The sequence below is a fragment of the Ambystoma mexicanum genome, chromosome 9 (genome assembly GCF_040938575.1).
Source record: "Ambystoma mexicanum isolate Mex_15411 chromosome 9, UKY_AmexF1_1, whole genome shotgun sequence".
Lineage (NCBI taxonomy): Eukaryota > Metazoa > Chordata > Amphibia > Caudata > Ambystomatidae > Ambystoma > Ambystoma mexicanum.
Window position 1 is genome coordinate 298,721,331 of NC_090931.1, and position 144,179 is coordinate 298,865,509.

Here is a 144,179-nt window from a genome sequence, read left to right on the forward strand (position 1 = left end):
GCATGGCGGCCTCAGACAGGGCATGCCAGGCTGAAATGTCGTCACTGCATCAAGCAATTGCTGCTCACGCAGAGGCGCACATGGATGCCCTGAGGGAGGAGTATGCTTCCCTCAAATCCACTCTGGGTGTCCTTATGATGTCCCAGAGGCAGCGGGCAGAGGAGAGGTTTGCACAGCTTGAGCGTACCATCTCGGCTGAGCTACAGGCTTGCCGGGAGGTGCAGCGGTTGTCCAGCCAGGCCTTGCAGGAGGAACTCTGTGTTATACATGCTACCTTGCAAGAGGAAGCACGTGTATCACGTGAGGTTCTGCATGCAGACCTACGTCACATCGCCACACAGAACCAGGCTCACCCGTCCGGCAGACTTGCTGCCGGCGAGGGGCAAGCTGCGGCTAGGCGTGGCCAGGCTACTGTGCCACGTCTTCCTTTCCAGGATGAGCCAGACTCGGACGACCATCTATCTCCCACATAGGTCGGGCTGTGCAGGCGTTGAGCCCATGGAGGTTTTTTTTTTGGCTCAGCATCATCGCATGTGGGTGTTGAGCAGCACCCTGTACCTCCCCCCTCCTGGGTGCCTCCCCTCCCCCCCCGGGTTGTATGTGGCCATTTTTGATTTTTCTTTTAGTTTAGTTAGTTAAGTTTCTGTTTGATGGTTAGTTTAATTAGGTAATGTAGGTTTTCCATAGTTAGTGTAATTAGTTAATATAGTTTAAAATTGCTTGTCTATTGTGCTTTCATGTGATGGTGCGGTGGTTTGTGGCTTTTGAAGGCATCCACTGTCTGTTCCAGCTGGGCCCTTCAGGCTTGTCTTGTGTATGTGTTTGCTGCTTGGGGTCCTTGACTCACATATGCCACTCCTGCCTCCCTTATCCATGGGCTCGCAAGGATGGTTCGGTGTGACAACCTATTACACAAGGGCTTTGGACTGTCATATCTGTGGCATGTCTGGTGCTGTGTGACTTGTGTTGACACCCCTAGTGGGGATGATTTTGGTGTTATTGTCCACTGTTCAGCTTTTGCTAGATGGGGTGTTTCATGATTAATGTGTACATTCATTGCTATGCATTGTGTAGTATGTTTCTTATCTTTACTGTACACGTGCTTGTTGCAATTCATGCCGTAGATAGTGTGTTCCACACTTTGGATGTGAAAGACGAACTGATGGTGTGATTTCTGATGTAAGTCTCTGACATGGTCAAGTAATGAGATGCCTGAAGAGACACACACAGATGACTTTAAAGCATTAATCATGTGTTTCATGCCCTTTCTGCAGGGGGATGAGCCTCCAGAGCACCTTTGCCAGCAGACATGGCCCATTGGACGTCTGAATTCTGGACACGTTTGTTGGTGCCCACATGCACATGTGTGCACAAGCAGAGGCACAGGGATTGCAGATTGACAAGGGGGGTCCTGGGAGTCTCTCTGCCAGATATTAGTCCTGGTTACGAGAGACTTACCCAGAGTCTTTAGCTCACTATCTTTCGCAGAGAAGAAATATCCCAAACATATCAGTCTTTGTCCTGCCCTGGGGCAGTCCAGCACCGAAATGCTAGGCAATTCACCTCTGAACAAGAGTACCAACAGCATCCCCAGACACGTGTTTTGGTCTGGTTGGACCTCATCAGTAGGGAGGAGCTGTGCCTCTCTAAGAATAGTGAGCAAGGGGTCCACGTCTGGATTCCCCTAGTAACTTAGGGTGAGACCCACAGTTACTTGAATATGCAAATTGACAAGGGGGGTCCTGGGAGTCTCTCTGCCAGACATTAGTCCTGGTTATGAGAGACTTACCCAGAGTCTTTAGCTCGCTATCTTTCGCAGAGAAGAAATATCCCAAACATATCAGTCTTTGTCCTGCCCTGAGGCAGTCCAGCACCGAAATGCTAGGCAATTCTCCTCTGAACAAGAGTACCAACAGCATCCCCAGACACGTGTTTCGGTCTGGTTGGACCTCAGGGATTGCAGACCTACATCCTAGAACTGCTGACGTGTTCCAAGGAACTCCAGGCAAAGTGAGCAGCACAGGGGGGCCACAACACAGCAAAGCTTGCACCAGGCGAGTTGCACATGCAGGCTTAGTCACAGCACTGAGGGTGAGCTTGGACGAATATTGGTGTTGAAGCACACAATGCAGCTCAGATGTGTTGGTGGACTGATGGCTGTTGATTGTAAGGTTGTCTGGGACACCTGCAGGGGCAGTGGCACATACCCTCCGGTACACCAAGGTCCATTGAGGCACTTGTATCAACCATGTAGCCTTCCGAGACATGGAAAGGGGCAGCTCACAGGGACATACAGCAAGGGACATACTCGGGTGCAGTGCATTTCATTTCCATGTACATTTTGATACATGCACTGCCAACTTTGTTTCGGTCATGGTGGAACACAACTTGTTCTGAAGTCATGCCTTGCTATATGAGTCTGTCTGCTTACCCAGGGAACATTGCATGTTGTGTGAATTGTGACACATTGGTGTTCCATTTGCCACGCACCCACCGGCGGCTGACTTACTGCATTGACTGTGTATGACCCATCACTGGGGTAATGTTATATATGGGTACGAAGCATCTACACCAGATTGTCTGTTTGTAGAGTAGTTTGTTGCTATGGGGCATGTTTGGTGGTGTGTTTTTGTGTAATGGGCATATACAGGTTATTGACTGAGGCTCTCTTTGCAGCATTGCAGTGCTCCTGTAACCGGACCTGAGAGTGCGCAGGCAGGAGGCCAGCACTCAAAACCAGAGCTAAGTGTCTTCTTGTTTTTCTTTCAAACTGCTCTGCATAGGCTTGCTGGGGGGTGCACTAATGCATGGATGAATGTGTAATTCAATTTGGTATGTTTTTTTTCCCCTAATCACCCGGAGTCCTATCCAATTTTAAACCCTGTCCCCTCTACCCGGTGTTCCTGCTTCCCGTACCTATCCAAGAAACGTTCCCTAACCCTCTTTCCCTGCTGGGGTTGCGGATGCCTGTGTAAGCCCCAAACTTGCAGGCGCCAAAACCCTAGAGGGGGTGGTTGGTTCGTGCCACTCCTAAGCCTGGACTATAGAAGGCCATGACAATGATGTCCAAGTTTGTTTGGATTGTGTATGTGTTCATGCAGGTAGTACATTTTCGTGCATTCCCTACTTTCATGTGTCATTCCTCCTCCCCTCTCTTGCCACTCATTCCAGTTATCCAGTGTGCCAACACCTGTCCAGACTGCATATCCCTGACCCTCCTTCCCCACCAGGGTCTCAGAGGCCTGAGTGAGTTTGACCTTGCAGGCACCCGGGACACGGTGGGGGTGGTTGTTTCGTGACACTCCCGCGCCTGTACACGGGACCTGTGACAGTACACATCCGTTCATGGTGTATCATTCTATGTTATGTACCACACATGATTCACATCCTGTTGTGACATTGTTTTACTGTGCTACCTTGGTTGTTACATCATTGTGGTAGTACTTGGCCTTTGTGAGGTACTGCTACGTCAAGTCATTTACTGGAGGGTGTTCTGGTTCGTTTTTCTGGCTTGGATTTTGTGATTTTGCAAATGAGGGTGGACTCTGAGGGTGCAGGCACCTTTTTACACACAAGGTGGGAGATGGTGACGAAGGGGAAAGGTGATCCTGTGGCCAGGTGGAATTGAGGGTTGAAGGCTCCATGACCCAGGTGCAGTTGTTCAGTGGGTCATGGTCATTTGTGAGGGAGGGGGGGTTGTTGTTGATAGTTGCCTTGCCCTGCAGTGTGATGGGAATCCTGACATTGTAATGGTGGTATCCTATGTACATGTTGTATTCTGCTGATCAATGCCTGTTCATGTGTTGTGTTTACCTTTCAGGTGGGAGGGGATAGTTGTGGTTTGACATGCTGGGGTGTACACATGGTGAATGTTCACATGTGATGTGTAGAGGACACTGATGGTCACTTGATTGCACATGTATATGTTGAGTGCATGTCCTTACTGACCAACACACTTGCACTCTGATGCACTACATGTACAACCACCCTTGCATATCCACGTGTACACTGTTTGCCTTCTGGTGCCCACTGTGTCCCTGCAGCACATGTTCTGTGACCAATTCTGGATCCTGTACATGCCTAATTTGCTTTTTGATGTGGTCTGTCGCTTAGATGTGATGCTCAGGGTGTGCATCACACACAATGGCTGTTCACTGTGCTGTGCGCTGAGCAGTGTGTTGCAGGAGTTGGACACAGCACACAGAAGCTGCAGTGTTGATTTTGCAATGCACAATGTGCATGTAGACAGGCATTCATTGTTATGTTACGTCTACAACTCTTGAAATGCATTTGGAAATGACTTATTTTGGGTGGGAGGTTGTTGGTCAGTCATTTCATCTGATTCCATGTCAGGCATCATTGTCTGATGCCACTGTACATTTTTGACATGGCAATGTGTGCCTTATTGTTACTGTGTTGGTGTATGGGTATTGCTTGCCATGTCATGTTGTGGTTTGGGAGGGTTTGAGTGAAATAACAGTGATGGCCATGGCCTGTTTTGCAGGTGTGTGTGATTCACACCTTGCATGTCAGGGTCATCCGCTTCTCAAAGCAACTAGCTGGGGGTAGATCTCTCTCCACGGCAGGGGCCTCCCTCTGGAACAGCCTTCCTGCCTCACTGGAACTTGAGGAGAACCATCTCCGGTTCCGGAAGCACCTCAAGACCTTCCTCTTTGCTTCTGCTTTCTCTCTGCCTCTCCCTTGCATAATTCTTCACTGGATCTGCACTGGATCTGCAACTGGGCCACTCTCACCGACCTCGGTCCCTGGCCCAGCCACTCTCCACTTGCACTGCCTCCCTGGCAACCCCTGCACTGCGGGACTGTCTCTCTATCCCTACAGCCCCCGCTTCCCAGCACTTGTCTGCACTTACCTTTGCAGTTGCCACCAGCTGGCCTATTTATTTGTTTTTTAGTCTACTTACCCTGTACTGCACCCCCCTCCCCTTCCCCTTGCACTTTTCCCTTCCCCCTACCCCTGCACTTGCACAATCTAAATGACACCTGGCCTAGTAGTATCATTGTCTGTCTTCCCTTGTTCCCCCCTCCCTGCCTCATAGCACCTTGAAATACTTGTGTATAGGCCATATCATGTCATGTCATATGTGTGCCTTTTGGTCACACAGGATAGCTTGTGTTTAAGTAGCTAGGGATGCAGACAATGTGGCACTTCCATGGCAACTATCTCAGGGTGGTAGGGTTGTGACAGTTGACTGTCTCTTTGTCATCATCGATTGTCACCTGGTATGTGCCAGGCCTGTGTGCACTCCGCAGGGGTGGGAGTTTAGGTGAAAAATGTGGCCACAAGCTGGGTCTGGGCTTCCTCGCCACGTGCCCTGTCCCCTCCCATGGGCAGCGCCTGTGCCTGGGGATGTGGGGGCAGGCACCACCATGTCCACTGGTACGCCCTGCCGTGTTGCAACATTGTGCAGGACACATGCTGCCACAATGATCCTGCACACTACTGGGGGTGCATAGAGTAGCTGCCCGCCAGAGCGGTCAAGGGAGCGGAAACATGACTTGAGCACTCCGAATGTGCGCTCCACTATGGCCCTGGTTGCAATATGGGTGGCGTTGTATCTTACCTGGGGTGGTGTGGTGGGGTTCCGGATTGGCGTCATCCTGTGGTTGCTCAGAGGGTAGGCACTGTCCCCTGGGGAGGTGTAAATGGTTGTGATTATTGGGGTTTGTGTATTTGTGTGTGTGTGTGTGACATGCATGCATGTGCAAGGGCATTTGTACTCACCTAGGAGCCAGGTGTCGCCATGCTGCCCAGCTTCCAGGGCCCGGCTCAGGGCGGACATTCTGTATATGAAACTGTCATGGGTGGAGCCAGGGTAGTTTGCATAGACAGAGGTGATGATTCCCTTTGCATCGCATACCACCTGTACATTGATGGAATGCCAGTGCTTGCGGTTTCGGTAGATGTGCTCAGTGGCCCTAGGTTGACGTAGGGCCACATGGGTGCAATCTATGGCACCGAGCACTTTGGGGAAGTGTGCCATCCTGAAAAAATCCAGGACAACGGCCTGCCTTTCTGCGGGTGTTCTGGGCATGTATATGTGCCTGCAGACTGAGGGGCGCGCTGTCATGATTGCCAGTACCTGGTGTAGGCAGCGTGACTGTGTGGCCTGTGAGACCCCCCCCCACTATGGCAGTAGTCCGCTGAAATGACCCAGTGGCCAAAAAATGCAGGACATTGAGCACCTTCTCCAAGGGGCTCAATGCTTGGGAGCAAAGGGTGGGGGATGTAAGGTCATCTTCCCACTCCCTGACCAGGTCTAGGATGATATGGGGTGGAAACCTATACCTGCCGTAGACCTGGTCGTCAGGCATCCCAAAAAGGCTTGTCCGTGGTGCGAAAATGCGTGCCCTGGCTATTCTCCTCCTCCTGCGGTGTCCCACGATCAGTGCTGCGACAAATGGGGCATTCATCGTAGCTGTATATACGTGTTTGTTGTTTGCGCGCACTTTTATCCTGTGCGCAGGGACGCTTCCGCCTGCCTTCGTGTGGCAGACGCGTTGACGCCTGTGTGCGTCTTTTGCCGTGCGTGGGTTTCCCGTATTCGAATCCATGAATACGGGTTGTTGGCGTGCGTGTGGGCGTTCCGTGTAGTTCCCTGCAGTACTTCCCCAGTTACGCCTTCTTTTTCACTCGTTATTCCCCATTCCGCGTGTTACGCCCACTGTTCCGCACACTTTAGTTGTGTGCGCCGTGCTATGTGCCTATGTGCGCTTTTGCTGTGCGTGTAGCGCACGCCGTGTGTGCCCGCGTGCGCCATGGCAGGATTGGGTGCACGGACAAGGGGAAACACGCGCAGCGTCTTCCTTGAATCGCACGCGTGCGCGTGCGCTGCGTTTCTCACGCTTGCACCACCTTGCGCCTGCTTGCGCTGGGATTTTCGGTGCACGTTTGCTCCATGAATCGACCCCTAAAAGTAGGTAAATCTTGGGAAATGTTGGTGCACACACAATTTTTTAATATGGTTGTATGTTTTTATAGATGGCATTAAGGATCAAGTTCAGATCCATGCCCACCAGGACTGGAGGGGACGATCACTGTAGAATTTTAAGAAGAGCTACCCCTGATGAATGTCAGACATCTAAGAGTTAACAGACAGAAACATGTTGGGTTATATATAGATTGCAACAAATACATTTTTCACTGATATTTGTATGGTAAATGTTGTTTTTTTAGTGAATGTGGTATGGTTGTTTTTTTATTTTTACATTGATGTTGTGTATGTAATCGTCCTGTTTTTTGCTAACCTGGTTTTAGGGTTGTTCCTTAATCTGTGTATTATTTAACACAGTTTTAATGAGAATTATGTCTTTTTTCTATAATAAAATATTTTTCTTAATAATATAGCTTTTGTGTGTTACACCTTTCCTTCCCATTAAAATGTGAATTTGAACTGTTTTCTTCTATACTATAAAATATTGCCTTGGAGTCCCCAGACAGTGAAAACAGTAGGTCTATGTAACAGACCTTGCTGTGGGGATTGTTTTTGTTTTGATTTGACCTTATTTGTACTGCTGCATTTTTGACCCAACCAGTCCAGAGAGTAGTTCAGCAAATGAGTCAGACCCCAAAATGGAAATTAAGCTGAAGACAGTGGTTGCTAATCAGTTAGAAGACGGCGAGCTGGGCCCCACCCGCAGAATCCTGCAGGTGGGGTTGTGGATTTAACCACGCTGGAGGTTTACACCCAGCAGGAGGTTGGGGAAATTATTACCCGTTTGAGGCAAAAATCAGGGGAACCTTTATTGACATGGATGGTGAGGTTGCTAGATGGGGGCGCTGCAGGGTTGTTGGTAGATTCCACGGACTCACCGCATTTTCTACCCTTGTCAACTGACACCAATGTACAAGAGGTCTTAAGGGCAGGTCCACCCCCTGATGAGAATGGTCATGATTCACAGGTGTCTCTGTTGCACCTAGCAGCCCAAGCATGTAACCGTATATACCCCATTACCACAGATTGGCCTAGCGAGGGAACAAAGTGGTATACTTTGAAAGAGGCTATTCAAAAGGTCAGAGAGCATGCTATGAAAGAGGCAATTCGCGTAGATGCTCCAGGACACATGGGGGCCATGCCGCTCTCAGTTTCAACTAGAAACATGGTGATCAGAACTGCACCACCCGCATATAAAAGTGTCATTATGACTTTGCTCGTAGGTATGACGGGCAAACCCACTGATGAGGTAGTGGATGCCATTCAGCAACTGGCAGATTTAGGGGAGGGGGACAAGAGTGATGACAAGCCACGGGAGAGAGAGGGGCGTAGTGAGAGAAGAATTGAAGGCAGGAGGCAAGATAGTAGAGACTCCCGAGTGTCCAGAAAGGGCATGTGTTTGACTTTGTTAAAAGATGGTGTGCCATGAGAAGAAATTGATGGCATTGAAACTAGGGTAATCTATGAATTATACCAAAAAAGAGGGCTTGCAGCCAAAGAGCGCTGTAAACAGGTTAAGAAACAGGTAGTGACCAAGCCACAGGGGGACACCTCACCTTCCGCTCCTCCTGAGGAAGAACAAGAAGAAGGGTCTATGGGGACACCTTCCCTGTACCAGCCAACATACGCTGATTTGAGGATGGTGGTGAGTGCAATGCTAGAGGCAGAGTCAAGTCACACTCATTCAAAATTTGACTAGGGTTACGGCCAAGCTCCGGCAGCGTCTGCTCGCATAAAAGTTGATAGGCGGCCCCATTTTAATGTTAAGATTTTTTGGGGGCCAGGAAATACGCAAGGGGTGCGAGCATTGATAGACACTGGGGCGGAGGCCTCTCTGATTCATGGCAATCCCGCATGATTCAAAGGCAGACAATTTACTATTCCAGGTCTCGGGGAAAGGAGACCCCTGCAGTACAAACAGAAGTGGAGATGAAAATAGGCAATTTGAATAGGCAGAAATACCAAGTGTTGATTGTCCCGATACCTGAGTACATAATTGGCTTTGACATTCTGGAAGGGTTGACTTTGGGACTTGGAGGTAAAACATACCAGTTTGGGGTGAGTGCATTGAACTGCACACCTATTACCGTAGGCAAATTGAAGATGCCCCCAGTGCAAGTGCCTGTGGCAACCAAGTGGGTAGCAATGAAGCAATACCGCATTCCTGGGGGGCACAAGGACATTTCAGACACCATCAAAGGGTATGTGGAGGCGGGTGTATTACACCCTATCACTACCGCATGGAACAATCCTCTCTGGCCTATTAAAAAGGGGGATGGGTCTTGGAGGATGACGGTGGATTACCGTGAGTTGAATTAACACACTCCTCCCTTAGTGCCCGCGGTCCCAGATGCCATTACTTTGATTGAGAATGTCCAAAAGTTTGAGGGGACTTGGTATGCAGTGGTAGATTTAGCCAATGCATTTTTCTCTGTGCCAATTGCTGAAGAGTGCCAAGAGCAGTTTGCATTGGAGCGGGCATCAGTACACCTTTACAAGGTTACCTATGGGGTACATACATAGCCCGACTATCTGTCACCGGCTGGTGGCAGAGCACTTAAACAAGATACCGTGTAAACCTGACATACAAATCTCTCACTACATTGATGATATTTTGATTCAGGGCAAGGATGAGCACAGTGTACAAAGCCAGTTAGAAGTCAGTATGGAAGGATTGAAGAAGGAAGGGTGGGAGATTAACCCGAATAAAATTCAAGGCCCAGCTGAAACAGTGATATTCCTAGGGATTCAGTGGCATAATGGGCATCGAGAAATGGTGCTGAAGGCTCGACAGAAAATACTTGAGGCAAAGTGGAATTGAATGTGTCTGTACAAGACAATTATGCTAACTGGAGTGTGTGGCAGAAACAGGACAGGAAACGTGTGCCATTGGGGTTCTGGAATCGTAAGTTACCCGATGCTGGTAACTCATACACTCCGTTTGAGAAGCAGTTGCTGGCATGTTATTGGGCCCTTGTTGATACCGAGCAAATGACGGTGTGCCATGATGTATTGATGAGGCAAGAAATACCGATTATGCAATGGGTACTGAGCTCTCCTAAAACACATAGAATAGGACATGCTCAAGAAGACAGCATAATTAAATGGAAATGGTACATTCAAGACAGAGCCAAATCAGGGAAGGGTGGAATTGCGAAATTACATGAGCAAGTAGCCAACATACCGCCCTCAGATTACATACCACCGGAAGTGCCTGAAAAACGCGAGTCTCCTGTGAAATAGGGAGTAGCTTATGGCGATTTGACCGTGGAGCAGACAGAGCATGCCTGGTTCACGGATGGCTCAGTCTGATATGTGGGAACTGCGCGATACTGGAAAGCAGTGTCGTACAATCCCAAAACAAAAAAGATTTTGACAACATCAGGGAAAGGGAAGAGCAGTCAGTTTGCAGAGCTTTACACAGTTTACCAGGCATTGAAACAAGAGACCCCTGGTCAATGTCATTTGTACACGGATTCATGGTCAGTGGCGAATGGGTTGGCGGTGTTGTTGCCAACCTGGCAATAAAATGGGTGGAAGATTCATTCAAAAGAGTTGTGGGGAAAAGAACTATGGCAAGATATTGCAGAAATGTTATCACAAAGTGAAGTCACTGTGTATCATGTGGACGCGCATTGTTCTACAGACTCATTAGAGCGTTGGTTTAATTCTGTTGCAGATGAACACACCAAGATTTCATCTGTGGATGCGGAGGCTCAGGAAGACGATTTGGAGGGTTTGGCCAAGTGGGCTCACCAGAAATGTGGGCACCTTGGAGAAAAGGCTACTATCAGGTGGGCACAAGCTCGAGGAATCAGTATTCCTTTAGAGGTAGTGAAAACGATCATTTTGCAAAGTCCAGTATGCCAACACCAACAGCATAGGCCTATCCCTCAGATTGTTCAGGGTACATTGCGAAGAGGAAAATGACCAGGTCAAATTTGGCAGATTGATTATATCGGTCCCCTGTCAATCAGTAAAGGTCGTCAGTATGCATGCACTATTGTGGATACATACTCAGGATACATGATGGTTTTGCCGTGCAAGCGTGCCACACAACTGAACACCATTAGGTTGTTAGATTAGATCATATTGCATTACGGAGTGCGTTTGCAGATTCAAAGTGACAATGGGTCACACTTCAAAGGCAAATTGATACAGGAATATTGTCAGGAAAAGAGCATTGAGTGGCTCTACTATGTGCCTTATTACCCTGCCGCTTCAGGGCTGATTAAACAAACGAATGAATGGGTTGTTGAAAGAACAGCTGCGCAAATCTGGAGATGGCAATTTGGCAGGGTGGCATGATCGTGTGTTTGATGCGGTGCAAGTGCTAAACAATACGCCTGTAAATGAGCATGAAACTCCTTTGATGCGGCTAATGACTCCTGCTTTACAGAGGCAACCCAATTCAGTCAGAGAAACCCTATTGTACTGGGAAATTACCCCGGGTTCTTTAGCTCCCTATCGGGCGACTCCAGAGTCAGCAGGGGTAGACTTGCATTCCCATGAGGAAATCAGATTAGACCCAAGAGGGATGGTTGTAATTGAAACAGGGATTGGAGTACAAATTCCCCCAGAGCATATGGGATGGATTGCCCCTAGATCTGGCCTAGCATTGAAGGGAGTTCAAGTGTTAGGAGGGGTAATTGATGCCGATTACCAAGGCAAGATCAAAGTCATCCTGATGAATAGTGGGGACCAATTGTTACCGATCCACAAGGGCGATCGGGTGGCCCAACTGATTATTATCCCTGTTAAGTTGTCCATGATTAAGAAGGGGGAGCCTCCTACAGTGTTAACTACCCGTGGAGATTGTGGTTTTGGCTCTTCAGACAGCATGGTACTGGGTGCGAAGGTGTGGATGGAAAGGCCAAGTGGCCCACCAGTGCCCGCAGATGTCATTGCATCAGGCAAAGACCAAGTAGTTTTACTAATGGAGCCCGGTAGAAAGAAACGGCAATATATGCCCGCAGACAAATGTTACCTAAGAGAGTGATTTACAACACTGATATCTCTTTTCTGGGTTTGCCTTGTAGATCCTGTGTCTGGCTGGTGTAATTGTGGGACTAAAGGGACTCCGTTCGGGAGAGTTAAACGGCATGCTGCTACCAATGAAAAATGTCACATCTGTGCCAGCGATCAAGGAGAAGCTGATAATGATGAGTAATGATGTCCAAAAGCAGCCCTATGCCGATGCCGAAATGCCAGCCAGACCGAAGACATGGATTCATGAAATCCGGCAAACACGTCAGGCGCAAGTGAAAACAACATTGATACCAGTTATGCGAGAGGCATCTTCAGGACGGCGAAAACATGCTCCCATGATCACCCAAACGGAGAATATGTGGACATACCTGCCACAACAGGTGCTCAACATTACGCACTTTTGCCGTACTGACGTGCCCAATGCTGAAGCCTTACTGACTACGTGCTTAGTAGCAGTGCCGATGCCAGTTCCGGTTCTAAAGCATATTTTCGGCATCACGCAGAATGATTCTTTGGTTCAAGATTCCGATATCAGGTAATCCTTTTCCGTCTATGAGTAGTTCAGGTTTTGCCAGGAAACAGATCGCAAATGGAGAAATCTGACACGTATTATAACCTATAATATAACTCAAGGTGATGTGTGTTACCTTATGACATGCAATGCAAAAGAAATTGGCAAATGCCAACAGCTCAATTTAACCAAACAGCAACATTAAACTGTGTTCGAGAAACAATTGTGTTCGCGTGTTCCACGCACATGTACCAGTGTGAATAACACTATGGGCCTCATCACGACTTGGGCGGTAACGCCGGCGCTATTAGCGCAGGCGCTATCTGCCCTACCGCCGAACTCCCCGGCGCTAATAGCGCCGGATCACGAGTTCGGCGGTAATGTTAATCCCCATTCTCCATTGAGCCCATTCGGGAATGCCCCATTCCCCATTGGGCTCAATGGGGAAATTTTGTGCTAATACCGCCGGTGGATTTCCCGCCGGCGGTATGAGCGCGAATTTTCGGTGGATTTCCCCCCAGCTCAGAGCAGGGGCGAAATCCGCCGAAGTCCTGATTTGGCGGACCCTTAAATCCGGCGGTAATAGTGCTACAGCCGGATTTAATGGTTACCACCAAAGTCGTGATGAGGCCCTATGTCTTGTAATCAATCATACAGTGATAGCTGCCAGTCATTTGAATCATGTGAAACTTCCAACAGGATGGCTCTTTTCATGTAGCAACATCACATACACTTGTATTCCATCTAACATTTCTGGAGGTCCATGTGCCTTAACTTGATTAGGACTAATGATGTTCCCTTTACACCCAGCGATATCTCGAGGCAAAAGGTCAACTTTTGAGTCTGTGGGTCTATCCCCCGATTGTGATTCACATGTGCATTTGCTATCAGAAGCTGAGGTTCTAGCATTAACCCTTTCATTAGTGGGAGTGTGGGGTTTAGCTGCTTGGGGTTACAAATCTTTAATCAAATTAGCATGTTTAGTAGTCAAAGGACTTAATCATACTTCTCAGGCATTAGAAGAGTTACTTCTTGATAGCAAGGTTATTAGAAAAGCAACTTTGCAAAACAGGGCTGCTGTTGATTATCTATTGCTAAAGCATAATTTAGGTTGTAACGCAGTTGAAGGTATGTGTTGTTTCAATCTAAGTGACCATTCACGATCCATTGAAAGTTATATTCGAGGTTTGAGGGATCTCATTTCTCAAGTGTCCCAAGATCATACTGGGAATTGGTGGGTTTGGTTATTTTCATGGATTCCTGATATTGGGGGTACACTGCGTTACGCTTTTGCTTGTATTTGCATTATATTAGCTATCATAATAGCTTGTTGTTGTTGTATTCAATGCATTCCCAACTTAGTTTTAATATTTCGTCGGTTTCAGAGACCGGCTTCTCTGCCACTGGGCTATGGAAGATAAATATCCAAGGGTGGAATTGTTATGCTTGAGCTAAAACATGGCGCTGGTGCGCAGTGTATTCTGGGAGCACTCAGAGCCATAATGGATATTTACTTCATGCCGCAGTGAAAAGCTGTACTCATTTTGCTGAGAGCTGGATTTACTCTGCTGAAGAAAACATGCTTTCCAAACCTGGTATGCAGTCAAGGACATTCTGCTGGGAAAGCTGGCCTTGTTATGTCTTGTTATGAGTTATGGGACTGTTTTCCGTGGCGTTTGTTTTTAGAGAAGGGAAGCGCTTTGCTCCTTGAGGTTACTGTCGGTTGACCCAGCTGGCAACCAACTGTTGCCCATCAATGCGCAAGTGCATTTGCCAGAAGGTTCGAGAAATGACCACCCCTTTTTGAGGAGTGCATATATGCAGAACCCCTCAACGGTCAGACGGGACAAGTACAAAGACCTCAGTCGGAGGGGCGACGCTTCCGTCCGGCATACCTGTGGGCTTTTGTGATCTCGGCCTGGCTGTTATCGGGGTCTTCCAGCCACTTCTGGCGAGATGAGGGATTCAGTTACACCCACGGTGATGTATTTTCTTTTGAATTCTCAGTCTTTTCTGTGATTTATTTCTGTGTTAACACTTGTTGGCTTTTGAACCTGCCCTGCACCACAAGCAGAGCAGGTGCTGCGGATCAAGCTACTAATGCAGCAGGGCACAAGAACACTCTGGTTTTGGCATGGAGTTGTGACAAAGGGGGGTCTGTTAGCAGATTACCCCTCTGCAGAAGGAATCACCCACATCATTGTGTGTACTAAAAATAGCCAGGGCTTTGCACCCTTGCCAGATGGCAATTCCCCACAATGTAATACCAAACTCTTTGAACGAATCCTAAAGGCAAGTAGGCATGAGCAAATGATAGGAAACAACGGTACCCTCAGTGGCCTTGAAGGGTCCCTGAGTATGTCTCAGGGGACAGATCAGCCAGACAACTATGTCTTGAATGAGGTAATGAACACTTTCTTTAAAATGTTTTGTGGAAAAGCCCTTATTAGGCTACCCAGGGCATACAGGTGCATGTTCAGAGTGGGGGGAGGCAGGAGGGTTGGGGGGCTACTCGCTACTGAAGTTGTGCATGCCCACCTAAGTACTGGGGCTCTGAAATGGATGTTGTTACTTTGCAGGCCGTCATCATCCCTCCCACCCCCCTAAACTCCCCCACCTCAGAATTGCATTTTTTTTAAAGCATAAAAGTTTGGTATGAAGATTTTTCTAAAATAATACATGTTTTATAGCCTGTAAAGCATTAGAGGTGATTTCTGCAAATCTGAGGGCAAATCAGCAAAACTCACAATGAGACAATTATAAGGACAATACATTAACAGGGGAGGAAGAGTCAGGTCAGGGAAAGGGAAACACGCTTTCCCAAAAATAAACCACAGTCTAGCTGAGTGTGACAATGGAACGATTCACCTAGCTGAGGGGAAAAGGCTCCTCTTTCTACATTCTGATCAGCATTTTCTGCTAGGATAGCTTAGCAAGTTGGGCACCTGATGGTCCGCTGTGATATGCGTGTGATCTGTAGATAGACGGGTTAATTTAGCGCTATGAATTGTGCCAGCACAATTGCATATTAATATATTCTATGTAAAGGGCTTTGGATAAAATTGCTATATAAATGACAGATTATGAAAAATCGTTTTTCAAAACAAAAACACTGCCTGTTCATTTTATGTCATGCTGATTTCTCAAGCGTTTGCTTGCTACAGGGAACATTCTGGTAATACTGTGTGATCTGGGATGTCTACTGGAGAAGAGTCAGCTCTTGGCTGGTTTGAAAAACACCCTGCTCTAAAGTTTTTTTTTAATGCAATGAGCTACAGATATTGCTGCATAGCTTGTGCTGTTAGAGGACTAATATTGACGAAGGCTCTATGTTTCTGGGTCAAGGTGAAATAAAGGCTGACACCTGTACTTTACTGGCCCAACTACCTTCTCCCACAGGTCAAGAGCAACATTTTCTGAAACGTATTAGAACATCCAATCAGAATGCTTGGAATGAGGGCTCTAACTAAAGACAGAAGCATGCTGTCCCAAATGCAGAGTAGCGATTATTGGATTTTTTGTTTATATTCCGCAAAACATGCCACAAAGGGCAACTACAGAGTACTGGACGAGATGAGACTGAAAAGAGGCAGATTAATAGGAATGATGCATTCTGTTTATATGATGTATCCAACGTGATGCAACAATGCTACACCAGCCAATCAGAACACCACTCTGGCAGTGTCTGCTATAGGCGTTCAGCACACCTCATGATACTCAATATAATACCAGTAAATTAACACTGTCTACCTGGTCCAAAACAGGCAGTTCATTTGACCTTATTGTAAAGTGAAGGCACCAGCGGGAGTTTTCGTCTGCAGATGAACATGTTGTAATAGCATGACCTTCGGCGCAGTTACTTTCCGTTCCCTTTGGCTCAGGCCCACTAACTTATGCAGCAGTTAATTATCTCATGATAGTGCCCGGTGGAATGTGCATTAAGGATGCAATTAACCTGCTCTGCTCTTCCAGGACCTATTCTCTATACAACCTGTGGTCAGGTTACCTAAAACTTACACCAGTTCCAAACATTGAGCAATCGCAGTTGGCAACATTTGTGTTGCTTGTATGATTCGGACGGCACTACACACATTTTCCTCCAATCAAAGTTACGCACAGAGGTTTTGCAACAGAGTGAATTGGTTGGGCCCACTTTGTGTGACAAGGTAATAAGGAATACAGCAAAAATGTCTTGCTCCAAATTTATCCAGAACACTATTTCGTAATATTTTGAAACAAGGCAAGAGGACAGAGTAGACAAACTGATTCTCTTCTAGTGCAACTGTGAACACAAAGAAAATGTTCTTCGCTTTTCCAATGTCAAAGAAGGAACTATGTTTAATGCAAAGTCTGTTTCTTTTTAGGTCACTGTGAGGAATTCGACCATCTGCCCGGTGGGTGTACACTCACCTGGGCTTTTAAAATATTTTGAAAGAAATTCAATAATGGGCGATCAACCTCGGAAAATGTGTGTGGCTAATCTGCACACTTTTTTCTATGCTCCCCGCATGACAAACCCATAGACCTTTGTACTCTGGGGGGACACAGCCTACAGGGGCAGTCCTCTCTGTCACATTTAGTTGGAATGTGACACCCAAGAGCACATGAAGGCATCTCAAAAGGGGGAGGGCAAAACCTATTTGACTAGGCTGCCATGGCCAGCCTAGTCAAATATCAAAGGCTCCAAGGATCTGCCCTGCCCATTGTCAGTTTTGCTGGTGGGAGCGCATGGTGATGAGAGTTGATTGAAGCAGGCCTGATAGAAAAAAAAGACCCGTCTTTGATGCAGGGACCAAAACTCAATTTATTTATTTTGTCATCTGCCTTTTACTGGATTGCCACTCAGAGAAATGACATGGACTTATGTGAATAATAAATCGCTATTCTACAATGATCCAAAACCATTTTTTAATCTACTATTCTTACAGAATTATCTATATAAACTGCAAATTAGTTTTGAATCCTGCTAAATATAGCTCAGCCCTTTTTCCTCCTAACCCGATAAAAGGAGTACCACTGGAATGATAATTCAGGTGCTTTGACACAATGAGCTGGTTTGTTCTCTATATTATGGGAGACTATTGTTATTTGCAATCTGCCTGGTCACAGAGCTGACAAAGGGGACAGAAAACCCAACACATTTTTGATATGCATCAGTGTCAACCTGAAGCCAGCTCCTGCCCCTTAGTATCAAGGGCAGTGAAATATCATGTCGGATACATGTGTTTACAGTAGGCAACCCCCACAAGGGGACCCCCTTTCAGAGGGTAGAAGTATGTGATTTGATGGAGAAAGTCTGTTTTTGCCACAACTTCAAGGGAGATCTGGGCTTTGATTAGGAACCACAGAGAGCTCAATTAACCAGAGAGACCCTTTGATCCACAACAGGAAGATGGATGGAACGTATTAGTAGATGTTTTCACCCCTTTACCTTTCCTGTTGCAAAGCACTCTGGTTATGATCTCATGCATAACAGAAGATTGTTGGTGGGGACCCAGGATTGGTTCATGAAGGTTGACTGATCCTGCACCAATCACTGTGGCCCATTTGGCTTTAAAAGAGCGTTGAGCCCCTCTTTTGACAGATCATCTGAAGGCTTTGCAAGGAGTAGCAAGAAGAACTCATTTGAACACTGGCTGAAGGTGCAGTCTGCCTTACAGCTTCCACCAGTGAAGGAAGGCCAGGAGTTTCAAGAGGGAAGCAAGATCCCTCCCCTAAACATCTCCCGGAGAATAGAGGGGCATACTGAATCCAGGGGACCCTCCAGCAGCTCCAGAACCGGTGCCCAGCCAGCACAAAGCATGCCCTGCTAGGCTCTGCAAGCAAGCTTCCTAGGTGGGAAGTGCTAGAGAGTATCTGAACTGAAAGAAAGACAAGCCTGTTGCCTGCAACACTCTCCTTAGATTTGGTTCATCTGCCTTAACGGATGACACAAGCTCAGTGAAGAAGCTAGAGGGAGTGCACCAACAAGCATCCACCAGCATCCTCCTTAAGGACATTTTTTCGAGGCAGTCAAGCCTGTGGATCTGCAACTGACTGCATCCCTGAACCTTGCATGCCACAGTTTCTCAAGCATCCAAGACCTCTCGACCCGTGCTTCAGACCCACCAACCAGCACTGCGACAGCGATTCCTGACCTGAGCCGCCGTGTAGGCCAGCTTGAAGCCTTCCGTCCAGCCTTGCTCACCAAACTGCCTGCCGCCTAATACCCGCAGCGGTTTCCCATCTTGAACCCTGTCGCAGAAACTGCAAAGCGCCCTGAAACCGACTTGATGCTATCGAGCACCAAGAACTTCTACAAGCACACGGTATATTGTGGTTCTGTCCCCCTGGTCCTTCTCCGAAGGTCCTTAGTGACATTCTATGACCCATTGCTCCCCTCATATTGAAACCAAGTATCCTTCAACTTTTGAGATTAATTACTTTACCAACTACCCTCCTGTCAGTATCCAGAGTGCATCCCTTCTTCTTCTAGAGACCTGTCTGTCCTCTCCATTCTTTTACAGGGTAGTTTGCATTTTGTAGTGTGCTAGAACTGTCTGTTGAATAATAATAAAGTAGATATTTCTAAACAACCTTGACCAGACAGTCCCTTTCATCATTGGGTAATAATTGTATTTCCACTGTGTTGCAACTAACCAATGATCCACAACCTTGCAGAGATAAGCCTGCCGTTCCGTCCACGTTACCAACATTGGACAAGGAGGTTTATAATTGACTTGTGTTTCTAATCTGTTTGGATCCCTTCTGGTGGACTAGAGGTGTGGGGCTGATTGATGGTTTAGAAACCGATATTCATCCCTGGACCATTGGTGCCCTGGAAGTTGCCCACAGTCACATTGCAATGAGAATGAACACAAAATCATATTGCTTGATTTTGGCCACAATGCTCAATTATTTGGACCTGATTTACAAAAAATGTGTTACATGGGACTTTACCATGTGACATTTTTAAAAAAAATCAGGGCCTTTATCTAGTGTGGATTGGGACAAAACCTGTTCGCTCAATTTCCTATTACACAACAAGCAAAGCTGGTGTAAATATTTTTTTCTCCATTTCTCCAGCAATGCAAAGTGCTGCTGGATGCATATTCTCAGTCTCGCTTCAAATCCCAAGACCCCCCCCACCCAGAGTTCAGGAGTATTCCCGACCATCTGATGTTCCAACGTGTGCTAAAGACATGGCTCTTCCTAGCACTGGCGATTGGGCTGGCTTTCGCCAGATCCGAGATCCGGCACCAGCGCTGGGGAGCTGGGGGGGGAGAAAAAAGAAATCGTCCGCAAGCAAACTATAACTTCGTCTGGTGACCCTGTACAAGGGGTCACAAGAGAAAGTTCTCAGCCATGACCCAGTTTGTTCATTTATTTATTCAATGTTTCTCAGATACATTGACCCGGATTATTTATTTATGCAATGTTTGTCGGATACCTGTATCCGACAAACATTGCATAAATAAAGAAATATACAGGTATCCGACAAACATTGCATGAATAAATAAGTACCCCTATTGACATTGAAACTATCACATACAATGCTGCCACCCAACTGCTTTCAGTGGGGAGCTGCAGGAGCTGTGGCGGGTGTGGTTCAAGTAAAGGAAAACGTTGCTTATCACGAACAGAAATCACCCTGTTTGAATAGTACCCATGGGGGAGTTTTTTTTAATGAAATGGGCTGCACAGTGTGCATTTTCAAGAATATTTACTCAGTAACACTGATCAAAACTATTACCTGCATAGTGAAGTAACTCATCACCAGTGCCATGGAAGTGGTTTAACGTGGAATTGATATATAGTTTGGAAAAGAAGCAGCATGAAAGAACTAGCGCCGCTTTAAACGATTATTTTGGAAGTTTTCTTTGATAGGAGGTCAACTGCCAGCACCGCCCCTCTTAACCCCGCCTCCTCAGGCACCGCCCGTCCCGCCACCCCCCCCCCCCCCCCGCACCCACAACTCTGCCCCACCCCGCCCCTTGTGGGATCCCCACCAATTTTCTTCCATTTCCACCACTGTCTTTTCCAACGCATCAGGCATCTTCATTTCATCCTTCCAATGCTGGATGCAGCGCCAAGACAACACTTCAGTGAGGTATGCCTCGCTCTGCGAATACTCCTTCTAATAAGTATAATGATAATGCTAATAATAATGGTGACCCTTAATATAGAAAACCCACCAGCTCATTCTGTCAAAGCACCTGAATTATCATTCCAGTGGTACTCCTTTTATCAGGCTAGGAGGAAAAAATGCCGAGTTATCTTTAGCAGGATTCGAAAATGTTTTGGGTCATTGTCGAATAGTGATTTTTTATTCACATAAATCCACGTCATTTCTTTGAGTGGCAATCCAGTAAAAGGCAGATGACAAAATAAATAAGTTGGGAATTGCTCCCTGCACCAAAGACGGGACTTTTTTTTTTATCGGGCTCGCGCTGTAATGGCACGTCGTCTATGTAGAGCAAAATAGAGTTAGAATGAATGCTCCAGGAAGCCTGACAGGCCGTTTAACAAGGTGTCCAACATCCCATTTCCTGTACACTTCCTCTCTCCTTAATCCCTTTATTCGAAGCTCACTCAGGAGTAAGCGCGTGTGAAATTGAGGGCTCTGCAACACACAGCGCAGTGCACCCGCTCCCAGGAACCGAGTGCCTCGGCGGCGTGCTCCCTGCGAGCCACGCCGGAGCAAAACCTGCTTTAATCAAACTGCCTGTTCTCTTTGATCAAGGGCATCAGGGCCCTCACTGTCAATGGGAGGAAAAGCTCCCCATTTCTCCACTTTCATCCAAGCAGTGCACCACAAGCAGTGATTCTTTATTGTTTTATATATTGTGTTACAGTTCATTACGAACTTTTCTCAACATTACCATAAAACAACAGAAAGTAAAATATACACATAATTATAAACAGTCATTTTAAACATTCATTTTAAAAGTTTTTCTTAAAAAGATTAGCATAAGGCCAGGATAAAGGGAAAATTCAGAGTTGTATATGCATCTTCTGTACGTACACACGCGCAGACACACACACATACACGCATACACACACGCATACAAACACACGTAAGCACACACACAAACGCATGCACACAAAAACACGCAAGCAAACACACAAACGCATGCACACACAGATCAGCACATACACCCATGCAAGCACACACACACACAAGCACACACACACAAATGCATGGACGCACCCACCCACACACACCTGAATACACACATGTACACAAACACATGCAAGCATACTGCACACACACACACACACACACACATGCACACACGAGCAAATACACCCATGGATGCACACACCTGATTACACACACACACACACCCACCCACGCACAACTGCCCGCACACATACAGAAATGAGGACATGCAAATGTAGAGTACTCTACTTAGCAGGTCAGAAGATCCACACCTTATTATGGGTAAAGCCCACTATTATGCATGAGAGTCGACGTAGCGGGTGACAGCAATGAAACAAATATTGTTCCTAAACAACCAAAGTGCTAGTTGGCTAGAACACTAAATTTATCCCAGACATTATTTTAGTGGGATAATCTAATGGTCCTGACAAATAAATGCAGTGAAATAAATTCAACTATCGCGCAATAACTCTGAAATGTGCGTAACAAAAGAACAGGAGCCCTCCCTCCTATATTATCTGACTGAAAATCCATTATATTTTTCAAAAAGGTTCTGAAGGACAGAGTCCAACGGGGCCCTTGTAAATCTGTGTCTTTATCAAACAATTCATCTGTTCGACTATGTTGACAAAAAACTATGATGAATGCAATGATCCAACCTATTGTTTCAGCTGGCATTCATGGCCTGCAAGTAACATATTCAGATTGTGAAATCCCCAAATTCCCCAAACTTGGAGAATGGAACACCCTGAAGACTTTCACCCGGATCAGGGAATGGAAAGCAAATTTGTTGGAATATAGACTGACTACATGGATTTAAATTCAGACCAAGAGTGCCATGTCTGTGGTTGATGCCACCTTTGCTCCTTCTGCAGACATCTTCAGGTGGGCTGACAGGTCCTAGTGCACGTTGATATGAAACAAATCAATGCCTCTGAAGCATGTTGCCAATCCCAAAATCCTAATCCCTAAAGATCTACCTTCCCTGGCTGCCCTCTTTATCCGGAACTATAACACATCTGATTCAACGCTACATTGCTTCCCTTTTTACTTTCACAACTGAACTCACATGAAAATAAATTGATCTTCAGGAGTCGATAATACAGGGGATTGTGGAACGACATTGACGATGAGACTACGGTCCAAGCTAAGGTGCAGCGCAATGCGAACGTTGCTTAATGCAGGGGGCGGTGCTGTTACCGTCAGTATCGGCTCACCGGACTGTATATCATCATCATTAGCACCCACGAACACCAGCGTTCTGATGCCTGAATTTAAATTAAAAAATAAAACGTACCCGATATATCTCCGACGTCGTTGTCCTCTATGAGGTGCATTTGCTAGGTTGATGATGGTGACATAATAACGCCGGAAAAGGCGCTTAACTAGAGCAGATCAGCATTGGAGACATGTCAGGTACGTATTTTTTTCTCCATTTTTTAAATTGGAAGAAAGATATTGAAGTCCTGTATTCACGGGTGCTGATGTGGCTGTTGGCGGGGCAGCACACCTGGCAAAAGTGGGTTGGAGCATCAGGGACGCAGCACAATGGCTGCTCGGGAACCCAGGCTTGTACTAGGGAATACAGCCCGCATTCCGAAGAGCCTGATTGGCTGCACGAACCAAACAGGGTGCTAATGCTATATAATGTTTAAAGAATTTAGCAATGGCTATACTGCAGGATTATACGTTTGCAATGTTGCCATTACGTAGATTAGACATTTGTTTTAACAAAACCAAACAAATACATTGGGCCTCATTACAACTCAGGCGTTAAGGGTTAACGCCGTCGTTAACCCTTTACGCCTGATTCCGATTTTAACGGCTGCTTTTAGCAGCCGTTAAAATCCATGGCGCTAAACCGCCTTGGTGCTAATTACGCCACCGTAATTTACGGTGGCGTAATTAGCGCCTTCCCCACTCCCATTATGCTCTATGGGGCAAAAATGGGAATGGGGAAGGGTAAAATGGGAAATGGGGATTTACCGCCCCACTCACCTTGGAATGGGGCGGTAAATCCGCCATCCACCATGGTGTAAACATAGTTTACACCATAGTGGTAAAGTTGGCGTACTTACCGCCTGGGTCGTAATGACCCCCATTGACATGGGGGCCTTCAACAAGTGTCCCCGGAGCACTACCACCAGGTGCAGAATGGGGGCTGGTGGATTATTGCTATTAGCATCCCAGTTTACAAACCAGGTTGCTCAGAGCCCTGATTTCGTCTTAAACGTTGAGCTGCAAATTGCGCTCCACCTGTTGAAGCAGCAAGGAGGCGAGGTGGCGGCATCTGTCCAGGCGAGTAGGGCTGGGGGGTTGTCGATGCTGGGGGAGTAGTGGGCCCAGTGAGATTGCACAGGGCTGTGGGAAAGCAGGCGTGCAGGTGCGCAAAGCTAGCAGCTTGCTCCGAACCCGGGTAGAATTGTTACATTCAGTCAGGGTTTGGAGCAACCTGATTGGCTTCAGCACCTGCAAAGAGAGCTAATTGTTGATTGGTACTTGCAAGATCTGCAGTTTTGCTTTTTACTGTAATGTTATGAATGTGATGAAGTTTTGATAAATAATGACCAGAAGGAGCATGAGTAGTGTACAGTTTATAGTGATAAATAACATTAGAACACTGGAATGTTGGCAGTTCCATTGCAGAAAATGGATTGACAAATGGTAATGTATTGTTTAATAAGCACCCGGGTGGGAGCAATCAGCTCCCTTCAACTGTTGGCCCAATCTCATGATCTCAGTCCAAGTTCGAAGCAAGGTGAAACCTGCACACATCAGCAATGCCATTTCCTCTCAATCCCTGCTAACATGACCCTATGCCCCCATCTCCTGCCCACCTACTGCTGATTAGAGTCCCTTTACCACTCTCCCCACACTTCTCCACCCCCCACCCTCCTTTCTTTTGCTGGTTTGCCATTGTCTGCTACTGCTCTGCCACTGCTATCATGGCAGTAATGAAAATAGAAAAGGGTCAACTGGCAGTCCCCATGACCCTTTTCCCTCTGGCGGCCATTTTATTTTGAAGTCCCTTATATTTTTCAACTCACAAAACGACTACCGTGCCATTTCACAAGGTAAAAAAGAAAGTCATTAGCATACCACGAGATGGTCGAGGGGTGCTAATAGCAATCATACTCCTCCTGCGGGTCTCATCTGTGTAATGGTGCCGGGGCCTGCCGTTAGGGGGCTTTGGGAACCCTCATTTCTGTCTGGACTATAACTTGGGCTATGGGCCGTATCTGGGGGTGAGGCCTATGGGGCAGGGTATTATTAATTAAATAGAGTCTTAAGCTGTATTATTATGTCATCGTTGCTGATAAATATTGACTAGGTAGAGAGTCTTGACAGGAACTGTAATTTAATCAATTGTTAATACATAATGGTTTTGAGAGCATGGTCTTCATTGCTTCCAACATCTAGCACCCAAAAATTGGAATGCCCTGCCCACAGCACTCAGAAACGAAGAATCCTACACAGTCTTTTCCGTAAAGCGCTTAAAACTAAACTCTTCAACTAATTATGTGCGTTAGACCTCGCGGCACTCCTCTGTTATGTTAAACAGCTCATTTCTAACAACTGCCTCTGCAGCTTACTCGGCTCCACTGTAACCACGGACCCATCATGTTATCTTGTTCCACAGTAACCAAGGAACTTGTTAATTTTTCCTGTTTCCTGTTGTTATTATTGTCTGCATTGTCATTACTCTGTACCCATCTCGGAACTAAGTAAGCCTACTGTAACAGCGCCACGATACCCAGGGCCGTTTGTGCGCTTTATACATTCAAATAAATAAATAAATAAATGGCACTGTAAAGTAACTATTTTTTAATAGTTAATTAAGCATTAAAACATCACCTGTGGGCTGTGCCAGATGATAATAAGACACCCCCTGATCAAGTGGGATGACCAGCCACCCTCTGTGTTAAAACAATTTTCATTTGGAAAAACACATTCATAGCACAAACAGGTTTGCTAGAATAACAAAGAAAGCAAATATGGCCACCATGGATACTAGAAAAGGGAGATTTTTCTAAAAATAAAAAAAACACGCTTTCTATTTCATGGGGGAAAGCAAGAGGGAGAAAGACGGAGCTGGAATCACGCAAACAACTTGCGGTATGTTCACAGCGAGAAGGGGCTGGTAAACGGGAGCTGCTGGCAAAAGCGACTGCTGGGATGCTGAGAACGTGGGTTTATTTCAGCAGCTATAGCCTGTCTTTAAAGATTGATTGTCCAAAACGCACATCCAGTGTTCTAATTACCAGCACATCATCATCAAGCTAAATTGTGATGGCATACATTGTTGTTTAAATGTGTAGACTGGGTGCAGATTGTTGAGTTTTATTATGATGCAATCAATTTTTTTGTGCATGATGACTAAACGTAGAACTTGAGCTGCATTGTGATGTCATCAAATAATGACGATACATGAGCAGAAGTCAGGCCTTATGTTGTGATTTCATCACTTCCTTGCAAATAATCAGCTAGAAAATAATCCTCAATTGCATTTTGATTTTATTAAAACGTGATTACATCTTAAAATTATGACTTTTCATTACAGGGAACCACAAAGCCAAGGAAGGGTACGGTTTTAACATTCAAACCAGATGTTTTACAGATATCTTTATGACATCAGTTTGACTATCTATAAAAACAAGCTAATTCTATTTTAAGAAACGATGCTGGCAAAAGGAACCCTTGGCTTAAGAAGTTAAGTTACTAGAGTACCAACCCTGGTGCCATCACAATGCCCCTTACATTTTCAGCTGCACTCTGGCTTCATGGCTGCCATTTTGAATTGGCAGCCATTTTGTGCATGGATGCATTACACCCCTCTAATGTCACTTCAGGCAGCCACACTTTATGCAATTAAATATATGTTTTCAACTCATGCACAAAAACTATCTCACCATATTTTTAGTGCAATAAAAATTGATATAGTACACGACCACAGATATACCCTGCGCACGCAGATGTTATAAATAACATTACATGTTTAAAATAACGTTTTATGGAATTGATTGTACCTCAAAGCTGTACCCTGCAAGGACCTCGCTCAATTTTAATTCACATTATTCTACTGTTGTCAACAAGCACATTTTCCTATAAGAAAAACACCCCAATGCTACCGGCTTAAATATGATGCCACCTCGCCAATAGGCAGAGGCAGCCGATCGGAATCGTTGATGTGAAGGAGAGGCTTGTGAGAAGCGTTCGCTCAGCACAAAAAGACAAATATTTCTCCTCAGAAAATATCAATAATATTGAAGGAGATGGTTTCAGGTGATGAGTACAAATTGTGCAGAACACCCCGAGCGAGGCAGCCAACCGGCGCGCGCCTGCATCTCCTCCTTGCGCATTTGTCTACTAAATAGTTGAACAAACACACTTATTTCCGGGGAAGGTTCCCATTCTGCAGTGTGCGCACCAGCACATCTCCAAGCGGGGGGCGGAGAGTTTATAATAAATACATGCAGCTAAAAGGCCTGTGTTCATTTTCCTTGCTGAAGGTCCTTCAGTGTAAGCATCTTGGTAGGGAATGAAGAGGGTTCAGGGTGGGGCGAAGGCTCACAAATGGGCTCTCCTTTGCTGGGGGCCAGGGGCGTTGCTAGGGGGGGGCTAAGAGGGCTATAGCCCCTGATCTTTTGGTTGTAGCCCCGGATAGAATCTCAGGAGCTACAGCCAAAAGGCTAGCTAGCCCCCAGTCCCGACAGTTCCGACATCAGCGTAGCCCTGGGTCTTTTCCAGACCTAGCAACTCCCCTGCTGGGGGCAGTTGGTGAAATCCATAGTCAAGTATAGAACTTCACTAAGCCGTGTGGCATAGCACAACATTTGGGGTATCCCTGCTGGCCATGCTGAGGGGGGCCCCCAACCTCAGCGCTGCATCAAATTGCGGGTCACGCCTCACTCTGGGCCACCTAGATTACCACGCTTGTGCAATACACATGAACATGCTGCTGCAGGTGTACACTGCGTACTGCACTAGGAGAAAGATATATATGTGTGTTTTAATGCATTATACAGCAAATCTTCTGAGAAAATTGGCTAAAAAGCGAGAGAATTTGCAATTGTTTTGTAGGGTAACACCAATCCAAATATCCAAAATATGCAAGTCACCACCAGGAACATTAATGCTTTAATTAATGTAATGCTTTGCTTTTAAAAATGCCATGCCAGGGATTGTCCACCAGGGGGCACAGAGATGTGCTGATCGCTCTGTGCTGCTCCATCACCGTCGGGTCTAAAATGGTCCTGAGCCCCCCCTATAAACCTCTGTACGGACGAACAGAAGACCCCATTCGCTGACTCAACCCCTTGTGCACAATCAGGGGAAGTCTTGCACCGGGACTTCAAGGAACGCCAAAGCGATTCCCCACAGAACGTCGACCTGGAGACGCCAACTTTGCGGAGCTGTCCCTCAGCTCCAGTGCCAAACAGAGTAAGACTGCAGCGGGGCGGGCCGTGAAGGACGGTGAGTGACCAACCCTCATCCCATCCTAACGAGGCCCTTTGGAAGGCTCTGGTCCAGGCCCCTGGGAGCCCACAGGCTAGAGGACACCAGAGCTGCCTGGGATCCTGAGGCAGTGCACCATGTCGGCGAGGCCCCCAGGGGTGCGGCCCATGTGACATGCTCCTCACAACTTCAGGGGACTGCAGCGGGGTCGAAACCCACAATCCCCCCATCCCAACCCGAGCTAGAGTGAAGAAAGCTCTTGGACCCCCGCTACCCAGGGCACAGGGAGGACATCTTGAAATAAACCAGCAATGAGGGTTGCCTGTGGAGACGTCCCGGGAGAAACCACATTGCCGCAGACTTGCTCACTAACCCCAGCAAATCACCAGAATGGGGCCTAGGACTGGTCCCAGAGATCTCCACGGTGTTGGAACCACATGGTGCGGCCCCCAATAGGTGGAAGGGAGGACATGGTCCCTCGTGGGGAGAAGGAGGAAGCTATCCTGTGGACCACAGAAAGAATTGGGCCTGGGGATCAAGAAGGAAACACAAGCAGAGCCTGACCACCGAGACTGCTAGGAAGTAAGAAGGGGCTGCCCAACTCTGTTCCTGCCCATGCACTAGATTCTGAGTGAGGACCCCGGCACCCCAGACGGATACCTCCAACATTGGCGCCCCACCAGCGACCGCGTGAGCACACCACAAGGCCACAACAAGTGGGGTAAACACTCCAAGGGTACCGCTATGCTAGCCAGAAGCACAAACCCACCAGCGCACAAACCTACGCTGCTACATCAGGCCACAACAAATCTCTGGCAATCCCAGTGCCCATGACAAACCGCACACAGTCCAACCCTGCCTGGGAATTGCCCCCCCCTACATATCTATCTAGTCTGGATGAGCTGGCGGGTGGCCCTACAGGAATTTCACTATCAGGAAGGCCCGGCGCAACCAGTAGACACGACTGTCAGGGAGATGGCGGACCTGGCAGACAACATCATTTTTACGAAAAAAGACAATGTAGCATTGATGCAAGACATCAGGTGAATGCTGGACGACATAGGGCATAGACTGAAAAAGATGGACCAACGAGTGGACAAGATAGACAAAAGAGTGGACAAGATGTAAGACAGAATCCAGGATTTGGGGTCTAGTCAATCCTCAGTGGATATTCTGGAAGCTCAAATAGACACCTGACTGTCAGCCCTAGAGAAGAGGGACGAGGAGAAAGCCCTCAAAATGGATGACTTTGAGAACAGGGAGCGGAGGAACAACCACAGGTTTTTCGGTCTTCCAGAGGTGGAGGGAGAGACATAGAGAGACAGCTGCCATGCCCTCAAAGAGTTAGTCCGCTTACTGTTTGGTGATCGAGCAATGAACAAACCCACCATAAACAGAGCACACAGTGTTGGTGGTAGAGCTGGAGGTTCCCGATCTGTCCTTGTTCACTTCCATTACTATGCAGAAAAAGTGAAGATCGTAGAGGAAGCCAGGAAGTCCTCCTCCACCACATACAACAATGCAGTAATCTCAATCTTCCAGGACCTCTCCTCATTCGCCCTGGCCAGAAGGCAGATTTGTGCCCCGTTGACACAATGGCTAAGAGAAAAGGTGATACGCTATCGGTGGGGCTACCCTTTCTCATTGACTTTTGAATACATGGGTCAGCAAGCCAAGCTGATCTCCAAAGAATATATTAAACAAGCATTCCAGGAACATACGGAAAGATCGAGTGGACAAAGACAACCCTCTGGGGAGGCCACCGAAGGGGAAGCAGAGAGAGGGTCCCCGAGTACAGGAGAACGGTCCATGGCACGAAGAAATTCACGAAACTGAACACCCCACTGCCCCATGATGGCATCTGATTTAGACACAGGAAAAACCAATCTTATGACTGTACCGGAGTGTCCAACCTCAGGGGGAGTCAAAGAAAGGGCGAAGGAGGAGCATATCTCCCTTCTTTGTGGTGACCCAGGGGTGCCACGGAGGGGGCAAGGGTGTAGATGGGGAGGTGGGATCCTTCTGCCATGGGGGGACATGACTTGAATGAGGGGTATGGGAAGGTGGATAATCTCCCCAGAGCAACCGGGGGGCCTCAACATATAGAGCACGTATGAGGATTGGCCCGGGATGACCGGTGGTGGTTCAGTCAGGTACCAGAAATGGATGAGGGACCTGAATGGATGCCGGGGGAGGGAGGTATGGGGAAACCATTAGGGGAGTTGGGGAAGGTGGGTGCGAGGGGGGTGGGTGGACCTGGGCTCTAACAAGACATGGGAGGTGGGGGAAAGGGCAGAGGTTCTAGCGGGTCTAGGTGTTACGGGGGTTTACAGTTCTGGTGGTTTTATGCTTTTAGCAAAGTTTATATTCAGGCCTGCAAGCAGTAGTGGACATACCAAGGGTCGAGAGAGGAATTCTCAATGTGCATACAAAAGGATCTTGTTTTCTAAGCCCTAATTGCTAACGTATTGCCAGCCCTGGTGGTGGGCTCTCTAAACGCGAAAGGAGTCAACTCTCCAACGAAAAGATTGCTTCTGGCCCGTGAATTCTCCCGAGCTAAGCTTGACCTGCTCTTTCTCCAGGAAATGCACTGGGTGAGGGGGAAGGAACCAGCACTCCAAGGGGGAAGGATAGGGCACGTCCACCGGGCCTCATTCATGTAAAAAAAGAGAGGGTTAGCCATTCTCATGTCAAACAGTTTGGGTTCGAGGTGGAAGCTACACTGCGGGACTCGGAGGGCCACTACCGGATCCTTATAGGAGGTATTAGGGTGAACCCTCTGACACTGGGAGTGATCTACTGCCCGAATGAAGGCCTCATAGCCTTTTGGGAAAAGGTTAGGGACAAGCTGCAACTTTTCGTGAGGGGCCCCCTGGTGTTAGGGGGAGACTTAAATATGGTACTGGAACCCCGCTAAAGACAGGAAGAAAATGGGCACACAGAGACCACCCAAGCTTGGTGTGGACAGAGAGCCGGTATTGCCTTTGGAGCAGGCGGCAGGCCAGTTTGTCAGAGGATGTACGGAAAGCATGCCATTTCCTCTCAGCCACCCTGCACTTGAGTTTCAGGGTGACGAGGACTGAGTCATACCAGGAGTTGCACTTGGCTTTGGGCTTCAAGCGGATCCTCATGACAGGGGCAAGAACATCAAGAGTATCAGATATAGGTGAGTGGAGCAAAGAGAGGGCTGTGTCAGGGTGTGAGTCAGCCAAAGGGTGGCAGGGGGAGAGAAAGTGACGGCGAACAACTCAAATGACACAGGCTTCATGGGTCGGATAACCGAGTATGTATGTGGCAGTGCTGGAGTAGGCTTGGCCTGAAGGGTGGAGAGAGTGAGCTGGGAGGAAAGGAGAAAGTGATCACTCCAGGAGAGAAGAGTGGTGAGAGGGATAGAAAGGGAAAAGTCAGAAGAGATCAGAACATCCAGCGTGTGCCCTGCAAACTGAGTCAGGCCAGAGGGGAGAATAGAAAGGGAGAGAGAGTCACAGAGGTTGCAAAAGAGTCCAGAGGAAGAAAGAGAAGCATCCAGGTGGATGTGAAAGTCTCCAAGAAGGAGTTGAGCGGTCGAGACCAGGAGGGAAGAGGAGAGGTCCGTCCACTCAGAGAGGAAGGAGGAGATCTGACCAGGTGGCCGATAGATGGTAACCACAGTAAGAGAGTGGCTAGGGGAGAGAGAGAGCCTGCAGATGAGGAATTCAAAAGAGGAGTAGGCCTGCGTGGGAATGAAAGAGGCAGGAATCCACTAATGGAAGATCAGGGCTACACCCCCTCCAGAACGATTGGACTTGGGTGCGGAGAGGATCTTGTAGCCATCAGGAAGGAGCGTGTCAAAGCTTGTGACAGAGCTAGCCGTGAACGATGTCTCAGTGAGACCGAGGACATCAAGGTCAAGTTCCTCAAGGAGGCGGCAGATGTCAGCGGAGTGTTTGACGGCAGAGCGAGAGTTGAGAGTGGTAATGTGGAGAAGGTTGCCGTCCTTGAAATACTTCCCGGGAGGGGTACAGATCAGAAGTACACCCTGCGGAGGTGTAGAAGAAGCCAGGGTGGGGCAGAAGAGGAAGGAAGAGAGGGCAAAGTAGCCAAGGAGGTGACTGCAGGGGGAGGAAAGGGGGCCGTGGAGGGAAGGGAGGGGACAGCAAGAGAAGAAAGGAAATTAATGAGGCACAGGAAGCATCTTTATAATCTCCATGAGTGACTCCATAGATGCAAGGGGCAACAGGTATCGCTTCACGAATACCGGAGCCATCCCAGGGTCCATTAGTATGGAGGTGGAATGTATCCCGGTGCAACCGCAGTCGTGCGATTCCACGGCAAAAATCTCTTGAAACTCCAAAAACACCAGTTTCAGCTTCTGCTTTTGCTTCTCGGTCTCACGGGCATCAGCGAGGTTGATTTGTTCCTCAATCATCTGCCTGAAGCCTGGCAAGACCTCGGGTTTTGCAATTTCTGCGGTATCCTCGAGTTGCGTGGAGAGATCTCTTGTTCTGATGTTGGCCTGGAAATGAGGTTTCAAGGAGGGGAGGCAGTCACTGTTGACTAGAAATACCAACTTATCCTTCCCGATGTCACAGGTTACCTCTTCCCCACATAAGGGCAGAAGAGTACACCAAGAACATCCCTCCTTGCAGGATGAAAATCTTTTCCTGAGGTATGTCATCATCACAAAGGTAACAGCAATTTGGAATTTGTCCCACGATCTCATTCCCTAAGTCAAAAGAAAAATGTTGCTTTTACAAGGGGGGTTGTCCTACCCTCTATGGATCTTAGGGGTGCGCAGGGTGGATTCAGTGCACATTGGTTTTAGACCCTTATGGGTGCCCGTGCAGTTTGGGCAACCGTTGGAGGAAAAAGCATGCTTGCTGCTGTCAAACAGATAACTCTAATACAGTAATAATGTACAAAATTCCAATTCTTTTATACAAAATGTGCAGCTTTTTATTAATTTAGCTGATGCTTATTTTCTTTGTGCAAAGCATTTTAGTAGATTTTTTTATATATGACAATCTATAATATCCATTGTGGAACACAGAAGCATAGTTAAACATTCACTATGACATCAATGTAAAAGTCAAAGGCATGGTAAATACAGCATTCATTTGTACATTTTAACTGGCAGTTTGTTAGTGAGAAAAAATGTTTCATGCCAATGAGTGTAGAAAACCCAGGATAAAAGTTCAGATGGAGGAGACGTTTGAAATCAGTCTCCTATGCCCGGCTAAAGTCTGACCTCATATATGGTCAAAGGAAAAATGTTGGGCATCAACCGCCGTTCCAATAAAGGTGTCTGAGGAAAACCTCTGTAAATGGGTTGGAGCACTATACAGGGCACCGAGCGCCCGGGTCCAGGTGAATGGGGACTTATCAGCACCCTTCCAGTTAACCAGAGGCACGAGACAGGCCCCTTATCCCCCTTGCTATACATGCTCACAATGGAGCCCCTGGCGATGGCAATAAGACAACACCAGGGAATACAGGGTATTTGAAGAGTAGAGGTTGAGTTCAAGCTCTCCTTATGCACCAATGACATATTGGGGTATCTGGTGGACACTCCCTCCTCGCTCGCAGTGCTGTTCGCACTCATTGAAACATTTGGGGCCTTTTCAGGTCAGCAAATTTACAAATCCAAGATGTTAATAATGCCGAATAGTGCCACAGACCTGGGCCTAGATCATTGGAACTCTCTGCTGGGGGTAAGAGTAGAGCAATCAGGGATTTCATACCTGGGGGTTCGGCTCACCAGAAACTTGGCGACACTCATGTCATTTAACTTTGAACCCCTTCTGGTGGCCATAAAAACTGACCTGAACCATTGGGGCTCCGAAATACTCTCTTGGCATGGGCGAATGACAGCGTTAAATATGAATATTCTCCTGAACCTTCTATACCTATTCACAGCCTTACCCACGAAGATTATGGACGCCTACATTAGGGACCTCCAACACAGCGTGAGAAGGTTCGTTTGGCAGAATAAGATGCAGAGGATTAAAAGATCCACCCTCTCCCTGCCAAGGGAAGAGGGGGGCTTTGTCTTCCCGGACTATGCCCTTCCCTACAAAGCTGCCCAGCTATGAGTGATCCTTAAACATATGAGGGATGACCTGGGGACATATTGGACAAACTTAGACTACATGGACAGCAACCCGGCCGAAGTGAGTGACCTACTCTGGGTACCTTACAGGGAGATACCGAACAGGCTGAGGAACCACCCGTGTCTGAGGGTATTATGGTCTCTGTGGACGGAGGGGAGAAGCACTGAGAGTTTGTCCTCCTGGCCCTCTCCTATGACCTCGGTGTGGGGACCGGTCATCGGGTTTGGAAGCAAGGGATTCTGCAACACCCAAGCATGGCCTAAGAGGGATCTGGAGAGGGTAGGACAGCTTTTTAAGTAAGAGGCATTCCTGGACTATGGAACGATAGCATAAGTTCTGGACAATCAACAGTCATCAATATTCAAATACTTAAGACTGAAGGGGATCCTCACTAACCACAGCTGGGGGGACAATCTGAAATGCCCGCTCACAACATTTAAAAAAGCACTGGACACCTAGGAGTCGAGGATGTTAATAGTGTCTAAACTTTATAAGGTGCTGAACACAGTTGAAAAGGAAGGTAGGCAAACTTTAAAAAACACTGGCACGAGAGATTCCTTTGGTAGAGGTTTGGAGAAAGATAAATAAAATGATGTTTGATGGGAACCTCTTCATGGCAGCCATGGAACACAACATCAAGGCCCTGCAAGGGTGGCCCAGAGACCCCCTAAGAATATCCCAAATGTTTGCCGGCTCTTCCCCATTATGTCCTAGGGGATGTGGCTTAATAGGCTCTCGAGCACACATGTGGTGGCATTGCTTGCAAGTTAAATCATACTGGTGGGACCTATTGGGCTGGATGTCAAAGGTTATAGACAAGGTCCTTCCACTAGACCCTCTCCAGATGCTACTGGGGCTCCCTCAGAGAGATACTGATATCTATAGATACCCAAGAATGTGGGAAGCAATGTTCAGAGTTGCCAGGATCACATTGGCACAGAAATGGAAGAGCAGACCACTCCCTGATAGAAACGAGTGGCTACAGAAGGTAAGAGACATGTCTGATGGACGAACTGACGGCAATGGTGAATGATCAAATAGGTGCATTCATGGCAGATTGGGGCCCTGTAATAAGCAAGTGGGGATGGGACGTCCACTAGTGGGTTCTGTGGAGCTCTTTGCCACCTACGGTTGGTGGGAAGGGAGGGACGGGGGAGATAGTTGGTGAAAACCAGAGAAACCAACGGGGGGAAAGAGCTTGAAATCAGTGGGCTTCCAACACACGTGAAGACGGGGAAATGCAGACGATTCACCACCAGAAGGGCATATTGACACAAGCCTAGTTCCACAGCGGACCCTGTTCAAGAACTAAGTCTCCTTAGTTGGATTGGAAACACAGGGCTGAGAAGAGGCAATGCACAGAACCACGTGTTATTTCTGTTGTTGGGGAGGGCAGTGGCAGGGGAAGAATGAGGGGGCTAAATTGGAAGACCCAATAATGCTTTGTTGTGACATGTACGATTGGTACCTTCAATAAAATTGCAAGTTCAAAAAGAATGATGACATGCACCAATGAAAACATGTCCAACTGGCTGCCCAATATAGACCAGTCTAGACACGTAATAACATATTAAAGTAAAGCATGCCACGCCACATTTAGACATACCTAGACTGGTTGCACCAAAAACCCAGTTCAAGCAATAACACTTATCATGGTTGTTTTATCACAGATGCCCATAAAAATATACAATTCCGCAGTAAGAAACGGCTGGACTGGCAACACCGAAATGCCAGTCCAGCCATTTAATTACACTTAACAGGACTGCCTTATCAGTGATGACCAGTTAAAAAAAAGTCAAGCCAAGCTAAAAAATGACTAGACTTGCTGCACCAAAATGCCTCTCTAGCCATTAATAACACATATTATGCCTGTTGAGCCAGGACATGGATGACCATTACCATTTATCGCAAAATCCCCACCCCACATATCCCCTCCCCGTTCCCCAACCCCCAAAACCAGCTCTTCAGCCCAGAATTACCTCAGCGTCTCTCTTCCTTGTCCCAGTGCTTACGTATGCCTCATAGGTAAGTACTGGGATGAGGAAGAGTGGGTCTTGGATGAAATAAGTTTATAGGTAACTAAGCCAGATTACCAATAAGTAATCATGTAATTGAACACAAGCAGTGGTGCAACACCATTGATCTGACTGGGCTTCAGCCCTCTCCCACCCCCTCCTGGAAAATGTTGGGCAATGTTGACTCGACCTGGCTAACCTACAGGGCCGTTGCTGGACAGAACAGGACACATATGTTAAATGGTGCCTGGGTTTCACCGTTAACAAAGGCCCAGCAATTACTAACGTAAAGCATTTCACTGTTAGTACCTGCATTCAAATGCATGATTTTGTAGGCAATTTAAATCGTGATGTGGGTTTAGTACTTGCATGCCAGGGGAGTGAATGGAATGTAAGAGAGCGGACAGGAGACCGCTCATTCTCACACCAGCCCATAAGTGGGTGTTTTCAGACTTAACAAAGAGAGTTAACTGCTTGTAACATTGAAGCTGCACTAGAATAGTCTAATTAGAATGCGTAAAGAAGTTAGATGCTCCCACACAAATATGTTTGCCCCCACCACTGTGAAGTTAGCGCCTCTCCCAACATTTGAAGGGTTAGCCTGCCCCATGAAATCTAAGTTTCGCTGCACCCCTGAACACAAGCACACACACCATTCACCATACAAACACACACACCCAGCCATCCATGCTTTTAAGTGTGTACCCTTCCACCATACACAGGCACACCCAGGCAGCCACCCATACATTTACGTGTGCACCCTTTCATCATACACTCACACAGGCACACCCAGGCAGCCACCCATACATCATGCACTCACTCATTAATACACATTACATCATATACATATATATATATATATATATATATATATATATATATATATATATATATATATATATATATATATATATATATATATTTATATATACACACACATTTACATGCACGCACACAAATTTAAAGAAAATACATTTTCTTACCTTCCATCCGTTGGTCCATGGAACGAGGCCTTCAGCTGTCTGCAGCAGCCAGGAATGCTTGTTCCCGTCATCTGCAGAGGATCTGGAGGCCTCCATCTCATGGGGTGGAGGGGAGCACTATTGCTTCAAAAAGAAATGGTTTCATTTTTAAGTCACTCTGACTTCATAAAGAAATTATTTCCCTTAAAGCACCGTACCGTAACGGAAATAATTTCTTTATGAAGGCAGAGTGACTTAAAAAAAGAAACTATTTCATTTTGAAGTCCTAGGGCTCCCCCTGTCCCATGATATGGCTTCCATGTCATGGGATGGTAGGAGCTCTCAGACTTCATAAAGAAATCGTTTATTGTTGTAGTCACTCTGCCTTCATATAGAAGACCATTTAATTTTTTTTTGTTAAAAAAAATGTTTTTTAGAGCTACTGGGCGGGGGGCCCTCCTACACCAGTGACTAAGCCTAAAAGTGTTCAGGGCACAGAGTGTAAAGCTGAAGACCACCTAGAACTCAAGATACTACCAAAGGGAGGGAAAGAAGATGTTCAGATGAGCCAAGGGGTCTTTTCTGTTGTCGCTATCTATGAGTCCTATTATCAGGAAACACAAATGAAACCCTCTTAAAGTACACACTTACATCCCCACACATGTTGTACCGGTATCCTACACACTTCTGTTTATGTGGGCACCTGAAGGTCCAGTCATACCCACCCTTAACCCACTGCCTTCTGGTATCTGCATCCTAGCACAGCCTGATGCACACTCTTGGCTCACCGCCTACTCATGCCTGCATTGATCAGATTGTGATGCATGCCTTTGGTTCACCACTTTCACAAACCTGATTCTGAGCACAGTCAGAGGACCTCGATGTGTGATGCTCCCCTATCTACTGTCATCCACAAGTCATGTCCTTTCTATATTCGCAGCACCAAATAGCCTGCGTCAGGATCATACTAATACTCGCCCACAGGCATCCAGAACTGCAACTTAATCAACACACACATGATCTTGAAACCATGCCTGTTACCGCCTGAAGCACTTCTGTGCCCATGCACCATGATTAAGGGACAGTCCTGCACGAGGCAGCCTTGTTATGAAATTGAGCATGCAATTTTATTTTATTTTATTATTTTATTTTAACATTTGTGTAACGCCCAGACCCACAGGTATCACAACGTTTGTACAGTGTAGTAGTATAACAAAGCTTAACAGGTCACAGTGTCAAGAAATCAGGGCAGATTAGACAGTTTATAATTAAGGTGTTAGTCATACTTACTGAATAACCAATGTTTCAACGATTTCATGAATGCTGAGTAGGAAGGCTCATTTCTTAAATGAGGAGGCAGAAACTCACCCCCCCTGCTCTGGAAAGTTTATAGTGAGGGACAGCTAAGGTAAGCTGGTTGGAGGAACGGAGTAGGCGACCCTACTGTTTTTTTTTTGGGATGCAGGGGTTAAGGTAGGTGGGGGCTTCATTATAGATGCAGCAGTGTGCTATCGCCTGAATGTTTAAGTCAATCCAAGCTTTTATTGATAGCCAATGGACTTCTTGGCGGGTGGTAGAGATATGGTCTGATTTTCAGATCCCCAGCGCCGCCCGCAGGGCTTTCTTTTGGAGAAGCTGTAACTTGGCTAGGTTGGACGTGGAAGTGCCCTTGAGGAGGGTATTGCAATAGTCTAGTTTGCTCAGGATGATGGCTCCAGATAGCTTAAGGCAATTGTTTGGGCTTGAGAATTTTCTGCTTAATGAAATGAGTTTGGCGGTGTGGGAGTAAGCGGATGCCAGAGCATTGATATGCCTTGTAATGGTTAGTTCCGCATCCAGGTAGACCCTAGGGTTTTGAAATGTTTGAGGACGGGAATGGTAGAGCTATCAATGATGAAGGCAGTATAGGACGGGTCAAGAGATTTTAGGCGAGCGGGTGAGCCTACAATGAGTAGCTCCGTCTTCTCATCATTAAGGCAGAGGTTGTGGGTCACCATCCAGGACTGGATGGTGCAGCAGACTTTGTTGATGGTATTGGAGTCATTGGCATAGTTGCCGGAAAGGGGGTTGAACATTTGTGTGCCGTTTGCAAAGTTAGTGTAGGTGATGCCTAGAGTATCGAGAATATCGAAGAGAGGGGTTTGGTGTCGGTGTTATAAAGGGTTGGGGACAACAGGAGCCATGCAGGATGCCCAGAGGAGCAGGGATAGGGTGAGCAGAGGGTTATCAATGAAGACTCTGAAGGTGCAGTCACAATACCTTGTTGATGCCTCTGCAACCCAAGCTTGCTATTGATGAAACGCATATAATGAAATGTAACATGAAATATCAATAGTTATGCAATGCAGACTACTGTCCTCCAGAAATCCCAGCTCAATCGGCACTCTGATACACTGCAAATGTTTGGGTGCTAAACGACCATTCCAATGGTACACAATATCACTACAAATGGCTTATGATGCTAACTGTGCTGTCATTCAGAAATGAAAACAAATAATTATTTCTGTTATCACAAAGCAACATAGGTTTGTCGTTCAACTGTTCACACATGTCATTGAGCATGTGCAAGATATATTTTGGTTAATGTACGGATATTTCACTAAGCAGGCATCTTCAATATAATACCGTCTGACATACAATCCCACCCCATAATTCTGGGGACAAAAGCTGTTTAACAGTGGAGTCAATGTTTTGTTTTAATATTTAAGGTGAAATCAAGGCAAAGGTGGTCACCAACTTTATGCATGGGAAGTCACCATAATTCTGCACAGTCACATGCAGCTTGTCAACAAAAACGAAATGATCTGCTTTCATTTGTCTCACTACTTCTCACACACAAGCATTCATTTCCGTAGTCAATTCTGTATACATAGTGAGGTCTAAATAATAAAGCCATTCTAACTGTAACTATGCCACTTACCAGCCATTGAGTTTAAATGTGAAACATAGCAATCAAGATGGCAGATGGGTTCTAACAGTAACAGGATTCTTCAAAATATACTAGTTTCTTTAATATGCTAACATCTATAAACTGTACATAAAGTTACACTTGCATATACATAGTACATTTGCTTTACACAATGTTACCAACAAGTGCTGTTATCAGGGAACTGTTGCATGCCCCGTGTGACAAATCAACTTCCGGGGCACCAGTGGTCCAGGGATGAATATCGGTTTCTAAACCATCAATCAGTCCCACACTTCTGGTACACCAGAAGGCATCCAAACAGATTGGAACACAAGTCAATCATAAACCTCCTTGTCCAATTTTGTTAACATGGACGGAACGGCAGGCTTATCTCCGCAAAGTCGTAGATCATTGGTTAGTTGCAACACACCAAAAATACAATTATTACCCAATGATAAAAGGGACTGTCCAGTCAAGGTTGTGTAAAAATATCTACTTTATTATTGTTACAACAGACAGTTCTAGCACACTACAAATGGTAAAGCAATTAGTCTTATTGTTCAAGGTCATTAGGTTGTAGCACCAAGGGAGCAAGGGGTCGTAAATGTCACTACAGGTCTTTGAGAAGGACCACGGGGACAGAAGCACAATGTACCTGGTGCTTAGGATGATCTTGATGCTTGACAGCGTCAAATCGGATCCAGGACGCTTTGCAGCGCCTGTGACAGAGTTTAAGACGGGAGACAGTGGCGGGAATCAGGAGGCAGGCAGTTTGGCAAGCGAGGCTGGACGGAGGGCTGCAGGCTGGCCTACACGGTGGCTCAGGGTCAAGAATCATTATCTCTGCACTGGTTGGTGGTTCTGGATTGCTGGTCGACGTGTCTCAGATGGCTTGAGTGACTGCAGCATGACAACAGTCATTGTGCAGCCAGTCGCGGTTCGAGGGCTCGTCTGGCTCGGAAATGTCCTTAAAAGATGGACAGTGGTTGATGCTTGTGTGGCACTCCTCCTAGCTTCTTCACAGGGCTTGTGGCTTCCTTTCAAGGTGGACGAGCCAAAGCTGAGGAGAGTGTTTGCAGGCAAAAGCCTTGTCCTTTGTTCAGAGACTCTTTGGCACTTCCCACCTAGGAAGCTTGCTGGCAGAACCTAGCAGGGTACGCTGTGTGCTGGCTGGGTACCAGTTCTGGAGCTGCTGGACAGGTCCTCTGAGTCTGGTATCTCCCTCTGTTCCCTGTGAGATGTTTAGTGGAGGGATCCTGCTTCCCTCTTGGAAATCCTGGTCTTCCTTCACTAGCAGAAGATGTAAAGTAGACTGTATCTTCAGCCAAGGTCCAATACTGAGTTTTTCTTCCTGCTTCTGGTGGAGCCTTCAGGGGATCTGCTAAGTGAGGGGCTCGCCCTCTTTTAAAGCCAAATGGGCCCCAGTGATTGGTGCAGGCTAAGCCTACCTTAAGGAACCAATCCAGGGTCCCCACCAACATTCTTCTGTTATGCGTGAGGTCAGGACCAGAGTGCTTTGCAACAGGGAAGGTAAGAGACGACAACATATACTCCTAAATCCCACCCATCTTCCTGTCTGTTGTAGATCAAAGTGTCTCTCTGGTTAACTGGCCTCCCTTGAAGAACATACTTCTGTCTCCCTCAAATCACATCCTTCGTCCCTCTGAAAGGGGTCCACCCTGCAGGGGTTGCCTACGGTAAATAGTGGACCCCGACATGCAATTCGCTGTCCTTCATACAGAGTGGTGGGAAGTAGCTTCAAGGTAACACATTGCATATCAGAGAGGTGTTCGTTTTCCTGCCCATTGTTAAGTTCTGTGACCAGGCCTACTCACAGGCCTCCTTCATCAGTATGCGCTGCCACCACACAGAACATGTGTTTGCTGTGTGGTGAGCATTACAAAATGTGTGCAGATTAGCCTCACACATTTTCAGAGGTTGATCCCCCATTATTCATTTTCATTTTCAAAAAAGTCAAGAAATCCCAGGCGAGCGCACACTCCCTGTGCGTATGGTCGAATTCCTCACACACCCCTTTCCCATGTAAATAAATATAGGCTGACACTAGTGTCTGTGTGTCATTTAAAGGAAGTTCCTAATTAATTGTATCAGAACCCTGCAGGTTTCAGGTTAGAGAAGCAGTGTTACCAATTTAGAATGCACAAACAATTTCAGCTGACCCATACAACCTCTGAGAATGATTTTCAGATGTTTTTGAAAAGGTATAAGTGCCCTTGCCCCGTTGCTTCATATATCAACTTCTGATTAAGGGGTTGCATGGGATTTATATTCTCACCATTTTTGTAACAATAGAAATGACTCCTCTAAGCTCTCTTCCATCTTGACTATCTCTTTATAAATCTCTGGCATCCAGAGGTTGCAAAATATTAATACATTCTCTGTCAGCCTGCGAAGCATGGGTCCTCGGTTCACAGTTTGAACTGCCAGCTATACCTGTGGAAACACAGAGGGTTCAGTTTGATTGGACTTTATTCACAGAAAAAAGAAATTGCACTTAGATTGCACAGAAGTGCTATCAATTTAACATTGCACACACAATTTCAGAAATCCAATCTGTTTAGAAATCCCACTTGACATTTGAATATTGCGAGAAGCAAAATTCACTCCACATTACAATGCTCTGGTATTATATTGGGAACCAGCACCTCGTAGCACTTAAAAACCACCTACTCCTTGAACTTAGTATAGAAACGGCTGAATGGCAAATTGGATTTACTTTAGTGGAAATCACATACTCACTTTTGAGAAGATTATTTCAGTTTGAGGAACAGCCTGGTCCCTTTAGATTGAAACATATCCCAGTCAGCAGGACCCCTGTAGATCTGCTTCTATGAAGTTAAGACTGCTTCAGATTCCCTTCTGTGCAGGTTCCCATGTAGACTGGACTCATCCCCTGGAACTGGAATCTTCCTTACTGTGGCCCTTAAATTGACCTCTCTCTGATTAATCCATCCATAATAATAATCACAGGCGGTGTTATTGCCTGCAGCTTTTTCCAATGCCAGAATCCTATCCCCTGTGGGCTCCCACTTTTTAAAGTTTAAAATATTCCCATGCTTATGTCTTGATTATGTCACATTATTTAACTGGTGAATTCCTTCCATTGGTTTGTCGAATGGTCTGACACTTCCAGAGAATACACAACTCCAATATTCACTGGATGAGTATAATTTCTATACTTGTGACCAGAAAAAGGTGGGGGCTTAATCTGCTCTTAATACTCTTGACTGCAGAATGTGTTTTGTTTTAGAATTTCTGGTAGCAACCTGCTACATTATTTATATATGGATTGCTGTACTCCCCTTGCTGAAATGCATGTCTGCATATGCAGCATGAATTTGTGCTGTACATTTTCATAAAGTTATGAATATTTTTAATTTTAATTATTGTTAACAATCATATGGAATGTGAATTTGGTGTCAAATTAACAAGGGTTTTCTAAGATGCAAAAGACGCCCAGTCCTATATTTGTACCACACATGGTTCCAAAGTTATGAGCTAAATTGTTGTTAAATTGCTTCAGATAATGGAACGCATTCAATCTTTGCCCTCCATCTGAACTGGGGCCCCATGCTCAGCAAATGTGTTAATATAAATAGCTCTTTGTGGTGGTTTAGTTAATGAATGATTTTGAGTAACATGACAGGTCTCTTTTGTTCTCATTGCATTAGCTTGCAGTGGCTGGCTTTATTATCAGGAAGAGTTCAAGGGGTCATTTTCAAAGGAAGAATTTGCTTTTGAAACATAATAATAAAACATACAGGTTTAGGCCAACAATGCTAATCTCTAATCACACTGCAAACTTTTGGAATTTTAAGTAATTTTTTAATAGTTCCCGTGAAAATGATCCCTACGATGGGGGATCTGGTTTTGCTACAAGTTGAAACCATGGTAAACCTGAAGTCGGCACAATATTGGACTGCAGTCAACACAGCAAAACATGCATTTTACTATGTTAAAAATGTATTGTAATGTATTCCCCATTTAAAATATTTCACATGCAGATACTTGCATAATCATCATAGTTCCCCACAATAATTTATAAAAAATCACTATTATACATTTGTTAATACATACTCTTGAAGAAATACATCACATTTCAGCTTCATTTTTCAGGTGCAGCAGGCAAACTTCAAAAATGAACATTTCTGTAACACGTGCCTTTTTCATTTTTGAAATGTAGCTCCATGACCGGAAAGGAATAAATCAATTTCTGTTGACATGTTGCTCTGTTTCTCACCAATTCTCCAGGATTATATATTATTATATATATTGCAGGTAATCATATCATTCAGTCCAGCAGGCATAGTTCACCATGAATATGGATAGTGCTTATTATCTTGGAATCTTTCAGCATTTCCTGCAGTAAATTTAAAGTTATTCAAACTCAGTCATTGGGACAATCGTACCCAAGGGCCCACCTTGTTCCTGAGATGGTTTAGTTTATAGCCAATTTGCATCATGTGCAGGTGTCTACCTCCGTCCCACAGGTACACCCTATTCATAGCAATAGAAAAACATATTATATAAGTCATGCAGGAAAAGGACACTATTCCAGCACCTCTCTCTTTAAATGTATATAGTCTTAATTTGATTAATTTGATTCTTCCTACACTTGCAAACAAGTCTAAATATGGTATCTTGACATAACCCTCCATATCCATCTAAAGTGAAGTAAATTGATACAGCATCAGGAATCGAGTCCCACCACATACACACAGAACTCTCATCATTGAAAGCTCTTGAAAGCTCTATGAGCATCACGAGAAGAGCATCATAGAGTTGTAGAAGCTTCCAGCGACCTCTTGTTAGTGTATCTGAGGGTTTATGATTCAAGCGGTAACCAATGTTGGATTCCAAGATGGAGTTGGCTTGATAAGTCTCTGCACAGAGTAGGACCATGTTTCCAGAAAATGCAACTGATTCATCAAAGTAGTGGAAGGGAATGTCTGAGATCATCAACCTTTGTCTGCTCTCTTCAATTAAAGGTTTTAGAGGCTCCCTTGATAGCTTCTGCAACGTACACTCTATGGTAATCGTGACGAGCCAGCACCTACTAAACTCTGGCCAAACTCTGTGAGGTACAATAGCAAGGGATCTAGGCATCGGGATCGACTGCAGCCTTCCCATCATGCCCACCATGCAATTTCCCAAAAAATAGAACGATATAGAAACAAAACAATTTGAAATATTTTGGGAGGTGAAGGGAATTCTCTTGTGCCGCTCATAGCATGGTTTATGTTCCCCTGTCTGAATTCAAGTCCTTTCTGAGTCTCAAAATGCTTCTTGTTACTGGCAAAACCTATTATTTAGATTATGGCTTGTTGGGTGTCCTGACCCACGTTTGAGCTATCATGCTGCAACATTTGGTGCTGTGGGCTTAGAAAATCCAAGATGGCCAAAAAGCCCACAAGTGCGCCAGAATCCAGGAGAACCACGCAGTTTGTGCGCACACCAAAATGGTTACCTCACTTGCCACCCACCAGTGTAAAGAAAGATCTTTGTTAACAAAATCCACTGTTACTGATGTCAAAAAGTTGCTGAAATCGTGGCTCACCGGACCACTTTAAAGATTCAACCCTTTTGTGGGGTCCCACATAACCATTTTACTGTAAGGAGCCCCATCAAAACAATGTTAAGCAAGGATTTACTACCATGTAAGAACCATTCCTGTTGGAATGCATTAATCCAAGAAAAATCCCCAAAATGGTTGCATTACCAGTACTCACCACTATCAGAAAGCCGGCGTTTTAAAACAACACCAGACTTTTTTTTTTTTGTGTGTAAAACTGAATAAATGAACCCAAAGCAGGCCAAAGAAAGACTTACTGAGGGGTGGATACAATGTAAAGTTATATTCTGAAGTGACTCGAAGGTTTATAACAAGACTGGCTGAGCTGTGGATTTCAGCAGTTTAAGTAAATTTGGACTGAAAGACACTAAAAATCTAAATGTTTAAAAGAAATGAGTGACCTACTTTTGAGTGTCACATAGGTTGCAATTGTTTAAATGTCATAGTTTTAAACTTAGAATCAGCATTCTAGCTGCATATGTAAAAATGGTTAGTTTTATTTGAATGCAGAAAACTGGGTAACTAAAAGTGACATTAGCTGGGGCCTGGCTTAAGGAACTGAATTCTGCCCACCAGCTACCCCCGACAGGAGATGAGACTTGCACAACAGCTGTGTTCCCAGGCCTAGCTGCCTTTTGCTGCTCCCACCAAAAGGGATATGACACTTCTCTGATTGAATTACCTGGGCTCTGCAGGAAATTGAACAAAGCCCTGTCCTGACTCAGGCAAATGTTTTATTATGGGGGCCGTAAAAGTGGCTTCCTCCTGGAAGGAAAGGGGAGGAGCACTGCCTGTGAGAGCAAGCTGGCTCGGCAGATCTGGAAAAACCAGAAATTCAACCTTGTGCTGGGGGGAAACCACACCCCTTTGGGGCCAGAACATAACTCTAAAAAGATGGATCATTCATAGAGCGGACTTGTGAAAATTATTTAAATGATACCATAATTCTTGTGATTTTTCTGCCCACATTTTAAGAGGTTTTTAGAACCGGTGGCATGATCTGGGGGCAAACTAGCAGTTAAGAGGGTATTACTTAAAATGTATGCATGTTAAAAATCTGACACTTCATCAAGTAATGTCCATACTCCTTGCGCACATGTGTATAAATTTGGGATAATGTCCGATATTACGAAACCAGTTAAAAAGTGCAAATGTTGCCATTTCTGAATGCAAGCTCCCAGGAAGAGCAGATTTGGACAGGGTATACCTCCTGTGATATATGATGGGTGCATGTAATTTCAAGCCACTGTGTAGCTATGAAATATGTCTCTTTGATCAAATATAGATTGTGTGTAAAGTTGACAGGGGTGGGTTCTCTGTATCATAAACACACCTCATCATGATGACACTTCATTTCATTCCCCCAATCAGGGGGAAGAGGATGAAGTGGCCAATGACAAGTGGAGAGGGGTAGGGCCTAGGAAGCTAGCCTCTCCACCCATTTTCAAAACACATAAAAGCAGACAGTCAGGACAGATAGAGACATTCTATTCCATCTGCTGCGGAACGCTCTGCCGGGAAAATCCATACTTTACCTCCATCAACCTCCAGAGAGCCAACATAGAGACTTCAATCTATCCACCTTCATAGACCAAGACTTTACTTCAGAATTTGTAGCAGAGAGGTCAACTACAAGCTAAATCCCTCTTTGGCAGGCCTCAAATCATTGCCACTATTCACAGCCAGGCGAGTTGTTTGAATTCTTTGCAAGAACTCTTGCCATTTGCCAGAGAGCAGTGTTGTATCCAGAGAGAGACCAGCTGAACTGGAGACTGCTGTATCCGGACCCACAGACCTGATCAGAACCAGAGACCCAGACCAGACCAGCAGAGCAGAGCTGACCCAGACGCTGTGCGCAGAGACCGTCCGTGGCGAGTGAAGAAAACCTGACCAGATCCGTGGCGAGGCCCATTCTATTTCTAAATATATTGTGAGTACCTAGCAGAACTGTGCAGAACCAATCTCTTAGTTAAAATAATATAATTCAATCTATTTTAATCTAACCAGAACTGTCTCTTAACTGTCGCCTGTCATTTGCAAAGCTGTCACCTGTCATTTCTAGTTGCTAGCTGTCAATTGTCACTTTGAACTTTTAAAATTTCAAATCTGAAAAACGACCTTTACCATATCGCTCATATCTCTGTGACCGTTTGTCTTAGAGACTTGCAGTAACTTTCCTCTGAAATCTGGGAATCTTGGCTTTTCAAGGAACCTAGAACCGCATTCCTATCCCCTATACTTTTGCCGCAATCACGAAAAACGCACTCGCGAATTTTACCGCAATTTGCAAATTTCTCCACGTGTGAAAACAGCTGCTTCCTTGCTTTCCTTGCTAAAAATTCGTTTGCCTCTTAAGAACCATCCCTGAATCATTGCTAGAGTGAGCCTGGACTAATATTAACTAGATACCACTCACCCTGAACCTCTAGAGGGAATTAAAAGCATTTTAGCATATTTTTCACTTCATTGCCAGCACATGTAAAAGCATTTTGGGCCTGTGTTTCAAACTTCTGTAGTCTAAGCTTGCTGGGGTGAACTGAATTACATTTGATTGCATTTCTGAGAACTGTGTGCTTTCCTTCCATTTCCTTGCATTGCATAAAAGGGGGATTGAATTGGCAGAGAAAAGTGATTACATTGTTTTGTTGAAATCATATTGAGTATTTTTTGTATTGCATTTTTCATTCAACATTACATCCATCTGAACTTATATAAAGTATTCTCTACCACCTTATTCTTCTGTTCCTATTCACAAGTGTGCTAGTGCCAGACTATCCATTATTGATTACTGCTCAGATTAAGTGTGATATTCAATTATTAATTATTATAAAGTGTGATATATATATCTATTGTTTAAATTATCAAATAAACCTTTTAAACTTGCAAAACAGAACTACTCCTTGGCTCAGTGGGGTCAGGGGGATTCCAAGAGAGGGGTGTTATATAGGGGTAGTCATCCAGAACGCATGAACTGGACATAAAGATATATCAATAAGGGTTTCCATTCAGTATCCCAGACTAGGCATTGACTTAGCTGTAGTATTGAATTGAATCCTCTTACAAATTGAGGGCTCGAGCGGGATGTTTGGGTTAGATCTACCATTTGTGCAGATTAATACAGCGTGCCAGCTGACCAGATACACATATCCGGTCGGATCACCACGCTGTGTTACGCTGTAAAGCACTCCTCAAAGGAACGCTCTAAGGAAAAGGTCTGTTTTGCAAAAATAAAATACAAACTTCTGTAAGTCAGGAAGGAACTCAAATCTCTAGAATGACGACCTTAGTAGACATGAAAATAGCCAGAGAGCACTTCTTACATAAGTTATTTGTGAGAGGTGAGTGGACTCATCAGGACCAGACGGTCTGGTTGCAAGCAATCGCACCCCAGATCACGGAAACAGGGTCAGATATATGGAGAGACCAGGGTCCCTTACATGTGGCCCTGAGTGAACTATATATGTCCTCTAAGGCCAAGGATGAGCACAACAAGATTGCCAGGGTAGCGGCATATTTATATTTACATATGGGAGCCATGCAGGACAAATGTGCTGAAGGCCAAGATCTGGCGAGCAGGCAACTGCTGGCATTACAGAAGGCCCAATCTGATCTGGACTCTTCTGAGCAGAGGCTGCAGAGGAGCCAGGAGTCAGAAAATGATAGTAGGCAGTATATCATTAAAATAAAAGAGGACATGGATATACTGCAACAGGAAAAGGCTGACCAAGATACTAGATTTCTGGCCCTGCAGAAGGAGCACCAAGACAGTTTGGACTCCTTACTGCAGAGCCAAAAAAAGCTGGAGCAACAATTAGACTTTAACAGGGCATGCACGGAGCAGGTAGCCACCCTGCAAAGTCACCTAGATAGAGTGAAGGCAGAGAGCAACAAGCTGATTTTGAAAGACCTGGATACCCAGGCAGAGTTTGATGAAGAACGCCAGAAAGCTGGTGCCTTTCAAAGGCAGAGGGATGACCTGGCGGCACAAATGCAGGCTTTTAGTCAGGAAAGAGACACCTTAGGCCAGGAAGTCTGCCATTTAAAAAGAAAAACAGAAGAAAATCACTTGGCCCTCCAGGGGCTGGGTGACCTCCAAAAAGAACACCAGAACTTGTTAGAACACACCAGGAGGGTGGAGGATGCTCTGGCAAGAAAGGAGCAGGCCAATAGGGACACAGCTCAGGAGGTAACCCTCCTGCAGCAAAGACTGGCCCAGTGCTCCAGGACCAATCAGGAGGCACAGAGAGAGAATGAGGCTCTCTGCCAGCACAATGATAGACTCCAACAACAGGTAGCGATGCAGGAGAGACTGATAGAGTCTAGTAAGTCCTTAATTGAGGAACTGAAGGCGCAGGCTCTTGCATTGCAACAGGGAGCAGGGGCGGATAGAGATGAGGTTCGCTGGCAGAGGGAGACTCATGAGCATAACCTCAGGAGCCCTAGTACCAGAGGCCTTTATCTCTCTCAGTCCCAGGACTCTGCCACCCCCATGTCCCCTGGCGCACATGAGCACCGGGCCACAGGGATGGCAGATTACTATCCAGCCAGAAGCATGGGGCTCATAGGCCAGTACCTCCCAGGAATGGATGGGCGGGCATCCGGGTATGGGCACCCAAGCACAGTGCAATTTGATGGGGAACCCCAGGAGAGTAGGCCCATTAAGGGCATCCTGAAAACCTCTGCCCAGTTAGGTCAGTGGGGGGGGGTACCCATCAAATCCTGGCAGCAAGGAGGGATCTGAAGACTCCTCTGAGCGGTACAGGACACAGGAGACCAGGTCCCCACATTCTGCCAGCCATTCCCAGGCTCGCAGAATCCGGGAAAACCTGGAAGAACAGACGGGAACCTCTGGGAGCAGTGCCTCTGAGTCAGAAGATGAATGGACCAGGGTTACCCGGACCAAAAGGGCCAATAAGACAAAAAGGGCCTTGCTTAAGGACCCCTTAAAGCAGGTTAAGGCAATCAGGAGCGTCATCACGCCTTATCATAAGAACGCCAAGTATTCTGTTTGGGAGCACTTAGAGTTGTTTGAGCAAATGATGGAGACTTTCCATTTGAAGGACAACCAAAGCTGTATTCAATATGTAAAGTGGACCTTCTCCCCCGAATACTCCAGTTTCTTTGCGGGGCTGGAGAACCAAAATCATTTAAGATGGTCCACCTATAAGGCGGCCATCTTGAAACATTTTTCTACTCACAGAAATCCTCAAGAGGCTCGCAAGGCAGCCTACAATTTACAATGTGGGGAGGATCAGGCCCCACAAGAATTTGTGCAGGAGTTAAAGCGTGCTTTTGCACAGACCACAAGAAGGGTGCGCACGGATAGCAGAGAATTTATTAATACGTTTTTCCATGCCTTGCCCAAAGACATAATGACCCAGCTCGTGAGGGATTTTCACGAGAAAAGATCTTTAGACTGGGTCATTGAACAGGCGACCCGGATATATGAGATGCAGAAGCCAATAGAAAATAAAAATAATGCGCCCAAAAACCCCAAAGTCAACAACACCCCTGCTGCTGCCAAGGTGGCAGAGGTAAAGGTCACCCCCGTTTTAGAGTTGGAGATGGGGGGGCCTAAAAACCTACCTGCACCTAATAATGCTAGGCCCAGAAGGTCCTCGGGCCAGTCACAGACAGGGAGCCAGGGAGGCAGCCCCACAAATGGGGTCCCTCACTCTCCTGATTATGTAAGCCCCCGTTACAAGGGAAACAGACCCATCCTGGGTTATGTGTGGACTCCTCCAGCCCAAGTGGGGGGATCCAGCCAAGCACCTAACCCAGAGAACTTCCCTCCCAACTTCTCACAGGAGGGCAGAAACTCACCAAACCCTGGGCAGAACTTCTTCCCCAGGTATCCACCCAACTTCCAGCCCCAAAATCCTCCACCCTTCTTTCCCCAATTCCCTGAGCCCAGACAACCGAATCCGGGAGAGGGGAGGCCAAGGGTGGAGGGGTATCCAAATCTTCCCAACCAGGGGTACTACCAAAGAAGGGATAGCTACCCTTCCCGGGATCAGCCCAGGGGAGAAAACAGGGCCCCGTATCAGCCTGAGCGGGTTTCCCAGTTAGAGCGCCAGGTTCAAAACATGGCGCGGGATCTGGGTCACATACTGAGGGCTCAGCAGAACCCTCAGATCGGCATGCCAGTGCAGAACGCACCCAACTCTGGACCTGGTGCTCCAGAACAATGACGGGGGCAGCACCCCGATAACTCACCGGTTCCCAGGGAGGAGGCACAAAGGGAAGGGGGGTGTAAAGCCTTGGAGGAAGCTTCCTTCCTCACTTGTAAACAGCCCCTGGAAACCCAGGATTCGGAAACAAAATCTCTTGCACCTGAAAGTCTGCCTCCTAAGGAGCAGAGGGGGGGTAGGAGAAACAAAAGACCCAAACAGACTCAGTTTGAGGAGGAGGTACAGATCTTCCAATTTGAGGGAGAGGGATCCTCAGAGGATCCTGGGAAAAGGATCTTCTCCTTCAGAGAGGGGGGAACTCCTCCCAAAGAAAAATGGGTCCCTAGGAATGCAAATCCAGACTGGGGAGATGTGGAGACTGAGCTATCGCCGCCCACCATCTCATCCCAGAACCAACAGCAAGAAAATCCCCTGGTTCAAACCCATCCTGATGACTGCCTCCCAAAAGGGGGGGGCGGCCCAGAACCGGAGCCAGGGGAACCCACAATGGCTCTGATCTCCAGTTGCCAACTTTTTCTTTCAGATTCCCAAGGCTCTCCACAAAATTCTGCCCAAATCTCTTCGCTAGCGATGTCCAAAACCAGAAAGTTAGCCCACCAGTTGTCCAAAAATGTGCATTATCTGTGCCCCCTTGAGGAGAAGGAGGGAAGATACTATGCCCCGGTACAAGTACAGGGGCAGGGTACAATTTTGGCACTGGTGGACACTGGATCTCAAGCTACCCTTCTGTCCAGAAGGGCCTTTGACAAACTGAATGCAGGAAGGGGAGAGAATTACCAAATTCCTCTCACCTCTCTTCCTGGACAACTGCAGAACTTTGACGGGAAGGAAATTCCCATTGAGGGGACTGCAGACTAGGACATTAAGATCGGGCGACACAAGGTGAAACACCCGGTCATAGTAGTGACTCCAGAGGGCACCCCTTGTTTACTGGGGAATGACCTCCTGAGGAGGTTGTCACCCTTAATAGATTGCGTAAACAAGGTCCTCTGGACCCAGACTAGCCGACCAATAAAATTAAAACAGAGTGTCAACCATGTTAGTTTAAACGGCACCTGCCACATGGTTGAACAAAAATCTGACCAAGTAGAATTTCACTTCCAGAATAGCCAAATTCCAGACGTGACAGTAATAGCAGTAGGACAACAGACTGGTGATGGAGGGTCCTCTCTATTTCTGAAAATCAACCTTCCTTCCAGTCTAAAGTGGTACTCCACGCTGGAAGGAAACACTCTGAGATTCTATACTAATCCACAATCAGAAACTCCCACTCCTATAGTCCAGAAAGATGTGAAATCAGCTCAGAGCCTGGCTGATATTCAGCAAATTGGAGAGCAGTTGTTCATCCCTGTCCAATTAAATGATGGGAAGGACTCTGTTCTCGCTCGCGTGTGTGTGAACAACGGTAAGAGCTTCATCAGCGAAGCCATGTTCCGCCAACTCCCAAAAGATCCAGCCATTCCCACATTCAAACTGATAGACAAATGGGAAATGGACCTGGAAGCACCTAATTCCAAACAGCTCCTGCCAAGCAGGTGTATGCTCAAAATCTCCATTGGCAACAAGAGCATAGTCCAGAATTGTTGGGTCGTGCGAGACGTCTCTGCCGCCTTTTACTTAGGCAGTGACATTCTCAATCGCTTTGCCATTAGTTTGGACCTAATAAACTTCAAAGCTTGGTCCCGATTAGCGGATAATCCCTTGGGCTTTGATGATCCAGAAAAAGCATTTAGGTCAGCTCAATTGCTACCTTATGCAGTTGAAATTCAGATCAAAGAGGAAGTCACCATCCCAGAAAGGACCCGACAATTCTCCCTGGAAGTGAAAGTTAAAAGAGGACAATATTTGCAAAACCCTGATGCTTACATACATCTAAACGCTTCTCTCCAACAGCAAGGGTTGGGGGTAAACCCAACTCCATTAGTCAACATAGAACATGACACCATTCTAATAGAGGTGGATAACAGCGACTTGAAGAGTATTACTCTACCCGCAGGCACCATTATTGGAATGGCGGTTGATGACCGACATTTTTCCATTGATTTAGGTAATGAACTGTTAGGGCCAATCCCCAAGGACTGCTTTGACAGTGACAGTGATGACAATACAACACCAGACAGGATTTTTACCCGGCATGGGGGGAACTTCCTGGTTTACACTTCTTGCCCTTATGGTAAGGAAGATGTGACTTGTGACTTCAGGAGGGATGAGGTGATTTTCCAGGTCCATGAGGGCTGCCTTTCCCACCTGAAGCCTCCAGTCCAAATCAGCACTCTGACCAGGGACTTCTCCACCCAGCTGGAGGAGGCCGCTGAAATAGCCAAACCAGAAGTCTTTCCAGGCCTCAGGCAGATGGTGGAAGAGAGAGTCAACCTAGCTGATGCCTGTGTGACTCTGGAACAAAAGCAAAAGTTGAAACAAGTTTTCTTGGATTTCCAAGATCTCTATGCGGTGGACTCATATGACTGTGGTCGCACTGACATCCACACAACAACAATCCCCACGGACCCTGGCATGACTCCTGTGTTTGTGAAGCTATATCGCTTGCCTCTCGCAACAATGGAATCCCTTACTGAAATAATTAAGAACCTTGAGTCCCGGGGAATAATCCGTCCAGTCCACAGCACCTTCAATAATCCGGTGCTGGGAATATTGAAGCCAAACGGCCAGTGGAGACTCTGCGCCGACCTCAGGGAGCTCAACAAACGGGTCCATACTTCCCGATGGCCTCTTCCCTACATTGACCAAGGGCTGGCCCAGATTCAGGGGTCACAGGTATTCACTGCAGTAGACCTGACCAATGGATACTGGACCGTGCCGGTCAGTAGGGAGGACCAATACAAGCTGGCTTTTACCTTTGTGGGCCAGCAGTATACATGGACCCGGACTCCCTTCGGATACCTCAACTCCGGCAATGAATTCAACATTTTCCTACACAAGGCCATGCCCGACCTGGGTGCGAGGGGTAACCTGGCTTATGTAGATGATGTCCTCATGAAAAGTTCATCTGTGGAGGAACACATAGCGGAGATCCGTTATGTTCTGACCCAGTTGAGGGCCGCCGGAGCAAAACTTTCCTTTCAGAAAGCACAGTGGTGTCGAACCCGTGTTAATTTCTTGGGGCATGAGATTACTCCTCAGGGTCTCAGTCCCCAGGAAAAGAAAGTGGAAGCCCTCCAAAAATTGACAGACCCCACAACTCTGCGGGAACTAAGGAGCCTCCTTGGACTGACTAATTACAGCAGAAAGTTCATTGAGGGCTACGCAGAGATCACCAGACCCCTGATTCATCTCCTGAAGGGGGGGTCAAGTGGGAATGGGGTCCAGAACAAGCCGAGGCAGTAAGACAACTCAAAAGAAGCCTCTCACAAGCGCCCTGCCTAGCTTACCCCGTCAGAAACAAGGAGTTCTTCCTGGAGACGGGGTTCTCTAATACCTGCTTGACGGCAGTATTATACCAAAAGCATGACAAGGTCAATAAAGTAATCTCCTATGCGAGCAAAACTTTATCCTCTGTGGAGGAAAAATTCAACGATTGTGAGAAGGCACTCCTGGCAACGGTGTGGGCATTGAAGAATTACCGCCCGTTTATCCAGGGGGAACACATCATAGTGGAGACTCCACACCAGCCTCTGCAATATCTCCAAAGTGACAGAATCCGGGCCGGAAATGTGAGTAATTCCCGAATTACTTCCTGGATTCTGTCAATGCAAGGCTTTCCTGTGGAGGTCAGATATGGCCAAAACAAGAAGAGTCCCCTCGCACAAGGTCTGGCTGACTTGCATGATTGTGCCAGAGAAAACTGTCTCGAGGACGAAAGTCTACAAATCAAGGACAACATGGAGGCATACCTTAATTCCCCACACAAAGTCTTTGAAGAGGACAAGTGTGAGGGAATGCCCACTGTCTATGTGGATGGATGCTCTTCCCATGTTGACAACAACGGGGAGAAAGAACTGGTGGCCGGCGTAGGGAATGCATGGGTGAATGAGTTCCCAGAACCCTCCGCTGGATACAAAATTGGTCCCCGAAGTAGTCAGGTGGCAGAATTGATGGCTGTGCATCAGGCCATCCTCACTGCTGTCCAGCATCAACTCCACGAACTGGTCATAATCACAGATTCGGATTATGTACGGAACGGGTTCGTGGCGCACCTGGTTAATTGGAAAACCAGAGGCATGTTATGTGCTAACAACAAACCCTTGAAACATGGGAAGTTGATCCAAAACATTGATGATCTGGTCACCTCGAATGAGATGACCATCTATTGGAAAAAGATCAAGGGTCATTCCAAAGTAGAGGGACCAGACAAAACTGGAAACGACTTAGCTGATCAGCTGGCCAAAACCGGGGCCATCCAAGGGGATCTAATTGAGATTGAGTCCCTGTTGGGGGAAATCCAGGTCACTGCTATCACTAGGTCCCAGACAAATGCTCACAATGACCTTTCAATTGCACAATGGAGTAAGGAGACCCCTGATGCTGATTTGATTACCGCTCAGAAGGGGGATCCAATAATTGGTAAATTTTACCAACACATTGAGGACCCTGAGAACTTTCCCCTGACGGATACCGATTACACTGGGAAAGAGGACCTAAGGGTGTTGATGAAATGTCCAAAAATGTTCCGGATCCAAGACGGTTTGTTGGTAAGGAAATCCAAAGCTGGCCACGATCAGTGGGTGGTTCCTACCTCATTCCGAAGCCTGATGTTAAGTCAAGCCCATGATGCCGCCACCGCCGGTCATAGGGGGTTCCACACAACATTGGAAATCTTAAGAAAGGTTGCATACTGGCCACACATGGGGCAGGACCTCGACCAATACTTGAAGGGGTGTCTTGTGTGTGCACAATTTCAGCCATCATCCCTCACGCACCGTGCGCCTTTCCAAAAGAGGGGGATGACACTGCCATGGTCAGATTTACAAATCGACTTTGTAGGCCCCGTGATTCGCTCTGCTAGGGGGAATAAGTACATGTTGACTGTGACATGCTTGTTTACCAAGTGGGTGGAATGTCTCCCAGCCCCAAATTGCAAGGCAGAAACCGCAGCTGCCTTGATGATTAACCACATCTTTTCCCGTTTTGGTCTACCTCAAAGGATTGAGTCAGACAGGGTAGCCACTTCACCAGTGAAGTAATGACAAAGATGTGGGAGCTACTGGGGGTCAAAAGGAAGTTGCATATTGCTTACCGGCCAGCTTCTTCTGGGGCAGTAGAGAGATATAACCGAACCATTGTGAGCATATTAAAGAAGTTTGTGGCAGATTCTGGGCCAAGTTGGGATATCCGATTACCTCTGGTCCTAATGGCCATCAGATCTACCCCTTCATCTGCAACCAAAATGTCACCATTCGAGTTGATGACTGGACGCAAGATGGTGCTTCCTCAGCATTTGCTCTACAGGACCCAAGAGCAGACACTGATAAATGCCTCCAAAACTCATGAGTATGTGGAGAATTTAAGGAAACACCTTCAACATGCTTTTGCTTATGCTCAGCGGAATCTAGAAAGATCAGCTGATAGCATGAAGACCCACTATGACCTGAAGACTTCCAGGAAGGAATATCAGGTGGGGGACCGGGTCTATCTATACAATTTCCAAAGGAACCAGGCCAAACAGCGAACATTTTTGCCTACATGGAAGGGACCCTTTGAGATTATAGACAAAATCTCCCCTGTGGCCTACAAGATCCGCATCCCCAAAGGCGGTTCGGCAGAGGGAGAAGACAAGTGGGTCCACATTAACCAGTTGAAGTGTTGCCATCCCAGGCACACTCTGCAACAACTGGAGGAATCCTCTGGAATCCTAGAGGGTACTGTCTCAGATTAATTCAGTTCTAAATTAAAAGATCCTACATATCGCCTATCAAATTCTGAGTTTCTCAATGTGGGTGTTTTCGTTTTTGAATGCAAAAAGAAATGTGCATGTTCATATGTTTTGACTATAAATTTATATGCCACCCCACTATATCAATGGTGGGGGAAAAATGTCTAGGAATAGGTATTGCCGCTCTTCCTTTGCCGTCCTAGGAGAAAGAAAACCTGGAGACGGGCCAAGGAGGACGATCCGGAGACCGGGAGCAGAGACGCAAGGGGCCCAGTGTACCGCCCAATATTCCCATCAGGACCGGCGAGGAGAACCGATCGATCAGTACCGGATGGAGAAAAAGATGCTGAACTCTGCCATCTATTGGAAGAAGATTATGCGGACAGACCAGTGCGTGGGTCAAAACCCTTGTGCATGTAATTTCAAACGACTGTGTAGCTATGAAATATGTCTTTTTGATCAAATATAGATTGTGTGTAAAGTTGACAGGGGTGGGTTCTCTGTATCATAAACAGACCTCATCATGATGACACTTCATTTCATTCCCCCAATCAGGGGGAAGAGGATGAAGTGGCCAATGACAAGTGGAGAGGGGTAGGGCCTAGGAAGCTAGCCTCTCCACCCATTTTCAAAACACATAAAAGCAGACAGTCAGGACAGATAGCGACATTCTATTCCATCTGCTGCAGGACGCTCTGCCGGGAAAATCCATACTTTACCTCCATCAACCTCCAGAGAGCCAACATAGAGACTTCAATCTATCCACCTTCAGAGACCAAGACTTTACTTCAGAATTTGTAGCAGAGAGGTCAACTACAAGCTAAATCCCTCTTTAGCAGGCCTCAAATCATTGCCACTATTCACAGCCAGGCGAGTTGTTTGAATTCTTTGCAAGAACTCTTGCCATTTGCCAGAGAGCAGTGTTGTATCCAGAGAGAGACCAGCTGAACCGGAGACCGCTGTATCCGGACCCACAGACCTGATCAGAACCAGAGACCCAGACCAGACCAGCAGAGCAGAGCTGACCCAGACGCTGTGCGCAGAGACCGTCCGTGGCGAGTGAAGAAAACCTGACCAGATCCGTGGCGAGGCCCATTCTATTTCTAAATATATTGTGAGTACCTAGCAGAAATGTGCAGAACCAATCTCTTAGTTAAAATAATATAATTCAATCTATTTTAATCTAACCAGAACTGTCTCTTAACTGTCGCCTGTCATTTGCAAAGCTGTCACCTGTCATTTCTAGTTGCTAGCTGTCAATTGTCACTTTGAACTTTTAAAATTTCAAATCTGAAAAACGACCTTTACCATATCGCTCATATCTCCGTGACCGTTTGTCTTAAGACTTGCAGTAACTTTCCTCTGAAAGCTGGGAATCTTGGCTTTTCAACGAACCTAGAACCGCATTCCTATCCCCTATACTTTTGCCGCAATCGCGAAAAACGCACTCGCGAATTTTACCGCGATTTGCACATTTCTCCACGTGTGAAAACAGCAGCTTCCTTGCTAAAAATTCGTTTGCCTCTTAAGAACCATTCCTGAATCATTGCTAGAGTGAGCCTGGACTAATATTAACTAGATACCACTCACCCTGAACCTCTAGAGGGAATTAAAAGCATTTTAGCATATTTTTCACTTCATTGCCAGAACATGTAAAAGCATTTTGGGCCTGTGTTTCAAACTTCTGTAGTCTAAGCTTGCTGGGGTGAACTGAATTACATTTGATTGCATTTCTGAGAACTGTGTGCTTTCCTTCCATTTCCTTGCATTGCATAAAAGGGGGGGGTGAATTGCCAGAGAAAAGTGATTACATTGTTTTGTTGAAATCATATTGAGTATTTTCTGTATTGCATTTTTCATTCAACATTACATCCATCTGAACTTATATAAAGTATTCTCTACCACCTTATTCTTCTGTTCCTATTCACAAGTGTGCTAGTGCCAGACTATCCATTATTGATTACTGCTCAGATTAAGTGTGATATTCAATTATTAATTATTATAAAGTGTGATATATATATATATCTATTGTTTAAATTATCAAATAAACCTTTTAAACTTGCAAAACAGAACTACTCCTTGGCTCAGTGGGGTCAGGGGGATTCCAAGAGAGGGGTGTTATATAGGGGAAGTCATCCAGAACGCATGAACTGGACATAAAGATATATCAATAAGGGTTTCCATTCAGTATCCCAGACTAGGCATTGACTTAGCTGTAGTATTGAATTGAATCCTCTTACAGGCTTAAACTGTTGGTTCTGCAATACTTAGTGGAGCAAGACCCATTGGTGTGGATAGTGGTAGATGGCAAATGTTTATGAATACACATCCACCTATGTAGCAGTACTATTGCTTCTTTCTGCATGCCTTTGGCATTGCAATTTGCCGAAAGGTGAACATTGTGTATGTACTCTGTTGGTTGTTTCTGCTGTTAAATTCATTATAAAAATACCAGCTGTCCAAGGCTTGACAGAACAGTGTTTGTTTTTTTAACTGCTTTTTTTATTTCGTTTTGCAGTGAATGCTTTAAAGGTTGTTATCACTTTTAAGAGTGCAAGTGAGCTTTTAGTTTTGGCATGAAGTGTATTGTGCCACTCAAGGTTGTACTTGATATATGACAGCCAAATCCTAGTTGCTTGTTTCTATTGTCTTCCCTAATACTGCCTGTTTTGATATCCCTTTGACTGATTTTTATTAATATGTTTGAGGTCTTAAAAAAGTGTGCTATTAGCCCACTAAGTGAGGATATGATTTCACTGTGAATAGATAGAAACGAATCAGAGCACAAGGGCTATCATAGGAGTACATTCAGCAGTGACTTAGAAACCTCGAACCCCATGTGGCAGAACGCCCCTTGACACTGCTTGCTATTCGATGTTACCTGGCCTCTGATTTGAGCTTGGGCTGGTTTAGGGCGGCTGTCTACTCTACCACGCTGTGTTCTGCCTGCATAACCAGCATTGAGTATTAGCATAGTTATTGTAAGAATTGATAACCCTTAACTTGATGACACCTTATGGCCGGTTGGATGCACGACTAGCTCTGCCTTAAGTGTTCCCCTTAATGAGATAGGGCCATGCACATCACCTTCACTTAAGGGAAATAATTGCAAGGAGTGTTCCCAATGAAGAATCTGAATGTACGCGTCATAGATGCGCACATCGAGATAACAGTTTTCACACCGTGGGTCTGATTTACGAGGCGTTTTTCAATGGGATTGTGCCATTGTAAAACGCATTTGTAAGTCAGGCCCTGTGTGCGATCTCCCCAGTGGTGGGGGGAGGTGGTCAAATGCTTGTACTTTTGTGTGCATCCCACACTCGCAAATGGCATGCTCACAAACATGCACAGAGATGCCCTTGCATTCCCCTGTAACTGTTCAGAACAGGCGCAAGGGAATGTGCAATGCACAGAAGGTCAATATCTGACAATTTTCTTCATTTCTTAGTAATGAACTTTATAATGTCAAACACCCTGCGGCCCGCTTATAAGAGGCATACATGTATTCGTATCACAATTTCCAATGATAGGTGATGAGCTTCTGCGGCCCATCAAGAAGGAGTGTGCCGTCTGGTTGAGCGGGCTGGTGACTTCTGACATCAGCAGATCCCAGCAATTCTCCCACGTGGATGCTTGGAGGCTATTACTACGTTAATATCTGGTACATTCACTTCCTAAATGTACAAGTCGCCTTGGTGAATTAAGTGAACATTGCATTTAAAAGGGGTGGCCATCTCGGAAAAGTGCAAATGATACAAAGAATTGGCCAACTCAGAAAAGTGCAAAAGAAGCAAAGAACTGGGCATCCCATAAAAGTGCAAAAGAAGCAAATAATTGGGCAACTCAGAAAAGCACAGATGATGCATATAACTGGGCATATCACAAAATCACAAATGATGCAAAGAATTGTGCATCTCAGAAATGTGCAAATTATACAAACATTTGGGCATCTCAGAAAAGCAGACATGATGCAAATAACTGGGCATCTCAGAAAAAGGCAAAAGAAACAGAGAATTGTGCATCCCATCAAAGCGCAAAAGAAGCAAAGAATTGGGAAACTCACAAAAGCACAAATGATGCAAAGAATTGTGCATCTCAGAAATGTGCAAATGATACAAACATTTGGGCATCTCAGAAAAGCACAAATGAAGCAAAGAACTGTGCATCTCAGAAATGTGCAAATGATAAAACGATTTGGGCATCTCAGAAAAGCAGAAATGATGCAAATAGCTGGGGACCACAGAAATGTGCAAATTATGCAAATAACTGGGCATCTCAGAAAAAGGCAAATGAAACAGAGAATGGTGCATCCCATAAAAGCGCAAAAGAAGCAAAGAATTGGGCGTTTCAGAAATGTGCAAATGATATAAACATTTGGGCATCTCAGTAAAGCGCAAATGATTGAAAGAATTCATTTGGTATCTCTGAAAAGCGCGACACATACAAAGAATTGGGATAGACCCGGCCATCTCAAGAAAGCAAAATTGATGGTGAGAACTGGCTATCTCAGAAAAGCGCAAAAGAGGTGCTTTTTCTGAGCTGCCGAATCCTTTGGGACTCGAGCGCATCCACTCTACAATCGCACGGTGTAGCACTGGGCAGTATTCGGAAATGCAGCTGGGCAAGGGGACTATGAAGTCTAGTTGCGCCAGCACCAGGGATAAGTGTGTGGGTATTTTTCAGAGTGTGGAGAGGAATCGTACACAAACGCAGCCGGGCAGGTTAGTTAACTTTTGAGCTGGTGCTCTCTCCATCAAGAAGAGACGCGGTTTAAATTGATGGACAGTATCTTCAGAGTTGACTTGTCTTAAGTAATGGACTGTGTTTAATGGCTCCGCGCACGAAAACAGTGTGATGTTTACCCTGCGCGCTGGACAGGGCCACTAAATCGACTGTCACAAACTTCCCCACAGAACCTCTGCGCACGGGTAATTAATGAAGAGCGCTACAGAGCTTGGAGCGAGGCAGGCAGCAAAGTCCTTGCAGGGATTGTTGGAACGTCGAGGGTCGGGCGTTGCAAAAGAGCCAGGTTTCTCGCTTTCAAACACTGGGGTGCTGGGGCCCAGTCCGCATTGACGGATCCTGATTAAGACTCTCTGGGGCCTCTAGACGCCAAAGCATTGGGATGTTTTTCAATTTATTTGGGCATTACACTAAAAAACATTACAGCACATTTTTCATGGGGGAATATTAATTTTTCTAATATTTGATACATCAGTAGTTTATACATTTTAAAAACAATCCGCCAGTAGGTCTGCCTGGAAGTAGTCCACACGGAAGTTCCGTGTACTGCAGCAGTCAGTGCTACACCATATTTTCCTAAGCGTCTTAGCTGATGACACTGTTTTCCCATTTGTGTAAAAATTGCAATCATTTGTTATTGTTTCACATGGAGCAGCAGCAATGACTGAAGCCTACGGAGCCCTGTAGCGTCTGGGCTCCCTAGGCACCTGCCTAATGTGCCTATCAGGTAATCCGGTCCTGCATAATAGGTGGCAGAATCCCTTGACTGAAATTCGGTTGTCACACCAGCAGCGTTCACAATATTTCACCGACATCGTCAGTACGCAGGACCCTGCATCTCATGGGCATAATTTTAGGGGGGGACAAGCGCGTTTGTCCATCTCACAACTTTTGTGGCACACCATTTGGCCCCCCTCATTTGGCAGGGGCCCCTTAACTTTTGATTCCATACTCCCCCAACATTTTCAACACAGTTACTCAGCTGAAACACATAACAATTGTTAAAAGTAAGGTTACAGGGCAAGTCATCTCACACAACACACTTGTTATTTTCCTGTCATGCTCAGACTGAGGTCTATAGAATTCCCAGACAGCTTACAGCCAGCCCTTCACGGTCACAACAATGACAGTTACACTTCACATCATGACATATAGTGAAACCAGTGGCATTATGCAGTGCTGGTGCTGAACACGGCCCTGCTCCAACACAGCAAGGAGTCCCAGACTTCATCGAACACAGCGGTATGTTCTATACCCAAAAAATATAGAGAGGAAATTAGGGGTTATCATCCCATTCATTTAAGCACTGTTGTGAATGTAACACAATCCCATGTCCAATGTTAACCATGAAAGAATATGCACCAATTTACACACAACTTCTTTTTTTTTTTTTGCATCAAATAGTTTCCAAAAAAAACCTCTAAATGCACACATCTAAAAAACGGAAAAAGTCAATAATAAAAATAATAAAAAAATAAGAACAACGAAAAGTGAACCAACTCTAAAAGGGGAGAAAATAAGTTTTAAAAAAAGAAAAATAAACAAATCACAATGTTCAAACAAAGCAGTATTAAAGAACGATGGCACTGGTCCACTATGTACAGAATTAAATTAATAGATCATAAAAAACTAAGTGTCCAAAGTTAAAAAGATTTCTCTCACAAAGTTCAACAGTGCCAAAGTAAGAGAAACGTTTCCTCCCCATCTTAAGATAGACCACCTCTCTAGAGGCGGTTTAAGTTTAAAGCTCTCAAAATGTTTTGCCAACCATTTGTCTCTGAGAAGTGTAAATGAGGTACAACTCATCATCAAATGGTATAACGTTTCAGTCTCCTGACCACAGCAACGACATAACAAAGTACCATCATCCCTGTTTTTGGTCCTTCTTCCCGTAACTTCTCTTGTGGGGTAGAGGTTCAGGCGGAATCTCAGGAATTGATCGATTTACACACAACATTTACTCCCAGCATGCGGGAGCGCGGGCAGTCTTGGGAGTTGGCTGGGATCAGCTCATACCTGTCCCACAACCTGTCTAGTGCCGCCCGTCCCTTGGAGTCCTAGGAGTCAATGTGGAGTGTGAGAATTTGATAGGCACACCTGATCCCCAACACTACCCCTAGGATATAACCTGGGTAGAAAATCATAAAATGATCAGCACTGTTTGAGTTGAAGAGGCCATTAAGCAATGATAACACCCACCACACAGCTCGAAACAGTAGTGCAAGACCTCCCGACAAAAATAAAAAAAACAGCTCTCAAACAGCCACGTGACTGTGCATCGTTACCATTCAGTATACAAAGAACAACCCATACATGATAAAATAGGGCCTGCTGGGAGGGACAAAGGTTGCTTTGTTTCCATGTCTGGGGTTCGACGACGGGCACATCTTCTGGAATCAGCGGCTGCGCCACCCAGCCCTTCCGCACAAGCGAGGCCGACCCGGAAGTGATTTAATGCCTGATGCACCCCATTCGTGAAGCACATAATTTCAATGGAACAGTCAAAGTAGGGCATGTCTTTATAGAAGTATGCCGACCTCCTGCAAGGACGCTGCCACTAAAGGACTGGCAGCTCTAGGATCTCAAAAAAGCCACTAACTCTTTGGCAGCTCTTTCAGCCTTTCAGATGCCTCTGCCTGTTATGAAATCTTCTGGTTTTCAAATGAACTTCCCTTTCCCTGCATACAGTCATTACACAAAGAGAGAAACCTGTTGTCACCTTTTCAAGACAGACCAAAATCGAAGATGGGCTTGGGTCCACATTATACAAAAACACACTTTCTCTATTGCAGAATTTTCGAAAATACAAGTGTCTTTCAAATTCATAATTCACTAAGGGCCTGATTCATAGAAAAGTGCGCATTGACCCTGGAAAGTCCCTGCACTGAAAACAACTTTGCATGCCCCTAAACGCAAAGTTTCCTTTGAGCGCTTTGCTTATTCATGGCATGCAAAGCGCAAAATAACCTGACCTGCAAAGAAAACCGAGCTGCACGAGGTACACCCACAACATGCCCCCATGCAAACCAAAAACCTTTGTGTCCACCTCTGATACACCATCCAGCAATCTTGTGAAACTGCACACGGTCGCCTGTAAGTAACGGCTGCACCCCAGCAAAACTATGTGAGGTCCCCCGTCAGTAACGGCTGCAACGCAGCAAAACTGTGCAAGGTCCCCCGTAAGTAACAGCTGCACCCCAGTGAAACTGCGTAAGGTCACCCATAAGTAATGGCTGTACCCCAGCAAAACTGCGCCAGGACCCCTGTAAGTTACGGATGCACCTCAGAGAAACTGTGGAGTGTCCCCTCTACTCCCAAGGCATCCTAACTGCTGGCAGATACTATTAAGTCATAGCAGCCCCCTCCAGGCCAAACACCACCCACCAGCCCCCCTCACCTACGACAATACTTCCAGGCAGCCCCCTCAAGTCGTGACACCACCCACCAGGACCCCTTACCTTCGACACTACCCCCCAGGAAGCCCTCTCAAGTCCTGACACCACCCACCAGGACCTCCGACACTACCCCCATGCAGCTCTGACACCACCCACTAACCCCCCTCACCTCCGCCACTACACAGACAGTCCCTCAGGTTCCAATACGATTCAAAAGCCCCCCTCACCTCTGACACTACCCTCTTTTGGCCCTGCCACTACCCACCAGCCCCCCTCACCTCCAGCACTACCCTCAGGTAGCCCCCTCAAGTCCAGACACCACCCACTAGCCCCCATCACCTCCAACACTACCCCCTGCCAGCCCCCTCAAGTCCCAACACCATCCACCAGGCCCCCTCACCTCTGACACTACCCCAGGCAGCCCCCTCAAGTTCTGACACCACCCACCAGGGCCCATCACTGCCAATACAACCCCCAGGCAGCCCTGGCACCACCAAGCAGCCCGCCTCACCCCCGCCACTATCCCAGGCAGCTCCTCAGGTCCCAATACCATCCAAAAGTCCCCCTCACCTCTGACACAACCCCCAGGTGGCCCTAACACCACCCACCAGCCCCCTTCACCTCTGCCACTATCCCAGGCAGCCCCTCAAGCCCTGACAGCATGCACCAGCCCCCTCCAACTCTGACCCTACCCACAGGCAGCCCCTCACCTCCCGACACCACCCACCAGCCCCCCTCATCTCTGAAACTACCACTAGGCAGGCCCCTCAAGTCTCAACACCACCCACCAGGCCCCCTCACCTCCAACACTACCCCCAGGCACCACCCTCAAGTCCCGACACCACCCACCATGACCCCTCACCTCCAACCACTGCCCCTGCATGGCCCTGCCACATTACACCCCTACCAGTCCAATGCTGACCAACAACTTACCTCAACTCCCCTGGCCTGCCCCCAACATCAAGTACACTGGCTACACATTCTCCCCTAGCCTGAACAACTGGGAGCACTTCTGCAGAATCCATGGCCGTAGCTCATCACAGGAGTCCCTGGTACATCACACTCAGTTGCACATCAACAGGACAGCAGAATGTAGCACCAGCTACACTGTGAACGCACCATGTACATGTGACATAGTAAAGCAATGTAATGCAATATGAGGTTTCATTGTGCCCATGTCCCATTGCAGGGGTCTCAAAGCGCTGTAGGTGAATGACCTTGGAGGACACAAGTCCAAAACATCACTGGTAGGACAGAGTCACATGCAATGTGTGTGTGTATAGTAGCCTGTTAAAATCAATGAATGAAGTCAAGTAGGAAGGCATAGCTGTCAAAGTCCCTGCAAGAAACATACATAGAACAGGCATGTGTTTTGGTGATTTGAAGGCTGTCTGAGAGTGTTTAAGCCAAGGAGATCGATGATGTGTACAGCCAGACTTTAAAAACCAATCATGCAAAAATTAGCATTTGAGTGGTAGATGTGGGAGGGATATACCTACCGAATAAAGACTGCACAAGTGATGAGTGTATCCCACACGTCCACAGTGAGGCCCCCAGCCCACGTGAAAATGACAGTCAAAGAACAAATGCATTCCTAAACCATAGTCAACCAACTTTAGCACATGAACAAAGAGACAGCAACAAGTGTGTGATCAAGAATCATAAACTGTATTAGAAACATTTACACTACAATAAACAACTATGTGGAAGGGGGAAATGTCCAAGGATGAAAAATAAACAAAAGTAAAAAATGAAACTGCACACAAAGAACTATTTACACTGGAAGCAGGCTCAAATATCTCTCAATGCATCCTCCAGAACAGAGTCACATTCCTCGTCCTTGGCGTGTTTTGCTTGGATGGCCCTCTTCCATCCTCCTCTCCTTCTCCGCATCTCTGCAAGCCTAGTCCAGGATGACAGCCTGCCTCAATGTATGCCTCTCCCCCAACTCTGCCCTGGTCCTCGCAATACTTCCCTCACTAGCCCACTGCCTCTCTGTCATCAGCTGCCTTCGTAATTCCACCTGGATGCACACAATATCTCGGAGTTGCCTCCTTTCCTCCTGACAGATGTCATAACTGTCCTGCCTGACTTGCCTCCTCGTTGACAAATGGCCCTGCATGGATTGCCTCTGGACACTCCTCATCTGCTGCTGCCTAGCTAAGTGTAAGCTATGCAGTTACCGTGCCATCAGCACTGTCCTGAAGTGCCAGCTGTCCGACTGCTGCCTGTCCCTGTGTCCGTACCTGGGCCGGCACAGTGACCACCTCTTCTGTTGCACATGGGACTTCCACCGGAGGCAGGGACGTGCTCACCACCAGACTATGCAGTGTGGGTGGGGTTGGCGTAGATGGGGCCTTGATGGTAACTGGCAAAAAAAGGCTCCCTGGAGGGCAACTGGGGCACAGACGAAGGAGTAGAAGAGGGGGCAAGTGAATGTGCCCTCGCACAGAGACCACCCGAGTTTAGTGCACATACCCGCTGGCCCGGGTACAGGCAAATCCAATTGTGATGTTGTGACAGCTCCTCGCAAGTAGCTGTCACAGCATCACAAAACATGACTGTGCACCTCGCCAGACCAGCCAGCAAGGCATGCACCAACTCTGGGTGGTGTGGGTGGCATTGGCGCAGAGGGGGCTTGATGGTAACTGGCAAGGAAAGCTCCCCAAATGATGACTGGGGCACAGAGGAGGGAGTGGAGGAGGGGGCAAGTGAATGTGCCCACGCACAGAGACCACCCGAGATTAATGCACGTGCCAATAGGCCCAAGTACGGACAAATCGAATTGTGATGTTGTGGCAGCTCCTCACGAGGAGCTGTTATAGCATCACGAATCATGCCTGTCTGCCTCGCCAGACCGGCCAGCAGAGGGCATGCACCAACTCTGGGCGGTGTGGGTGGGATTGGCGTAGACAAGGCCTTGATGGTAACTGGCAAGGAAGGTTCCCCAGAGGATGACTGGGGCACATAGTAGGGAGTGGAGGAGGGGGCAAGTGAATGGGCCCGCGCACAGAGATCACCCGAGATTAGTGCACATGCCAGCTGGCCCAGGTACAGGCAAATCAAATTGTGATGATGACAGCTCCTCATGAGTAGCTGTCACAGCATCACAAATCATGCCTGTCTGCCTCGCCAGATCACCCAGCAGGGCGTGCACCAAGTCTGGGTTGGTCTCCTCGGGCACAGGGGGGGGGGGCTCGGTCTGGGTTGAAGCATCCATGACGGTCGTCACAGCTGTAGCATTAGGGACCAGGGACAGGAGGTTGTGCAGCTCCCTCCATGGTGCTCTGCACATACTCTTGTCCCTGGACCAGGGGTGCAGCCTGAACAGCATCCTGCATTCCCCCACCAAACATTGTGTGCTGGCCTTCACTTGCCTCCTTCTCCACCACCACCTCCCTCTCCCTGGATGACTCCTGAGAGTCTTCCTCCCTCGATGGTCCTTCTGACCCCGCACCCCAGCCCACAGCCACTGAGGAGCCCCCCACCACAACCACCTCCTGAGACCTACCCCCAGAAGCTCCAACTGATGGTGCTTGCGCTCCCCCCGCCAACTCTCCCTCAGGTGAGGTAGTGTTAATGGTGGCTGTCCGTGGTGTGCGCTTGGGTATGGTGGCCCGGTCCCTGCCCTTCTGCTCCACAGCAAGGTCTCTGCCCTCTTCACAAGCTGCAGCAACTGTGGAAAATGGGACTAAATACATTGATATCAGTTATCATCGTCAATGCATGTGTGGCATACACAACATGAACATCACCAATCATGCAGTATGTTGCAACCAGAATTTGACACACACTGACACGCCCATGCAAACTGCATGTCAACTCCCTCATGAATGTTGTGTGAACGATGAATCACAGTCATAACACATGCACATGTCCACGCAGCACATTGTCGTGTGGCCACAAATACATTACCAAAAAATGCAACACCACCATAACACTGACCAACCATACACACGTATAGCTTGCAGACAGGGGCATGAGAACTGCAACAGGGCACCTGCCCACACAATCACAGTCACCAACATGCATCTGTGACACCCTGTCCTGCAAGCAAACAACATGTACTGGCACACATATCTGGGAATCAATTTCTCATGTTGTGTGGCCCAGCATACACATATTGGATGTACATATGTACACTTGTGCTTCAAATGCAGTGGGATGAAACATCAGATCCCTTTGCCTGAGATGTCAATGGAATAACTTGACATTCACAGACATCCATGCACATGTGTCACTCTCAGCAGATGTGTCTGCATGGACACACTTGCAAATGTGCCACACATGCAGGTGTCCATCATGCACGTCCCTCACCTGGCCACAACATAACTTGCCTGCATCCGTACTGTCCCTGCACTTGGTCCATGATCTCACACAGCATGTGCCCGAATCCAACAAGTCACTGAAGTAAAATTCAGATAATACCCATGCATATGCCAGAAGACAATGTCTGACACCACATACGCCTAGCATTGGCATGAGGCAGGATGCTGCTGCGTCTGACACCTACACACAAGGTGTATACAGAATGGGACATCTGCAATCATGCATGCCACACATACACTTTAGAGCATTGCTCCAGATGGGTATCCACCAGCAGATTCAAGATGACTTCTCCATGCACAGATCTGGGTGTGAAGGTCCGGATAAAACCCCTCAAAGACCCCCAGCTCTATCTGGTGCACCTCCACCGTGGGCTCCTTGGCACGGGCAGCGCCACCTCTGTATGACTACAGGCCTTGAGATTGTCCCATTGTTTCCGGAAGGTCTTCATGGGACGGTCTGCCACCCCCTCTGCATTGATGGCAGCCGTGATGTCATCCCAGATCCATTGACATGCGTCACTGCCCAGCTATGTTACTGGGTTGAAGAGGGCATCATAGGTCCCAGGACCCAATCCATCAGGATGCCAACTTCGGTGTTGGTGAAGTTGGTAGCCCAGTGCCTCGCTGACATGGGGTGCTGCACTCTTCTGAAGAGGTAGATGGTCCAGACATGGCAACCTCCGAGGCAGGTATGGCTTTGCTGGGTCCTGGATAGGTGCTGTGGAGCTGTGGTGGTTTTGGCACACAGAGGTAAAAGTCCCAAACACAGAAGAGGTGGTCACAGGCCCACCCAGGAGTACAGGCAATAGCAGGACAGCTGGCACTTTGAGACAGTGCTGGAAGCAAGTAGGCCCTCAGACTCCATCAGCAGATCAGGAGTGTGTGAGGCAAAGCAGGGCTGAAGGATGCAAAAGCATTGGTTGGCGTGCAGGAAGAACTCTGGTGTGCGTCTCTCAACTGACAACATAGTAAAGGCCCTTACCAGGTAAGTTACGTCCCACGCGCTTGGACGCAGCGCGCCTATGAGGCTCACAGCAATGACAATCATATTTAAGGCACGTGACATCCATCACTGGTTGTGCGCGCGAAGTTACGAGACACAAGGTGTGAGACACACATGACTCAAAATGTCAATCTCTGTCCATGTGCAGGTAATGATGCAGAGGATACAGAGGAGGAGGAAGAAGTCGTCCTGGTACGTCAGTCCACCAGTGGAGGCCATGGTGTACTGCACCATGAAAATCCACATGTGCGACAGGCCATTATCAGTCATGCTCCGGTTTTTTCAGACTCTTCTGACTCTGCTTATTTGAATATAGAACCAGAAGTGGAGGACTCACTGAGAGAGAAGGTGAGTGGCCCAACAGGCAAGTTAGATGGGGCCCTTGGGTCGGAGGCGGTGCAGCTGGCTTCACAAGGCCAATCAGTGGTGGGCCCCATGTCTGCAGTGGATATGGCTGAAAGGCCTCCCTCCCATGATTTGGTGGTAGGTTCTGGGGCTGATGTCCAATGGAAGGTTGCAGACCTGCAGCCAACGACAGGGGCACAGCAGCAATGGTCCTGGCCCCTTGCATCACGCCACCATGGGTCCTGCAAACATGGTGAATGTGTGCAGGCTGGAAAGACAGTGCGGGAGCAGCAAATGTTGCATACCGCCATCCGGCATGGCAATGTGTTGGATCAAATTGCAGAGGACTTGGCTCACCTGGCTGAGAACATGACCCCACCACCGGCCCTGGATGTGCAACATCAGCAGATCATGCAGTACTCAAGCCGCTCCCACAGCCTGGGCATGGAGGCCAACATCAAGGGCCTACGGGCTGATCTGAGGTGTCTGCCGGAGTCCCTGCATGCAGATGCTAGGGCACATAGAGAGGTCCTGAGGTGTGAGATGTCAGCGTCTCATAGTTCCAATCACTGTGAGATGGAGAGCTTGAGGACTGCACTGCATGATGAACTCTCAGCCACAAGGATACAGCTCCATAAAGAGATGGATGCCCACTGTCCCAGCAACTTGATGCGTCATGAGTGAGTGTGCATACAGACTCTGTGACCATTTGTGATGAAGCACATAGTGGCCGCACCACCTTTGGGGTGCTGGTGCATGCATCCGTGTCATGGCTGGCCCTGGCCAATGAAGACCAGGCCTTCCCACTGCAGGGTTTGGATGTACCGCCACCACCAAAATCACCTGTATATCAACCACATGATGGGGGGGGCAGCGCAACGACCCCTCCTCAACCACCATTGCTGTGATGTCCATGACCCCATGGAGGGATTTGTTTTTCTAACTTTGAGGGGGATATTGACATGCACCCTCCTCCTTCCCATCCAGGATGGACTTTTTTCCCCCCAATACAGTATGGACATTTTTTTAGCATGGCCAGTGATACTCCTGTTCAGGATGGGTGCATGTGTTGATTTCCTTGAGAGATATGCTGCTGCCCTCTCAAAGGAATAATGAATGCAGTACTGGAGATGCAGTCATGCACAGTGGTGTTAACTGCCATGGGTGCCTTGAGAACAACTGGATGAAATGTGCAGGTAACAATGGGTTAATGGCCTTTTTCCACATATGTGCTCTATGTATGATCTACACTACGACTGGTGACATACTGTGTCCATGTTGCTGCAGTGATACTGATTCATTCAGTGACTGAACTCCATGGGGGGTCTGCCATGCACCCTTTCACCTTTAACCTCCCTAGTCCCCATGCCCTCTGCCAGGCACTGGCTCTTCTTTCACAAATGTACATCTCAATGCTCCATTCAGTTCCCAGCACATTGGTCTCCCTTCAGTCCAGTCCCTGTGAACTCTGCCTTCACTTCCTCTTGCCTGTTCCCTGCCCCTTTTGTGTGGCAGTCTCGTTCGCCTCCATTTCTCATTCTTTTCGCTGGTCTGCTTTTCTCTTTTATGCCAGTTGCCTCTGTGCCCTGTCTTCCCGTTTGACTGCTGCCTCCTTGCCCAGCTGCCTTCTACCGGATCCTGTCTTCACGATTGATGAGATGTTTACATCCCGTTGTCTTGGAGTTTCCAGCATCGGCTCCCCTGCCAGTGTTTAATGCACTGTCCTGATGCCCCGTTAATCAGAGGATGCCATTTCTTAGCATTGGGAGTGCTTCCAGGGGTATCCTGGGTTTCCAACCGCTCAGGGATCTCTATTTGGGAGTCCTCTAAGTGTCATTCAGACTCCAGCTGGAACAGAGTGTTCACAATGTCCCCTCACCAGAACAAGGGGTAAGTGGTACATGGCCCTTCACTGCATGGCACTCTGGGGGGCTGACAGTGAAGGTGTTGTGGGTGTTGAAGGTATTACTGTGTGGGGTGTTTTAATTGCATTTTCCTGAGGTGGGCGGGTCGGGCTGTATGGTTGCTGGGACACATGATAATGGGTGACTGGAGAGTTTTTGTTTGCGTTTGTTGCATGGCACTCAGTGGGACACATGTTGCAGTGTAATTGGGTGCATGGACATATTACCTGTCCTGACCTTGTGTTGTTTTTCTCTACTGAGGTATTCTGTAGGGGAAGTTGTGTGCTGCAATTGAATGGGACATTGCTGTTGGATGCGTGCACACAACACATCAGCGGAGTTGGGTAGTTTGTAGTCCTACAGGGGGGAGCATCGATGCATTCAACGGTACAGCTGGTGCAGGCTCAGAAGGGGAAAGATGTGAGGTGAGATATGCATCATTCTTGCAGTGACTACTTTTATGTGAATGTGTATTGTGAGCATACTTGTCACAGAATGGGGTGGCCACTCCACCTGAATGTTGTTGTGTGACAGGCATAGAGTGGCCAGGGCAGTCCTGTCATGTGCTAGTTGCTGTTTTGTGCTGTGCCTTCCTACTTGCGCTCTCTTGTGTGCTGTAAGGGGTCTACACACACAATAGTTGGTGGTGTCCATGTGACAGTGGTTGGGGACTTCGTGGCTTGTGTGGTGTGCTTTGTTGTGGACGATGTAGGGGAACCTCACAACAACCAGACATAGTAATGACAGCCCACTTGGAAAAAAAGGCTTTTTTTCAAATAGATAAAGGGCTTTAATTTGTATACAACAATGAAAATGGCGACAGGGTATGCCACAGAGCTCTCTGTCTTCATCAAAGCAAGCAGCACATTATTGCCATGACAATCATCATGTGTGATGCATTTCATACACAGTGTTCATCCCCACCCTTATTGGCTACCGTCCATTTACATGCTATTATTCACACATATAGACCCCTCTCCCATTGGCCATATCATCTTCTCCTCCAACGTCTTCACACATGGGTGGCAGTCTCTTCATGGTTGGTCACTGTAAAATGTTTGGTTGGGCTTTCGAATACACCACCCTATATTTAGGTCTAACAACGTGATGTGCACCTGACCATCAACATGGGCTTGGAAGACAACTTCGAGGTCAGCCTGGTCCTTTCAAACAGAGCAACTCTTTTCTTTTCTCATCCTAGACATGCAGACGCGCCCATCATGCCCCCCCCCCCCCCGCAAAAATCTTATTAACGTTGCCATCACCCTCTGCTCTCCCTGGTACAAATCACAGACCTTGTTGTTCTCTGTCCATCCTTTATCAGTTACTCCTCCCAAGGTGTAGGCTTGGAGTTCCTGCATGTCCCACTAATCCTTTTAATTCATGAAGGATATAGGAGTGTTACACCTGGGCATCTGGTAGTTCAAATCGGATTACCATTATCCTGGAGGCAATGGTGTCTTGGATCTTAGCTCGTGTTTTGGCAGCTCAGGACCTGTGCCCTGGCTCCCATGGGTACGGCCTTCACAATCGGCCGCAGCCCTACTTCCATTTGACTGCTTGCATTCTGTGTAATTGAACAAAGTTCGAATTGGATACAATTGTATGTGTGTGTATGTGCGTGTTCCCTGCCTTGCATGGGGGTTGGGATGTGATAGTCATGCAAGAGTAGAGGCCTTGTTCTGTGTTTCCAACATGGCCTGCAAGAATTCAAGCCTACTCTTCATTACAGTGTTAGTTCATGTTATGGATATCATGCGCATACAATGTATTATACATGACACTTCTGCAAAGCAACTGATTCGTTTCCCTTGAATATGTATGTGCTTGTACAATACACGTGTCTCCTGCCAGTCACCTCTACCCACAGCATTCCCCCCTCCCCCTATACCCACCTCTATGTATTCCCACATCTTAGTACACTTTACACAATTGGAATCGTTTGTGAGGGCCTGGGATGTGGACGTGCATTCCAGCAACAAAATGGATAATTGTGTTTCCATTTGCTTTGACTTTGTCAGTGTTTGGTGCATGTTATTTCATGTGTAATGGACACACACAGTTTGCCTCTCCCAGACACACATTCTCTGGGAATTGCTATGGACACGGAGGATAGGGCCCAAATCATCAGTGAATGGCACCAGGGCTGTGGCCTAATTGTGTGTGCTCCACCGCGGCAGATTTTCAGGTAAAGTATGTTTGCACCAGCTGGTTGTGGGCAGCCTCTCCCTGTGCCCTTTGGAGAACCAAGGGCAAGGGTGGTGCTTGTGGCTGAGTGGGATGTCCCACCTGCATATCAACTGCTATGCCACACTGTGTGGCTACATTGTTCAGTACACATGCTGCAACAATGATTTTACCGACTACTGGTGGGGCATATAGCAAAACCCCACCAGAGTGGTCTATGGAGCGGAAACGTGACTTGAGCACCCGAATATGCACTCTCATATACACCCTTTGGCAGCATGTGCTGCATTATATCTTACCTCAGCTGGTGTGGCAGGATTCCTGTATGGCGTCATCATGAACAGTGATAGCGGGTAGCCACTGTCACCTGCAAATGTGTACATGGTTGTTATTGGTACTTATTGTGCTGGTCTGTTAATCAGTATGCATGTGCATTACAGTTCCTACTCCGAATGAGCCAGGTTTTGCCATATTTTCCCAATGCCAGGGCCCAGTAGAGTGTTGACTGATAGTAAATGTAGCTGTTATGCGTGCTGCCAGGGAAATTGTCATTGACTTGCATGACACTCCATTTGCGTCACAGACAACCTGCACGTTGATGGAATGCCAGTGATTGCGATTGTGATATATGTGCACCATCAATCAGGGGGTGGGGGGCGTAGCGTAAAATATGTCATTGGCTCCAAGTACACGTGGAAAGTGTGCAACCACATGGAAATCCTGGCACACTCTTTCTTTTCTCCAGTGTTCTCGACATATATATATTTCCCTAACATAGACATGCACGTGATGATATGCAGGCCAAGACCTGTCAGAGACAGTGAGATTGTGTGGCCTGAGATATCCCACCATCTATGGCAGTGGTGCGCTGGAAGGAGTCTGTGGCAATGAAATGTAGTGCTGTCAGCACCCGTTCAAGGGGGGTAAGGGCCTGGGAGCAGATAGTGGGTGATGCTAGAACTTGCTCTCACTCCCTGACAAGGTCTATGATGACATGGGGTGGGAACCGGTACCTAGCATATACCTGGTCATCAGGCATCCCAAACAGTGTGGACCTGATGGCATCCTCCTCCTCCTTCTATGTCCATTTACACCGGCTCCCACTATTGCAGCGTTCATCGTGACTGTGTGATGTTTGTATGGTGTGCATTACGTACTTTATACGCATTGAATCCTTTGCGCATTGAAATGTATGCCTGTTATCATGTGGCGGTTGGATCACAGGGTTTGCGTATCACTTTTCCCCAACATGAGGTTGTGTGTTGGAATCCATTATTTTGGTTGGTTTTGCAGTGGACTGGGCATGCCATTGCTTAGCGTGTCCCATCCCCCAATGCCCACATTAGTCCTCATTTTGGGTGAAAAATTGGGTATATGCATGTTCCCCCCCTATTTTAATCTCTGCACAGGCCCCACACATGCTCTGCGTGAAGTCACAGTGACATGCCAGACCAGCGTGAAGTCACCACAAGGTCGGAAAAGGCCTGCAAAGTCGATTCCATGAATCGACTAAGGGGGGGTTTTGGAAGCAGAATGATGGACCAATTCCCTATTCACTGCGTATATTATTCCATGAAGCAGCCCCCAAGAGTCTTGCAGGCCTTTCTATATGTATATAAAGGATTACAAAAAATGTCTGTTGAACAGAGCACACGTCACACTTTCACCAGCAGAAGGCAAGCAACACAAGTGCGCACTACGAGAACCCAGAGTGACAGAGTCAGCAGGCACAGTCTTCACCAAGAGGGTCTTTCACATATGACAGAGAGCCGTTCACCCAGCATACTGGCACATGGTATGGGGAGAGCCAGACATACACGCTACAGGCCACCAGTACAGCTCTTTGGACACACTGCATTGTCATTCTTTTACCTGCAGGCCTCAAGAGAGACAGCATACATTCACACGCGTGCTTCCACACCAGCTGAATACAAAGAGTACACACCAAGCTCCCTGTGTGCAAAAAGGGCCCTCACCAATCTCCCTCCCCCACATCATCGTCCCTAGGGTCCCCATCGAGCTCCGATCTACCGGATTATTGTATATTACTCTGCAATTTACTCATTTTGTTTATGTCATGTCGATTTATGTTCATGTGATCATGTTTTATTCGTTCAAACGTGTTTCATGCTCTCATTGTAAGTGTGTTGCATGGTACAGAGGGAGAGTACATAAGCTCAATGTTAGGTTCAGTTGGTTGGAGTTGAAAGGATAGCGGTCCTCTGCTCTTACGGCAAGAGTTAGTCAGTGGCTATAATAAGACCTGCGTCCTGGCACATGGTTTGTCGGGGAACCAAAAGTCCAATGTTCCCAGAGGGTTAGTTACTGGATGATATGACAAACCTTATTTTGTGATGGCGCTGACGTTGGTTCTTAACCAAAGGTTGTTGCCCTGAGTTACTTGAGTTGTTGGATATTTCGAAAAAATGGGCCTAGCAAGGCATGCTAGGCCTGTGAATTATGTGTGTTACTATATTAAACCCTTATTGATGTCAAGTCAGGAGTCCTTTCTCAATTTTTTCGAAATATCCAACAACTCAAGTAACTCAGGGCTACAATCTTTGGTTAAGAACCAACTGCCAGCGCCATCACAAAACAAAGTTTGTCATATCATCCAGTAAGCTCAATGTTAGTTCATCACAAGGATTACATTCCATCCTACCTTTTTGCCCCTAAAACGCATTCACTGCAAGGGGGAGAGCCGAGCAACATGTCTGCAACTATTTATTAACTAGACAACACTTTTGGCCATTAAGGTTACGAGACAAAACTAGAAAAGTTTGCCAAGTATTGATTCAAGCGTGCATGGCCATCCCAGCAAGCTGTGCTGACCACTCCTGTATATCCCGACTGTGCATGTCCAACAAGTACAGATAGGTTCACACTTTATAAGCCCCATACATTCATATGTATGTTTGTTTTATGTACAGGAATAGGTACTCAACAGAATTTGTCTTTGACTGACTTAGGTAACAATAAAACATATAGGGCCCTATTCATGGAATTTTCAGCGCAGTACCAAATCACGTTGCACTGCCAACAAACAACCTGATTCACAGAGCGGTGCAAAGTGTATTTTTGCAGTGCAAAGTGTGACTTTGCACCAGTGCAGAGCAAGTGCAAAGACACTTTGCACTACACTAACAAGTCCATGAATCGGGCCCATAAACTGTAAATAAACGTAATCGTGTTGATTGCTGAGTTTTCCTTTACAAATGATTCTATTGCCCCCTATAACCCCTCCGATAACCCCCACCCCACCCCCCTCCAAAGACCCTAATGTACCCTCTGCATGCAGCACGCGTTTGTTTTAAAGATGTGTGGCATTTGAAGCGTTGCATTTTGTATCGCAAACACACACTACAAAAGTAGCAGGCGGTAGGAACATTCTCGAAAAGGATAAGCCAGGCCAGGCGATGGGTCGAGATCAGAGGAATTCTGAGCCGCGTCATTTCTGATAAGGAACACGTTCAACAAACACGTCCTTTCAAACAAACAGCGTGAGCGAGGCGCTCGCTCATGCCGGCTATCTAAACGAGGGTGTTCGCGGCAGCGCGTTCTCATGCCAGACTTGTTTGTGCTTTCATGAGTGAGGAAGATTAAAGAATGGGGCTGTCACCCTCTCGGCGGCCTTCCCTTGCTGCGGCCCGTGATTGTTTGTGCTGGTCAGAGGCTCCCCGCCTCCACCCCCGGTGCGGTGATCGTCATTGCATGCCTCTCTGAGTCTTGGTAATCAGCCAGGTGCCTTCCTGCTTCCCTCGGTTGGTTAATTACTCCCCTGTATCCTTGCCGCCCCCCCCCCCTCTCAGGAAATGGTGGATGGGTGCATCAGGAGGCGGGCCTGCTGGACGAAGGAAATTGGCTCCGCGAACAGAGGCGAGCGGTCCGCGGCCCAAAGGGCAGGGGAAATGAAGGGCCGGCGATATCAACGATCAAGGGGTGAAACCTTCTGCGGAGTTCCCTTGGTTCTCTGCCCCATTACCCTTGCCGGCACCCATCGCTGGCTGTGCCAAGCATCACACTGTCATTAAATCACTGAGCCCCACTGCGGACGTGTGATAAGGAGAACATAGACCCCGCCTTCCCACACCTGTAAGAAGGGTTTCAACCAGGGGCGTTGCTAGGGGGGGCTAAGGGGGCTATAGCCCCTGATCTTTTGGTTGTAGCCCCGGATAGAATCTCAGGATCTACAGCCAAAAGACTAGCTAGCCCCCAGGCCCAACAGTTCCGACATCAGCGTAGCCCCGGGTCTTTTCCAGACCTAGCAACTCCCCTGGTTTCAACCATTGCCCCACATGAATGAGTTGGTGATTTTCCTGGGTGATTTCTTTACGTTGGGCCTACACAACAACCGGAAGTGCCAACATGCAATTGTGCATCAGTGTATTGTAGTCAAACCCACAGTTGCACCTTTGGGAAAAAGGACCACCTAAAACTTTCCTGACGCCACTAACCTGGACACCCAGCGCTCTCCAAATTTTCCTGGGTGATTTCTTTACGTTGGGCCTACACAACAACCGGAAGTGCCAACATGCAATTGTGCATCAGTGTATTGTAGTCAAACCCACAGTTGCACCTTTGGGAAAAAGGACCACCTAACACTTTCCTGACGCCACTGACCTGGACACCCAGCGCTCTCCAAATTTGGATATACAGCTCGAAAGTGTTGACTTTAAAGAGGCCCAGGATGCAGTGGTTGAAGTGTGCGAAAAGAAGTAGAGGAGCTATGTTCCCTGCTGGCCTGCACCCGATCTCCACACACCCCATCACCAAGCCCCTCCCACGCACAATACAAACCCCCAAAAACATGTACCTGCTGTTTAAGAGAATGTTCAGTGTAGTGCACTGAAGTGCAGGTTTCAACTTCTTCCCACACTTTTAAAAGGAAACCATTTCGGAACAGTTCTTTTTCAAATAAAAGTATAGGAACAGTAAAACTTAATTAAAAAAAGTATAGGAGCACCACTCCCAACCGCTCCCGCTCACTTCAACCACTGAGGACAGGCCTATAAGAACACCACCACCACAAAAGTAAGGATAAAGCCGGAGACCATGTAGGATTTGCCTGCCTAAATCTGACTGGATAATAGTCCTTCACGGTGGCATATTGTGTGTTTTACTACTATCGACATAAAACAGTGAACACATGTCCTGGCTTCTTCCTCCACAGTTCAAATCTCACATTACAAGCTTTGAAGATTGTAGAAAACGCATAAAAGAAAAAACAAAAAGAAAAAGGAAAAGAAGCCTTCATATTTCTAACTAGGCGGCACAACTTGTAAAAACTAGAAATAGTTAAATCAAGCTAATAAACAAAAAAAACATTCTGAGGCTAACCCACAGAGCTTTTTCCAGGAGTAACATGGTTGTCAACATGATCCTTTCCCATCTGTGGGTGCTTATCCATTCCTGCTTTTTCCTTTTGCAGAATTGTAGTGCTGCTTTTTCCTTCATAAAACTCTGACTACAAGTCCCAGAATGCAAAGAAACAAAACAGGATTGGCTACGCACCTATAGATTGGAATGGAGCATGCTGGCAACAATGACGTCAGTCTAGATTACGTCTGGATTCGGTCATACCTTACGCAGGCTTAAAGTTGCATATGAATCATAAAGCAAGTTGCATATGAGTCAAACACAAGTTATATCCAGAGACTGTGCTTACTCTCCACAAACATGAGCAAGTAGACGTGCACCACCTGCTCCAAAATCAGCAAATATGGACATTTCCAGAGTTGTGCTACAGACATGCTTTAGGGGCGGGGCAAGGAAAGGCTGATTTGTAAACAACTTGAGTACTTACAAACCTTGGCAAATGCATTATCCACACTTGCTGGCACAACTAACTTACAACGGAGTGGTCTCAGTGTTAACGGTACAGCAAGTATAACAGCAAGACAACCAACTGTTATCCCCTCGGCAGCAGGTTTGTAGTGATTGTCAGCGGTTACGAGAAACTCATGTCTAGGAAGGAGAACAGGGTCATTCAGGAGGTTACATACTATAGACCCAAAGGTTTTCATTCCAGCTTTTGTTCTACAAAGCTCAGACCTTGTTACCTTACACTAAAATAGCAAAAATGCAAAACCGTTGCATGGCTAGCATCGATTATGTTAAATGCGAAATTCATAACTTTTAAATCCTATTGTTTACACTTATGCAATACTTAACCCACACACACGCACACACACACACACACACACACTCTCACATGCTCATGCCTAAGTTTCCTTTTTTGTTCTAAGTACTATGGAATGTGTGCCCTGTGAAAGTAATGTAAATACTATGGAATATATGCCCTGTGTAAGTAGTGCATAGGTTGAACATGTCCTTTGCTATGTTATGCTATGTTATCCAATATGTACACTGCGTCCATCACCACTGTAGTGGCCGTACGGCACCTGGCCTTGTATGAAGGTGTTGTGTTGTAGGGTATGGTATGAATGCAGTATGAAAGTAAGCATGGGTGATATGAATACAGAGTGAAATGTTTTATGGACTGGGATTTACTTCTCTATGAGAGAGGAGAGCATACAACAGATCCCTATGAAATTTGTATTCTTAAAAATTGTGAAATAATGAAATACTACATGTTACTGAATGTGCACAGTTAAATTGAAAACTATCGAGATAAAGTTTGTCGTTTTACTAATTGTGTGGTAAATTTCTACAATTGTATATGAGAAAAGATAAAAAAGTTTTTTATTGATGATATGTTAAAACATAATAAATTACTATTTTTTATACAAATTGGTGTGGCATATGATAATATAATGAGTATATATCATATATAAAAAGGAAAAATCACAATAGGATTTGGCGAAGCAAGTGACCCTGTAAACATAGTGTATTGTTAAACAAAGGTTTCGATAGAGGGCTGTTTACAAGTGGTCGTTAAAGATACTACCTCTGGTCTCTTTAAGTTGGTTGTGTGTTGTTACCCTGCCAGAACTGTGGGAAGGAAGGGGAGGCTTCGGGAGGACATGATAGGAAAGAAAAAAAAAGACAATAGAATGGGCAAAACAGAGAAGAAACACAATTGTGATGAGTGGGAGGGGTTAGGGCTGTTGAAGTAGGGATGCATGTTTCTCAAATGTGATAAAGTTATCGGTAAGCATGAGCGTAGGAGAGTACAGCTCGGATTACAGCAGGGTTTTATTGTGATTGCAATATCTAGACCCAACGGAGCATGGCACTAGATGCAGCAGGATGGTGGGTGGTGGCGGGATAGACCAGAGAAGTGCTCTGGCAGGCCTTAGTAGTGTTATGAATACTCTATCAAGTCAATTTAGTGTTACTGCATAGAAGCAGGGGTCTGCAATCTGCGGCTCCCCAGATGTTCTGGACTAGGATTCCCATGATCCCTCACCATTGACTGTGTTGGCTGGTGCTGATAGCAGTTGTAGTCCAAACTATCTGGAGAGCCAAACGTTTGGTACCTACTTCAAAGCAACTTCAGAGCGCTCTATTGTCCAGAGGGTTACAGTGGATGCGGATCAAGGCCATTCGGAGTCTGACGGCCTGCGAAGAATGGTGCACCTGCCGTTCAGCATGTAAAGAGTAAAAAAGACACACAAATGAAGGCTGTAGAAAATGAAAAGGTAAACAATGACCTTTACTTGAAAAAATAGGCCAAAAACAAAGAAAGCAAACAAACAACCTTTAATACATAATACAAAAATAAATAAATAAAACACTTCTGACCAGGAGCCGTATGGTTCAGATCAAGAGGGTAGGGCGACGGAGAGTTGAAGGTATGCTTGCAGTAATAATGTCTTTTAAAGTATACCTTTGCGGAATGAAGCAGGTACAGACAAGTGAAGTGATTACAAAGAAAGTTTCAGGAGGTACATAGTGGGGATCCTCTTGAACTGATAAATCAATAAGAAACCAAAAAAGTGTTTTTAAATAAATTCATATATATGCACAAAATAGTTTTAAAAAAAATAAAAATCCAATGAAAAAGTAAATGTAGTTATTTTTGATTTCTTCATTTAAAGTTTATTTTTTACTGTGCACATAACTTTAACTTTCACTGTAACATTTTAATTTTCTCCTCTTGATTTTTTACCATTTCAATTTAAATCAAGGTTATAATTTCCAGCATATCAATAAAAAAAAAAAAATATGCAGTATTCGCCTGCCCTGCCCTTCCCTCGTGGATGCTCAGTTGAAGGCCAGTGTGAAAAGCTGAGTTTTTAGGAGTTTATTGATGCATAAGTAGCTTGAGACCCCCTTGGGTGGCTTACGTTCAGGGTGGATGCAGGTGCCTAGAAACCTACCTCTGTGCTTACAGCCCTGGAAGGAGAATTGATGGGTGAAGACACCATGAATTGAGTGGTGGCTCCTAGCTGGTGCCTAGTGAGGGGTCAGTGTATGCAGATATCTTGGGCCTTTTCTCCAGAAAGCCTTGTGCATGAGCGTAGTGCCTTGAAGGCGATTCTCGACTTCCCTGTGCTTCCAGGGCTGGTTCTAGTTGACCGTGTGTTAATCCTTTTCTGTTGTGGAGCTCTTTTATGAGTCTTGAGCAGATCAAACCGCACTCTGCTTAATTCCAGATGAAGTGGAAGACATTGGGTCTCATTATGAGTATGCCGGTCCGGGTAACAACGGTGCCGGTAAGCTACCGGAACCGTTGTTACCCGACCAGCACTCTTCGAGTTCTGCATGCGGGTGCCTTTCCGCCCACCAGACCTGGCCTGGCGGGGGGAAAGGCACCCGCTCGCAGACTTTGATGGATGCACCGGCACTGTTGCACACAGTGCCACTACATCCATCCTCCCTATTCCCATTGAGTCCTATGGGACTCGAATGGGAATGGGGAGTCACTTTTTCTGGCACCTGGCTACAGGGACCGCCGGGGCTGCAATGTCCCAGTGAGTCCCCATTGCCAGGTGCCGGAAAAAAACACAACTCCGGCAGCAGCCATTCCGTTTTTACCGGCACGGCTACTGCCAGGGTCGTAATGACCCCCATTGTGCGTGGCTTATGAAAGCGGCATTCCTTCAGCATGACAGGTTGAATTCTCACTCCTTTCTGCTATAAGAGAAAGGCTTTCACTAGAGATGTATGGTCCCCTCCCATGCCTAATTTTGGACTCCTCTTGGGTCTCGCTAGAAAGAGCATTGGCTCACTCGTGCAGGGACCTTTTGATAATCGTACTAAAATGAGGCATTGGCTAGGACTTTGCCTGCTTCGTTACAAACACATGTTTCCATCCCCTCTGTCTGAAAAGAGCACAACGTTTAGCATGCAACACTTGAAAGAGAAAGTAATAACTTGTGCAGACAGCATTGAGCTTTGGAATGCAATGAATACATTTCCGGGGCACCAGTAGTCCAGGGATGAATATTGGTTTCTAAAGTACACCAGAAGGGATCCGAACAGATTGGAAACACAAGCAAATTATTAACCTCTTTGTCCAATTTTGGTAACGTGGACGGAACGACAGGCTTATCTTCGCACAGTTGTGGATATTTGGTTTGTTGCTACACAGCGAAAATACAGTTATTACCCAATGATGAAAGGGACTATCCAGTCAAGGTTCTATACACATATCTACTTTATTATTATAACAACAGACAGTTCTAGCACACTACAAAATACAATCCACCCTGTAATGGAATGCAGAGGACAGACAGTTTCAAGAAGGGAAATGGATGCTTTCTGGATACTAACAGGAGGGCAGTCGGCAAAGTAATTAATCACAATGGTTCAAGGATACTTGGTTTCAGCACAAAGGGAGCAATGGGTCATAAAATGTCACTAGGGTCCTTTGGAGAAGGACCAGGGGGACAGAACCCCAATGTACCTTGTGCTTGTAGAAGTTCTTGGTGCTTGACAGTGTAGAGTCGGTTTCAGGGCGTTTGCAACTTCGGATAACAGAGAGACAGCTGCGGGTATCAGGTAGCAGACAGTTCGACGAGCGAGGATGGACAGACGGCTGCAGGTGGGCCTACCTGGTGGCTCACGGTCAGGAATCATTCTCTCAGTGTTGGTCGGTGGGTCTGAAGCACTGGTCGAGGAGTCTCCGATGTGGTGTAACAACAGTCAGCAGTGCAGTCGGTTGCAGTTCGAGGAGCTCGACTGGCTTGAAAATGTCCTTTAAGGCAGACACTGGTTGATGCTTGTCGATGCACTCCTCCTAGCTTCTTCACTGGGCTTGTGTCATCCTTTAAGGTGGATGGTCCAAAGGTGAGCAGAGTGTTGCAGGCAATGGCCTTGTCCTTGGTTTGGTTCAGAGACTCTGGATTCAGTAGCTACCTCTGTTCTCTGGGAGATGTTTAGGGGAGAAATGTTGCTTCCCCCTTTGGAAATGATGGCCTCCCTTCACTGGCAGAAGCTGTGAGGCAGAATGTACCTTCAGCTAGGGTCTTCTTGTTACTCCTTGCAAAGTCTTCAGATGATCTGCCCAAAAGAGGTGCTCAAACCTCCTTTAAAGCCAAATGATATGATATGATAGGTTATTTATAATGTGTTTAATACCTAAAGGTATCTAAGCGCAGACCCTGGGATCGAACCTGTGTTGCTCTGTGCCGTCTTGCTTCCAAGGTGAGCATGTTGCCGCTGAGCTATCCTCCTGAGACTGGGCCACAGTGATTGGTGTAGGCTAAGCCTACCTTAATGAACCAATCCTGGGTCTGCAACAACACTCTCCTGTATGCCTGAGGTCATAAAACAGAGTGCTTTGCAACAGAAAAGGTAAAGGGGTGAAACCATGTAATACTAAGTCCCACTCATTTTCCTGTCTGTTGTGGATCAAAGGGTCTCTCTGGTTAATTGAGCTCTATGTGGTTCCTGATTAAATCGGCAGGTATCCCTTGAAGCTGTGTCGAGAACAGATTTTCTGTCTCCTGCTAACCACATTCACGTACCTTCTGAATGGGGTCCCCCTGCGGGGATGACTACTGTAAATACATAGTTCCAGACATGACAGGTTACTGCCCTTGATACTGAGAGGTGAGAGCAGGCTTCAGGTTGACACAGTGCATATCAAAGGTTGTTGGGGTTTTCCAGTCTTTTGTTAAACCTCTTCAGCCAGGCCCCATTTGGGCCTTATTGGGGTACACTCTATTAATATGTTAATTACCGCCACCATCTGGTGAGGGTAAACAAACAGATAGGGCAGATCCATGGAGCCTTTGATAGTTAATTAGGATGGCCATGGCAGGAGGAAGGTTTTGGCTCTCTCCCTTCTGAGATGCGGGAAAACCACTTGCATCCCCACCCACATCTAATTTTGATGTGGGCTGGTATTCTTGAATGCCCATGATTCCTCCTGCTTTTTACACATCCATGGGGGTTCATTGCAATGCCGGCTGTCAAGTACATACATGGTGGTACCATTATCACCTCTCTTCTGGTCAGTCTAAAACATGTAAGGGTGCCTATGCACTGCATGGATTCCAGTGCTGCCTTTACAGGCCAATCAGAAGTTTCAATACCTACGGAGAGGGACTCAGAAACGTAAATGTGAGAAGATGCATTTTTTTTTACATGGGATTAACGCTTCACCTAAAATCAGGGCCTTATTCTCCAACTGTGTGTTGGTTCTCTCACTATACATACAGTGACTGTGTTCGCAAAAGCCTTGACAAGGGGAGCATCACAAAATGCCTATTGGTTGAACTTTTAACATGACACATACTCCTCTAACCTCTGCAACACAATACTGTTCTTTGCACAACACTCAGTCTCCAGGTGGGGTGACAAATTGTGGAGGGGCTGTAACAAGGCCTTGTGGCCTAAATGATGGCCTGAAGCATGCTGTGCATGTCATGCAAGGTGTGGACCTCAAACATTTTGAAAAATGTTCTTCTTTGTTCAAGGCTTTTAAACATAAGGTGACACTGAGCCCAATCACAACCTCTCACCCTGTGCGCACAGTTCATTGCTGTCCTTACTAACCTGGTAGAGTATGACCAGTCTGTAAAGATGAATTTGGGAACTAGCTCATGTGCTTTCTATATTTTAAAATCTCTTTTGTGTTACTGCTATCTTAGGGCCTTTTTAGGAATGTGCATGCAATGGTTGGGTTTACACAGAATAACTCGGAGTCCAAATATCCGAACCAACGCAGGAAGATGTCCAAGTACTGTATAATTAACCATGATCTAAAACAAGGAGTTACAACGAACATCAACAGATGTATACTCAATTTCTCTCAGCGATCTTTTCACAAAACAGATGAAATATATCAAAAATACGTCAGAGGTGACATCATACTACGTAGCAAATAATGAAAAACCTACTAGAGATTGGGATTGGTTTATGGGGAACATCTAAGTATATCATCTATAGGAACTAGGATTGTGATGGGCTGACCACAGTCAGGTGAACAACATATGCCTACCTCTAAAACATGACATCTTTAGAAACACTAGATACACAGGTTTTCATTGGTTTTCAAACTATAAGGTCCTTAGTTAAATGGATCACTACAATTGGTTGGCACACTTGTGCCATGTCTGGAACATTCGGTTCACTAGCAGCATGTAGGCCCAGACCCAGGTGCAAGTAGATGGGGCATGACTCTACCTCCCCACCCAATTAGCCAAACATCTCTCATCACCCAAGCCTTCTGCCATGAAGATTATCTTTGAACTTGGCCTTGCAAAGTATCCTTGTCTCTGAGAATATACAGGAGTGAAGGCACTTGCTAGCATGTTCTAGGACTCTAAGTTCGAAATCTATTTTCATCCTTCGCTCACATGACAGGAGAAACGATTTGGTCCATTTTCCAGCTTTTAAATGTCTTGAATGATTTAAACTTGACACTCTTGGTGTTCCTTCTTTGCTCCTTAACAAGGGATGATTCATTCTTCATACGTTCGCTCCTTACCAGAATAGATAGCTGACCTTGGCTGCTTCAATCTTGACTTCAGGCCAGACAACCCCGCCATTCAGCTCCACAATTCAGCTTATTCTTGCTGCAACATAGTTCTCCCTTTCCCCTTCATGGGTCCTGGCCTCCAAAATTCATGATACCGATGTCCAGCTTCTATACAATGGCGGCTTCCCCTGCATTCTATTCACTACATATAGCCAGCTTCTATGATGATTTAATCTACTTGCGTTTCAGCATCCGTAAAATTATTGAACGGTTGATTCCCTGTAGCACTTCGTGCACGTGTAATCTTCTTCTTCGTATTTAAAAGTTCACTTGATTCTTTACTTCATTATTAGTTTTCTTCAACCATTGTATCGAGACGTTGTTCATACCCTTGTGACGTCACAGGCTTCTTTTCTCTGCTGTTTTTCATATTCCTTCAGGGAGTTCCCCACTTAGGTTGTCATCACTTTGTGGATACATTCGGTAGGGTTGTCTCAACGGGTATTTCTTGCAAACACACATTGCGGTATTGGCACAACTGCTGGTGTCAAACACGGCATGATCTCAGGTCTCCAACATATGGGAGGCAGGGGGACAGGGTTTCCTGCAGAGGCATGCAGCTGCTACTCTACACTGCTGTCCCATGAGTCGCAGGCTACATCCCATTGTAAGTGATCCTCGTTTGCACTTTCAGACTCTTAACGGCCCGAAAATATCTTGCGTTGGCAATGTATTTATGGGCCGTCAGGAGTTTGAAAGTGCCAACCAGGGTCATTCAGCAATGTATTTACGGCCAAGTAGGAGTCAAGGCGCGACCAAGGAAAATGTACGAGTCTATTCCTGATCCTTGACCGCACGTTCGGTGCCCAATTGCCTGCAATGATTATCAGCGTGGTGAGCACAGAGTGCATCAACAGGATCCCCACTCGGAAGAAGTTTTTGGAGACTGTAGGGACTCTGCCCCGGCTAACCCTGGCCCACCTAAATCCATGGCAACACTAACACAATCATACACAAACATGTCACATAGTTCTACTGGCCACATGAAAGCATTTCATTTTAAAAATGGAGCCAGACCTATGGGCTTTGACCAAGCTTATCACACTGGAAGTAGTTCACACTTCCCTTGGCATCACTGAGATTGGGTAAAGATCTTTTTCAACACACAAACCCTCTGAAGTTACTGGGGTTCTACTTGAGGTATTATCCATCTTTGTGGGCTTCAGAACCCCGCTGCATGAAACACACTGCCACCCCATCACCTTATTTTCTGCTCATCAGTATTGCTGACTTTTTAACGTGTTTCCCGCTTATACTGTTATGTATTGTCTCACGTGACGGTTTTCTCCAAGTCTCCCTGACTAAGTTTCCTCCTTGCCATGAGAATATAATGTAACTTTAAGACTCACCTTAGCCAGTGCTGGAAATTGACAAAATGTACTGGTGGAACCCTCCCCCAGCCCTTTGCGTGCAGAGACCGGGTAGCAGGTGTGGTGGGGGGCAAGTTTTCAGTTGTGTGGGTTGGACTGAGGGGCAGAGCTTGGTGTCAAATAATATGGGTTCCCTGGATATCGATTGCTGGCTGATTTGCGTGCAAAAGTGTTTTTTGGCAACATAAGAATGACCACCAATATATTAATTCAAACCTTAATTCCTTCTGAGCATGCAATGCACACTTGAAATGATGCTCATTTCCTCTGCCAGAATAGTTACCATGACAGTAACATGTGTGCAAAGCATGAGACATATACAGCTAGGACCGTTTCATTGATTGAGTTTGGGCTGTTCTGGTAAGCAAAGGATGACTTTCAGAAGCATCTTGGAAAGGTGTTGCATATCATACTTCACCAGCACAGCCTTCAGGAGACACACAGCAGTCGGGTTCAGGAGACACACAGCATTCAGGTTCAGGAGACTTGCACTAGACAAGGGCAGAGTGCTTCCTCAAGTTTTGGTGACTTGGGCCTTGCGTCTCCACTGGCCTGCGCTCTGATAAGACCACTTTTACAGGAGCGCAGCTCCATCTTGTTCTGGCCCAATTCCTTCCCTGTACTTATCGCATCCCAATCATTAGACCTGTCCCATCCATCTTTCCTTGTCTTCCTTTTGTCCCTTCCTCACTGCACTCCACCACGCTAGTCCTTCCGCACAGCTGCTTCTCTTGTTTCTCATTTCCTGTTGCAAACCTACGTTGTCTTTAGGGCTACTGTTTTCCCTGCATTTTCTGCAGCAGCTAGTGTTCCTACTTACCCTCTAGCTTTAGGCTTGTGGTACCTGAGCTCTTTATGCCATGGACAACCGTATGTTTTTTAAGCGATAATGCTTTTTCGCGTGGCCTGTATTCACTGGTATCGGCCCACCTCCCCAATGTGACATCCCAAGTGAAGCAACAGCTTTGACGAGGTTGCAACAGCCCACCTTGAAGGCATTATTGATATTAACTTCTCTGGACCTTCACCCGGGGTACTAATAGTTATTTTTTAAAGCAAATGCACACCATGTTTACCATTTGTAGCACATGTGCCCTATTTCCTTTAAAATAAACTATGAAACAAAATGGCCAGTTTCAAAGATAGGATAATGAAGGAAGTTATTTTCTATTTCTATCACATAGGATTTATTATTTATTTATTTATTGAACTTTTATAATGCGCCTATACACAAGTGTTTCAAGGCGCAACACGACAAAGGGGGTGGAGGGTCACGATGACAAAACAAAAACATTTGGATCGTGCAATTGCAATAAACAGAAGTGCAGGGTAGAAGGGAAGGGGATGGGAGTGCCGGAGCATAAAACAAGTGCCAGGGGAGGCAAGGTGGACAGAGCCCAGAGAGATGAGGGAGCAGAGGAAGAAGGTCCTTGTGCTAAGTGTGAGGAACAGGAGAACAGGGCTGAAAGGGATCAGGGACTGCAGGCCCAGCCAGGCTAGTGAAGGAGGAGGGAGCCCAGAAGTGCAACTGCAGGAAGGGGGGGTTATAGAATACCAAGTGAATGGGTAGACTGGTCGGGGAGGGCTTAGATCCCTGTAAGAATCTGAAGGAACCAGGCAGCCAGTCAAGGGGACACATTAGCAGGGAGGGGGAGAGGGAAGGAGGAAGTAAAAAGGAGGGTCTTGAGAAGCTTCTGGAACTTAAGGAGATCCAGCTCAAGTCCAAGAGGAGCAGGGAGGCCATTCCAGATGGAGGTACCTCTGGAGGAGAGAGATCTAACCCCTACTCTCTGCTTGGCCAAGAATCTAATCTGCAGGAAGTTCGAGCTAGAAGATTGAAGGACTCTAGGAGGGAGGTATTTAGGGAGGGATAGTTGGATGTAGCGGGGTCCAAGGCCCCAGAAAGCCTTCTGGGTGATGCAGAGGGTTTTGAACTTGATCCTCACAGCAACCGGGAGCCAGTGGGGATATTCTAGGGCTGGAAAGATGCGGCCCCTGGGCTTGAGGCCAAGGATAATTCTTGCAGTCGTATTCTGGATTAGTTGAAGGAAGTTGAGAAAGAGGCTGTTGCACTAGTCCAGCCTGGAGAGGACCAGAGCTCTGGAGACATAGAGTTTCTGAGGGAAGGTGAGGAAAGAGAGAATACGTCTGAGGAGGTGCAGCTGAAAGTGGGACTTTTGGCCAGGTCTGTGATATGAGGCGAGAAGGAGTGAGAGAAGTCGAAGATGACATCAAGGTTTTTTGCCTCACAGGAGGGTGAGGTGAGGGGGCCCATGGAGGGCGGCCAGAGTGTAGGAGGGAAGGAGGGAGCTGAAGTCCCAATGAGAAGGATCTATGCCTTACTATCATTAAGGCAGAGATCGTTCACAGTGCACCATGCCTGAATAGCAGACAGTCAAGAATGAGAGAGGATGAGAAGGCAGAGGAGGGAAGCTTGAAGGAGAGGTACGTGTTGTCCCTATTACACTGGGAGTTAGGTGAGAAGGAAGAGATCAAATGGGCTAGGGGGGCAAGGTAGATTTAAAAATACCAAGGTGAGAGAATGGAGCCTTGAGGGACACCACAGGTGAAGAGTGAGATGGAGGAGAGAAAAGGGCCAGTTGAACCAGGGAACGTCGTTCAGAGAAGAAGGAGGTCAGCCAGTCCATCTGTAATGCCAAGGTATCACCGATCCAATACATAAGGGAGGCAAGATTGACCGTACAAAAAGCAGAGGAAATGTCAAGAAGAATGAGAACGGACGGAGAATTACAATCGAGATTAGAGAGCAAGTCTTCATGGGTGTTTAGAGAAAGACAATGAGGCCCAAGTGACTAGGGAGGAGGAAAGAGGAGTCTATGGAGATGGTGGGGATGGAAAACAGAGGGTGGGAGGTGACCAGGGGCAAGGGAGGCTGAGAGCAGTCAACAGAGATGGTGGCTCACGGGAGTAGCAAAGCAAGAAGGATTAGAATATGGGATTATCCTGGCAGCTATATCCAGTATTCAGCCTCCTGATTAGGCAGAGCCACAACACCGGTTGCTAATTAAAATTCATGCTGTTGGAAGGTCAGCATTTTCAAATACTCTGCATTGTCCAAGTTAAAAAGGATATCCCACCAAACGAGACAGTTTCCGTTCTCTTTACTCACACCAGCATTATAGAGAATGGCTAAGATTCCAGAATGTCCCTTTGATAGGATATGATATGATATGCTATGGCATTTATAACATGCCTGTACACAAGGGTCTCTAGGCACCACAAGACATGAGGGGGGACAAGACAAACAATCCTACTAGGCCTTGTGATATTCAGATCATGCAAGTGCAATAATAAAAGTGCAAGGGGAAGGAGAGGGGGAAGTGCAAGGGAGAGGGAGGGGACAGTGAAAACAGGGCAGCATGGCTCTGAGTAAGTGCAGCCAGGGCAGTGCGGCTCAAGGTAAGTGCAGGAGGCAAGGAGGGTTGTAGGGGTTATAGTTACAGCCCCTAAGTACATGTAGGCCAGGAGACAGTGCAAGGAAGAACTGGTCGTGGAGGAGCCTGGTACCCATAGCTGCAGCAGAGGGGTAAGTTAGCAAGGAAGCTAGAGAGAGAGAAGGCAGTGGAGAAAAAGAGGCTCTTGAGCTGCTTCCAGAACTTCAGGTGGTCTGGCTCAAGTCTAAGAGGGCCTTAGTAGAGGCACCTGCAGATTAGAGAGATATACTCCCACACTCTCCCTGGAGAAGCAACCAACCCTCATAGAGTTGGAGGTAGCTGAACAAAGGGCTCTAGAAGGAAGGTATTTCGGAAGAGAGAGTTGGATGTACTGTGTGCCCCAGACCCACAAAGCCTTGGGACACCACATGTGGAGAGGGAGGTGGTAGCGAGAAAGGTCACAAGTTGGACCCAACTGGAGGGATGGTCCAGGAGGAGGGAGGTCAGCTACTCCAAGGCTTGATCTGTGATGCCCAGGTTCAAACAGAGTCTGATGATCAGGGTGGCGTGATTGACTGTGTCAAAAGCAGAGAAAAGGTTAAAGAGGATGAGGACTGAGGGAGAGCTGGCTGGAGTCAAGGTTAGAGAGCAGGTCTTCACAGGTGTTCAGGAGAGCAGTTTCCATGCCTCTGGCTGCTATGAAGCCAGACTGATGGTCATGGAGGCAGCCAAAAGAATCAGTGTGGAGGGTAAGCTGGGAGATGGACAGCGTTTCCAGGAGATTGCCCAAGAAAGGAGTGATAAAGATCGGGCAATAGTTTGCTGGACATGTGGGATCAGCAGAAGGTTTTTTTAGGAGTGGGTGCACAAGGGAGTCCTAGAGGGGAGAGGGGAAGTATCCTGTGGTGAAAGAGTGATTGCAGAAATTGGCCATGGCTAGATCGAGGCTGGCATTGTGGTCCTTGATGGTTCTGCAGGAGCAGGGGAGCACATATTTGGACAACACTTTCATAGATCTGACTTGTCTAGAGACATAGTCGGGTGTTGTCAGAGCGAAGGAGGAAAAAGGAAGAGGGGAGGTAGAGGTGGCCAAACGGGGCCTGAGATAGGTAGAGGGAGAGGAAGAGGAAAGTGAGTACAGGATGTCCTGAGTTTTAGTGGTGAAATGAGAGGCCAGAACCATACAGAGGGCCTAGGAGGGAACAGGAGAGGTGAAGACTGGAGTAGGATTGGCCAGCGCCTTGTAGATTTTTAAGAGTTTGGCTATGTTGTTAGAGGCCGCTGAGATGCATGCATGGATATGGACCCTCTTCTTGGAGTGGACAGAAAGTCTGTAGTGCCTTTGCAGCAGGCAACAGGCCAGTTTGTTAGAGGATTGGCCTGAAGCCCTCCACTTCCTCTCTGCCACCGAGCCCTTGTGTTTCAGGGTGGCATGGTTGTAGTCGTACCAAGAGTTGCACTTGGAGGTAGGCTTCAGATGGATTCTCATGACAGGGGCAAAGTTGTCTAGTGTGTTGGAGATAGAAAGATGCTGGTTAGAGAGGGAGGCGTCAAAGTGCACGTCAAATGCAGTGGTAGGAGGAGCAGAGAAAGTAGAGGCAAAGGCATCCACTGATACTTGCTTCATGGGTCTGTAGAGGGGGTGCTAGACCCCCCCGGCCACTAAACTGGGTGCAGATGGCATGGTGGGCTAATCAGTGGTTTCAGTATTGCAAAAATCTGAATTATAGTGCTTTTTGAAGATAAAAAGTGCATAGAGGGTGAAACATATTTTTGGGGTCAGAATGGCCCAGGAAGTGGAGAGTGTCTCGGGTATTACACGCACAATATGAATATCTAAAAATATAATCTGCAAACTGGATAGAAAGTGAATTATGCTGAAAAGTAAATTGGTTTACCATTTGGTAGCATGGCCGAGTAGCGAGGCTGAAACAAGACTGTGATATTTCTAAAATGGATGCCAAATATAAAATGGCTTCAGGAGCAGGTGTCATAAATCCTTACTCATGCAGATAATTAATTTTCTTTGGCAGCAGTTCACTATAGATAAACATGTCTGGGATAGGTATATTTAGAAATGTTGGTAGGGAAACCAGACAATGATTGATAGTAAATCAGATAAAGGCATGGAAAGGCTACCAATTAGACAGAACAGCTGCTTAACTTGCAACAAATATGATGAGCTCATGAGGTTTCCCACAGTGTGAGCTGCCAAGTAAATTTGGCAGAGTCTCGAGAAGTAGATAAGAGCTGGTTCTTGGCACGCATTAAAGGATGTATAATTATGTGTAGCTGAGTTTGAGGCAAGCTTATCAGTTTATGTGTCAGTCAACCCATGCTTGCCAAGATGAGATAATGTGGGCTGGGTGAGAGTCAGATAAGCCAACCAATCAAAGACAAGAAGGGGTTTATTTGTAGCTAAAGGGTCCAATCAGATATGTATTCTGAAATGGTATGAAGTATTACATCATTCTCAAAAACCTATACAAGGCAAACTAATTGTAGGAGCTCTGTGTCCTTCCAGGGATATGAAAGATGACTGTGAACTCGCATCTTGACGTCCGTCTTCCTTTTTTATTGTTCCTGTGCCAGAGTCCACTGATGTCCAGGCTGATGAGGGGAGTCAGAGGGTTCCCCTTTTCAGGTCGAATGACTGAGAAGGGAGGTGGCAGTACTGGGGTAGGTGAGAGGAGAGCAGAAAGTGGTCAGTCCAAGTGAGAGGAATGGTGAAAGGGTTAGCAAGAGGGGTGCCTGAGGCGAGGAGAACATCCAAGGTGTGTCCAACAGAGTGTGTTGGACCAGAGGGCATAGGCATAGATCGGGTAGGGCCTGAGCGGGCAAGGCCCACCCAAAATATGTAAATGCCCACTTACCAGCACTGTGTGGGCATTTACATTTACTGTGGTGGGCCAAACAACATTACCTTCAGCCCCCACTTAATAAATTATTCTGGCTACGCCTCTTCCAGAGTGTAGAATGGAAAGCGAGGGAGGTCCATAGGTTGCGGAAAAGCCTAGAGGTGGGATTCGGTGGATTCGGTGGATGTTGAGATCTCTGAGGGAGGAGAAGTTGAGAGGTGGACGCAAGGAGGGATGAAGGGAGGTCAATCCATTTTGAGAGGAAGAGGATGACCTGGCCAGGTGGCCTGTAGATGGTGGCCACATTCAGTGAGAGGCCAGGAGAGATAGGGAGCCTGCAGACTCGGCATTCAAAGGAGGAGTAGGCCTGATGATGTCTGGTTGGGTGTTAAGACATATGGCAATGTAATGTGCCTGACAGTGCCATAAGGATAGCCAACCAAGTAGTAGGTGCTGATAGTAAAGCTGCTTTGGCTTGCTTGTTGTGAGGCTATTTTTATGCAGATGGATAGGATGGAGGATCCCACAGTTGAGGGCTGGCAAAACCAGCTCAAATCTGTTTCAAACCTATCCAACCATTGAGGGATCGAATCCATTAAAATGATCAAAACCATTTGGTGCTAAAATGTAATATCCCTGAAAAGATTTGTGCAGATAAAATAGATGCTTGTTGCGTTGAATAGACAGGAACGTTTGTTAAATTGTTTCTATTTGATTTAATGTATTGCTTTCCATATTATTGTTTTTTTGTAGGTCGAATCACTTTAAATTCGATTCAAACCTATACCTTCCTAGGTTAAACTTAGTGAATTGAAGTTTAACCTAGGAATTGGTGAATTCAAACTACAAATAAGGGTCCACTCTCACCTCTACCGCGGTTCCACTGATGGAACCATTATTATAATGATTTGAACCATCATTTGATGTTAGCACTTTAAGACATGCCTATTCCTCACACATATTTATGGCATTCGATACAATCATACCTTTCTGCAAATGTCTTTATTTGTACCCTGCACTCAGGTGTGAGTCTTCCAAAGCCCTGGAATCTGCCCAATGTATGGAAGACCAGGGGCTTCACGGCAAGTCCAGTATTTCTTGTTCAGATCTAATGGGGGTGGTGGGGCGGCAACACTTCTGCTTGTGTATTTGCCTGTAAGGAAAAATCCAATCTACCAACAGTATTTCCAATATGAAACTATATGCTTTCAGATTTTATTTTGAACTCAAATTGGTTTTACTTCTATAAACAAGCTGTGCATCAGTATTTTTGTCTGGGGGTATGGTTACATAGTTACCAAGGGCTGCATCTGCCTCTGGAAACTCACAAACCAATTCATTCACCCCCACTAAAAGAATCTTAAACCTTTGGTTTTGACGGCAGTGGAGAGACAACCTTCAAAATGGTGGTCTGTCAATGTTGGTGGTGAAGGGGGTGAACAAGATCTCTAAATGTTCACTGTGATAGAATATTGGTAAAAACATGAAACAATCTGAAGAATGAAAATGTTTTGGTGCTACTCCCCAAAAATGTTTTGGAGAAATATAGTGCCTTATGGTGGATTTGTAAAGCTCATTGATCCAATGATGTTTAGAGACCATGGAAGGACTTAAATACAACTTCATAGAAGGTGGTGGTGGGGGGCTCCTAGCTCAGCAGCATTGTGCTGACCTTGCCATCAGGGTGTTATGTGCTACATGGCTTGAAACACCAGAGGAAGAATTAGGAAGTAGGCTCTCCTAATGTCGTGGTTCGGGGAAAGAGACCTGCCTGGTCACCTCCCATGCAGAGAAGCACAGCCCTTTCATTGATCAGCAACTACCCAAGTTCCCACTTGAACCGAGAGAGCGCACTTGGGTCAAAGTGTTGCGCGGCGAAGGACCTTCCACCATGTCTTCATTGGCAGCGTACCAGCCATTAACGACAGCCATGAACAAGATTGGTGGATGACCATCAGCATGAAACAAAATCATGTGCCGTTTTGATCCATACTGGTCTGTGCAGGTACCTGGCTTGACAGGACAGTGATGGTGCAGACAGGCTAAAAAACAGTGGTGTGGAAGGTTGCCCAGAGCATTGCCAGTGGTTTAGATTTATTCAAAAACGTCCACCCGTCACTTTTTTGGTTGTAGTTTGTCTCCCTATGTGATAGAGTGTATGCCCAGATCTGGGTCCCTTGCTCGCTGCGACATAGAGAACCAAGCTGCAACTCACAGAGGAAGCCCAACAAGGCCGAAACATGTCTGGGTTTGCTTATGTTTCCGTGCAGAGGGGACCTGGCTAGCAGTTTGGGCTGGACTGCTACCCTTGGGGGCAGTACCTGACTGCTTTGCATAGGGCTGGACCCCTTTTGCAATGGTGCAGATAGGCTAAAAGCAGTGGTGTGGAAGGTTCCCCAGAGCAGTGGCAGTGGTTCAGTTTTATTCAAAACCTTCCAAACATCACTTTTATTTGTCGTTGTCGATAGGACAGTGAAACCATACTGGGGGCCTCATAAATTGGTTTGAAGGACCACAAGGACAGGCCATATAATGCACATCTCTGTTCTAAAACATAGAGGTGCACTGGTGCGTAGGGAAACTGGGATAACATCCAAAGGCTCTGTCATGAGGCTGATCCTGCCCCAACATGCACAGCTTTTGGGAAGTGCCACACAGGTGGGAAATCAGCAAATGTCCCTCCAAACCTAAGTAACCACCAGTCTTAGAACTTGGGGCCGGATCTCCTCTAGAACCCCTGTTGGACATTTCCGATGTCCAATTACAAGTGACTTCTAGTAGATCCAGTTCATCGCTGTAGTGGCACGAGGGAAATTATTTTAGTTGCACATTCAAACTGCTTATTGGTTTACAATGGCGCCTATTGATTGCATTTTCTTTTGTTCATTTCACCAGGGTCATTTTAATTTTTCTCCTACCCCCACTCGATTTATACAGCCCAGTGCTCAAATTCTCCTAGGCCCCACCTGGATCCATAATGGATCATTTGTAACTTGTTTTCTCGATCTTCCTTCCACCTGTGCTGCCATTTCAGCACGAGGCACGTGTTTCTTCCTGCTATTGTCGTGATGCGCCGGGTTTGAATTCCTGGTGAATAATGAGCATTTCCAGGCCGAGCAGCGGTCTGGATTGGCAGGTGGCAGAGAATACGCCGCGGCGCTCTGGAGACGCGGCGAGGGCTGCTGAGTGGCGGAGATAGGACGAGGAGGGCCCGGCAGCCTGCAGCGACGAGATACAATGAGCGGGGGATGAGAATGGGACAAAGGCACGGAGCACAAAGGTAGGGGAGACACGGAGCAATGAGGACAGAGGCCGGGGAAGCAGGAGATAAGAGGTGCAGAAGGAACTGGGAATGAGGGATTAGCGCAGGGAGCCCGGGAGCCACTGAACGCAGATTGCGGCGCGCTATCGGCTGGTTGGTATCATAATACGGTGAGGATGTCAGAGGGCATCCCACCACGGGCATAGCTTGGTGGGTTGAGTGCCTGCTTCGGTGTGTGTGTGTGCAAGTGATTTGCAAGTCTCAGGCTAGTGCTGCAAGGCCTACTCAATAAAAACGAGTCGCATTGGGTTGAGATGCTTACTACAGCTTTAAAAGGGGTGAGGAATTGAGGGGAGGCTGTAGCCATGGGATACAGCCAGCGAGCTGGATTGTGACCTAAAGAGGGGCAGCTGGCCTAGGCAAAGTCCTCCTGCCTCACACAATACGTCATGAGTACCTGCATGCAGTCCTGGTTTTAGCTTTGTATTCTGGGACTGGAAGTTATAGGTCTGGTATTGGGAAATCCAGAACTGCTAGTCCCATAATGCAGGTTAAAACTAGGACTGAAATAGCATCTCCTGGAGAGAAATGGGGAAGGCTGGCATGAATGTGCCTGCACCCATTTATTTGGGTCGCTCAGTATGGTCTCGGGTGGTCTAGTTTGCATCTGCTCTGCATGTTGTAAATACATCTCTCTCTGACGTGGTATGTACTAACATTGCTTTCTGTGAATAAATAACTCTCAGAAGAGAAACAATTCATTCAGTGAGTAAATCACCGTAATTCCTCAAATTCATCTCTTTCGAGAATGGGGAAGGTTGGGAGGCCATAAATCACCGAAGTGGACTCCTCTATCCTTTGCATAAAATCAAAGAAAGAGCATTCTGGGAACATAAGAATGAGCACATATTTACATACTCGATAGACGTGTGTAAAATGATACAAACATGCAACCAATATGAGCGCAGAACACACACTAGACGTGGTGCTGTTTTCATTTGTCTCAACACTCACTCTAAGTAAAATGTTTGCAAACCGTGAGCCATATATACTCATTTGGGCATCTTTAACAGTTGTATGTGCGGATCCGCTTGTGCTGCACACGCATTTTCCTCACACACATTCATTTCACCGCTTGCAACCGATGCTCGTTGGTGCTTTTACACTGGAAATAACCCTCAATACATTCCTTTACTGTTTTTAAACATGGTTAATTTTCTCAGATTGCTAAAGGGTGCATATGTGAAATCACTTGGTGTGGTGGGAGCCGAGGGAGCCCTAGGCTATACAGAACGTTTTGTAGACTGCTCCCCCGCTAGCCCATGCCCACTTAAAGAGCACAGGTTGTTACTCAATAGCTGCTATTCAAGATCTAAGAGAGGTTTTGGCTTGCGGTGTCAGCTATAGTTAGTGCTCCTATTACAGATTATTATAATTGTTCTTTTATAATGCGCTTAATACCAGCGAGTGGTTTCCAAGCGCAGGATCGGGTGTGTTGTGCTGCGTTGTCTTGTTTCCAAGACAAACACGCTGCCCCTGAGCTATCCTTCCTCCCCAGGATTGCCCCAGCAACTCTGATATGTCTATATCATGATTGCCTCTTGTAAACTATTTTTAACATTTTATGTATTCACCTGTCTCTGCCACAACCCCTACGCTCCAGTAGCGGAGGCAGCTTTTAGTAGGGGCCAGTTGGGGTATAATAGGGATCCAGTGGGAGCCCACCATTGGCCCCTCCCTGCTTTGCTCACTGACCACATCACAGGAATGGATTTATATTTGACGGTAAGGCTGAATTAAAATAAGATTTCAAACCCCAGCCACCATGGGTACCTGCCTGGCCCAGCTTAAAGGTTTTTTTTTCTGTTGGAACAGGAAGGCCAATAAGCATCCAGCGTGCATACAGCCAGAACCCAAGCAGCAGTTTCCAGTCCCATGCTTATTACTCTTGATGATTCCTGATCCTACAGAATTCTAGGCTTCTCAGGGAACCATGGCTTCATTGGAGCAGCCACTGCCCTGTGTCCGGTGCTCATCGCCACCGCAGCGCAATCACCTGGAGAGCTTCATGCAAGAAGAAATGGATTTTGCAACACATCTGACAGAGCACGAGTTGGCACACGCCTTCCTGTGCAACTCAGCACCACAGTCATTGTGGTGCGCGTGGTCCACTGTGATTGGCAGCTGTTTTTGCTCCACAAGGAACCTGCACCCTTTGCTGTTTCTTGCATCAAATATGTGAGGCCAGAAGGGTGTCAGGTCAGGAAATGTTGTCTCGAAGAAAAGAACAGGAAGTGAAGAGGCTATCACGTGTTTTTGTTGAAATGCATCCCACCCACAACAGATTAATGACCTGTTTTGCTCAGCCCATAAACCACTTGGGAGCCCCACTTTTGCTATATTCTTTTGTGCCTCTTGTTAAGTGTTATATATTAAAGTGATGTAACCCATTCTGTGAGTGTTTATTAGTGGCACGCTTTTGGTACTTGTTATAGGGAAATAACAACGTTGTTAAATTATTTGCTGCTGTTTTTCAATTATATTTAGACCCATCGTGTACACACGCGTTGATGATATTTACACATTAAGGTATTTGACCTTTTACTTCAGTGTTGCTCAAAGTTGCATTCATTGCCATTCATGTTCTATATCCTTGGAAGTAATGATGGATGGAGCTAATGCTTAGGTACTGCCAAAGATGCCACCTGGACAGCCGTGAAGTTAATAACATAGTAGGGGTAGCTGGGGTAGTCTCCTGACACATTGAACACGTTTTAATTCGAGATGCTTGGTACCCATTTGTTGCATCTACTCGGTTCTCAAAGAGCTATTTTTAAGATCATCTAGAGAAATTCCATCTCAACTGATGAGGGTGAGACTTGCCTCCCTGTTCTAATAGGTTTCAATGTTGTCACCATATAGCAAGTGACTACGCTTTGTTTCTGGAGGATAGCTCAGCGGCAACGTGCTTGCCTTCGAAGCAAGCCGACACGGAGCAATACGGGTTCGATCCCCGAAAAAACCACTCGGTATTAATCGCCTTATAAATAAACTATCATATCACTTTGTCAATAGTAGGTGACTTCTTTTACTTTCTGTGGTTCACATCCTTCGCCTTATACGGAGTTCACTACGTCTGTACCCGCCTGAAGTCCATTGACCAACATGACACAACAATTGTTTGCCAATGAAATGCAACTCTTTCAATGCTTTACGAAAAAGCAGACCCAAGGACATGTGCCCCAAATCTCCAGGACTGCCATTGGAGCCTGAAGAGTGAAAGCTTCCTGAAACTAAGAAACTTCAAAAAGGAGCTCATTGCAAAATCAGAGTTTGATGCATGCTTCTGGCATCACGCTACACAACCGCCCCTTAGCCTGGCCACCACCAACCACCACTGTGAAATGCCCCACTGCACGTTGAGCACGTTTAAACTGAGGGTACTTGGGTCCCATTTTTGTATCTCATCAGTCGCACAGCCTATTCTCACCTTCCAGATCCCAACCACGCCTACATCACAGCGCTCAATTTCTAGTAGTACAAATATGTATTAAGCAGGACAGTTGGCAATACTTTTCTGCTCCAAGGTGCTTCAGAAGCACAAGACAGAACATAAAATGGCACATAAATAAACTAAAAAGCAGTAAAAGCCCAAACTCAACAACCCGCGACAGACATACCACAACACAGCCTTAATTTCTGATAATGAAGAAAAGAAATAGAAAAAAAGATTCTCAGCAAACAAAATATAACAGTATCAGTTCATCCAGGTAATTTCTCAGAACACCATTTTTGCCTTGTTCCCTTACACCAAACGTGGCCAACCGTAGCAGCCCCTACACAGAAGGGTAATGTTGAATACAGTCTTCCCTCAATTGATCGTCGCTGCCATTACTTCAAATGCTCTCACATCTGATTGTCTGAAAAGAACATTCATACACTATCTTCATCTAAGGAGGCAGCCATCCTCGTGGTTTTACCATGTCTCATGCTTGCCTCCATTTTCATTCCAATCAACGTATAACATAACTGCTACTCCACAACTACTACCTGCAGCTCTGCCTAGTCTGCTGTACTGTTGTATCACTTACAATTCCCTTTAACACAAGAGAGCTGATTTTATCAAACCCTCCTTTCTCCCCAACAACCAAATATCAATCCAGTCCCCATTTTAAAATGTGCTCTTCTTTGTGACTTTTCTCCTCTTTAACTTGTCCATGTTGTTCCTCCTAGCTTCTTCCATCCTGTTTCTTATCTCCTCTTACACTGAGGTACTTTGACTCACTTCCCTGGTCTGCCATCTTGTATTCAACCGGGCACCTAGTTGGCAACGTGGCATCAACAAAAGGGTGAAATGTCTGTAATTGGAATATTCATATCTTCTCCTTAGCCGAATTGTCTCCTACATAGCTTCTTCCCAGTCGACGACTTGCAAAGTCCAGTTAACAAATGTTTTTGTAGTAATACTGTTAAGTACCTCAGCTTGCCAATTAACTTGCGGATGATGCAGAGCTACTCTCTTGTGCTATTCCACTTCCGAAAATTCTTGCAAGTTTCTAAAAGTAAATCAGACATCATTGTCCATAGCCAGTGATATGATATGATATTTTATTTATATTGCGCCTATACACAAGTGTTTCAGGGCACCACGAGGCAAGGGAGGGGTACACAGGAGGAAAAACAACAATATTACTAGGCCCAGTGACATTGAGAACGTGCAAGTGCAGGGAAGGGGAAAGGGGAAAGTGCAAGGGGCAGGGGAGGAGTGAAAAGTGCTGAACACCTGATCAAAACAACAACAGATAGTGCGTTCAGCAGGTGGCAAGTGCAAGAATGAGCACAGACAATGGGTGACTGAAAAGTGCAGATATGGGGACTGTAGGGTTGCAGGTACAGACCCAAGTGCAAGGGTCGCCAGGAGGCAGTGAGGGTATGCAGCTGGGTGGGCAGGTATCTGGGACCGAATTCAGAGAGTAGCCAGGTGCCCAGTGCAAAAACAGAGATCAGCAGGGGAGAGGAAGAAAGAAGGCAGAAACAAAGAGGAAGGTCTTGAGGTGCTTCCGGAATCAAAGATGGTTCTCCTCAAGTGTCAGAGAGGCAGGGAGACTGTTCCAGAGGGAGGCCCCAGCTGAAGAAAGAGATCTACCACAAACCCGTTGCTTGGGGAAGTGACTGACCCTGAGGGAGTTGGAGGTTGAGGAGCAAAGAGCTTGAATAGAAAGATATTTCCGAAGGGAGAGCTGAAGGTATTGCAGACCCAGGTCCCAGAAGACCTTGTGGACAATGCAGTGGGTCTTGAACTTAATCCTTGCAGCCATTGGGATCCAGTGAAGAAATTTCAGGGCTAGAAAGATACGATCTCTGGGCTGAGGCCAAGGACAAGTCTTACAGTCCTGTTCTGGATGAGTTTCAAAGGGCAGAGAGTAGTGGCAGGCAGATTTTGAAAGAGGCTGTTGCAGTAGCCCGTTCTAGAGAGAACCAGAGCTCTAGAGACAGTGAGCTTCTGGGGGAAGGAGAGGAAAAAGAATACTCCTGAGGAGGTCCACTTGGTAGTTTGACTTCTTAGAGACGTCACAGATGTGTGGAGAAAAGGAAAGTGTGGAGTCGAAGATGATCCCGAGGTTCTTAGCCTCACAAGTGGGAGCAGGAGGCGGGCCAAGGGAAGCCAGCCAGAGAGTGACAGGAAAGGAAGGTGCAAGGGTGCAGATGAGCAGGATTTCGATGTTACTGGCATTAAGGCAGAGGTCATTGGTGGCACACCACTCCTGGATTGCAGACAGACAATCAGAGATGAGAGAGGGAGAAGAGGTGGCACAGAGGAGCCTGAAAACGAGCTGAGTGTCATCCGCTTAGCACTGAAAGCTGGAGCAGAGACTAGCGGTGGGCGAGGGGTGCCAGGTAATAGTTGAAAGGAGATTAGACCCCTGGGGAACACCACCATTGGAGAATGAGATCGAGGAAAGGAAGGAACCAAGTTGGACCTGGGAGGGTTGGTTGGAGAGGAAAGAGGTCAGCCAGGCCAGGGCCTGATCAGTGATGCCCAGGTGATCACGTAGGTGGTTGCGCAGAATGGCATGGCTGACCATGTCAAAGGCCGAAGAGAGATCGAGTAGGATGAGGACAGAGGGGAGGTTAGAATCAAGGTTGTAGAGCAGGTCTTCACGAATGTTCAAGAGAGCAGTTTCCGTGCCTCTGGATGCTCTGAAGCCAGACTGATGGCCGTGGAGGCAACCAACAGAATCAATGTGGAGGGTAAGATGGGAGATGGTCAGCTTTTCCAGGAGTTTGCCCTGGAAAGGAGTGATAGAGATAGAGTGATAGTTAGTCGGGCAGGAGGGGGTCGGCTGTGGATTTCTTGAGAAGAGGGTGCACAAGAGAGTGCTTCAGAGGGGAGAGTAAGGCTCCAGTGGTGAAGGAGTGATTGAAGAAGTCAACCAGGGAAGGAGCAAGAGTGTCTATATGGTCCTTGATGGTTTTGGACGAACAGGGAAGAACCTGTTTTGACAAGACTTTCATAGATCAGACTTGTCTAGAGATCTCGTAAGGGGAGAAAAGAGGAAAGGAAGAGAAAGAGGGAGGAGAGGCAGCTGAAAGGGGGCCGGATGTAGCGGAGAGAGAAGCGGGAGGAGGAGCAGATGACAAGAGGGTGGAAAGGATGTCCTGGGTTTTAGAGATGAAATGAGAAGTTAGAGCCGTGCAAAGGGACTGGGAGGGGACATAAGAAGTAGAGACTGCAGCAGGATTGGCCAGCACCTTGCAGATTTTAAAGAGTTTGGCCGAGTTGTTAGATGCTGCAGAGACGCAGGCTTGGTTGTGGGCTCTCTTCTTATTGTGGACAGAGAGCTGGTATTGCCCTTGGAGCAGGGGGCAGGCCAGTTCGTCAGAGGGTGCACAAGATGCCTGCCATTCCCACTCTGCAACCATACACTTGCGTTTAAGGGTGAGGAGGTCAGAGTCATACACAGAGTTGTACTTGGCTTTGGGCTTCAAGCGAATCCTCATGACAGGGCGAAGAACATCTAGAGTATCAGAGATAGCAGAGTCGAGCTTGAAAAGGGCAGTGTCAGGAAGAGAATCAGCCAGGGGTATAGGAGAGGGAGAGAAAGTGGCAGCAAAAGCTTCAACTGATACAAGCTTCATGGGCCGGATGACCGGGAAGGTAGGTGGCAGTGCTGGAGCTGGCTTGGCCTGTGGGGTGAAGAGAGAGAGATGGGAGGAAAGGAGAAAGTGATTGCTCTAGGAGAGAGGAGTGGTGATAGGTTTAGAGAGGGGAGGTCAGAGGAGATGAGAACATCCAGAGTGTGCCCTGCAGAATGAGTCGGACCAGAGGGAAGAATAGAAAGAGAGAGAGAATCACAGAGGTCGCAAAAGAGTCCAGAAGAGGAAAAGGAAGCATCCAGGTGGATGTTGAGGTCTCCAAGGAGGACGAGTTGAGTGTTCGAGGCCAGGAGGGAGGAGGAGAGGTCCTCTCACTCGGAGAGGAAGTAGGTTATCTGACCAGGGGGGCGGTAGATAGTAGCCACTGTGAGAGAGTGGCCAGGAGAGAGAGAAAGCCTACAGACCAGGCACTCAAAGGCGGTTTAGGCATGCATAGGAATGATAGAGGCAAGAATCCACTTAGATCAAGGCTACACCCCCACCAATGCGGTTGGCTCTGGGGATGGAGAGGATCTTTTAGCCATCATGGAGGAGTGTGTCAAAGCTTGTGACAGAGCTGCCTGTGAACCATGTCTCGGTGAGACCAAGGAAATTGTGGTTGTATTATTCCAGGAGATGTCAGAGGAGTGTTTGACAGCTGAGTAAGAGTTAAGAGTGGTGAGGTGGAGAAGGTTGCCATCCTTGAAAGACTTCCAGTGAGGGGTACGAATCAGAGGTACACCCTGTGGAGGTTAAGGAGGAGCCTGAGGGAGGGCAGAGGAGGTAGGAGGAGAGGACAGGGTAGATGAGGAGGAGGAAGAGGGTGCCAGAGAAGTGGCATAGTGTGGGGGCAAGCAAGTTGAAGAAGGGTGAGAAGGAATAGCAGGAGATGAAAGGAAATTTATAAGGTGTGGGAAACGTCTGTCAAAGAGGAGGAGTTTGGCCTGAGGGCCTAGGACGAAGATGGTGCCAGTCAGGGAAACATTAATGACAATCTTAGAGAAGTAGAAGGAGGCAAGGAGGGCCTCCCACTGGGTGCCACCATTTATGGGAGTGGAGGAGTAGGGCGAGAGCACCAAGATAATATGAAGAGTCTATACATCTGGCAAAGGAACGTCAATGAGTATGTCAGAGAGGGTCTGTCTGGAGGAAGCATTGGTGTAGGTATCAGCAATAGGGAGGCCAAGGTTGGAGACTAAGATATCCTTTTTGAACATCTTCCTACCAGACTTAGTGAGATGGGAAGGGTAGTCACTAGAGAAACAGTTGGAAACGATAGGAGAGACAGAGAGCACCCTAACTGAAGTGGGGGGGGGGGGGTGGGTGTTTGGTAAATGAGGGAAGAAAGGAAGGGGGTAAAGTAGACACAGGGGGGTTCAAGCAGAGGAGACAAAAGGGCTAGGGTGGGAAAGCACAGTAGGTAAAGCGCAGTGGTCACAGGGCACAGCACAATTCAAGTGTGGCAAGGCAGATGAAAAGCAGTGGCCACTGGGCACAGCACAATTAAAGAATGTGGCAAGGCAAATGAAAAGCAGTGGTCACTGGGCACGGCACAATTCGAAAGTGTGGCAAGGCAGATCAAAAGCAGTGGTCACTGGGCACAGCACAATTAAAAGTGTGCAAGGCAGATGAAAAGCAGTGGTCACAGGGCACAGTGTAATATCCCACAGAAGATGGTGGTCTTTGTGGCATCGTTGGTCCCATATTCATGTGGCATCCATTTTTCCTTCCAAGATGGCGGGCGCAGGTTACTGCTGTATTCCAGCCTTGCAAGGCAAAGCTTGCTGGGAGGCTCAGCCCCCTCTGCAGAGATCGGCTTATGTGCTTCCCAGGACAACGCTCGGATGCGTTGCTACTGTTTCCAGACAACGCTTCATAAGTTTGTTCCTAGTGCCAACTCTCTCCCAAGCTTCTGCACCAATCCAATTGCCCCCTCGGGGTTATTTTCTTTTCTGCAAAGGTAACGGGGCGATTCATGCTTGGCTACGTGGGTACCATCTCCTCATATTACGGCTTCCAGTTAGGATATCTTTTACATACTAACTTACCTTATCTTCTTTGGTTTGTCACACAACAGTGTGCAGCGGGCAGCAGGAGCTCTAGCTTATGAGATCTCTCCTTACTCCAACGGCAGGGCAAGACACGACATAAGGTGCATTGATTATTTTCCTATATCAAACCGAATCTGCCTATGGCCATTTGTTCTCGTTTTGATTCTGATCATGTTTTATCATTGCTACAGCTTTCTATGCCCAAAGCACTAGATACAAGAACATAGACACAGTACTACTGGGTCAGACACGTAGAGGGTACTTCTACTTTTCATTCCATTTTCTACTCTATCTGGTTCCTACTTCAGTCTCCTTCATTAACCCTTCTCCCTTATCTTGTTACTCTCATATTAGAAACCGTATTCCTGGGATACATTGGGATTACGCACAAGCTCCTCACAACATTGCGGATTGAAGAGCACTCCGGACCTGACACGGTTTTCTTCCCCAGAGGGTTTCCCTGTAACACTTCTCTCCTTCTGCCCATTTTAGCAGAAGAAGAGAGAGGGGTGTATCAGGGTGATTCCATTAACTTCAAGACTTGGGCAACAGGACAGGTCGTTGATATTAAATCTATATTGGTCTTTCTATTATTCTGTATACAAAGCAGCAATAGAATCTTGCAGGTATTATACACAGCACAATTCGAAAGTGTGGCAAGGCAGATCAAAAGCAGTGGTCACTGGGCACAGCACAGCACAATTAAAAGTGTGCAAGGCAGATGAAAAGCAGTGGTCACAGGGCACAGTGTAATATCCCACAGAAGATGGTGGTCTTTGTGGCATCGTTGGTCCCATATTCATGTGGCATCCATTTTTCCTTCCAAGATGGCGGGCGCAGGTTACTGCTGTATTCCAGCCTTGCAAGGCAAAGCTTGCTGGGAGGCTCAGCCCCCTCTGCAGAGATCGGCTTATGTGCTTCCCAGGACAACGCTCGGATGCGTTGCTACTGTTTCCAGACAACGCTTCATAAGTTTGTTCCTAGGTTACCCTTCAAACCTATCTCTCAAACCTTTCTTTTTCACCATCTAATTGTTGCCTCCCTCTTTGCAGACCTCCTTTTCTTCTACCAACTTGATTCAGAACACTTTCAAAATGTCTTTGAGTACGCAACTTGCTACCTCCCCCGAGCTGTGCCAACTCTCTCCCAAGCTTCCGCACCAATCCAATTGCCCCCTCGGGGTTCTTTTCTTTTCTGCAAAAGTAACGGGGCGATTCATGCTTGGGTACGTGGGTACCATCTCCTCATATTACGGCTTCCAGTTAGGATATCTTTTACATACTAACTTACCTTATCTTCTTTGGTTTGTCACACAACAGTGTGCAGCGGGCAGCAGGAGCTCTAGCTTATGAGATCTCTCCTTACTCCAACGGCAGGGCAAGACACGACATAAGGTGCATTGATTATTTTCCTATATCAAACCGAATATGCCTATAGCCATTTGTTCTCGTTTTGATTCTGATCATGTTTTATCATTGCTACAGCTTTCTATGCCCAAAGCACTAGATACAAGAACATAGACACAGTACTACTGGGTCAGACACGTAGAGGGTACTTCTACTTTTCATTCCATTTTCTACTCTATCTGGTTCCTACTTCAGTCTCCTTCATTAACCCTTCTCCCTTATCTTGTTACTCTCATATTAGAAACCGTATTCCTGGGATACATTGGGATTACGCACAAGCTCCTCACAACATTGCGGATTGAAGAGCACTCCGGACCTGACACGGTTTTCTTCCCCAGAGGGTTTCCCTGTAACACTTCTCTCCTTCTGCCCATTTTAGCAGAAGAAGAGAGAGGGGTGTATCAGGGTGATTCCATTAACTTCAAGACTTGGGCAACAGGACAGGTCGTTGATATTAAATCTATATTGGTATTTCTATTATTCTGTATACAAAGCAGCAATAGAATCTTGCAGGTATTATACACAGCACAATTCGAAAGTGTGGCAAGGCAGATCAAAAGCAGTGGTCACTGGGCACAGCACAGCACAATTAAAAGTGTGCAAGGCAGATGAAAAGCAGTGGTCACAGGGCACAGTGTAATATCCCACAGAAGATGGTGGTCTTTGTGGCATCGTTGGTCCCATATTCATGTGGCATCCATTTTTCCTTCCAAGATGGCGGGCGCAGGTTACTGCTGTATTCCAGCCTTGCAAGGCAAAGCTTGCTGGGAGGCTCAGCCCCCTCTGCAGAGATCGGCTTATGTGCTTCCCAGGACAACGCTCGGATGCGTTGCTACTGTTTCCAGACAACGCTTCATAAGTTTGTTCCTAGGTTACCCTTCAAACCTATCTCTCAAACCTTTCTTTTTCACCATCTAATTGTTGCCTCCCTCTTTGCAGACCTCCTTTTCTTCTACCAACTTGATTCAGAACACTTTCAAAATGTCTTTGAGTACGCAACTTGCTACCTCCCCCGAGCTGTGCCAACTCACTCCCAAGCTTCCGCACCAATCCAATTGCCCCCTCGGGGTTCTTTTCTTTTCTGCAAAAGTAACGGGGCGATTCATGCTTGGGTACGTGGGTACCATCTCCTCATATTACGGCTTCCAGTTAGGATATCTTTTACATACTAACTTACCTTATCTTCTTTGGTTTGTCACACAACAGTGTGCAGCGGGCAGCAGGAGATCTAGCTTATGAGATCTCTCCTTACTCCAACGGCAGGGCAAGACACGACATAAGGTGCATTGATTATTTTCCTATATCAAACGGAATCTGCCTATAGCCATTTGTTCTCGTTTTGATTCTGATCATGTTTTATCATTGCTACAGCTTTTTATGCCCAAAGCACTAGATAGAAGAACATAGACACAGTACTACTGGGTCAGACACGTAGAGGGTACTTCTACTTTTCATTCCATTTTCTACTCTATCTGGTTCCTACTTCAGTCTCCTTCATTAACCCTTCTCCCTTATCTTGTTACTCTCATATTAGAAACCGTATTCCTGGGATACATTGGGATTACGCACAAGCTCCTCACAACATTGCGGATTGAAGAGCACTCCGGACCTGACACGGTTTTCTTCCCCAGAGGGTTTCCCTGTAACACTTCTCTCCTTCTGCCCATTTTAGCAGGAGAAGAGAGAGGGGTGTATCAGGGTGATTCCATTAACTTCAAGACTTGGGCAACAGGACAGGTCGTTGATATTAAATCTATATTGGTCTTTCTATTATTCTGTATACAAAGCAGCAATAGAATCTTGCAGGTATTATACACAGCACAATTCGAAAGTGTGGCAAGGCAGATGAAAAGCAGTGGTCACTGGGCACAGCACAATTTGAAAGCAGAGGGAACGCAGTGCAGAAGGAAAGAGGGAGCAAAGTCTTGTGTGGGAGGTCAAGTAGCGACTAACCCACATCTAAGTGAAAAGTCACTAAGGGTTCAGCAGGCAACAGCGTGTGCAGGATCAAGTCTCTACACAGGGCACCCAGGAGGGGGCCAGCCAGGCCACCCAGATAGCGGACAGGGAGCAGACAAGGCCTTAGGAGGTGGGCCTTCAGATGAAGGGGCCGGTTAAAGCCTGCCGGTCCCCAAGAGGATAACTTAAGCAGGCCAACGACCAATGGCCGTGCAGGAAGGAAAATTGGGAGGCCCTCACTCTGCCTTTATGGCCACACAAACACAGTAGGCATGTTGGAAACATGCTGCAAGGACGGAAGGCAATCAGATTTGAGCTTCCCCAGCACTCACGGCATTGAAGATGTGGTATAAAGAAAGGAAATGCAGGACAGCACAGCGCACAACGCACAGTATTTAAAAGTATTTTAAAATAAATATATTTTTTTCAGTGGTACAATATATCTTGGCTAAAAATGAGAAAATCATTACTTGTTATATTAATTCAATAATCTTCACACTTGAATTAACTTAATTTTCCAAAATAGTGTGTCATAAAAATAACTAACTTATTTCTCAATATTGACATAGCAGCGGGTCCAATTAATCAACTCGCTGTCTTTGCCACTGTCTCTCTGGGAATCCCTGAGATCATAACACCACTCAACTACTCACTCTTCTTGTGTCCCGCCCATACTATACATCTTTTGCACTACATTTCTGTTTGTTGCCAGCCACTCAATCTTTTCTCGCAACCATCTTGTAACTATGGTGATCGCTTATTGCCTCTCATCTATTACCTCTACCATTCTCTTCCACTCTCTAACTGAAGGAAATGCACACACCTACTCTCTGACTGTTAACCTTCAATATTACAGGAAGGCTGCAACCTGCTCTCTAAAGTCCTCCCTAGAAGTCAACCTTCCATTATGTAACTTCTTGCACAATACATTTTTCGTCAGTCATATTCCAGCACCTTTTCTCTACCAAATGGACCCACTATTACTTCCACTACATCCCACTTGATAGCAATTACTCTCCCACAGAGCCCCCCAACACTTATGTTCTTCAGTGTGTTGCCTTTGGCAAGCTATCTGTACATTTGTTATTTAACCCTGGCGCATACTTTTATAGAAACCTGATGCATACACTCATTTGACTGACACCTCTGAGCATCTGCCACCGTTATCTTGGTTTTGCAAGATTTATCGGCCTGGTGTGATGATGAGGCACCTTCCTCTGCCCATTCTGTGCCATTTATGCACAAAGGCAGTTACTAACTGGAGTAGGGCCAATCACACTAAGCTCAACTTTGATAAGACAGAGATTTTCTTTGTTGGGTGCGGTAAAGACCACAGGGAAATCCACTAGTGACTCTGCAGTTACGGCCCTCGTCTGGCATTTGAAGATATTGGGAGTTAAAGTTGATTGTGATCCTTATTATTGTCAAGGTTTAGCAAGGTATCCAATGCTGGCTTTTTTCAGCGTAAGATTGTGGAGTTGATCACACGTTTTCTGTAATAGAACTCCTGAAAATCAGCCGTTTGAATCACTGTTGTTTCTAGAACTCATTATGAAAATTTGCTGTACCTCAAACTCCAGGGGTGTAGCCTATTTCTTGGTTAAAGATGGCTCGGAATGTGGCTTGTAGACTGATGTTAGGCATTTATCAGCTTATTTATGTCTCTCCAATATTCCTTTCGCTTAGCTTCCATCAGGTCTAGAACTGAGTTTAGGATCCTTTTAAGTTGCCATTGCATTTGGCTATAAATGGGCCGTACCCGGTATATTCCATTGTGATCTTTCCACTCTGCATATCTGTATCTTCTGAATGTCTCCAGGTTCCAATATTCCTGGAATGCAGGTCTTCCACATTGGCTCCCACCTCCTGGAAAGTTACCCTTGCTCCTTACTCAAGCCGTTGATGACCATGTAAGGTTTAGGTGGCAACACCGAACCAGGCAGTTCCCCAAATTGGCTAGATGATCTGGTGGCCCTCCCAGCTGCTCTCTCACCCAAGACTCTGCTGCAGGTATGTGTACACTTCCCCAAAGGACCTTTGCCAAAACATACCTCACTCTGGACGCGGACACCAGCACATACACCGTTGGGTCATGAAAGGTTTCTGTAGCTCTCACCTTGGCTATTGGGGTTGAACTAGGCTGGTAGCATGGGTTAGGCTGTAGTCTGCCTCCAAACATTATCCCCCTAGATAAAGGATTGCCCGGGACTCACGGACTAGATAGATGCAGTCGTGGAACTCTTGAAAACACTTGCTACTACGAGATACGCTGTAGCTGGGAAGCAACCATAGACACTAGCAACTGTAGATGTTGCTAGTGTCTGAACAGTGTCTGAAAAGTGTCTGAACAGAGCAATGAGAAAATACAAAATACATAAGTTGATCCCAAACTTAAGAGCCCCATGTCCTCAACATTCAGGAGCACACACTGGGGCTGGCAATCATAGGTTTGATCCGGGGACTTTCCAAAGTTTTGGAAAAACACAATAAAGAAGCCTTAATTAACATGTTTTTCAATGTTTCTTCTACATTTTTTAAAGTGAATTGCATTTTTATTTGTGCGGTTTGTTTCCACCAACTGAAGCTGTCAAATTAACCCCTTCACTTCCCTGAGAGTAGGCTTCTCTGCATTCTGATTTCCACATATCTGGCATCATAAGAAGTCCCACGCAGTTAATCAGGTCCATGAGGAGACCCTCATACTTTACACACAACACATGTTTCCACAATAAGTGTATTCATTTATATAAACTCTCATAAGAGCATTTTTATACAAGCAGTCTTTTTTTTAAGTCTCCAAAAAAGTGATTTAAAGTTCATCAGTGTTAGCAGCCAAGAAAGTGCAAGTGCTTGAAAGTGCGTCGCAAATTTCTTTTTTTACATGCAAATCCTTGTTTATACAGAGGAAACAATAAATAACGCCAGTGCTCATCAAATGGACCTACATATTCTCTTATTTTTTTGTGTACATGTGACTGACCCATACGTAATGTTATCATCAAATGATATAACACAAACTGCACGGTCTCATGGCTCATGTTTTCACTCTTTAGGCTTTCTAAGAGCCTTTTTGGATGAACCAAAAAGAACAACAAACACAATTATTTAAAAAGCAGAACAATGTCGACACTTTGTTTTTCGGCCACATGTTAAAAGGGTTACTCTCAGCCATGGTGTTTCCCAATCCATTTAAAAAAGGCCTTCATACAGACTAAGCAATCACTTAAGAGGGGACATGTATTTATTTATTTGATTGTTTTTTTTTATAACGTGCCTAAAACCATACCTGAGTTTGGTTTCTAAGCTCGGATCTGGGATTCGTTGGCCCGGAGACAATTCAGTGGGACAACCTACAAATAGAAACATATACACATCACTACTATCATCACTCCTTTCTATAGGTCTAATAATGTATGAACCTGGACCTATGTTGGAGACAAACCTTTATTCATTCTTCAAAAGGTGAGACGGGCAATAGAAGAGCATCAGTCCCCTCAGTCGCTGGGGCGGCTTCACAGCCTTCGCCCCACCCCGCAAGTTTCCATTACTAGCGTTCACATACGTTCTGAAATAAAAATAAATCTTATTTATTCCTAATTCTGCATTAAGGGGCTCTTGGATTCTACCCACGCCCTCTCTTCATGCGATTCACACTACCACGTGGCGAGGACAGACCCCAAACCACATTTTCAAACTATCCGACTACACTATTTCTTTATAGAGTGTATTATGTTCCCCTGACTGTGAGTAGATCTCCATTCTGTAGATACAAATAGGGGTGACCTGTTGTTGGATTGACAGTACAAGAGTTAAGTGATGACATTGGGGCTCATTACGAGTCCGGCGGTAACCGTGCCGTAGTACCAGCAGGTTGCTGCTGGACCTGCAATGATTTACCGGCGCCGGACTTGCTGGAAACACTGGGGTTTTGCAACCCCAGTGTACCGAGAAGTCATGCGCCAGTAAATTGTTAATCCCCAATCCCATAGGACTCAATGGGAATGGGGACCATGGAAGCACCTCCGCCATTATTAACGGTGCTGCTGGGGCTTCCGTGACAGTCTGCGAGTGGGTGCCGTTATGCCTGCAAGGTCTGACCGTAGTTTGCTGGTCTGGAAACAATGGTGCCGGTAAGATTACTTGTAATGAAGACAACTGTTATTTGGGTGTGTCCTTGCGTCTCCTTTAAAATGTTTTGACCCACTTATTCCTTTAGTGACAGTACCCTGGCAGCCGGGGACCTGAAGAAGAACACTGATCGAAACAGCTCACCCCTTGGGGGAATGGAAATCTGCATCAAAGTCCATATTGGTTTGAGGGCTTTAATTTGAACCCTGGGTTTGAATGAAAGACATGCCTGGCACTAAGCAAAAGCAAAAGGCTTGATTTAGCTTCCAGCCACAGTCTTACATTGCAAGAGAGATGCCTATGGGTGGACTGAAGTACATCGTAGCATGTCACTGTTAAACTCTGCATCCTGTCTTCCTAAGATACCAAGCTTGTTTTAGAACTGGCAACAAAAAAACATAAAAATAAAATCTCTCTGCTGCCCAATCCCTATTGACTTCCCTAAAAGCATACGGTCCTTGAGCCTGTGAGCACACTTTAACGGGCACCAGGCTTCTACTGACTAGTTATACACTTCAGCTAGTGAAATATTCTCCTCCCATGCACCACTTAACAAGGCACCACTACAGACCTTCATCTCCATTGCACTCTCCATCGCTCCCCACTAGCACCCCACTGCCTAATTCTTCAGAATGTGCAGTACAACAGACGCAGGGTTCCAGTGCAACTGAGGACATGCTGCGACTGAGTCCATGTTATGTTATATTTGGCATTTATATAGCGCTCTACCTAGCATTGGCATGACCTCAAAGCGCTAGTCAGTTGAACGCCCTGGGGGATCGTAGTCCAGGTTCGTTGAGAGAGTAAGGTGTTTAGGGTGCTTGGGTGCACCGATTATGTGCGCAGCTGATGCTATTGCCTGAGGGTAGCTGCATCCTAGCATTAGGTGTGCTGGTATTTGATATCAGTTCGATGTGTGCAGTCTGGAGGATGGTTACCAAGACTGGGTTCTGGATGCGTTAGGCCTGTGTAGGACGCTTATGTGTGCAGCTAGGCCGGTTTTCATGGGGTATAGCCACGTTTTATCAGAGTGTTGAGGTGTTCATGCAGTATTGTTCGTATGTGAGTAGCTAGGCCGAAATTGATCGAGGGGTGTAGCTGCGATCTATTTGAGTGTTGGTGTAGAGAGTGAGCATAGTGATAGGAGAGGTGAGTGTCTGGGAGGAGGTTTTGATCTAACAAGCTCGCTATTCTGGATTTCAAGAGCACAGCACATTTGCGCTTGCTGTGTTATCTGCACATGCATGGGGCGTTCTTGTGTGGGTTGCACCGACCATCCCCTTTAAACTTTTGGAAACAAAAACCAACAACGAGGGCAGGATGGTATTAGTGCATGGGTTCCTGGAAGACATGGAGGTGTGCATTATTAAGAAATACACTCCCAACCACAATGCCATGACATTGTTTACGTTGCTGTTCTCGAGGTTGGTAGATAGATCTGGCTTGACCAATCAGGATGCTTCTGGAAGTGAACTGAGCAAACACTTAGGTTCATTTATTGCTAGAGCGTAGATTGAGATTCTACAGCTCCTTGGCATTTTCAGAGAAGGTTGTCTTGCAGAATGGGAGTCCTTGGCGTTTTGCTGGTGTGTTTTTACATGGCATGGCAGGCAAGCTCCCTCCCTAGTTAGGAACAAGGGTATTTGGCCTTGAAGTTGCAAAGATGTTTGACATTGAAAAGGCCATGGTGTTGTGGTGTGGAGGCCAGCTGTGTGTCTTTGTGTATTGAATAGGATACTTTTAGTAGAGATGGTTTTGAGGGGAAACTCTACACTTCATGCACCTGTGTCTGTGTATTGATTCCCTATATGTGCACGTCTCATAACCAACCAGCCTCTTCATCAAATCCTTATATTGAAGCATATGAGGTGTACTATTGGAAAAGAAAAGACTGTGCTCGTAGTCGGTCACGCTAGGTTGGAGCGATCCCGGTTGCTTGGAAGTTGTTCACTACCTTCTGGGTGGGACACTGCTCTGCATGTCTTGTTAATTAGTTAGTTAAAAGGGAGAATGGATACAAGGTAGGCACTGATTTGTGTTTAATGCGAAAGTACTTCCTAGCCAGTCACTGCTTACCTTAGAATGGAAGTGGTTTGCATTTCAAACCATTGTGAGACCCTGTCAAATGAAATGGCATTCAAATTAAAGTCAAGAAGTTCATGGGACAAGGGTGTGAGAGGAGGGAGCATCTCAGTGTGAAAGTGGCAGCGAAACATCACACTGCAGCCAAAGCAACTGAATCACTGTTTTGTGCAGCTCTTAAAACTTGTTAATGCACCTGTTTCATCATGGCACTGTGTGGGTTGAATATGTCAGTGCCACAAGATGCTTCCAAATGGATTACAACATAAGAGGAAATATGGTTGCATGGATAGAGTGGGCAAGCTCAGGCCAAGTGGACGGCACAAGCTCGACTCAAGTTTCAATCAAGAGTGACTAAAATTACAAGCTAAGTTTCCTCCTCACCCTTACTTCCTTGGGGATAAATAAATATGTTGGAACAATCGCAGGCCTTGCCTGGGATGGTGCAAGCTGCCTGACTTCCTGTCCATCTCCCCTCAAGATGCAGCATTGTTTATGAGGCTGTGCGGGCCACAGGTCACCCCTCTAGGTTTTTATATGTATACTACAGAAGGAACGGTGAGCGTTTCATCAACACAACCCCCTGCACATGGAGCAGGGAGCCCGCACAGGACGAAGAACCCACACAGACAACACAAACACCAAATGACCAATCTCTATGGCAATCTATTTCCACAACCAACTCGAGGCGCCAATCCCCGCCACACGGGCTTCCTGAAGGAATGCACCCCTATTTATGTATGATCTCAACTTTTAATTGTTCATGGATCAAGGCTTTTGGGTGCTGTCTGTTGCCCGCTCCTATTCACCCACCTTCTATAATAGATTATGGACCACAAAAGGGTGTGCTTGTCAGTGCTAATCCTGAAATCCATCCATTCAGCTGCACACGCCAGCTTCCTCTTCTGCTCCCCTGAAAAAGGCACTATCTCAAATAGACTTCCGAGCGGTCCTCACAGCTCTAGACGGCTGGTGTGCTTTGTTTCCAGATGCCAAGTATGGATTTTGTATATGGTTGTGGGGAGGTTGGACACCAGGCATTTTTTTTAAATATGGGGGCGGGGAGGCTGGATTCCAGATATGGATTTTGTATATGGGGTTGGGAGGCTGGATGCCAGGTATTGGCTTTGTATATAGGGGTGGGAAGGTTGCATGCCAGGCAAGGTTTTTTATATGGGGGTTGGGAAGCTAGATGCCAAGTATGGGTTTTGTATATGGGGGTGGGGAGGATGGATGCCAGGCAAAGGTTTTTATTTGGGGGTTTGGGAGGCTGGATGCCATGTATATTTTTTTATGGGGGTTCGGATGCTGGACGCCAATTATGGGTTTTTTATATGAGTGTGGGGTGGCCGGATGTCAGGCATGGGCTTTTTATATGGGGGTTGGGAGGCTGGATGGCAAGTATGGGGTTTTTATATGATGGTAGGTAGGCTGGATGCCAGGCACATTTTTTTATACGGAGATGGGGAAGCTTCATGCCAGCTATGGGATTTTTATATGGGTGTTTTGGAGGCTGGATGCCAGGTATAGGTTTTGTATTTTGGGTGGGGAGGTTGGATGCCAGGCATGTTTTTTTATATGAGGGCGGGGAGGCTGGATGCCAAGTATGGGATTTTTATATGGGGGTTGGCAGGCTGGATGCCAAGTATGGGTTTTTTATATGATGGTGGGGAGGCCAGATGCCAGGCATGGTTTTTTATATGGCGGTTGGTAGGCAGGATGGCAAGTATGGGGTTTTTATATGATGGTAGGGAGGCTGGATGCCAGGCATGGTTTTTTAAATGGGGGTTGGGAGGCAGGATGGCAAGTATGGGGTTTTTATATGATGGTAGGGAGGCTGGATGCCAGGCACATTTTTTTATATGGAGGTGGGGAAGCTTGATGCCAGGTATGGGATTTTTATATGGGGTTTGGGACCTGGATGCCAGTTGTGTGTTTTGTATATGGGGGTGCGTAGGTTGGATACCAGGCATGTTTTTTTATATGGGGGCGGGGAGGCTGGATGCCAAGTATGGGTTTTATATATGATGGTGGGGAGGTTGGATGCCAGTCAAGGGTTTTTATATGATGGTGGGGAGGCCGGATGCCAGGCATGGTTTTTTATTTGGGGGTTGGGAGGCAAGATGGCAATTATGGGGTTTTTATATAATGGTAGAGAGGCTGGATGCCAGGCACATTTTTTTATACGGAGGTGGGCAAGCTTGATGCCAGGTATGTGATTTTTATATGGGGGTAGGAGGCTCGATTCCAGGTATGGGTTTTGTATATGGGGGTGCGGAGGTTGGATGCCAGGCATGTTTTTTTTTTATGGGGCGGGGAGGCTGGGTGCCAAGTATGGGTTTTATATGACGGAGGGGAGAATCCAGGCAAGGGTTTTATATGGGGGTTGTGAGGCTGGATGCCAGGTATGGGTTTTTTATTTAGGGGTTAGGAGGCTGGACGCCAATTATGGGTTTTTTATTTGAGTGTGGGGTGGCCGGATGCCAGGCATGGGTTTTTTATATGGGGGTTGGGAGGCTGGATGGCAAGTAAGGGGTTCTTATATGATGGTAGGGAGGCTGCATGCCACGCATCGTTTTTTTTATATGGAGGTGGGGAAGCTTGATGCCATGTATGGGATTTTTATATGGGGGTTGGGAGGCTGGATGCCAGGTATGGGTTTTGTATATGGGGTGGGGAGGTTGGATGCCAGGCATGTTTTTTTAATATGGGGGCGGGGAGGCTGGAAGCCAGGTATGGGTTTTGTATATGATGGTGGGGAGGCTGGATGCCAGGCAATGGTTTTTATATGATGGTGGGGAGGCCGGATGCCAGGCATGTTTTATTATTTGGGGGTTGGGAGGCAAGATGGCAATTATGGGGTTTTTATATAATGGTAGAGAGGCTGGATGCCAGGCACATTTTTTTATACGGAGGTGGGCAAGCTTGATGCCAGGTATGTGATTTTTATATTGGGGTAGGAGGCTGGATGCCAGGTATGGGTGTTCTATATGGGGGTGCGGAGGTTGCATGCCAGGCATGTTTTTTTATATGGGACGGGGAGGGTGCCAAGTATGGGTTTTATATATGACGGAGGGGAGGAATCCAGGCAAGGGTTTTTATATGGGGGTTGGGAAGCTGGATGCCAGGTATGGGTTTTTTATTTAGGGGTTGGGAGGCTGGATGCCAGGTATGGGCTTTGTATATGATGGTAGGGAGGCTGTATGCCAGGCATAGTTTTTTTAGATGGAGGTTGGGAAGCTTGATGCCATGTATGGGATTTTTATATGGGGGTTGGGAGGCTGGATGCCAGGTATGGGTTTTGTATATGGTGGTGGGGAGGCTGGATGCCAGGCAATCGTTTTTATATGGTGTTTGGGAGGCTGGATGATAGGTATTTTTTTTTATATGGGGGTTGGCAAGCTGGATGCCAAGTATCGGTTTTTCATATGATGGTGGGGAGGCCGGATGCCAGGCGTGGTTTTTTATATGGGGGTTGGGAGGCAGGATGGCAATTATGGGGTTTTTATATAATGGTAAGAGGCTGGATGCCAGGCAATTTTTTTTATACGGAGGTGGGCAAGCTTGATGCCAGGTATGGGATTTTTATATGGGGGTAGGAAGCTGGATGCCAGGTATGGGTTTTTAATATTGGGGCGGGGAGGCTGGATGCCAAGTATGGGTTTTACATACAATGGTGGGGAGGCTGGATGCCAGGCAAGGGTTTTTATATGGGGGTTGGGAGGCTGGATGCTAGGAATGGGTTTTTTATATGGGGGTTGGGAGGCTGTATGCCAATTATGTTTTTTTTTATATGAGTGTGGGGTGGCCGGATGGCAGGTATGGGTTATTTATATGGGGGTTGGGAGGCTGGATGTCAAGTATGGGGGTTTTATATGATGGTAGGGAGGCTGGATGCCAGGCATAGTTTTTTATAGGGAGGTGGGGAAGCTTGATGCAAGATATGGGATTTTGTTATGGGGTTTCGGAGGCTGGATACCGGGAATGGGTTTTGTATTTGGGGGTGGGGAGGCTGGATGCCAGGCATGTTTTTTTATATGGGTGCGGGGAGGCTGGATGCAAAGTATGGGTTTTATACATGATGGTGGGGAGGCTGGATGCCAGGCAAGGGTTTTTATATGGGGGTCTGGGGGGCTGGATGCCAGGTATGTTTTTATATGGGGTGGGGAGGTTGGATGCCAGGCATGTTTTTTTATATGGGGGCGCGGAGGCTGGATCCCAAGTATGGGATTTATATATGATGGTGGGCAGGCTGGATGCCAGGCAAGGGTTTATATATGAGAGTTGGGAGGCTGGATGCCAGGTATTTGTTTTTTTATATGGGGTTGGCTGGCCGGATGTCAAGTATGGGTTTTTTATATGGGGGTGCAGAGGTTGGATGCCAGGCATTTTTTTTTATATCGTGGCTGGGAGTCTGGGTGCCAAGTATGGGTTTTATATATGATGGTGGGGAGGCTGGATGGCAGGCAAGGGTTTTTATAGGGGGTTGGGAAGCTGGATGCCAGGTTTGGGTTTTTTATATGATGGTGGGGAGGCCGGATGCCAGGCATGGGTTTTTTATATGGGGGTTGGGAGGCTGGATGGCAAGTATGGGGTTCTTATATGATGGTAGGGAGGCTGTATGCCAGGCATAGTTTTTTATATGGAGGTTGGGAAGCTTGATGCCATGTATGGGAATTTTATATGGGGGTTGGGAGGCTGGATGCCAGGTATGGGTTTTGTAAATGGGGTGGGAAGGTTGGATGCCAGGCATGTTTTTTTTATATAGGGCGGGGAGGCTGGATACCAGGTATGGGTTTTGTATATGATGGTGGGGAGGCTGGATGCCAGACAATGGTTTTTATATGGTGGTTGGGAGGCTGGATGCCAGGTATTTTTTTTTTATATGGGGGTTTGCAGGCTGGATGCCAAGTATGGGTTTTTTATATGATGGTGGGGAGGCCGGATGCCAGAAATGGTTTTTTATATGGGGGTGGGGAGGCAGGATGGCAATTATGGAGTTTATATATAATGGTAAGAGGCTGGATGCCAGGCACATTTTTTTATACGGAGGTGGGCAAGCTTGATGCCAGTTATGGGATTTCTATATGGGGGTGGGAGGCTGTATGCCAGGCATAGTTTTTTTAATATGGAGGTGGGGAAGCTTGATGCCATATATGGGATTTTTATATGGGGGCTGGGAGGCTGGATGGCAGTTGTGGGTTTTGTATATGGGGGTGCGGAGGTTGGATACCAGGCATGTTTTTTTTATATGGGGCGGGGAGGATGGATGCCAAGTATGGGTTTTATATATGATGGTGGGGAGGCTGGATGCCAGGCAAGGGTTTTTATATGGGGGTTTGGGAGGCTGGATGCCAGGTATGGATTTTTTATTTAGGGGTTGGGAGGCTGGACGCCAATTAAGTTTTTTTTTTATATGAGTGTGGGGTGGCCGGATGCCAGGCATGGGTTTTTTATATGGGGTTTGGGAGGCTGCATGCCACACATCGTTATTTTATATGGAGGTGGGGAAGCTTGATGCCATGTATGGGATTTTGATATGGGCGTTGGGAGGCTGGATGCCAGGTATAGGTTTTGTATATGGGGTGGGGAGGTTGGATGCCAGGCATGTTTTTTACATGGGGTCGGGGAGGCTGGATGCCAGGTATGGGATTTGTATATGATGGTGGGGAGGCTGGATGCCAGGCAATGGTTTTTATATGGTGGTTGGGAGGCTGAATGGCAGGTATGTTTTTTTATATGGGGGTTGGCAGGCTGGATGCCAAGTATGGGTTTTTTATATGATGGTGGGGAGGCCGGATGCCAGGCATGGTTTTTTATATGGGGTTTGGGAGGCAGGATGGCAATTATGGGGCTTTTATATAATGGTAGAGAGGCTGGATGCCAGGCACATTTTTTTATACGGAGGTGGGCAAGCTTGATGCCAGGTATGGGTTTTTTTTATATGGGGGTGTGGAGGTTGGATGCCAAGTATGGGTTTTCTATATGATGGTGGGGAGGCTGGATGCCAGGCAAGGGTTTTTATATGGGGGTTGGGAGGCTGGATGCCAGGTATGGGTTTTTTATATGATGGTGGGGAGGCTGGATGCCAGGCAATCGTTTTTATATGGTGTTTGGGAGGCTGGATGACAGGTATTTTTTTATATGGGGATTGGCAAGCTGGATGCCAAGTATGGGTTTTTTATATGATGGTGGGGAGGCCGGATGCCAGGCATGGTTTTTTATATGGGGGTTGGGAGGCAGGATGGCAATTATGGGGTTTTTATATAATGGTAAGAGGCTGGATGCCAGGCAATTTTTTTTATACGGAGGTGGGCAAGCTTGATGCCAGGTATGGGATTTTCATATGGGGGTAGGAAGCTGGATGCCAGGTATGGGTTTTGTATATGGGGTTGCGGAGGTTGGATGCCAGGCATGTTTTTTTAATATTGGGGCGGGGAGGCTGGATGCCAAGTATGGGTTTTACATACAATGGTGGGGAGGCTGGATGCCAGGCAAGGGTTTTTATATGGGGGTTGGGAGGCTGGATGCTAGGAATGGGTTTTTTATATGGGGGTTGGGAGGCTGGATGCCAATTATGTTTTTTTTTATATGAGTGTGGGGTGGCCGGATGGCAGGTATGGGTTATTTATATGGGGGTTGGGATGCTGGATGTCAAGTATGGGGGTTCTATATGATGGTAGGGAGGCTGGATGCCAGGCATCGTTTTTTATAGGGAGGTTGGGTAGCTTGATGCAAGATATGGGATTTTTTTATGGGGGTTCGGAGGCTGGATACCGGGAATGGGTTTTGTATTTGGGGGTGGGGAGGCTGGATGCCAGGCATGTTTTTTTATATGGGTGCGGGGAGGCTGGATGCCAAGTATGGGTTTTATATATGATGGTGGGGAGGCTGGATGCCAGGCAAGGGTTTTTATATGGGGGTTTGGGAGGCTGGATGCCAGGTATGTTTTTATGTGGGGTGGGGAGGTTGGATGCCAGGCATGTTTTTTTATATGGGGGCGCGGAGGCTGGATCCCAAGTATGGGATTTATATATGATGGTGGGCAGGCTGGATGCCAGGCAAAGGTTTATATATGAGAGTTGGGAGGCTGGATGCCAGGTATGGGTTTTTTATATGGGGTTGGCAGGCTGGATGTCAAGTATGGGGTTCTTATATGATGGTAGGGAGGCTGCATGCCACACATCGTTATTTTATATGGAGGTGGGAAAGCTTGATGCCATGTATGAGATTTTTATATGGGGGTTGGGAGGCTGGATGCCAGGTATAGGTTTTGTATATGGGGTGGGGAGGTTGGATGCCAGGCATGTTTTTTTATATGGGGTCGGGGAGGCTGGATGCCAGGTATGGGATTTGTATATGATGGTGGGGAGGCTGGATGCCAGGCAATGGTTTTTATATGGTGGTTGGGAGACAGGATGGCAATTATGGGGTTTTTATATAATGGTAGAGAGGCTGGATGCCAGGCACATTTTTTTATACGGAGGTGGGCAAGCTTGATGCCAGGTATGGGTTTTGTTTATGGGGGTGTGGAGGTTGGATGCCAGGTGTGTTTTTTTTATATTGGGCGAGGAGGCTGGGTGCCAAGTATGGGTTTTCTATATGATGGTGGGGAGGCTGGATGCCAGGCAAGGGTTTTTATATGGGGGTTGGGAGGCTGGATGCCAGGTATGGGTTTTTTATATGAGTGTGCGGTGGCCGGATGCCAGGCATGGGTTTTTTATATGGGGGTTGGGAGGCTGGATGGCAAGTATGGGGTTCTTATATGATGGTAGGGAGGCTGTATGCCAGGCATAGTTTTTTTAGATGGAGGTTGGGAAGCTTGATGCCATGTATGGGATTTTTATATGGGGGTTGGGAGGCTGGATGCCAGGTATGGGTTTTGTATATGATGGTGGGGAGGCTGGATGCCAGGCAATCGTTTTTATATGGTGTTTGGGATGCTGGATGACAGGTATTTTTTTTTATATGGGAGTTGGCAAGCTGGATGCCAAGTATGGGTTTTTTATTTGATGGTGGGGAGGCCGGATGCCAGGCATGGTTTTTTATATGGGGGTTGGGAGGCAGGATGGCAATTATGGGGTTTTTATATAATGGTAAGAGGCTGGATGCCAGGCACATTTTTTTATACGGAGGTGGGCAAGCTTGATGCCAGGTGTGGGATTTTTATATGGGGGTAGGAAGCTGGATGCCAGGTATGGGTTTTGTATATGGGGTTGCGGAGGTTGGATGCCAGGCATTTTTTTTTAATATTGGGGCGGGGAGGCTGGATGCCAAGTATGGGTTTTACATACAATGGTGGGGAGGCTGGATGCCAGGCAAGGGTTTTTATATGGGGATTGGGAGGCTGGATTCTAGGAATGGGTTTTTTATATGGGGGTTGGGAGGCTGGATGCCAATTTTTTTTTTTTTTATATGAGTGTGGGGTGGCCGGGTGGCAGGTATGGGTTATTTACATGGGGGTTGGGATGCTGGATGTCAAGTATGGGGGTTTTATATGATGGTAGGGAGGCTGGATGCCAGGCATGTTTTTTTATATGGGTGCGGGGAGGCTGGATGCCAAGTATGGGTTTTATATATGATGGTGGGGAGGCTGGATGCCAGGCAAGGGTTTTTATATGGGGGTTTGGGAGGCTGGATGCCAGGTATGTTTTTATATGGGGTGGGGAGGTTGGATGCCAGGCATGTTTTTTTATATGGGGGCGCGGAGGCTGGATCCCAAGTATGGGATTTATATATGATGGTGGGCAGGCTGGATGCCAGGCAAGGGTTTATATATGAGAGTTGGGAGGCTGGCTGCCAGGTATGGGTTTTTTATATGGGGTTGGCAGGCTGGATGTCAAGTATGGGTTTTTTATATGGGGGTGCAGAGGTTGGATGCCAGGCATTTTTTTTTTATATCGTGGCTGGGAGGCTGGATGCCAAGTATGGGTTTTATATATGATGGTGGGGAGGCTGGATGGCAGGCAAGGGTTTTTATATGGGGGTTGGGAGGCTGGATGCCAGGTTTGGGTTTTTTATATGATGGTGGGAAGGCCGGATGCCAGGCATGGTTTTTTTAATGGGGGTTCGGAGGCTGGATGGCAAGTATGGGGTTCTTATATGATGGTAGGGAGGCTGTATGCCAGGCATAGTTTTTTTATATGGAGGTTGGGAAGCTTGATGCCATGTATGGGAATTTTATATGGGGGTTGGGAGGCTGGATGCCAGGTATGGGTTTTGTATATGGGGTGGGAAGGTTGGATGCCAGGCGTGTTTTTTTTATATTGGGCGAGGAGGCTGGGTGCCAAGTATTGGTTTTCTATATGATGGTGGGGAGGCTGGATGCCAGGCAAGGGTTTTTATATGGGGGTTGGGAGGCTGGATGCCAGATATGGGTTTTTTATATGAGTGCGGGGTGGCCGGATGCCAGGCATGGGTTTTTTATATGGGGGTTGGGAGGCTGGATGGCAAGTATGGGGTTCTCATATGATGGTAGGGAGGCTGTATGCCAGGCATAGTTTTTTTAGATGGAGGTTGGGAAGCTTGATGCCATGTATGGGATTTTTATATGGAGGTTGGGAGGCTGGATGCCAGGTATGGGTTTTGTATATGATGGTGGGGAGGCTGGATGCCAGGCAATCGTTTTTATATGGTGTTTGGGAGGCTGGATGACAGGTATTTTTTTTTATATGGGGGTTGGCAAGCTGGATGACAAGTATGGGTTTTTTATATGATGGTGGGGAGGCCGGATGCCAGGCATGGTTTTTTATATGGGGGTTGGGAGGCAGGATGGCAATTATGGGGTTTTTATATAATGGTAAGAGGCTGGATGCCAGGCACATTTTTTTATACGGAGGTGGGCAAGCTTGATGCCAGGTATGGGATTTTTATATGGGGGTAGGAAGCTGGTGCCAGGTATGGGTTTTGTATATGGGGTTGCGGAGGTTGGATGCCAGGCATGTTTTTTTAATATTGGGGCGGGGAGGCTGGATGCCAAGTATGGGTTTTACATACAATGGTGGGGAGGCTGGATGCCAGGCAAGGGTTTTTATATGGGGATTGGGAGGCTGGATTCTAGGAATGGGTTTTTTATATGGGGGTTGGGAGGCTGGATGCCAATTATGTTTTTTTTTTATATGAGTGTGGGGTGGCCGGATGGCAGGTATGGGTTATTTATATGGGGGTTGGGATGCTGGATGTCAAGTATGGGGGTTTTATATGATGGTAGGGAGGCTGGATGCCAGGCATGTTTTTTTATATGGGTGCGGGGAGGCTGGATGCCAAGTATGGGTTTTATATATGATGGTGGGGAGGCTGGATGCCAGGCAAGGGTTTTTATATGGGGGTTTGGGAGGCTGGATGCCAGGTATGTTTTTATATGGGGTGGGGAGGTTGGATGCCAGGCATGTTTTTTTATATGGGGGCGCGGAGGCTGGATCCCAAGTATGGGATTTATATATGATGGTGGGCAGGCTGGATGCCAGGCAAGGGTTTATATATGAGAGTTGGGAGGCTGGATGCCAGGTATGGGTTTTTTATATGGGGTTGGCAGGCTGGATGTCAAGTATGGGTTTTTTATATGGGGGTGCAGAGGTTGGATGCCAGGCATTTTTTTTTTATATCGTGGCTGGGAGGCTGGATGCCAAGTATGGGTTTTATATATGATGGTGGGGAGGCTGGATTGCAGGCAAGGGTTTTTATATGGGGGTTGGGAGGCTGGATGCCAGGTTTGGGTTTTTTATATGATGGTGGGAAGGCCGGATGCCAGGCATGGTTTTTTTAATGGGGGTTCGGAGGCTGGATGGCAAGTATGGGGTTCTTATATGATGGTAGGGAGGCTGTATGCCAGGCATAGTTTTTTTATATGGAGGTTGGGAAGCTTGATGCCATGTATGGGAATTTTATATGGGGGTTGGGAGGCTGGATGCCAGGTATGGGTTTTGTATATGGGGTGGGAAGGTTGGATGCCAGGCATGTTTTTTTATATGGGGCGGGGAGACTGGATGGCAGGTATGGGTTTTGTATATGATGATGGGGAGGCTGGTTGATAGGCAATAGTTTTTATATGATGGTTGGGAGGCTGGATGCCAGGTATTTTTTTTGTATATGGGGGTTTGCAGGCTGGATGCCAAGTATGGGTTTTTTATATGATGGTGGGGAGGCCGGATGCCAGACATGGTTTTTTATATGGGGGTTGGGAGGCAGGATGGCAATTATGGGGTTTTTATATAATGGTAAGAGGCTGGATGCCAGGCACATTTCTTTATACGGAGGTGGGCAAGCTTGATGCCAGTTATGGGATTTTTATATGGGGGTGGGAGGCTGTATGCCAAGCATAGTTTTTTTAATATGGAGGTGGGGAAGCTTGATGCCATGTATGGGATTTTTATATGGGGACTGGGAGGCTGGATGGCAGTTGTGGGTTTTGTATATGGGGGTGCGGAGGTTGGATACCAGGCATGTTTTTTCTATATGGGGGCGGGGAGGCTGGATGCCAAGTATGGGTTTTATATATGATGGTGGGGAGGCTGGATGCCAGGCAAGGGTTTTTATATGGGGGTTTGGGAGGCTGGATGCCAGGTATGGATTTTTTATTTAGGGGTTGGGAAGCTGGACGCCAATTATGGTTTTTTTTTTATATGAGTGTGGGGTGGCCGGATGCCAGGCATGGGTTTTTTATATGGGGTTTGGGAGGCTGCATGGCAAGTATGGGGTTCTTATATGATGGTAGGGAGGCTGCATGCCACACATCATTATTTTATATGGAGGTGGGGAAGCTTGATACCATGTATGGGATTTTTATATGGGGGTTGGGAGGCTGGATGCCAGGTATGGGTTTTGTATATGGGGTGGGGAGGTTGGATGCCAGGCATGTTTTTTATATGGGGGCGGGGAGGCTGGATGCCAGGTATGGGATTTGTATATGATGGTGGGGAGGCTGGATGCCAGGCAATGGTTTTTATATGGTGGTTGGGAGGCTGGATGCCAGGTATGTTTTTTTTATATGGGGGTTGGCAGGCTGGATGCCAAGGATGGGTTTTTTATATGATGGTGGGGAGGCCGGATGCCAGGCATGGTTTTTTATATGGGGTTTGGGAGGCAGGATGGCAATTATGGGGTTTTTATATAATGGTAGAGAGGCTGGATGCCAGGCACATTTTTTTATACGGAGGTGGGCAAGCTTGATGCCAGGTATGTGATTTTTATATGGGGGTACGTGGCTGGATGCCAGGTATGGGTTTTGTTTATGGGGGTGTGGAGGTTGGATGCCAGGCGTGTTTATTTTTATATGGGGGGAGGAGGCTGGGTGCCAAGTATGGGTTTTCTATATGATGGTGGGGAGGTTGGATGCCAGGCAAGGGTTTTTATATGGGGGTTGGGAGGCTGGATGCCAGGTATGTTTTTTTTTAATATGAGTGTGGGGTGGCCGGATGCCAGGCATGGGTTTTTTATATGGGGGTTGGGAGGCTGGATGGCAAGTATGGGGTTCTTATATGATGGTAGGGAGGCTGTATGCCAGGCATAGTTTTTTTAGATGGAGGTTGGGAAGCTTGATGCCATGTATGGGATTTTTATATGGGGGTTGGGAGGCTGGATGCCAGGTATGGGTTTTGTATATGATGGTGGGAGGCTGGATGCCAGGCAATCGTTTTTATATGGTGTTTGGGAGGCTGGATGCCAGGTATTTTTTTTTTTATATGGGGGTTGGCAAGCTGGATGCCAAGTATGGGTTTTTTATATGATGGTGTGGAGGCCGGATGCCAGGCATGGTTTTTTATATGGGGGTTGGGAGGCAGGATGGCAATTATGGGGTTTTTATATAATGGTAAGAGGCTGGATGCCAGGCACATTTTTTTATACGGAGATGGGCAAGCTTGATGCCAGGTATGTGATTTTTATATGGTGGTAGGAAGCTGGATGCCAGGTATGGGTTTTGTATATGGGGTTGCGGAGGTTGGATGCCAGGCATGTTTTTTTAATATTGGGGCGGGTAGACTGGATGCCAAGTATGGGTTTTACATACAATGGTGGGGAGGCTGGATGCCAGGCAAGGGTTTTTATATGGGGTTTGGGAGGCTGGATGGCAATTATGGGGTTTTTATATAATGGTAAGAGGCTGGATGCCAGGCACATTTTTTTATACGGAGATGGGCAAGCTTGATGCCAGGTATGTGATTTTTATATGGTGGTAGGAAGCTGGATGCCAGGTATGGGTTTTGTATATGGGGTTGCGGAGGTTGGATGCCAGGCATGTTTTTTTAATATTGGGGCGGGGAGACTGGATGCCAAGTATGGGTTTTACATACAATGGTGGGGAGGCTGGATGCCAGGCAAGGGTTTTTATATGGGGTTTGGGAGGCTGGATGCCAGGTATGGGTTTTTATATATGATGGTGGGGAGGCTGGATGCCAGGCAAGGGTTTTTATATGGGGGTTGGGAGGCTGGATGCTAGGAATGGGTTTTTTATATGGGGGTTGGGAGGCTGGATGCCAATTATGTCTTTTTTTTTATATGAGTGTGGGGTGGCCGGATGGCAGGCATGGGTTTTATATATGGGGGTTGGGAGGCTGGATGTCAAGTATGGGGTTTTTATATGATGGTAGGGAGGCTGGATGCCATGCATAGGTTTTTATAGGGAGGTGGGGAAGCTTGATGCAAGATATGGGATTTTTATATGGGGGTTCGGAGGCTGGATACCGGAAATGGGTTTTGTATTTGTGGGTGGGGAGGCTGGATGCCAGGCATGTTTTTTTATATGGGTGCGGGGAGGCTGGATGCCCAGTATGGGTTTTATATATGATGGTGGGGAGGCTGGATGCCAGGCAAGGGTTTTTATATGGGGGTTTGGGAGGCTGGATGCCAGATATGTGTTTATATGGGGGTTGGATTTCTGGATGCCAATTATGGGTTTTTTATGTGAGTGTGGGGTGGCCGGATGCCCCCTTGTGACCGTCTTTTTTTAATATAATGGTTTTGTAGGTTTTTTATATGGGGATTAGGAGGCTGGATGCCAGGTATGGGTTTTGTATATGGGGTGGGGAGGTTGGATGCCAGGCATGTTTTTTTATATGGAGGCGCGGAGGCTGGATCCCAAGTATGGGATTTATATATGATGCTGGGCAGGCTGGATGCCAGGCAAGGGTTTTTATATGAGAGTTAGGAGGCTGGATGCCAGGTATGGGTTTTTTATATGGGGGTTGGCAGGCTGGATGTCAATTATGGGTTTTTTATATGGGGGTGCAGAGGTTGGATGCAAGGCATTTTTTTTTATATGGGGGCTGGGAGGCTGGATGCCAAGTATGGGTTTTATATATGATGGTGGGGAGGCCGGATGCCAGACATGGTTTTTTATATGGGGGTTCGGAGGCAGGATGCCAGGTTTGGGTTTTTTATATGATGGTGGGGAGGCCGGATGCCAGGCATGGTTTTTTATATGGGGGTTCGGAGGCAGGATGGCAAGTATGGGGATTGTATATGATGGTAGGGAGGCTGGATGCCAGGCACATTTATTTTTACAGAGGTGGGGAAGCTTGATGCAAGATATGGGATTTGTATATGGGAGTTCGGAGGTTGGATACCGGGAATGGGTTTTGTATATGGGGGTGGGGAAGCTGGATGCCAGGCATGTTTTTTTATATGGGTGCGGGGAGGCTGGATGCCAAGTATGGGTTTTATATATGATGGTGGGGAGGCTGGATGCCAGGCAAGGGTTTTTATATGGGGGTTTGGGAGGCTGGATGCCAGGTATGTTTTTATATGGGGGTTGGGATTCTGGATGACAATTATGGATTTTTTATTTGAGTGTGGGGTGGCCGGATGCTAGGCATGGGTTTTTTATATCGGGGTTGGGAGGCTGGATGCCAGGTATGGGTTTTGTATATGGGGTGGGGAGGTTGGATGCCAGGCATGTTTTTATATATGGGGGCGCGGAGGCTGGATCCCAACTATGGGATTTATATATGATGGTGGGCAGGCTGGATGCCAAGCAAGGGTTTTTATATGAGAGTTGGGAGGCTGGATGCCAGGTATGGGTTTTTTATATGGGGGTTGGCAGGCTGGATGTCAAGTATGGGTGTTTTATATGGGGGTGCGGAGGTTGGATGCAAGGCATTTTTTTTTATATGGGGGCTGGGAGGCTTGATGCCAAGTATGGATTTTATATATGATGGTGGGGAGGCTGGATGCCAGGCAAGGGTTTTTATATGGGGGTTGGGAGGCTGGATGCCAGGTTTGGGTTTTTTATATGATGGTGGGGAGGCCGGATGCCAGGCATGGTTTTTTATATGGGGGTTGGGAGGCAGGGTGGCAAGTATGGGGATTGTATATGATGGTAGGGAGGCTGGATTCCAGGCACATTTATTTATACAGAGGTGGGGAAGCTTGATGCCAGGTATGGGATTTTTATATGAGGTTTGGGACCTGGATGCCAGTTATGAGTTTTGTATATGGGGTGCGGAGGTTGGATGCCAGATATTTTTTTTTATATGGGGGCTAAGTATAGGTTTTATATATGGGGGTTGGGAGGCTGGACGCCAATTATGGTTTTTTTTATGAGTGTGGGGTGGCCGATGCCAGGCATGGGTTTTTTATATGGGGGTTGGGAGGCTGGATGGCAAGTATGGGGTTTTTATATGATGGTAGGGAGGCTGTATGCCAGGCATAGTTTTTTTTAATATGGAGGTGGGGAAGCTTGATGCCATGTATGGGATTTTTATATGGGGGTTGGGAGGCTGGATGCCAGGTATGGGTTTTGAATATGGGGTGGGGAGGTTGGATGCCAGGCATGTTTCTTTTATATTGGGGCGGGGAGGCTGGATGCCAAGTATGGGTTTTACATACAATGGTGGGGAGGCTGGATGCCAGGCATTTGTTTTTATATGGGGGCTGGGAGGCTGGATGCCAGGTATGTTTTTTTTATATGGTGGTTGGCAGGCTGGATGCCAAGTATGGGTTTTTCATATGATCGTGGGGAGGCCGTATGCCAGGCATGGTTTTTTATATGGGGTTTGGGAGGCTGGATGGCACGTATGGGGTTTTTATATGATGGTAGGGAGGCTGGATGCCAGGCATTGGTTTTTATATGGGGGCTGGGAGGCTGGATGCCAGGTATGTTTTTTTTATATGGTGGTTGGCAGGCTGGATGCCAGGTATGTTTTTTTTATATGGTGGTTGGCAGGCTGGATGCCAAGTATGGGTTTTTTATATGATGGTGGGGAGGCCGGATGCCAGGCATGGTTTTTTATCTGGGGGTTGGGAGGCTGGATGCCACCTATAGGGTTTTCATATGGAGGTGAGGAAGGTTGATGCCAGGTATGGGATTTTTATATGGGGGTTCGGAGGCTGGATGGCAAGTATGGGTTTTTATATGATGGTGGGGAGGCCGGATGCCAGGCATGGTTTTTTATATGGGGGTTGGGAGGCTGGATGGCACGTATGGGGTTTTTATATGATGGTAGGGAGGCTGGATGCCAGGCATAGTTTTTATGTGCAGGTGGGGAAGCTTGATGCCAGGTATGAGATTTTTATATGGTTGTTGGGAGGCTGGATACCAAGTATGGGTTCTTTATACAGGGATGGGGAGATTGGATGCCATGGGTTTTGCGCTGTGGTGGGGTTGGGAGGGAACACGTCAACTATAGGTTTTGTGCTGTGGTCCACTGTGGGGTGGGGAGACAGAATGCCAGGCATGTGTTTTGCGTTGTTGTGGATAGGGAGGCAGGCTGCCTCATATGGATCTTGTGCTGCATACTTGTCACTTCTGTAATTTACAAAATACCACATTCCAAGATTTACAAGGCCAGCTTAGCTTCTGTTTGGCTCTATGGGCAAACCTAAACCCCCTTTCTGGGCTCAGGCTCGACTTTACCCATCAATTCTCTGACCCCCCTTATCCCAGCTTTCAAACCATGCAGTTAAAACAGAAGGTTTCAGATCGTTACAAATTATTAATTGGAGAATTGCTTACAGAAAATCAGTCCTCAAGTACCAAGGTCCCCAGTAGGATTCTCTGACTCAGGTCTTCGAGAGCAACAATCACACATGGTTTTGAAAATCACAGGATTTCACGTGGGCTAACCTTCATCCAGGAAGGTTCAAGGTAACAATCGCTCATAAAGGTTTTGGATGAAAAACAATGCAACTTGGACTAAGATTTGAGTCCATGACTTTGGACGCAAATCATTTTCAATAATTGTGGAGAGATACCATTTGTTGGTTTGTTTTGAAAGCCCGATTTTGAGCAAGGCCTGGATGGCTGAAACACATGTCAACCTGAATGGGCATATGCTTTTGAATAACTATAGGTCATAACAGACCTTGAATTAAACTTTTCTTTTAAACCCTAGGGTTTCAATTTGAATATCTCTTTGAAAAAATCTTTGAGGGGCTCGGCGCAGCTTTAGATTACCTGTTTCCTTCTATAATTTTGATTTCTACGGAGTGGCTATACCTTAGAGTACTTCAGTCTGGAGACTGGCACATGTGACCCACTATTGATCATTTATGTGTCGCAGAGTAGAAGCCACCATACCCAAATTGTTTTTGAAAATAACCAGCAACTACTTAAACAATTCCTTTTTAGACTGGCTCTGCTCAGTTCTACTTTGTGAGAATGTAGAGGAGGTCCTCGCCAAGGTATGTGACGTATGAAGAGCAAATTAACCTACAAAAGCTGCACTGGGACTCTGCCCAGTACACATCAGAAGATTCATACCAGCTGAAGTGCCTATAACCAGACAACCCTGGGCAGCACAGTACCCTATCAGACAGCCATACCATCCCCTGATACGAAATGAGGAGTACCTACATACAGTCCACGAAGAGACCCCAAAAGCCTTAATGGAAGGCCAGTGGAAATGACACAAGGGCCTGAACAGACTCGTGAATGAACAAAAGCGGCTATCGAAGACAAGCAGGCCTGTGCGAGTAACTACGAAAATAAATGTAATGGACACAGCGAAGAGACAATGTCAAAAAGTAAGGAAACGGTGCTACAAGACAAGATGGGAGCAGCCGACCTGTTAAACGTGTGTAAATAGGCTTGAAACGCAAGATGCAAAGAAATCGATACTGCTTGCAATGCTTAGTAGAAGATAGAGCGGCAAGCGCCAACCATATATCTACCTCAATAAGGCACGTTATATAAGTGCGACTCCATTTTGTAAAAGCAGAAATGTAACCAGGCGGCCAGAGGCCTGACAGGCCAAGTTTTGTAACCCAGCCAAAGGCAAGAGAAGGAGTGGAATCAAAACTCAACACAGAGCGGCTCATGCCTAGGAAATCGAGGTCAACCAAAGAAAGGGAGGAGAGTGTCAGCTAACAAGGCTCAAACTTCAGAGCATACCAGCCTGCCCCATGAAGCTCAAGATAAGGGGGGCCCATGCAGGTGGCGAGGCTGAAACAGAATTAAATGCACTAAAAGATGGAAACTGAAGCAGATTCATGGTGAACTAACACGTGACCAGCCGGGCGCGAAGGAGTACCACCGCCTGATGTCATCCAGGACCTGAGGATGCCATAACTTTTCCCGATAAGAGACTACAGTTTTGAGGCCATCCTTAGCCAACTAATTGACACATCGCCCTAAAACACTGATTGATGGAAGGTAGCAGGGTGAAACTTGGGACACCAGGCACAGGGGTGTCCATTCTGCATGTTGCTAATTAAAAGTGGAAATTTATGTCTAGGGGTGTAACCTGGCCGATTACAATGGACCAAGTTATCTGGAGTCCTATAGATAGTAGAAGCAATAAGACGTTGTAGGTGTAGTGACGTCTATCACGTGTGATGTAGAGGGATGGGCGTAGACGCCCACCCGATAAGAGTTATCCAATCTGCATGCCCTATTATCATATACAGATATAACACCTAAACTTAAGTTACCTTTCCGAACCAATTATATTGCATGATGATTTTTTATAGAATTAGACATCACTGATGATGAGTTTTGCCTATAACAATGACTGTTCGACTGAAGTTCGAGGAAGTCGGAGCGAGACAGGTGATCGCAATGCTGCTGATTTCCATTTGTTTCTCTGTTTGATGTACTTGTCATTAAATGGACTTCCCTTTGCCAACTTACCGAGTCCTCATTATTGAGTCGTGTTGGAGTAAGTGAATCCTGCACCCCCTGTCCTTACATGGTGCAGCTATCTTGTCTTCCAAGTTCTAGAGCGCTGACCTATGGGCCCGTTAGTGATTTCCTCTCCTCCTGAACACTTGGTAGCGTAAGGACGGTTTCGGCCATTAATTATTGAGTATATAATACTAAGACACCTTAGACGGACGGCACGAAGTAACTCCAGGCCTTCGGCAAGATCATGAGTCCTTTCGCCATTCCAGCTGAGTAGACTGAGAAGCTCCCCGTGGACAATGATAGAGTAACATTTTCAAAAAAATGCAGTGGGTCTGAAGGAACCCGCCTTTCCAAGCATAACCCTTCTCATTCCCACGGGCAGCCAATCGGACGAAAACCTTAAAAGCTGGAAGAGGAAGGGGCGGTGATCCCGAAGTTCCAGAGAGGAAAAGATGCGATCAGTGAGTGAAACAACAAACTCGCTACTTTGGCAAATGTCTTGTAGGCATTAGAGTAAGTAAGGGAAAGATAACGGAGGGCGGCGGAGAAAAAATAAAGTAGTTAGAAGTAGAGAACACTCTTTATATATATATAGGGGGTAATGTCTTGAGCATAAGACATAAAGAGTGGATACTGGGGGGACACCCGAGATAAAGCATAAGGATTACCAGGGGGGCACCTGAGATAAAACTTAAGGATTACCAGGGGGGCACCTGAGATAAAATGTAAGGATTACCAGGGGGGCACCTGAGATAAAAACGTAAGGATCACCTTATTCCTGCGCTTTAAAACAGCGGTCAGAAGAAACGTGAACTCATAGCCCACAGAGGGGGGACGATTAGGCTACGGTGACGATTAAAGACGGCATCAAAGGGGTTCGTTTACACCTCATGTCGGGTATTGATTAGAAGGCAGGTATACGTGTGTCCAGCTGGTGTTCGTCTAGTCTGTCAAGTGTCTGTAATACGTAAAATAAATTGCATTAATGATTGTGTGAAATGCATTTTGGCCTAACGCAATTCTGTAACTAAGAGGGAATCGCTATTGAATTGATGGGTTTTGAGTAAATTGTTGGTATAAATTTTGGCGGGAAAAGATTGGATTAGAGCTTGCGTATGTGGTGCTCGCTCATACTATTGAAAGGTTAAAGAACTGTATAAATACTGTTAGTGACGAAATTAAAAATGGAAGAAGTTACCTCGCTTGCGCATTTGTGCAAGCAACTGCCCAAGCATGCACCAAAACTAAAGAAATACAGCATGGAGTGGGTTAAGTGTACCGCCAATAAGATGTTTATGCCATGGCCCCAGAACAGGTCACTCTCTAAGGCTGTTTTACAGCATATGACGACCTTCCTACACGCCACATATACAGGCAAGAAGTTAGAGAAACGTCTTGCTGTTCTAGAATTGTGGAAGATGTTTGAAGAAACGAAGGTGGAAGAACTACCCACAGACTGGATACTAAATGTATGTACGGAGGGGTGTGAGACGCTTACCGGGCCACAAGCCCCGCCTGAGCCAGTCATTGAAGGAAGGAAGTCAGATGGTCTTTACCCACTAAGAGAACTTAAGGCAGCCACGGGGTATAGCAACCCCGCATATGAGTCGCCTACGTACAGTAGTGACGATACTAAAGGAAAAGAACAGGAAAACAATATTGTCTCTGCGGTCTCAAGGGACAACGAGAGATGCGAAGATGAAGGGAAAGATTGGGAACGGAGTTGTGCACCTAAGGAGAAAGAGGGAAATAAAAGTGAAGGAAATAAAGGTAGAGGTCTTGAGATAGCATTTGCGAAAGACGAATGGATGGGAGGTCAGATATTACTGAAGTTGGATGGAAAAGGAAGTGATGATTTGAGGCCAAGGGAGAGGTCTGATGAGACGTAAAAGAGAGAGAGAGATGAAGGGATGGAAGAAAGGGATGGAAGGACAAGAAAGAAAGATAGGCTAAGGCAAGAACAACTATTTCGCGAAGAGCAAGGAATACTGCTCAGTCACACACAATATGCAGCCTATAAAAAGTACAGGCAGAACATGTTAAGGTTAGAGGAAGAAAGGAGAGTGCACGAAAGGAAAGTAAAAAAGCGGGAAGACGAGGAAAGTAGAAGGGCAAAAGAACGTAGAAATGAACGGATGAGGGAAGTAGATAAGGGTAGAGAAGAAGCAAAGAAGCGAAAGGAAATAGACGAGGAAATGGAACGTAAGCGCAGACAGAGGGCACGGGATCTTGAATATTTGGAGCGGGAAGTGATTAAACCCAATCCTACATTAGGATGGGAAGAGGTAGAAGAATTCTTTCCTGCAAGCGATGCGGTACCAGGTACAAGCGGGACAAATATTGAAGATGACTTCGACACCAGAAGCATCGGGGAAACGATTGATAAAATCTATGACAAGATGGGGCTGGAACTAATTTACCAAGGGGGAAGGAAAGATGAGCGCTTAGAGAGCACTCAGCCATATGACACTGAGGATGTCACCCGAAGTAGTGGGAGCAGGAGACTGTCCCTGGACAGGCTGGAGATTGGGCAGAACGAAGAAGATGCAAGGAGTTGTGTAAACTGGGAGTATTCAGGATCTGACTCCGGTCGGGAAACGGAGGATGTGGCACATGAAGAAGGGAGACAGTGCGAAAAACGGCTCCCAGGGGACTGAGAGGTACGATGGTCAGACGCTAGCGGGTCCACAAGTAGGGCACTGAGGTCTGCTGAACAGTCGTGCAGACATGAAGAAACACCCCACAGTCAGAGGGGGGCGTCAGCACCTACCTACGCAGACAGATTAAGGGCATTGCCAGGAAGACGGTAAGGCGGGAATGCCACCGCGGCGATAGACCGGAGAGATATGGGGAAAGAGAAGGAGGACTGTGCATTCCAATTCCCGTTGCTAGGAAAGGGGGGAACAAGATCACAGTATATTCCATGGCCACACATGGACCAAGAGAACCTTAAAAATAAGCTTCCAATGCTGACATCAGGAGCCGGAAAGTGGATACATGAGTTAGAGAAAATGACTGGGGGTGTCACCTTAGCTATAGGGGACATTAAGGGCCTCTTAATTGCCATACTTGGTGAAAGAGCAGATGATGTATGGACACGGGCAGGCTATCCTAGGGTAACCCTAACTAACACCTCCCATGACGGAGCGCCATTTAATAACTGTAGGGCAGTAGTGTGGAAAGCGCTGCGAACGCTATATCCAGACACCTCTGATATGGGGCCTATAATGGCTCGGAAAATGAAAGAGTCAGAGGACCCGTTGATTTATATCCAGAATTTTCAAGACGCGTGGGTGCTCGAAACGCATGAGTCTTGGTCGAAATCTATCACTGCATTCTACCACATATTATGCCAGGGGTTACCTGAACCGGTGCAGAAGCAGCTCAAAAAATTGGTAGGCGTAGAAGCAAAACCATGGCCCGAAATACAGTTGACGGTTGCACACTACTGTAGATTATTGCAAGCGAAAAAGGAGGCAACTCGTAAGGGCGAGGCGGCGATGCTGGTGCAAAAGAAGCTCTCGAAGTATGCTCACCAGCCCAGCCGAACCAAGCGCACAACAAGCGACCAACCCATCGCAGAATAATCAAGGTAACGCAGGATTTTACCCAAGAGGAAGGGGTTTTGGAGGAAGAGGATGGCAGAGTAATCAAGGAGGGTTTCGAGGTAACGAGGGAGGATTTCAGAATAATCAAAATGGCTTTCAGAACGCGCAGATGGGCGGTCCAGCTATGCCAGATGGACAGATGGCCCGACCACTGCCAGTGTGTTGGCTGTGTGGAATGTCAGGACATGTGGCGCGTATGTGCAGAAGCCAAGGCATGTGGAAAAACAACCAAGGGATGGGGGCAGGCATGGTGAATCAGCCTGCCGTCCCGCAACAGGGCGGTGCACAAAATTACACAGTGCAGCTGCAGGCGTCAGGCGTGCAGCAAGGTGCATAGCAAGTGGTTCAACAACCGAACATGGGGAACTTGCTACAGGGACAATCCCAGCAGACACCACTGCAAATGTCACAGGGCACTAGCTCCGGAGGGGGAGTCAACCCTGGGGCTGAGGGAAATCAACAAGTATACAGTGGGCCGAACTTATATATGAAATAGGACAGCTCATAGGGGACTCTGATGTGCTCTGTCCTATCAGTGGCACCAGACCCTAACAGGGAACCTAGGGTGAATGTCACAGAGGGGGTAAAGAATATTCCTTCTTAGTTGACACGGGTGCAACGCGCTCGTGCATACGAGAGGGCAAATTTTCCTTGTCCAGCGAGGCTATAGATACTCAGAGTTTCGCTGGAGCTCATAGTAGAGTTCCCTTTACAGACGCACTCCCAGTCTCATTGGGAGAACGCAAAATGAATGTACCCCTATTATCATCATGTCGGACCCCAGTAAATATTCTGGGCTGAGACCTGATGACTAAATTAAACATGACCATCTTGTTTACTGAGAATGGTATAGTGTGCTCCACTCCAGGAATGCATTATTCAAACGTGTGCGAAATGATCAGAGCATACTCAGGACGTATAGCCATGGGAGCTGTACCATTGGAGCCAGAAGTCTTTGCATATGGCGTGCGGGTGCTTATGACGGGACTGCCAGGCCTCGCAGACAAAACTATGAGAACCCCTGATGAGTTTCTGTTCAGACCAAGAATACCCATGCACGAAGAGGGGGGACAAGTATTTCCCTTAATGATACAATCTGCCGCAGTGCGAGGGAAAGTGGTATTGGTCGAAGGATATGATGACGAAGGCAGACAATGGGGTGTGATTATCGCCATTGAAGAAGGGTATCGAGTGACTGACGTCACCGATAACGATCTGTTCGAAGAGCACCCTGACCTAGAAGAGACAAGAGTGGAAGTAAGTCTCACATTTTGGGTCAAACGGGAGGTGCCACAGAGAATGATGTTGGCGCTGGTACGTCCAGAATACTTTGATGACAGCATGGCCCAGGTGCCTGCCGCAGTATGGACTACAGGGCCCTATGACGCAGGTCTCCCGAATATTTCACAGTGATCGATTTGAAAAATGCTTTTTTCTCAATCCCGTTGCACCATGACTCTCAAGACCTGACGTCATTCACTTTCAGACAAATGCACCTGAAAAGTACGAGGGTGCCACAGGGGTATTGCAAGTCCCCGTCTTTTTCAACAGAGTCCTGCAAATGGACCTAAGCAATATTGCGGTGGACAGTGTTGTTTTGCAGTACGTAGATGACGTTCTGATCTGCAGCACCACTGAAGAGCAATGCAGGCGCGACTCTGTCCAGCTATTGACTATTCTGGGTGAAAAGGGATACAAGGTTGATAAGGAAAAGTTGCAGTACTGTCAACAGGAGGTATTGTACATAGAGCAACTGATCTCTCATGAGGGGAAAAGGGTAACCCCAGAAAGGGCTGAAGCCATCATGAACACGGCCAAGCCGCGCACGAAAAAACAAATGCAGAGCTTCTTAGGCCTGTGCAATTATCTCAGAGCATGGGTCTTTGACTACAGCTCGTATACCAAGCCCTTGCTTCAGGCTTTGAAGAAAGCCCAGGCAACAAAAGGAGAAATTGAATGCACTGAGGCAATGGAGTAAGGGTTTGCAGAACTCAAGGGGGCAATTTGTAAGGCCCCAGTTCTCGGGATTCCTAATTATGCAGAGGAGTTCTACCTGTTCTCACACTCTGATGGTAATTTTATGACGGCAGTGCTCGCACAGCGAACCTCGCTGGGGTACAAGCCCCAAGCATATTACAGTGGGAGTCTGGACCCGGTTATGAAGGGCCACATCCCATGCGAACAAAATCTAGCTGCTGCCGCATTCGCTATCGAAAAGGCGTCATCCATTGTGATGGGGTGCTCCATGACATTGTATGTTGAACATTCGCTGTTCGCCATACTAGAGTAGCCAAAGGGCACACTGACATCTCAGAGAGCATCCGCCTATGAGGTGATTATCTCTAACCCATCGATCAAAATAGCGCGATATAAAACTGTAACCCTGCTACGTTCATAGCTGAGCCAGCCACAGAGGTAGAACCTATACACGACTTTGCGAACTATGAGGAATTCTATAATGAGATCCCCATTGTAAAGGAAAACACCCTGGCCAGTGGAGAGATCATCTTTATTGACGGTTCTTCGAGAATCGACAAAGAAGACAGACAAAGGTATACAGGCGTGGCCGTGGTAAAACACCTGGAGAGTTTCGAGTACTCATCAGTGCGCGAATACCCTCTCACTATTCTGCGCAAGCTGCAGAACTGCTGGCACTGATAATCGCCATTTAGAATCGTGCAGACCAGGAAGTAACTGTGTACAGTGACTCAGCCTATGTGACGTCCACAGTACATGCAGGTCTAGCGCGCTGGAAAAGGAGGGGCTAGCTCCGAGCAGACGGCACGCCAGTGCAACATGCAGCCTTATTGGACAGGCTGATAAAAGCACTACAGCTCCCAGTGGGCCTAGCGGTCGTGAAGTGCACCGCTCATACCAAGGGGACAGATTTCGTGTCACGTGAAAATCATGAAGCGGACACGGAAGCCAAGCGCAAGGCATCCAAAACTGAAACAATCATGGACATGGAGGTGGCACGTACCCATAAGTGGATGATGGTAGTGTGAGCCACACCAGAAGCCTATAGCAATATGGGGCAGACTCAGCTAATGGAGCTCCAGGGGGAGGCTCCTCAGGAGGAGAAAAATTTGGGGAAGCGTCGAGGGTGTTCTTTAAACCCCTCTGACGGGTTGTGGAGGCAAGACAGCACTGGTAAAAGAGTAATGCATGTATCCCTTCTAAAAATAGCATTAGAACAACTACACTACCCCATCCATATGACAAAAGAAAATCTTGCTGCAACTCTCGCAGAAGACTGGTTCACACCGAATTTAGCAGAGCATGTTGCATTTTTAATGGTGAACTGCATTATATGCCAGCAATTCACCGCTGGGCACACATTAAAAGTAGTGAGAGGAATCATTCCCAGACCGAATGGACCATTCCATCACTTGCATATCGACTATGTCGACATAATTCAAGTGTGCAAC